This window comes from Leptodactylus fuscus, chromosome 10 (genome assembly GCF_031893055.1).
Source record: "Leptodactylus fuscus isolate aLepFus1 chromosome 10, aLepFus1.hap2, whole genome shotgun sequence".
Taxonomy (NCBI): Eukaryota; Metazoa; Chordata; class Amphibia; order Anura; family Leptodactylidae; genus Leptodactylus; species Leptodactylus fuscus.
Genome location: NC_134274.1, coordinates 52,833,586 through 52,977,764, shown reverse-complemented (window position 1 = coordinate 52,977,764; position 144,179 = coordinate 52,833,586).

The following is a 144,179-nucleotide window of genomic DNA, read 5'->3' as shown; positions in this document are numbered from 1 at the left end:
TTTCCACAACGCGGGGCGTCCATTCACACAGAGTTTTTTGGCCAGGATTTTGGCGCTGAATCCGTGTCAGAATCCACGTGGAAAAAATACCTCCCCATCGAGTTCTATGGGTTCTGTTAGCTTTTTTCAAGTGGATTCTGCCTGCAAAAACCAACACAAGTCAATGGGAGGCGGAAAATCCACGTCATGGATTTGGGCGCAGATTTAGGAGCGGAATTGGCAAAAACCGCCTGGAAAAAACGCTATCGTTTTTTTCAAGGTCCATACATTGTGCTGGAGGAAAAAAACATTTTCTAATTCCTAAAGCAGATTTTTTGCTCTTATGCTCTTGTACAGGATTCATCAGTTGTCTGTGTCCACCCCTACATCTAACCTTCAAAATATTGTACATGTGTATAATTGACATGCTTCGATTTTAAAAAAAAAAAAAAAAAAAACGCAACGGTTTTTGAAACCAGGATATTTTTCTGCAAAGTGTGGTTGGGATTACTATAAAGCATTGCGGTTTTTGGTGCAGCGTCTTTGCAATGTGGTGCTCCGACCTAACAGCACTTTCTTCTTTGAAAGAAAAATAAGTAAAAAGCCATTTCTCCAGTATGAAGTCTCCCGTGTGATGCTGGAAAGTGTTTTAGTGTATGGCCAAATGTGGTAACTGCGGGCCCAGCAATTCCCTGTCACTCTTGATGCATTGCTGTTGCAATGATTATAGATTATGCTTGTTATGAAATAAATAGATTGCTGGCAAGGTAGAAAAGCTTCCTTAATTTATATATCAAGGATCCCAATTGGCACTGCTAGTCCCTGACTTCGGGAAAACTGCAAGAGCTTTATTCCTTAGTTAAAATACATTTCTTATAAGTGTATCTTGACAATTTCTTACATTTTAAGAAAAACTCTTCAGACAAATGTAATGGTTAAGTGATAATGCTCCCACATCTGACCAGCTTTCATTCAGGCCAGTGGCTAAACTACCGGGGTAGCAAGGGTAGTGGCTGCCAAAGGGCCATTAGGACATTAGGGGCCCGGCGACAACCGCTACCCCTGCGGTTTTTTCTTTTCTTAATAGGTCATTACTGGCTGGAGTTACCCCAGCTGGTATAGGCCCTATTTACTTACCGATCCTGGCAGGGGCCACGGGTCCCACAAGCACCATTATTATACTTGGTGGGTCTGCCCGAGTATAATGATTAGTGGCCCTGGAAAGGTAAAGGAACATATTAAACATGTTACTTACCTTTCCACGCTCCTGGCAGGCTTCGGGCCTAGTTGTGTGACGTCCCTGACGTCACATGACCCGGGTCAAGTGACGTCCCTGACGTCACATGACCCGGGTCATGTGACGTCAGTACATCATTAAAGAATGCCGACACCACCGAAGACTGCAGCAGAGCGGGAGATAGATAAGTAACAATGTTTTTATGTTTGTACCCCACCTTGGTCTCCAATTATTATACTCTAGGGTCTGAAAAGCTGGTCAATGCATTCCTATGAGAAAAAGTCAGCTCCCTCGTAACCGCAAGCTGTCAGCTCTCCTGACTAGCAAAGACGAGTCTGTGGCAAATCAACACCTGTTCTGCAGCAGGCTCGCCTTTGCTAGTTGGGAGAGCTGTCAGCTTGCTGTTACGAGGGAGCTGACTTTTTCCTCATAGGAATGCATTGACCAGCGTTGATTTTCCAGTGTACAGCATTCGGACAATCAATGCTGGTTCTGCCAGAGGCTCATCTGTGAGGAGGCGGAGTCTAAGATCAGGCCACAGTAGTCTCCATTCTGGTCCAATCTTAGACTCCGCCTCCTCACAGACGAGCCTCCGGCAGAACCAAAGATAAGCAGTGCCAGATTTTGCTGGCAGCTACTTATCTCTGTCAGTATCCCCAAATTAAAGTATCAGTACTAAATAATGTATTCTTGGTGTAAAGTGAAATTTGTACTGGAGAAAATACAGTTTTTCACTAATGGACGGAGACTACTATTGGCAGAGCTGTACATTGGACGCTCATTTCAGGCCAGGGTGAAGATGACTGTAGTGGTTGTAATGGGATTACTGACAGGAAGTGTAGAAAGAGTGGCCTCTGATCTCAGATTCGGAGGACCTCCAGGAACATTTCTATATGTATTTGGGAGCCTTTTTAGCAGGTTTAGATTTTTTTACTGCTGGTTTTAGGTGCTACAACTACTTTAAAAATGGAGAGTCTTATCTGTTAAATGCACCTTAGAAGTCTGGCCTCCTTAAGGATAATCTACAGAGACACGTGGTTTTCTAGGAGCAGTAGCCGACATATCTTAGAAGATTAGCCCTATGATAATGCAATTAGCTACATAATGCCAGCAGAAACATTGGCTTTGTGTCAGTCTGCACGGAGGCCAAATATATGCAAATGTGGATGTAAGCTTCTTATGTCCCAAGGTAAGCTCTTAAGCAAAGGGCCTATTGGATTTAAATAATACAAAGAGAAAAGGGACCCTGCCATTTCCAGGGGAAACCTTGGATCTGATAACTCATTTACAAGCAGATCTCCATTGTAGGTGACTAATATTAGATAGAATATTGTCACTATTAAAAACATCTCTAAGAGACGGTCACCAAAATATAGAATATACCTTTTATCAAAAACTCAATTACTTGTAATAAAAAATAATTAGCTATATATCTTTCCTCACACAATGGGTGACCACTGATATGGCTACTATTACAGGGGCTGAGCTTGTCATCCGAATCTGTAAATATGTGCAATGGTAGGATTTTCCATTAAGCATTACTACCCAGAATTAACAGAAACAGATGACTACAAGACATACAGTACAATAAGACCGTCTGTCTTATATCGCCAAAACTATTCTGATCGATAGAGGCAAGGACATTGCGAGGCCTCTGTGAAGGTATCCTCCGTTATCAGGTTTGCATCTTCTGCAGGCATCTTCTGCAGAACCTGTCAGACCATGACCAGCAGTGAGCGCCCGTGAGCGTCTTATGCTCTCCTCGACGAAACCGTTTTTTTAAAACCGGACACAAAGTCCTGCATGTTCGACTTTGTGTCCGGTTAAAAAAAACTGGTTTCGCCGCGGAGAGCATAAAATGCTCACCGGCGTTCACAACCGGACACTTTTCAAACCAATTCAAATGAATGGGTTTGAAAACAGATTTCCGTCTCTTGCCCAGTTTCGTGCAGGAAACGGAAACCTGCATAACGGAGACCCTGGGTGCAGATGTGAATGACCCCTGAGGGGCATAACTACTGAGGTAACCGCAGTAGCGGCTGACACAGGGCCCAGGACTTTAGGGGGCCTGGCGACAGCCGCTACCACTGTTTTGTTTTGTTTTATTAAATAGGCCGATACCCGCTGCGGGCCTCACAAACACTATTATTATACTCGAGGGTCTTTTCAGACCGCCGAGTATAATGATCAGAGGCCATGGGGAGGTAAGAGAACGTAAAAAAACAGTGTTACTTAGCTCTCCGGGATTACGGCAGGCTTCAGGCCTACTTGAGCAACGTCCCTGACGTCACATGACTGGGGCTTGCGTCCTTATGTGTCGCAATAAAGGCCTGGGTCACATGATGTCCCGTACCTCATTGAAGATGGCTGACATCAGCAGGTAGCGCAGGAATAGGTAAGTAACTGTTTTTTTATGTTTGTATCCTCCCCTGGGTTTCCAATTATTATACACTGGGTGTCCACAATGGGGCATAATACTGTGTGCAGGGGCCACTATGGGGCAATAATAGTGTGGAAGGGGGCCACTATGGGGCATATAGTGCGTGCAGGAATGCGGGGGGAGGTCGGTCAGGGCCCTCAGCATCGGTCAGAGGGGGGCCATGTCAAAAGTTTGCCACAGGGCCCCACCATTCCTAGTTATTATAACTCACGCCAGTTTTCTGGAAATCTACATCAGTTCCTAACTGACAAGACTTTCCATTCTAGTGCAGAGATGGCCAACAGGAGGCCGCACCCCTTCACAAATCTCTCAGTCCCTGCACCAGTCAGGTCGTTTATTAAGGTCACTCATATCCTGAGCAATCCCTTTAATGACTTGACATAGGAGGCTGAATCAAGGATCTTGATAGATTTTAGGGGTGAAGTTACCCAGTGAATGTACTGTGGTGTAATGTGATAAAAGAAGGGACTGTGTGTTGAATGGGGAAAGCCCTGACATGTTGGGTCCAGCGACAGACAGTGAACAGCCTGTGATTGTCACTCCAGGCATAAAATGTCCTCACTCTGATTCTGAGCATGTTGTAGGCAATGCAGAATCTTTATTCAATAACCCCATTTGCACTTAAACCGTCTATTTTGCCATAGTCCAATGCTCGACTTGCCGTTATGGCCACATCTCAAATGATTATACAAGGCAACGGCCGTAATAAGGGAGCCACAATCCTGCCACAATAATGATAAACTTAGTCAATTAACTACTCCAAAGTACTGTGAACTAATGCTACAACTCCTCGTGTGACTAGACAAGATGAGAGTAAATATGGCTGGCAGTGTATTATGACACCGTTCATTCATTAAGTGCCTGAATATGGCAAGATCTGCAGAAAATAGGTTTACCAGGGCATTGTGGCAAATGAAATATTATACGAATAGGCAGAACTATCTCGAACGACCGTATCACTTTCACATATAAATAATCATTATAATCTAATGACTAATAAGTACTAATTGTGCTACTTTATTCTGACCAGTAAGACTATATTCACACCATTGTGGAGGAATTGCCGAGAAGAACACACAAAACGGTCCATTGTTTCTCCTCCGTTTTGTACCCATCTGGGACCTGTGTTACATATCCCTAATAGACCTCACTTATTAGGGGATACATGAAAATGGACAAAGATATGATATGACGTGAAGAGACAGATTATAGGCAGTGGGGCAGATTTATTTTGCCTTGTCTGTCACTTTTCTGGCATACAAGGTATAAAAAGTTAGTAATTTTTTGTATTTTTGTACAAATAATTTTTCCACCAAGGAGCTACAAGGTGGCTCAGTGGTTAGCACTGCAGCCTTGCAGCGCTGAAGTCCTGATGTTCAAATCCCGCCAAGGGCAAAAAAGACATCTGCAAAGAGTTTGTATGTTCTCCCTGTGTTTGCATGGATTTCCATCCCATTCCAAGAAGACATACTGTTGTATGCTCTATGTAGGGCCACAATCTACATTAAAAAAAAAAATAATAATCTTATCACCAAAAAATTTAGTTTTTCTTTTTTGTGCCACCCACATAAAAGGGGGCATGGTGAGAGTAGTAGTACAAAGGAGGACAACAGAGGACAACCTCACGTGGAGCTGGGCCATGGACCACAGACACAGAGATCTGGAGCTTCTTCCACGGAGCAGCATGTTAAAAAGGAGGTCACCAAGAGCAGTCTGTCTAATAGAGGGGGCACAGGGAAAAGTCTGTGTGATAGAGGGGGCAGAGGGAAAAGTCTGTGTGATAGAGGGGGCATAGGGAAAAGTCTGTGTGATAGAGGGGGCACAGGGAAAAGTCTGTGTGATAGAAGGGGCACAGGGAAAGGTCTGTGTAATAGAAGGGGCACAGGGAAAAGTCTGTGTGATAGAGGATGCCACAGGGAAAAGTCTGTGTGATAGAGGGGGCGCAGGGAAACATCTGTGTGATAGAGGGGGCACAGGGAAAAGTCTATGTGATAGAGGGGGCACAGGGAAAAGTCTGTGTGATAGAGGGGGCGCAGGGAAACATCTGTGTGATAGAGGGGGCACAGGGAAAAGTCTGTGTGATAGAGGGGGCACAGGGAAAAGTCTGTGTGATAGAGGGGGCACAGGGAAACGTCTGTGTGATAGAGGATGCCACAGGGAAAAGTCTGTGTGATAGAGGGGGAGCAGGGAAACATCTGTGTGATAGAGGGGGCACAGGGAAAAGTCTATGTGATAGAGGGGGCACAGGGAAAAGTCTGTGTGATAGAGGGGGCGCAGGGAAACATCTGTGTGATAGAGGGGGCACAGGGAAAAGTCTGTGTGATAGAGGGGGCACAGGGAAAAGTCTGTGTGATAGAGGGGGCACAGGGAAACGTCTGTGTGATAGAGGATGCCACAGGGAAAAGTCTGTGTGATAGAGGGGGAGCAGGGAAACATCTGTGTGATAGAGGGGGCACAGGGAAAAGTCTATGTGATAGAGGGGGCACAGGGAAAAGTCTGTGTGATAGAGGGGGCAGAGGGAAAAGTCTGTGTGATAGAGGGGGCACAGGGAAAAGTCTATGTGATAGAGGGGGCACAGGGAAAAGTCTGTGTGATAGAGGGAGCACAGGGAAAAGTCTGTGTAATAGAGGGGGCGCAGGGAAACATCTGTGTGATAGAGGGGGCACAGGGAAAAGTCTGTGTGATAGAGGGGGCACAGGGAAAAGTCTGTGTGATAGAGGGGGCACAGGGAAACGTCTGTGTGATAGAGGATGCCACAGGGAAAAGTCTGTGTGATAGAGGGGGCGCAGGGAAACATCTGTGTGATAGAGGGGGCACAGGGAAAAGTCTATGTGATAGAGGGGGCACAGGGAAAAGTCTGTGTGATAGAGGGGGCGCAGGGAAACATCTGTGTGATAGAGGGGGCACAGGGAAAAGTCTATGTGATAGAGGGGGCACAGGGAAAAGTCTGTGTGATAGAGGATGCCACAGGGAAAAGTCTGTGTGATAGAGGGGGCGCAGGGAAACATCTGTGTGATAGAGGGGGCCACAGGGAAAAGTCTATGTGATAGAGGGGCCACAGGGAAAAGTCTGTGTGATAGAGGGGGCGCAGGGAAACATCTGTGTGATAGAGGGGGCACGGGGAAAAGTCTATGTGATAGAGGGGGCACAGGGAAAAGTCTGTGTAATAGAGGGGGCGCAGGGAAACATCTGTGTGATAGAGGGGGCACAGGGAAAAGTCTATGTGATAGAGGGGGCACAGGGAAAAGTCTGTGTAATAGAGGGGGCGCAGGGAAACATCTGTGTGATAGAGGGGGCACAGGGAAAAGTCTATGTGATAGAGGGGGCACAGGGAAAAGTCTGTGTGATAGAGGGGGCACAGGGAAAAGTCTGTGTAATAGAGGGGGCGCAGGGAAACATCTGTGTGATAGAGGGGGCACAGGGAAACGTCTGTGTGATAGAGAGGGCACAGGGAAAAGTCTGTGTGATAGAGGGGTTCAGAGGGAAAAGTCTGTGTAATAGAGGGGGGACAGGGAAAAGTCTGTGTGATAGAGGGGGCACAGGGAAAAGTCTGTGTGATAGAGGATGCCACAGGGAAAAGTCTGTGTGATAGAGGGGGCGCAGGGAAACATCTGTGTGATAGAGGGGGCACAGGGAAAAGTCTATGTGATAGAGGGGGCACAGGGAAAAGTCTGTGTGATAGAGGGGGCACAGGGAAAAGTCTGTGTAATAGAGGGGGCGCAGGGAAACATCTGTGTGATAGAGGGGGCACAGGCAAAAGTCTATGTAACAGAGGGGGCGCAGGGAAAAGTCTGTGTTAGAGGGGGCACAGGGAAAAGTCTGTGTAATAGAGGGGGCGCAGGGAAACATCTGTGTGATAGAGGGGGCACAGGCAAAAGTCTATGTAACAGAGGGGGCGCAGGGAAAAGTCTGTGTTAGAGGGGGCGCAGGGAAAAGTCTGTGTGATAGAGGGGGCACAGGGAAACGTCTGTGTGATAGAGAGGGCACAGGGAAAAGTCTGTGTGATAGAGGGGTTCAGAGGGAAAAGTCTGTGTAATAGAGGGGGCACAGGGAAAAGTCTGTGTGATAGAGGGGGCACAGGGAAAAGTCTGTGTGACAGATGGGGTGCAGGGAAAATTCTGTGTGATAGAGAGGGCGTGATAAGCTTTCTATATCAGACAACAGACCAAGAGGACCAGCGTGAGAAAAGGCGGCATAGAGAACAGTCTTTCTTAGCAGACAGGATGATAAAAATCAATTTGCATGGGAGAGGGGGCACACAGAGTAATCTCTGTAGATGGAAGTTCACTAAGTGGTCTTTTTTTGATGTACCAGGGTTAACTTGGGGCATTAACATGTAGGAGGCACCGTTGGGCCGATAGGGCACTTTTACTAAATGTAGTATCCCATAACTGTGTATAAAAGGTGCTAATGGGGTTCTTTAGGTGAGAATAACTTATATGGTGAAGCAAGTTATATTGTATTATAATAGGAACACTATTACAGTGTGTGGCATAAAGATGGACACATTACTGTTTGGGGAAGTATTACCATCTTGGGCACTATTTATTTGGTACAATTTGGGCGAAAGAGTTACTATAGTGATGACCACATTATTTTTAAAGTACCATATTTTGTGAAATTATACCAGCCTACATATACACCTGGGCACTTAGGGCAGCGGCATGCACAGAGCGGGTAATAAATGGTACAGTGGGGATGTTGCTTGAAAAGAGAGATGTCTGCAGCAAGGTCTGTAGAAATCAGTCATAGAGGTCATCTTTATAATGGTCTGGGTTAAATATGGAGAAGAACAGGGAAAGTGAACGAGTTCCATCACAAAAGATGCCACTTTTGAGTCACAGCATTTAACTGTAGTGTATGCACCTGCATTGTCTGCAAAACAGCTGTATAAAACCTGTAGGTACTAGAGATGAGCGAGTAGTATTCGATCGAATACCTCGCTCCCATAGAAATGCATGTAAGCGGCCGAACACCAAGGGGTTAAGCGAATCGAATATTCACTGCGCTTAACCCCTTGGTGTTCGGCCCCTTACACGCATTCCTATGGGAGCGAGGTATTCAATCGAATACTACTCAATCATCTCTAGTAGGTACTAGAGATGAGCGAACACTAAAATGTTCGAGGTTCGAAATTCGATTCGAACAGCCGCTCAATGTTCATGTGTTCGAACGGGTTTCGAACCCCATTATAGTCTATGGGGAACAGATACTCGTTAAGGGGGAAACCCAAATCCGTGTCTGGAGGGTCACCAAGTCCACTATGACACCCCAGGAAATGATGCCAACACCTCTGGAATGACACTGGGACAGCAGGGGAAGCATGTCTGGGGGCATCTAACACACCAAAGACCCTCTATTACCCCAACATCACTGCCTAACAACTACACACTTTCCACATTCAAAAAAACCTCTATCAAAGTGGGAAAATACCTGGAAACCTTCTTTACTCCCCAAATGGATGGACACAAACCCCAATTTAAGCTCAACAAACAGTAACAACCACCCCTTTAAATCACGTTCCCCATGACAACCACAAATGGAATAGGCAATGGGAATTCCAAAAGCCCTCACCCTTAACTGTCATTTTGAGTGTGTGTGTGTGTGTGTGTGTGTGTGTGTGTGTGTGTGTGTGTGTGTGTGTGTGTGTGTGTGTGTGTGTGTGTGTGTGTGTGTGTGTGTGTGTGTGTGTGTGTGTGTGATGTGGTAAGACCTTCCAAAATTCACTTTTCTAGCCCTTAACATGAGCCCTTCCAAACAAAGTTACAGGACCTTAAGCTGAGCTACCAGCAGAGATTGAGGCCCTTGGCATGAGTAGAGCCTTGCACCAGCAGTGTTTTTGGCACTTAGGGTGAGTTGAGCCTTGTACCAGCGTGTGTCCCTTAACATCAGGCGGGCCCTAAGTTCTGCGCTTTGCACAAAAGTTCCACATTAACTAGGCTGAATGGTACAAAGATTAGTAGGCCCGAGAACCAGGAACAGGTCTTGCAATGGCTGTCGGATAACGCTTAAAGCACATTGTCCACCAGCCAGGCAGCCTCTACCTCCTCTTACCCAACAGTCTTGTCCTCCTTCCACCCAAAATTCCCAATCTTCCCAGAACAATAACCCCAACTGTCCCTGCTCCCCAGAGCTGTTCTCCCTTCCTTTGACTGTACCGCAACCTGCCCCTCCATTTCGCGATTCCACGGACCTAACAGACGAGTATCTGTGTCCAGATGCTCAAACAGTAGAGTCTCCTCCATTCCATCTCCGGTCGATTTGGTGGCGGATGACCAGCAACCCACCCTCATCGACGACGAAGAGACGCAGTTGCTGTCAGGGCAGCCAGTTGACATGCGCATTGTGCAGGAGGAGGAGGCGAGACAGGAGTTGGAAGAGGAGGTGGTGGACGACGAGGACACCGACCCAACCTGGACAAGGCGGATGTCAAGCTGGGAAAGTAGTGTGGATGTTGAGGCAGGTGCAGCACCAAAAAGGGTAGCTAGAGGCAGAGACATGTCCAGAGGCAGAGGTCAGCTGCTTTGCCGAAGCCAGGCCAGACCCGGAATGTCCGAAGATGTTCCCTTTTGTACCCAGCCCAGAAAAACTCCCCCATCGAGGGCATGTTTCTTGAAGGTGTAGAGTTTTTTCAAGGAATGCGCCGAGGACAGATATAGTGTCGTCTACACAATTTGCCTCTCGAAATCGAGTAGGGGCCCTGAGAAGAGCAACCTTCAACTTCAATGCACTGTCATTTGGAATCCAAGCAATGGAATCAGTGGCAGGCAGCAACAGCAGGACAAACGTCGCCCGCCGTTCATGCCACTGCCTCTGCTCACAGTGCTGGCGATGCACTCCAGAGGACGAGCCAGGACATCACTTCATCTGCCTCCGCCACTTTGTTGACTTCTCCCTCATCCTCCCCTGTTTCTGTCTTATCTCCTTCTCCTGCACCATCAAAGGCACCATCAGGCGCTTCTTTACAACAACCCACCATCTCTCAGACATTGGAGCGCCAGCAGAAATACACCGCTAACCACCCACCCACGCAAGCCTAGAACGCCAACATCGCTAAACTGCTGGCCCAGGAGAGGTTGGCGTTCCGGTTTGTTGAAACTCCCGCCTTCCCGGACCTGATGGCAACTGTGGCACCTCACTATGCCGTCCCTAGCCGTCTCAACTTCTCCCGGTGTGGCGTCCCCGCCTTGCACCAGCACGTGTCACTCAACATCAGGTGGGCCCTTAGTTCCGCGCTTTGCTGCAAGGTCCACTTGACCACCGACACTTGGACAAGCGCCTGTGGTCAGGGATGCTGCAGTGCTTATCTTTAATGACAGGCAGGGTGAATGTGGTGGAGTCTGTTCCCCGGGTGCAAACTGGGGTGGCCTATCTCCTCTCCCAGGCCAAAATTCATGGCAGGAGTAGACTGAAACCCTACGACGCTGCAACCTCCACCACAGCTACTAGCGGCAAACGCTAAAACACTGGTGTGGGGAGACGTCAGCAGGCGGTGCTGAAGCTCATCAGCTTGGGGGACAGACAGCACAGTGCCTCCGAGGTCAGGGATGTCATCCTGGCTGAGATGGCATTTTTTTTTCCCTGCTACACCTGGGGCCTGGCATTTTTACGCCTGTGATAATGGCTGGAACCTGGTAGCGGCTCTGGAGCTTGCCAGCCTCCAACACGTTCCATGTTTGGCCCACATCTAACCTAGTGGTGCAAAGTTTTTTTAAAACATACCCAAATGTACCGAAGCTACTGTTGAAAATGCGGCGCTCGTGCGCCCACTTTTGCAAGTGCACAGGAGTCGCTGCTAGCCTAAAAACACTCTAGCAAGGCCTACATCTGTCCAAACACAGGCTGTTGTCTGTCATTCACACACGCTGAAACCCTACAATACCATATCTTGAGCAGGGTGTGTGAGCTGCACAGACCTTTGATGGAGTTCCATCTGCAAAACCCAAGGGTTCCTCAAAATCAGCTCCCAAAGTTTCTGCACCATGAGTTTCCAGGGGTGGCAGAGTTATGGCTAGGGGCAGAGGCATGGATAGGGATGATGTCTAGGGGCAAAAGCAGTGTGGATGTGGAGGCAAGCTAAGCAGGAAAAACTGGGGGTACAAGCTAAGGCATGGACTGGGGTGATGTCTAGGGGCAAAAGCAGTGTGGATGTGGAGGCAAGCTAAGCAGGAAAAACTGGGGGTACAAGCTAAGGCATGGACTGGGGTGATGTCTAGGGGCAAAAGCAGTGTGGATGTGGAGGCAAGCTAAGCAGGAAAAACTGGGGGTACAAGCTAAGGCATGGACTGGGGTGATGTCTAGGGGCAAAAGCAGTGTGGATGTGGAGGCAAGCTAAGCAGGAAAAACTGGGGGTACAAGCTAAGGCATGGACTAGGGTGATGTCTAGGGGCAAAAGCAGTGTGGATGTGGAGGCAAGCTAAGCAGGAAAAACTGGGGGTACAAGCTAAGGCATGGACTGGGATGATGTCTAGGGGCAAAAGCAGTGTGGATGTGGAGGCAAGCTAAGCAGGAAAAACTGGGGGTACAAGCAGCTGGTGGCATCATCACTGACAAGCACAGCTGTCTGTCAGCTGACAGGCTGACTTTCACCAAAATGAACAGACAATGGATAGACTCATCATATACATGTCAGTTACATGACAAATTTAGTGCAATTTGCAAGTCCAAGATGGTTTGGAGATCTGCGGAGAGGAATCTCACCACCTCTTGCGGGTGCCATCATTTGGAAGGCAAGCCCTGGGCTCAGTGGGTGAGAGCAAGCGCAGGATAATCGTCGTTTGGCCTGGCGGCCACTGCCTCTCCCACTGTTGACAGGGCTGGCGCTGCAGTCCAGACCAGCAGCCAGGACACCTCCACATCTGCCTCTGACACTTTGGGAGTTCACCCTTATCCTCACCTTTTCCTGCCATTTCTCCTTTTGCCCGCGCCATCATGCGCCTCTTCCCAGCAACTCCCCATCTCCCAAGCCTTTCATTTCATGCTAAAGTACAGCGCAACCCACCCACATGCCCAAGGCTTCAACGGCCTCATCTCAAGAAATCTGGCCCAGGAGATGTTGGAATCCCGGCTGGGCAGAGTGGAATCCTTTTTGGGCAGAGTGTCTACTGCGCCACCGCACTGTGCCGTCCACACCAGCACTTTCCCCCAAACATGAGGCGGTCCCTAAATTCAGCGCTTAGCCCTAAAGTTCCATGTGACCAGTTACAAATGGACAAGTGCATGCGGACAGGGACGCTACCTTTCAATTTGGGCACAGTGGTTGAATGTAGTTGAGGCGTGGACCGGGTCGCAAAATGTGGTGGCCTGACTTGTCTCCCCACACAACATTCCTGGGAGGAGGGCTGAAACACCACCCTCCTCCGCTGTTAAATTGACCCCAGCTACGAGCTGGAAACGCTGCAACACTGGTGTGGGGAGACGTCAGCGGGCCGTGCTGAAGCTCATCAGCTTGGGGGACAGACAGCACAATGTGGTTTTTGCCACTGCACCTGGGCCCAGGCATGTTGTCATGTGTGATAATGGGCGTAACCTGGGATTGGCTCTGTAGCTTGGCAGCCTGCAACATATTCCATGCCTGGGCCACGTTTTTAACTCATTGCTGCTAATCTTTTGAAAAAGGTACCCCAATGTTCCTGAGCTACTGGTGAAAGTGTGGCGCTTGTGCGGATAGTTTTTAAAGTCTATAGTTGCCGCTGCTAGCCTCTATGCACTCCTACAACGCCTTTACCTGCTGGAACAACGGCTGTTGTGTGACGTCTCCACACTGCTGGCACTAAACATATCATGTGTTGAGCAGAGTGTGTGAGCAGCACAGACCTTTGATGTAGTTCCAACTCCAAAACCCTCGGGTTCGTCAAAGTCAACTCCCTCAGTTGCTCAACCATCAGTGGCCATGGGTGGCAGACTTATGTGAAATCCCATCCCATCCATTGCACTGGACACGAAACATTAGCATGCGCTCAGCACAACTTCGGATATGGCAGCTGCGTTAAGCAGGGTGCAGGGTACAACACAGACCAGGCCCGAGCACCAGGAACAGGTGTTAGAAATACTGCAGCATCCGCCATTTCCTTCCAATTTTGGGGTTTTGGACCCGCCACCGACTTGTCTGGACCTAAGTGGGGATCATGAGACACAGTTGCCATCAGGGCAAGCTGTGGTCATTTGCGGTTTGCAGTAAGGGGCCAGTGCGCAATTGGAAGAGGAGTTGGTGGATGACGAGGCCACAGACCCCACATGGACAGGGGTGATGTCTAGGGGCTAAAGCAGTGTAGATGTAGAGGGAAGCTAAATCAACAAAAAACCTGGGTAGAAGCAAAGGCATAAACTGGGGTGATGTTTAGGGGCTAAAGCAGTGTAGATGTAGAGGGAAGCTAATTCAACAAAAAAAAACAGGGTAGAAACAAAGGCATAAACTGGGGTGATGTTTAGGGGTGAAAGCAGTGTAGATGTGGAGGGAAGCTAAGCAGAAAAAACAGTGGGTAGAAGCAAAGGCATGCAAAACTCTACCCTGTTGGAAGACTTATTCCTAGGTCTGGAACACATTAATGGCCCCCCTGGACAAATTACTGCCACTCAGGGGCCTAGTGTCACCAGGAGGGACAAGTATAGGCGCATGCTGTGGGAATACCTGGCCGACACCAGCTCTGTCCTCTCCGATCCCTCTGTGCTCTACAGCCTACACTTATTTTCTCATCTTTTTTTCTGCACTGCACATCTCTTGCCTGCTTCCTTTGGGATCTTACAAGTGGTGGTCCACTTCCACAGATGGTAACTTCAATAGACAGTGTAACGGGAGTAGCTGAGGGATCGCTGTCTTAACCACTTTTTGGCACAAAATTAACTTCCAAAGCCAAATATGGTGCAAGTATATGATGCAAGGACACCTACACACCTATCTCTGACACATTGGGGAGTTCACCCTCATGCGCCCTTTTGGCCTGCACCATCATGCGCCTCTTCCCAGCCACTCCACATTTCCCAAGCTTTTCATTGCAGGCAGAAGTACAACACAACCCACCCCCATGCCCAAGCCTTTAACAGCCTCATCGATAAACTGCTGGCCCTGGAGATGTTGGTGTTTGTTTATGCTTCTGGAGACCCAGGCCTTCCGTCAGCAGATGGCAGCTGGGGCACCTCCCTATGCTGGGCCTAGCCGTTACTACTTCTCTTGGTGTGCTGTCCCTGCCTTGCGCCTGCATGTGTCCCATAACATCAGTCGGGCCCAGAGCTCTGCGCTTTGCTGCAAGGTCCACTTGACCACCGACACATGGACAAGCTCCTGTGGTCAGGGATGCTGCAGTGCTTATCTTTAATGACAGGCAGGGTGAATGTGGTGGAGTCTGTTCCCCGGGTGCAAACTGGGGTGGCCTATCTCCTCTCCCAGGCCAAAATTCATGGCAGGAGTAGACTGAAACCCTACGAAGCTGCAACCTCCACCCCAGCTACTAGCGGAAAACACTGTAACACTGGCATGGGGAGATGTCAGCAGGCCGTGCTGAAACTGATCAGCTTGGGGGACAGACAGCACAGTGCCTCCGAGGTCAGGGATGCCATCCTGGCTGAGATGGCATTTTTTTTTCCCTGCTACACCTGGGGCCTGGCATTTTTGCGCCTGTGATAATGGCTGGAACCTGGTAGCAGATCTGGAGCTTGCCAGACTCAAACACAGTCCACGCATGGCCCACGTTTTCCAACTTGTTGGTGCCATGTTTCTTTGAAACCTACACCATTGTGCCTGATATACAGGTCAAAGTGGGGCCATTTTCGTTAGTGAGAACTAGCCTCTGCTAGGCAGAAAACATTCAGAGCACACTCCTCTCATCTTCGCACCGTTGGCTGGCGGAGGAAGACGAGGGGGTTGGAGTGGCATCTGATGTCCCTATCCCACACGAGGCTAGAGGGTGCACTTCAGTGCATCTCATTGCTTCACCACAAATGGTGTGAAGGGGAGTGGAAAATGGAGGAAATGGAGAGTGACCCTTACAGTTGGGGCCAGCAAAGGCATGCCAAGTAACACACTGGCACACATGGCTGACTTCATCTTGGGTTGCTTTTCAACACATATTTCACATCATGAAGAACAAATAATACTGGATTTTTACAAGCCTCAAACCCCGGTCTAGGTCTAATGTCTGTTCCTTTCTTATATTAGGGGAGAGGGAAAAAAAATTACTTCAGTGATACGTTTAGCGTACATAGACTGACTATTAATGTGTATCCCACTTAGTGTTGTTAGGGTTACACACCGTCACAACCTGGCTAAAGCTTCTATAGCTGTTAATAAAGTCAACATAACTTTACGGTATCCAAAAAGACAGCTGGTACCGACAGAGAGCAAGACAAATGTCAACCAAAGCTGTGAGCTCTGAACACCCACAGTGACTTTGGCGTCATCATCATTATAAGGGAGCGGGTGGTAATAAATAACTTGGCAGTGCCTAAAACCCAAAAAGCTTATACAACTATATTTACATTAAGATACACAAATGACACTTTTCAGTAGCATGTCATGAGACAAGCTGATAAGCTCTTCCTTTGTGCAGTGCTATTTGAAAGTTAAACGCTGCCTTTATTTTAATTCTGGAGAAGGTGCAGACATTAGATTTAGAACATGTTGTCTTCATTGTCCAAATCCTCTATATAGGTAACGTGTTTTTCGGGCCGAGCTGTCTGGGAACGAGCTGGTGCAGCACTAACAACCTGGGTGAATATGGCAAGAGCCTGAGATGTAGAGTGAATGAATCCCCAAATTATTTGTGGAATTCCCAGTGAGACAATGGCACTGTATAGCAGTAGCAAAAATTGTGGGTGCACGTAACCCCCATATATTCTTTGAATTCCCAGTCAGACAATGGCACTATATACCAGTAGTAAAAATTGTGGGTGCACATAACCCCAATATATTCTTTGAATTCCCAGTGAGACAATGGCACTGTATAGCAGTAGCAAAAATTGTGGGTGCACGTAACCCCCATATATTCTTTGAATTCCCAGTCAGACAATGGCACTATATACCAGTAGTAAAAATTGTGGGTGCACATAACCCCAATATATTCTTTGAATTCCCAGTGAGACAATGGCACTGTATAGCAGTAGCAAAAATTGTGGGTGCACGTAACCCCCATATATTCTTTGAATTCCCAGTCAGACAATGGCACTATATACCAGTAGTAAAAATTGTGGGTGCACATAACCCCAATATATTCTTTGAATTCCCAGTGAGACAATGGCACTGTATAGCAGTAGCAAAAATTGTGGGTGCACGTAACCCCCATATATTCTTTGAATTCCCAGTCAGACAATGGCACTATATACCAGTAGCAAAAATTGTGGGTGTATATAGCCCCAATTCTATTGCTAGGGGACTTGCAGGGTATTTCTGAGGTGAAGGTGGGGGGCACACCGTTGGAACGGGGATTTGGGGTGTATATATGGGGTATACGGGAATACACTGTCAGTGTGTTCCATTCAGGATCCTGGGAAAGCTGGGTTGCGGCGATTGAGCCCGTCAGTGCCACGTTACACTGACAAGCTTCTCCCTGGAATTGAAGTTATATGTAACCCCCATATATTCTTTGAATTCCCAGTGAGACAATGGCACTATATAGCAGTAGCAAAAATTGTGGGTGCACGTAACCCCCATATATTCTTTGAATTCCCAGTCAGAAACTGGCACTATATACCAGTAACAAAAATTGTGGGTGCACGTAACCCCCATATATTCTTTGAATTCCCAGTCAGAAACTGGCACTATATACCAGTAGCAAAAATTGTGGGTGCACATAACCCCAATATATTCTTTGAATTCCCAGTGAGACAATGGCACTGTATAGCAGTAGCAAAAATTGTGGGTGCACGTAACCCCAATATATTCTTTAAATTCCCAGTCAGACAATGGCACTATATACCAGTAGCAAAAATTGTGGGTGCACATAACCCCCATATATTCTTTGAATTCCCAGTGAGACAATGGCACTGTATAGCAGTAGCAAAAATTGTGGGTGCACGTAACCCCCATATATTATTTGAATTCCCAGTGAGACAATGGCACTATATACCAGTAGCAAAAATTGTGGGTGCACGTAACCCCAATATATTCTTTGAATTCCCAGTCAGACAATGGCACTATATACCAGTAGCAAAAATTGTGGGTGCACATAACCCCAATATATTCTTTGAATTCCCAGTCAGACAATGGCACTATATACCAGTAGCAAAAATTGTGGGTGTATATAGCCCCAATTCTATTGCTAGGGGACTTGCAGGGTATTTCTGAGGTGAAGGTAGGGGGCACACCGTTGGAACGGGGATTTGGGGTGTATATATGGGGTATACGGGAATACACTGTCAGTGTGTTCCATTCAGGATCCTGGGAAAGCTGGGTTGCGGCGATTGAGCCCGTCAGTGCCACGTTACACTGACAAGCTTCTCCCTGTAATTGAAGTTATATGTAAGCCCAATATATTCTTTGAATTCCCAGTGAGACAATGGCACTATATACCAGTAGCAAAAATAGTGGGTGTATATAGCCCCAATTCTATTGCTAGGGGACTTGCAGGGTATTTCTGGGGTGAAGGTGGGGGGGCACACCATTGGAACGGGTATCGGGGGTATATATCGGGTATACGGGAATACACTGTCATTGTGTTCCATTCAGGATCCTGGGAAAGCTGGGTTGCGGCGATTGAGCCCGTCAGTGCCACGTTACACTGACAAGCTTCTCCCTGGAATTTAGCTCTTATAAGAGCTGTTGGTTGTCTTCTCCTTCCTATCCTAGCCTGTCCCTGCCTACCCAGAATCTAACCCCTAGCTAACTGGACGGAAACCTCCGTCCTCGGTGAATTGCAAGCTCAGAATGACGCGAAGCTGGGCGTCGCTGTTCTTTTAAATTAGAGGTCACATGTTTTCGGCAGCCAATGGGTTTTGCCTACTTTTTTCAACGTCACCGGTGTCGTAGTTCCTGTCCCACCTACCCTGCGCTGTTATTGGAGCAAAAAAGGCACCAGGGAAGGTGGGAGGGGAATCGAGTAATGGCGCACTTTACCACGCGGTGTTCGATTCGATTCGAACATGCCGAACAGCCTAATATCCGATCGAACATGAGTTCGATAGAACACTGTTCGCTCATCTCTAGTAGGTACCACTATATGGCCATGGTATGGCAGTAATATTAAAGAATAAGAGTCCAGCTCAGCAATAAAAGGAATAGACATTGAACTTACAATTGTAAGATTGTTCAGAAAGTGTCTAAATTTTCTATTGTCTAATTCTCTTACGGCAGAAATTGTTGATCTATACAAAAATTGTGAACTAAATAATGTGTAATAACGCATTCTTAAGCTGTATCTGAATAAATCATGATCAATTACAAAATCATATGAACTGATACAATAACAGGACTTTAAGTTAATATCCCGGGCTCTGACCTCTCGGGGTTATGTAGCGGTTCGCAGCAGAGGTTACATAGGTTATGTTAGGCCTGTACACAGTGTGCACTACATGACTTCAACCACATTCCCTTCATCTTAGCAACTTACAACAACGCAACCAAGGAGAGGAACACGGAAATGAGAAAAGACAGCAACAAAAAAACTGGCAGGAATGCAATAGAGGGACACAGGAACTCAAAACAGGATTAAGCTCCAGACTGAGAATTTTTTTGCTTCCAGTGTCTTTTAGTTATTTATTTTACATTCCTTTTAACTTTTCTCAAGGGAGGTTGAAAAAAAAAGTTTCTCAAGATGCAAAACAACTTGGTGTAAAAGAATGTGCATTCACTAGAAGCATTGCAGATAAAAGATGGAAGGCCCTAGGTTAGCAGATAGAAGATGTGCAGCTTTTTCAACAATGAATAGGCATTACGTATTAATATGTTAATATTACATTTGGCCTCCCAGTGTATTGTATGTTTCTAATATATGAAGATTAGAGATGAGCGAACACTAAAATGTTCGAGGTTCGAAATTCGATTCGAACAGCCGCTCACTGTTCGAGTGTTCGAATGGGTTTCGAACCCCATTATAGTCTATGGGGAACATAAACTCGTTAAGGGGGAAACCCAAATTCGTGTCTGGAGGGTCACCAAGTCCACTATGACACCCCAGGAAATGATACCAACACCCTGGAATGACACTGGGACAGCAGGGGAAGCATGTCTGGGGGCATAAAAGTCACTTTATTTCATGGAAATCCCTGTCAGTTTGCGATTTTCGCAAGCTAACTTTTCCCCATAGAAATGCATTGGCCAGTGCTGATTGGCCAGAGTACGGAACTCGACCAATCAGCGCTGGCTCTGCTGGAGGAGGCGGAGTCTAAGATAGCTCCACACCAGTCTCCATTCAGGTCCGACCTTAGACTCCGCCTCCTCCGGCAGAGCCAGCGCTGATTGGCCGAAGGCTGGCCAATGCATTCCTATGCGAATGCAGACTTAGCAGTGCTGAGTCAGTTTTGCTCAACTACACATCTGATGCACACTCGGCACTGCTACATCAGATGTAGCAATCTGATGTAGCAGAGCCGAGGGTGCACTAGAACCCCTGTGCAAACTCAGTTCACGCTAATAGAATGCATTGGCCAGCGCTGATTGGCCAATGCATTCTATTAGCCCGATGAAGTAGAGCTGAATGTGTGTGCTAAGCACACACATTCAGCACTGCTTCATCAAGCCAATACAATGCATTAGCCAGTGCTGATTGGCCAGAGTACGGAATTCGGCCAATCAGCGCTGGCTCTGCTGGAGGAGGCGGAGTCTAAGGTCGGACCTGAATGGAGACTGGTGTGGAGCGATCTTAGACTCCGCCTCCTCCAGCAGAGCCAGCGCTGATTGGCCGAATTCCGTACTCTGGCCAATCAGCACTGGCTAATGCATTGTATTGGCGTGATGAAGCAGTGCTGAATGTGTGTGCTTAGCACACACATTCAGCTCTACTTCATCGGGCTAATAGAATGCATTGGCCAGCGCTGATTGGCCGAATTCCGTACTCTGGCCAATCAGTGCTGGCCAATGCATTCTATTAGCTTGATGAAGCAGAGTGTGCACAAGGGTTCAAGCGCACCCTCGGCTCTGATGTAGCAGAGCCGAGGCTGCACAAGGGTTCAAGCGCACCCTCGGCTCTGATGTAGGAGAGCCGAGGGTGCACTTGAACCCTTGTGCAGCCTCGGCTCTGCTACATCAGAGCCGAGGGTGCGCTTGAACCCTTGTGCACACTCTGCTTCATCAAGCTAATAGAATGCATTGGCCAGCGCTGATTGGCCAATGTATTCTATTAGCCTGATGAAGTAGAGCTGAATGTGTGTGCTAAGCACACACATTCAGCTCTACTTCATCGGGCTAATAGAATGCATTGGCCAGCGCTGATTGGCCAGAGTACGGAACTCGACCAATCAGCGCTGGCTCTGCTGGAGGAGGCGGAGTCTAAGATCGCTCCACACCAGTCTCCATTCAGGTCCGACCTTAGACTCCGCCTCCTCCAGCAGAGCCAGCGCTGATTGGCCGAATTCCGTACTCTGGCCAATCAGCACTGGCTAATGCATTGTATTGGCTTGATGAAGCAGTGCTGAATGTGTGTGCTTAGCACACACATTCAGCTCTACTTCATCGGGCTAATAGAATGCATTGGCCAATCAGCGCTGGCCAATGCATTCTATTAGTGTGAACTGAGTTTGCACAGGGGTTCTAGTGCACCCTCGGCTCTGCTACATCAGATTGCTACATCTGATGTAGCAGTGCCGAGTGTGCATCAGATGTGTAGTTGAGCAAAACTGACTCAGCACTGCTAAGTCTCTGCATTCGCATAGGAATGCATTGGCCAGCCTTCGGCCAATCAGCGCTGGCTCTGCCGGAGGAGGCGGAGTCTAAGGTCGGACCTGAATGGAGACTGGTGTGGAGCGATCTTAGACTCCGCCTCCTCCAGCAGAGCCAGCGCTGATTGGTCGAGTTCCGTACTCTGGCCAATCAGCGCTGGCCAATGCATTCTATTAGCCCGATGAAGTAGAGCTGAATGTGTGTGCTTAGCACACACATTCAGCTCTACTTCATCAGGCTAATAGAATACATTGGCCAATCAGCGCTGGCCAATGCATTCTATTAGCTTGATGAAGCAGAGTGTGCACAAGGGTTCAAGCGCACCCTCGGCTCTGATGTAGCAGAGCTGAGGGTGCACAAGGGTTCAAGTGCACCCTCGGCTCTCCTACATCAGAGCCGAGGGTGCGCTTGAACCCTTGTGCAGCCTCGGCTCTGCTACATCAGAGCCGAGGGTGCGCTTGAACCCTTGTGCACACTCTGCTTCATCAAGCTAATAGAATGCATTGGCCAGCGCTGATTGGCCAGAGTACGGAATTCGGCCAATCAGCGCTGGCCAATGCATCCCTATGGGAAAAAGTTTATCTCACAAAAATCACAATTACACACCCGATAGAGCCCCAAAAAGTTATTTTTAATAACATTCCCCCCTAAATAAAGGTTATCCCTAGCTATCCCTGCCTGTACAGCTATCCCTGTCTCATAGTCACAAAGTTCACATTCTCATATGACCCGGATTTGAAATCCACTATTCGTCTAAAATGGAGGTCACCTGATTTCGGCAGCCAATGACTTTTTCCAATTTTTTTCAATGCCCCCAGTGTCGTAGTTCCTGTCCCACCTCCCCTGCGCTGTTATTGGTGCAAAAAAGGCGCCAGGGAAGGTGGGAGGGGAATCGAATTTTGGCGCACTTTACCACGTGGTGTTCGATTCGATTCGAACATGGCGAACACCCTGATATCCGATCGAACATGTGTTCGATAGAACACTGTTCGCTCATCTCTAATGAAGATCTGTCAAAAAAGCCCCTTACCCAATTTATTAGCTGTGTAGCTTTCTATACAGTAAGGTGATTCCATCTGTAGATACTAGGATCTGAATATAGCTTACACCACATACAGTGTTGGCCAAAAGTATTGGCACCCCTGCAATTCTGTCAGATAATACTCATTTTCTTCCATAAAATGATTGCAATCACAAATTCTTTGGTATTATTATCTTCATTTAATTTTTCTTCAATGGAAAACCACAAAAAGAATTGTCAAAACACCAAATTGAATATAATTGCACAACCAAACATAAAAAAGGGATGGACAAAAGTTTTGGCACTGTTTGAAAAATCATATGATGCTTCTCTAATTTGTGTAATTAACAGCACCAGTTACTTACCTGAGGCACCTAACAGGTGGTGGCAATAACTAAATCACACTTGCAGCCAGTTGAAGTGGATTAAAGTTGACTCAACCTCTGTCCTGTGTCCTTGTGTGTACCACATTGAGCATGGAGAAAAGAAAGAAGACCAAAGAACTGTCTGAGGACTTGAGAAGCAAAATTGTGAGGAAGCATGAGCAATCTCAAGGATACAAGTCCATCTCCAAAGACCTGAATGTTCCTGTGTCTACCGTGCACAGTGTCATCAAGAAGTTTAAAGCCCATGGCACTGTGGCTAACCTCCCTAGATGTGGATGGAAAAGAAAAATTGATGAGAGATTCCAAAGCAAGATTGTGCGGATGGTGGATAAAGAACTTCAACTAACATCCAAACAAGTTCAAGCTGTCCTGCAGTCCGAGGGTACAACAGTGTCAACCCGTACTATCCATCAGTGTCTGAATGAAAAGGGACTGTATGGTAGGATACCCAAGAAGACACTACTTACCCAGAGACATAAAAAAGCCAGGCTGGAGTTTGCCAAAACTTACCTGAGAAAGCCAAAAACGTTTTGGAAGAATGTTCTCTGATCAGATGAGACAAAAGTAGAGCTTTTTGGGAAAAGGCATCAACATAGAGTTTACAGGGAAAAAAAGAGGCCTTCAAAGAAAAGAACACGGTCCCTACAGTCAAACATGGCGGAGGTTCCCTGATGTTTTGGGGTTGCTTTGCTGCCTCTGGCACTGGACTGCTTGACCGTGTACATGGCATTATGAAGTCTGAAGACTACCAACACATTTTGTAGCATAATGTAGGGCCCAGTGTGAGAAAGCTGGGTCTCTGTCAGAGGTCATGGGTCTTCCAGCAGGACAATGACCCAAAACACACTTCAAAAAGCACTAGAAAATGGTTTGAGAGAAAGCACTGGAGACTTCTAAAGTGGCCGGCAATGAGTCCAAACCTGAATCCCATAGAACACCTGTGGAGAGATCTCTTGATGGCAGTTTGGAGAAGGCCCCCTTCACATCTCAGGGACCTGGAGAAGTTTGCCAAAGAAGAATGGTGTAAAATCCCAGCAGAGCATTATAAGAAACTCATTGATGGTTACCGGAAGCGGTTGTTCGCTGTTATTTTGTCTAAAGGTTGTGCTACCAAGTATTAGGCTGAGGGGGCCAATACTTTTGTCTGGCCCATTTTTGGAGTTTTGTGTAAAATGATCAATGATTTGACTTTTATTTATTTTCATTCTCTCTTGTGTTTTTTCATTGCAAGCAAAATAAATGAAGATATTAATCCCAAAGAGCTTGTGCTTGCAATAATTTTCTGGAAGAAAATGAGTATTATCTGACAGAATTGCAGGGGTGCCAATACTTTTGGCCAACACTGTATAACTGTGGATCAGGTAAGTTTGTACTGGCACACCAAAGCCTTAGAAGTCCAGCGGAAGACAAGAGGATTTGGCAGCTGACCATGGTTCATTTACCAGTAAGGCCCGTCTCGTAGGCCTCATGCACATGACCGTAGGTTTGATCTGTAATTTTGGATAAAAACACGGACATATTCATTCCTATGGGTCCATACACAAGGCTGTATATTTTTTCGGTAGGGTGCCTGTCCCATATGCAGTATAAGGATATGTTCACATGGTGGAAACCAAATTCCGTATGTAAACTTTCCGTGTAGCTAGTCATGATCGCATGCTGATGCAGTGCACCGGCATCCCATCATGGTATTCCACTCCTCTCTCCTGATTAGGCCCAAATGAATGGGTCTAATCAGGAGGGAGTCTCGCCTCACGCACGCCGGGGCTGTTTCAGCTGCAGAATCTGAAGGAAGAAGGGGCATCTCGCTTTTTTTTCCTTCTAGGGGGGGAAAAAAGCAAGCGGCTCCCATTGAAGTGAAAATCCACCTGCAAAAAACTCTGTGTGAACTAGCCCTATTTGTGTTTTATGGATTGTGGATTAATATTTGTGGACAGAAAAAAACACTATGGTTGTGTGCAGGAGGCCTTAAGGATTAATTCACACGTAACCTATAGAACTTTAAAGATGATACTGTTTATCCTACATGTGCAATAATTATAAGTTCGTGATATAATTATAGGTAGGCATACATATCTAGCTGTGTAGATAGATGGCAGGTCCTTAGAATCATTGCTACTGCAGATTTACACTGGTCCCTTTAGAGGACCTGTCAGCAGTGGCATAACTACCGGGTAGCAGGGGTAGCAGCTGCCACAGGGCCCGGGACATTAGGGGCCCGGGGACAGCTGCTACCGCTGCGTTTTTTTTTTTTTTTTCTTAATAGGCCGTTATCGGCTGGAGTTACTCCAGCCGGTAACGGGCCCTATTCACTTATCGATCCTGGCAGGGGCCGGGATCAGTAAGTGACGCCACGGGCCCCACAAACACTTATTATACTTTGAGGGTCTTTTCAGATCCCCGAGTATAATGATCGGAGGCTTGGGAGAGGTAAGCAAATATATAAATCTGTGTTGCTTACCTTTCCATGCTCCTGGCAGGCTTTGGCCTACTACTGTGAGGTCCCTGACATCACATGACCTAGGCCTGCATCAAGGAAAATGGCCAAAAGTCAAGGAAGATGGCCGACACCACCGAGGACTGCAGCAGAGCTGGGGATAGGTAAGTGACAGTGGGTTTTATGTTTGTATCCCCTCCTTGGGTCTTCAATTATTATACTCTGGGGTCTTAAAAGACCCCAGAGTATAATAATTGTTCATGGGTGTCCACAGTGGGACATAATACTGTGTGCAGGGGCCACTATGGGGCATAATACTGTGTGCAGGGGCCACTATGGGGCATAATACTGTGTTCAGGGGCCACTATGGGGCATAATACTGTGTGCAGGGGCCACTATGGGGCATAATACTGTGTTCAGGGGCCACTATGGGGCATAATACTGTGTGTAGTAGCCACTATGGGGCATAATGCTGTGTGCAGGGGCCACTATGGGGCATAATCGTGTGTGCAGGGGCCACTATGGGGCATAATAGAGTCTGCAGTTATATGGGGGGTCGGTCGTTGGGGTCTTCGACATCGATCGGGGGGGGGGGGGGAGCATGTCAAAAGTTCGCCACGGGGCCCCACCATTCCTAGTTAAGCCACTGCCTGTCAGTTCTCCTGTACGTCTGTTATCATAAATGACTGTATTCCCCAGAATTTAAACAATGCCTATAATGATATCCCATCACAAGCATAAAACCACCATGGGGCAGATAAACTATAACTGTCTAACATTAAATGGTATATTAGTTGGGAGGGAGTTGTCGCGCTGCGGATGCTGTAGCAGATTCCACTGCAGAGTCCGTGGCAAGAAAGCGCAGATTGCTTCTTTTTTTCCGCAAGCGTCACAAAACTGCTAGTGGAAAAAAGAAGTGAACGGCTCCCATTGAAGTCAATGGGAGACGTTTTTCGGATTCCGCGTCAAAATCCAGCCCAAAAATCCCCGTATTAACCCAGCCTTATTGAAGCCCTATAATGTTAAAGTCTATCTGATGACAGGCAACCTTTCACGACATAAAGCACCTTACTACAAAAACTAAATATGGTTTGTTCTGAGAGTATCTATTGCAAAGTGAATGAGACAGTATATAGTGCCAGGAACTGCGGCAGGCGTAGCACAGGCCATGTCTGTCTTACGTTCCCTCTGGGGGCGAGACCTGAACTTAGACTTAGATTGTCCCCACAGATTACTGTCCCATTGAAATAAAGAACTAAAGCTAGAAAGAAATGAGGATAAAATGTCTTCTAACTAAAAAAGCTAAAATAAATTAAACAAATTGCGAGGCTGCAAAATGAATGTATCAGTATACGCCAAGGGTTACTTAAAGAATATAAACAGACCCGCATAGAACAGCAGACGTATCCTCGGAGTCTGCAGAGACAGCATTAAGGACTTCACTTTATTATTGAGGGAGAATTTATAGAAGCAAGCTCGATTTTTTTTACTCACCTACTCTGAAAAGTAAACACTTAATTTTTTTTCCGCCATCGTTAATAGATTTAATGTTCATTTGTCGGTAGCCCAAGGGCAGAAACGCGTGACATTTAAAATAATTGTTGTTTCAGGGGTATCCTCTGGAGTAAAATGCTACAAAAGTGCGGAGAAGATTTAAGTAAATTACTGTGTCAGCTTCTGTTTATTCCCTACGTGATAGCCAGAGGCAGGGCTGGGAGATAACCATTACAATCCTAGCCATAAAATAGGCAAGCGGAATTTAAAAAGGCCATGGAGAGAAAACTTAGTGGATAACATGGAAAATGATGTCCAAGGAAGAAGATAAAAAGGGCAGAACGACGCGGAGAAGAAATGAGAACACAGTCTAAAAATAAAGAAATAAGAGGATGACACATTAAACGGGGTAATAATATAACAGAACACGGGAAGCAATGGATGCAATGACCATGTTAGCATGCCACTCATGAACTTTTTATGTTAACATACTCCGAGCGCTACATATAATCGTGACATTAATGGCATTCTCTGGGAATGTATAGATAAAGCTAAAATAACAAAGCTGGAGACGTGCTCGGACTTCCTAATACAGTGTCATAAACGTGGCTCCCCTAGTGTGGATATTTGGGTCTTCGGGTACGTCTGTCTGTTGGGGCTCTATTTAGACAAGGCAGATTCGTGAAAGACGTTTGCTTTGGGGCAAATATAGTATAAAGGAAATAAATAATTGGTGTTTTATTTAATTGCAAATAAAAAAGTAAAATTTACTGTATAATTCTGTTAAAAAAAAACCCATCCAATTTGTAGTGGACTCGAGGCAAAATTCATAAGAAAATGAATAAAAAATCCCAAAAAATGTCTAAAAAAGTCAAAATGTGGTTTACAGGTGTCCACAGATATTAGATAGTACTAAATTGATGGCTGAAAAACCATTAAATGATCATCAGAAGAAGAATCATTACACAAATAAAACCCTATACATACTGTCCAGTAGAATCATACAAATTGACTATACATTTTCAGGGATAGTGAGGTGATCAACAATCCTTGTGGGGCATTATCAGAATTTTCTTTCCTGGATCTTTGTGGACTGTCAGATGAAAATATTTAACACAATTGACTTATTTCCAGATAACAGTCTATTATTGATCAGATAATATGACATTTGCTTTGGTTGACTGAGGTGTATGGCCACCCTATAGGGGTACCGCTTGTATTAAGGATTTCTATGTATCAGTCCTGCACATGTTCATTTTTTTGCTGCTTCTATCTCTATATATCAAGCTGGGGCTGTTGCATAGTAACAGTGTGAATCAGATTTCAGTGATATGCTTTCTTTATTGGAGATTATGGGGGATCTATGACTCTGAAGTTCCCGAATGATGAAATCATATTGACTGTTCCGCATAGGCTATCCACATGTGGGGACTGAAATAAAGCGACTGGTGATGATTAGAAAGACACCCATCATACGGTAATAATATAGACAGGGCCATTTTAACACATTGGTGGGTCCAATGCAAAGGTTTCATAAGTCCTACCCCCCTCCATCACCACCACTTAGACATATCACGCTTGCCCAAATTATGTCTCCCACATAGTATAATGCCTCCTTAGAGTCACCATACAATATGATGCCACTTAGTATCCCATTGCACACTAAAATGCCTTTGTAGTGGCCTCATATAATATAATAGGTCATTACACATTGACATTTCTCCCCCCTCCCCAGTGGACCCTCAAACATTAACCTGTACACCCACATGGCTACTTGGACATTAACCTGTCCCCTATGGCTCCTAAAACATTGACATTAACCTGTCCCTCCCCAATAGCCCCCCAGACATTATATTATAATGTCCTCTCCAGTTGTGCCCACAGTATAATGTCCCCTTCAGTTTCTTGTCTCCCTCCAGTTTCTCCCACAGTTTCTTGTCCCCTTCAGTATACTGAATATTATCTCCCTCCAGTCGTCCACACAATATATATATATATATATATATATATATATATATATATATATATATATATATAGTCCCCTATAGTCCCTTCTCCCCCTCCAGTTGCCCCTACAGTTTCAACTCATCCACGTCTTCCAGAAAGGGATGATTCAGGGCACTACTATAGGGCTCAGTGCAAATGCACCATTGGCCCTATTGTTAAAGTGGACCTGAATATAGATGTTTACAAAGTTCCTCCCAGCAGGCAGAGATAGCAAAGTCTCTAGCTGGCTATGTGTTGCTGTCCTGAGGAATTCTTGGATTGATAACTAAAAGCAGAAGGAAAGACAGAAGGTAAGGTCTAAAATTCAAGATGGTGCCTGATCCGAAGCAGAAAGGAGGTTTTCTTTCCAGTTCCACAACAGTCATTTTGTAACCCCACCCAACCATTTAGTGCATCGCATACTGTAGTATAATGAATGAGGAGATCAGATACGTGGCACAACCTTCTTTAGTTTATTTAGTCTCCCAATGGGTTCCTTGGTTGGGAATTTGATTAACAGCTTGAGATGTCCATTTACATGCCAGGAAGAAGTCCTTGGTTTCTGTAGAAGTCTATGAGGTTGCAATATACAGGTCTACATAGTAAAAGTGACGTCCAACTGGTGTGTAAATTGACAGAGAACCCTTTGAAGGCTGAATAAACTGAAGGATGCACCAGATGAGTAATCTCATCCGTCATTATACTACAGTATACCCTGTAATAAAGCTCTGGGGGTTACAAAAAAAGACTGAAGTTTAACACTGCTCTAGATTGGGGCACCATATGCAATCCTAAAAACAAATGTATCCTATTCCCTTCCAGTTGTAGTCCCCATTGCCCGGCCATTAGTCTATATTAGTATTATTTATTTGTCCCCTTTGCTTCATTGTACAAAAATACATTCAATTTTAAAATGTCAGAAAACATTTACATTTACATCTTTTAGGAAGTGTAAAAATTGATGTTCTTATATGAACAGAACTCATGTAAAACAGAGTATTGGTTTGGAGAATATACTGCTGTTTCACTAAAAATAGAAGGGAGAATGTTGCATGTTTCTTGCTTTCTCCCATTAATTGAAACCCCCTCATTGGCGACATAGGTGGTTGTTCACTTTGCCTAGTCACCATCATGTGATCAGTCTCTATAAGTTCTATAAGCGTATTCAATAAAAACCGGACACAAAGTCCTGCATGTCCGACTAGTGTCCGGTTAAAATAAACGGTTTCACTGCGGAGAGGCACAAGATGCTTACAGGCGGTCACATTGCAAACCCATTCAAGTGAATGGGTTTGAAAACTGGCCGCCAGGTTTCCGTCCCCTGTCCAGTTTCTCGGGGCAGAAGACGGAAACCCGCCAGATTACCTAAAGCGGAGACCAGGCGCAGGCGTGAACTAAGTGATAATTCAGCTGTATTATATTTTGTGGGATATGGGATGTGACAGAAAGACATTAGGATGTCACAGCAGCTTATATGACAGAAGGACATCTGTGACGTCCCAACAGCTTACCACTGTACCAATCAACCAAAACCTTGCAAGATACAGTTATGTTCTCCAATAGAGAGGAGGAGGCATTGTCATGTTTCTAAGTCCCCTATACAGCTGTCAAGTTGTACAGACAATACGTCTGCCATTGGTGTGGCATTTCATGGCATCTTATATATTTTTGTATTTAAAAAAAAAAAAAAAAAACATTTTTACCCCAATAGTATTGTGATTAGTTGTTCTGTGTATTAAAAGTGTGTCCATACAGCCAAACCAAACCATATCTAGAAAATCTAAAGATGTGAAGGTATATTCGGTTTTTACTAATTTTCCCCTTTTTTTCCTCTTAAACAACAAATGTGACAGTGAATAAACTTCCTCCCGATAATTTAACGCGGTGCGATCTCATTGTCTGCCTCTCCAGTCTAATAAGTAACAGGAGGATTTTAATGTTAACGAATCACCTAGAAGGCTTTATGGCTAAATCATTTCTAACTCTCAACCTACCCAATATTTCTTGGCTAATAGACTTCAGGTTTAATTGAAGGATCTTCTATGGACTCTGTGCACTGCAGCACCACTCAGTCTTCACCTAGTACTGAGACACACACAATCCAATCCATTAAAGGGTCTTCATTAGTTTCAGCACCAGTCAGCCAACCAAGCGGCAAAGGTCAAACACAGTCACCTGTCACAACAGGGCAGTAAAACTCCTAATTGTATGGGAACAAATGAGATAAAAAGATGGTACTATTATCCCTTTGATTTATTTTTCTTAAAGACTCATTTAAGTCCAATTTACTATGGTAATATATAATGAAATACGGAATGTCTAAACATAAACGCGTCTCCACCTCACACTCATGATTCTAGGTGTTTTATGTGCAAAAAATAGGCAGCAAAGAAAAGAGATAAACTGTGTCTGTGTGTGACCTAACACCTGGAATATATTTGTTGGGCTCTTTTTGGGCTGTTTCTATTAGCTGCTGTTAGACAATCCATTGGAGCTAGATAGAACTAATAGAATACAACTAAATAGACAATAAATAGAATAAATTGAATACATATTGTTTCCAAAAGTATACAGCAAGGAAATGAATCCTTATTTTAGTGTAGTGGCCCGGGATATGCAATTCATTCCTTTATGTGCATTACCTTAGTTGGCCACTAGGGACACAAAACAATAATTTGCACATCTCTGTCCCTGTACATGTTACCTGTCCAAATCACACCTGTAAAGCCTCAGTGCTTTAGTTCACTTTAAGAGAGTAGTGATGTCACAGAAGCTTACCGGACATAAACACATTTGTGATGTCACAGCTGCTTACCGACATAAACACATTTGTGATGTCACAGCCGCTTATTGGACATAAACACATTTGTGAACTTGCAAAAAAGAACTTGCAGCATTTCTGCAAAGTGTGAACTAATAGTGTTTTGCATGTGGATACTATTAATATGTATTTGCTGATGTGATACAGATAATGTGATAAATCCTGATGGCCAAACATGAGTTTAATCACCATGATGCCAGAATGTAGGGAGGATTGGATAATGGACCAGATCCTGTATACTATTACATATGGCAGCTCTTGTCTCTAGATGTGCCTCTCCGGTCACGTGCTCCTCCCGATGGCCCTGGCGGTGGCATCAGATACACAGATTAGATTATGTGTCTCCCGTTTTATTGGATTCAGCATTTTAACCAAGTAATTGCAGCGTACCTGCAACTCCAGTGTGGGGATTGATTTCTTTTCATGAGAACAGAACATTTGCTAATAAAGCAAGAAAGGCCATTGCAGGGGTTAGTTATCCCATACTGCTAGAATTAGACCTACACTAATATATTAACAGAGAACTGTCATCAATCCTACCTTTCCCATTAGCCTGTAACTGAGTTCAGAAGCCTCCGTTCTTTCAATTAAAGCACCTTCCATTTTCTATCATGAAGGGCAAATGCTTAGAAGAAGTATTTCTTGACTTCAACGGGAGCTTCTAGATGGGTTTTAAATCAGTAAATCATGTTGTGGAAGTGTGCGGGGAATTTACCAAACTGTGACACCATATGCTCTTGTTTGTACGTACACAGACCAATGTGCAGAATGATTACTATTAAAGTGGAGAGTCACCTGTGACTAACACCCCATTAGTCAGCGCCTCTGTATTATACGGCCATGCTTTATAGTCAGCACCCCTTTATTATATGGCCATGCCTTATAGCCAGCCCCTCTGTATTATACAGCCATGCCTTATAGTCAGCCCCCCTGTATTACACAGCCATGCCTTATAGTCAGCCCCCCTGTATTATACAGCCATGCCTTATAGCCAGCCCCTCTGTATTATACGGCCATGCCTTATAGTCAGCCCCTCTGTATTATACAGCCATGCCTTATAGTCAGCCCCCCTGTATTATACAGCCATGCCTTATAGTCAGCCCCCCTGTATTACACAGCCATGCCTTATAGTCAGCCCCCCTGTATTATACAGCCATGCCTTATAGCCAGCCCCTCTGTATTATACGGCCATGCCTTATAGTCAGCCCCTCTGTATTATACAGCCATGCCTTATAGCCAGCCCCTCTGTATTATACAGCCATGCCTTATAGTCAGCCCCCCTGTATTATACAGCCATGCCTTATAGCCAGCCCCTCTGTATTATACAGCCATGCCTTATAGTCAGCCCCCCTGTATTACACAGCCATGCCTTATAGTCAGCCCCCCTGTATTATACAGCCATGCCTTATAGCCAGCCCCTCTGTATTATACAGCCATGCCTTATAGCCAGCCCCTCTGTATTATACAGCCATGCCTTATAGCCAGCCCCTCTGTATTACACAGCCATGCCTTATAGTCAGCCCCCCTGTATTATACAGCCATGCCTTATAGCCAGCCCCTCTGTATTATACGGCCATGCCTTATAGTCAGCCCCCCTGTATTATACAGCCATGCCTTATAGTAAGCGCCTCTGTATTATATGGCCATGCCTTATAGTAAGCGCCTCTGTATTATATGGCCATGCCTTATAGTCAGCCCCTCTGTATTATATGGCCATACCTTATAGTAAGTGCCTCTGCATTATATGGCCATTGGGGTTGAGCCAATCTTGAGATTTCAGGATCATTTTTAAAATCGATTTCTGATAATTTTCCAGTCGATCCCGATCGTGAAACTTTCACCGATCGTAATCTGATCTTTTCCGATCCCGATCACTCAACCCTAGTTACAGTCCTATGAAAAAGTTTGGGCACCCCTATTAATCTTAATCATTTTTAGTTCTAAATATTTTGGTGTTTTCAGCAGCCATTTCAGTTTGATATATCTAATAACTGATGGACACAGTAATATTTCAGGATTGAAATGAGGTTTATTGTACTAACAGAAAATGTGCAATATGCATTAAACCAAAATTTGACCGGTGCAAAAGTATGGGCACCTCAACAGAAAAGTGACATTAATATTTAGTAGATCCTCATTTTGCAAAGATAACAGCCTCTAGTCGCTTCCTGTAGCTTTTAATCAGTTCCTGGATCCTAGATAAAGGTATTTTGGACAAACAATTCAAGTTCAGTTAAGTTAGATGGTCGCCGAGTATGGACAGCCCGCTTCAAATCATCCCACAGATGTTCAATGATATTCAGGTCTGGGGACTGGGATGGCCATTCCAGAACATTGTAATTGTTCCTCTGCATGAATGCCTGAGGATTTGGAGCGGTGTTTTGGATCATTGTCTTGCTGAAATATCCATCCCCGGCGTAACTTCAACTTCGTCACTGATTCTTGAACATTATTCTCAAGAATCTGCTGATACTGAGTGGAATCCATGCGACTCTCCACTTTAACAAGATTCCCGATGCCGGCATGGGCCACACAGCCCCAAAGCATGATGGAACCTCCACCAAATTTTACAGTGGGTAGCATGTGTTTTTCTTGGAATGCTGTTTCTTTTTGGACGCCATGCATAACGCCTTTTTTTATAACCAAACAACTCAATTTTTGTTTCCAAAATGAAGCTGCCTTGTCCAAATGTGCTTTTTCATACCTCAGGCAACTCTATTTGTGGCGTACGTGCAGAAACGGCTTCTTTCTCATCACTCTCCCATACAGCTTCTATTTGTGCAAAGTGCGCTGTATAGTTGACCGATGCACAGTGACACCATCTGCAGCAAGATGATGCTGCAGCTCTTTGGAGGTGGTCTGTGGATTGTCCTTGACTGTTCTCACCATTCTTCTTCTCTGCCTTTCTGATATTTTTCTTGGCCTGCCACTTCTGGGCTTAACAAGAACTGTCCCTGTGGTCTTCCATTTCCTTACTATGTTCCTCACAGTGGAAACTGACAGGTTAAATCTCTGAGACAACTTTTTGTATCCTTCCCCTGAACAACTATGTTGAACAATCTTTGTTTTCAGATCATTTGAGAGTTGTTTTGAGTAGCCCATGATGCCACTCTTCAGAGGAGATTCAAATAGGAGATCAACTTGCAATTGGCCACCTTAAATACCTTTTCTTATGATTGGATACATCTGGCTATGAAGTTCAAAGCTCACTGAGGTTACAAAACCAATTTTGTGCTTCAGTAAGTCAGTAAAAAGTAGTTAGGGGAATTCAAATCAAGAAAATGATAAGGGTGCCCATACTTTTGCACCGGTTAAATTTTGGTTTAATGCATATTGCACATTTTCTGTTAGTACAATAAACCTCATTTCAATCCTGAAATATTACTGTGTCCATCAGTTATTAGATATATCAAACTGAAATGGCTGTTGCAAACACCAAAATATTTAGAACAAAAAATGATTAAGATTAATAGGGGTGCCCAAATTTTTTCATAGGACTGTACTTTATGTTTATGGAGTAGGGTTGAGACGATCTTGAGATTTCAGGATAGTTTTTAAAATATTATTTTCCAGCTGATCCCGATCCTGATAACGATGGTGAAATTTGCTCGATCGCCGATCAGGATCTGATCTTTTCTGATCCCAATCGCTCAACCCTAATGGCCATGCCTTATAGTCAGCCCCTCTGTATTATATGGCCATGCCTTATAATAAGCGCCTCTGTATTATACAGCCATGTCTTATAGTCAGCCCCTCTGTATTATACGGCCATGCCTTATAGTCAGCCCCTCTGTATTATATGGCCATGCCTTATAGTCAGCCCCTCTGTATTATATAGCCATGCCTTATAATAAGTGCCTCTGTATTATACAGCCATGCCTTAGAGTCAGCGCCTTTGTATTATATGGCCATGCCTTATAGTCAGCCCCTCTGTATTATATGGCCATGCCTTATAGTGAGTCCCTCTGTATTATACGGTCATGCCTTATAGTCAGTCCCTCTGTATTATACAGCCATGCCTTATAGTCAGTCCCTCTGTATTATACAGCCATGCCTTATAGTCAGCCCCTCTGTATTTTACGGCCATGCCTTATAGTCAGCACCTCTGTATTATACGGCCATATCCTTTAGTAAGCGTCTCTGTATTATACGGCCATGCCTTATACCGATATCTTTAGTAGATTTCTTATATAAACTGGAAACCATCAAGAAGCAGGTTTTTAGATCTCTTAGGCTTTATTTTGTGGATATTTTGCTTGTTCATTAGCACATGAATACCTAGATATACATATATTTATCAGTATATTTTTGGAATTAACTAAAACACATAAACTCAAGTAGAAGATACAATCTCCATGCTGACGTCGCCCTTTTTTAGAGTAAAACTCAGGACCGCCAGGGATTTAAGACAACATTACTAACCACTGAGCTGTTCAGTATATAAAACATATGGCATGAAGTCAGTGGTGTTTTCCAGGATCTCCTCCTCTCCCCTGTCCTCTCCTCACCATAGACTAATATGTAAAAAGTAACTAAGCTTGGTAAGTGGAGAAGAGAACATATACTTTTTGTACATAAGATATGTTACAAAGTTTCTTATATTCATCTGTGCTATTCATTTATGAACGCTTTTTTATATTTAGTGGTACACTTATTTCAATGCAAAGAAGTAAAAAAAAACATCTTACCATCTTAATGTTGACAGTCTTTTATCTTGACTGGTTGCCAATGGATATGACTATGAATGGAGAAATTTTCCATGGTTTGGCAATTGTCAGAAACCCAATCCTGATTTCCATATTGTGGCTGGTTATCTTCTCATGCATGTAATATCTCTGCTTGATAGCCTGTCCACAATAAGGAAACCATGACCGGGTTTCTGACAAGACGCTAGACCATAGAAAGTTCCTGCAATTATTGTAGTATCCATTGGCAAAAGATGTCACCACTAAGATGGTTAGAGGAAATCTTTAAAACTCTGCAAAACTTTTGATAATTTATATTTGATCATTTACAGTTCTGGATCCTGGCCAGTCCCCCATACTGAGCAGAATACAGATGTAAACCTTTGCCATGAATTCCAATTGCAACAAAAAGTATAATGAACAATATACAGGTCATTTTTGCAGTTATATTGAAATCAGCAACCCGTTAAGATAAATACACTGGTAAATATATTAATATATTTTTGCATATGTCTGGCTAATAGAGATGAGTGAGTAGTATTCAATTGAATACCTCGCCGCCATAGGAATGTGTGTAAGCGGCCAAACACCAAGGGGTTAAGTGCATCGAAGATTCGACGCGCTTAACCCCTTGGTGTTCAGCCGCGTACACGAATTTCTATGGCGGCGAGGTAATTGATTGAATATTACTCGCTCATCTCTACTGGCTAATAATAGTTTTTGGAATCCATCAGGGTCCCTAACTTTCATGGAGCTGCTGTGATCACAAGCCAAGACATTGGAGCCATGACACAGATTCTGATATGAATTTGATGTCACTCTAAAAGGATCAACCATATCGATTTATCTTTTCATAGATTCAATGAAGGTGTTGTCCTGGAATATAACCTGTTTGGTCCTGCAGCAGGGACATCATGAATATCAGTCACATGATCACTAAAGCCAATGACTGTTCTCAGTGGTCACATGACATCTGCAGGAACTAGTGATTGACCTTAGCACGTGGGTCATATGAATGGTGGACCAGAAGGGACCATGTTGGTGTCGAAGCAGCAGAAAAATTAACAAGCAATTCATTATTATTATTTTTTATTTTCTACAATTTCCTGCTCTAATGCAAGTTTCTTACATCCCATACAAATTCTTTAAAGATCAGATGATCCTTGTTAATGGCAGGAATACCCTATATACTGAAGGAGCAGGACAAATGAAGCATTATATTATATAATATTGTTTTACTTTGTCTTATATTTGTGCATTAGACACACAGATAATGGACCAGGTTAAAAAGAAAATTAAATAATATATGTATATTGATATGTGCATCTATGGGTATATTGTTAATTTCCTTAACGTAATATTACAATTTATTTTACATGTTTTGTGTATACTCATGCATATATCTATTATTACACTACAACCAATTGTATTTGTCTTACTTTGTACTTTTCTGCTGTTTTTGGCACTTGGAAAGCGAGACTATCCTCTGTACATCCAATTCAGCACCACGGACAGAGCCCAGCAAACTCTTCTATCCCTGAACTAAACAGAAAAGGAGAGTAAGTTCAATTTAACAGCACACAAACAATATCACCATTATATATAAATGTGTGTTAATGCTAGTCAATGACCTATTAATTTACACTATGGATTGAAAAGATCTATATCATTAAAGAGTCATAAAAACGGCTTCAAAAACATCCTTGTGTTATTGCTGGAGAAATACTAATCTGTTTACTCATTTGTATGGTGTTATAAATTGGGGGAATTGTAATATTGATTTTACGTTAAAATATGTACAATTAAAGACACTTGGAGCTGCTGAAAGAGGAAAATGTGCACAGAACGGACATTCCAGGCTATAAACGTCAGGAGGCGAGAGGATAAATCCAGGGGATGGCAAACACTGGTAGAGGAATTATTTAAGGGAATCAATAGCTGCAAGTTAAATACTGTGCAGTGGAACAGAGCGGCAAACCTTTGTAAAGGTGGTCAGAGGCTTCCAGGTTTACTAAACCATACTAATCCATACATTAATGGGAATATTTCTATACGTGGTCATCATAAGAAGTGTCAATGTATGTCTATTTTACATTCAGTGCATGGGGGGGGCTATTATTCTGCACCAATGATGCAACAATTACACCCCATGTATAAAATAACATTAATATGCTTCAGATTTACTATCTATTACTGTTCCATTTGGGGAGAACTTTGATCCATCCCATATTTTTTGCCAAAACAAATCTGCCGCAAATCGGTATCAATCAGCATGCAGTATGTTGTGTTTTTGGTCCAGTCAAAGATTAACCCTAGACAGTACAAACCCACAGAGATGATGACAATGAACCCATTGCTGCATAATTCATTTGTTCAATGTATATTAAAGTAAAACAACCTTATGTACTGTAAAATAATACCGTCTCTAGAGTACACATACTGTACAAGGATGCACAATGTATCATATTTCTGTTTTATCTGTATCATTTTATCATGTATGTGTTTTACCCGCAGTGATCGCACATGTTGTGTGTTATATATATGTGTAGGTTATGATGACAACTTTATAGTAAATTAGATTCATTGAAAAAGTGCAACACTATTCACACAGGTGCGGGTTTTGGATCCATTTTAGTGCAATATCTACATAGGAAACGTGTTCACATAACCACATGGTGAATGTTGAATTCTGAGAAATAGAATACTCTACTAGAGCAAAATATGATCAAAACGCTATAGGGAGAAACAGATTATTGTACATTAATCATCTGTTCAGTAAGTTTTGGCCTAAACCAAAAAGATAATAAATAATAATTGATAATGTGTGATTACGATGTAAGGATGTAAGATAAACTTATACATAGTGGATCAACAGTCAACTTATTAACAAGTGGAACAGGCTTGATGTATAGCACACTATGTATATATATATATATATATATATATATATATATATATATATATATATATATGCAAAGTAAGAGACTTGTCGCTCAATGATAGCATCAAGAGTATAGATTTTAAGATATCATCTCAATCCAAATATGCACTTGTGTCAATGTCAGCTACAAGTAGTCATGGATGAGGCATTAGTAAAGGGTCTAGCATTTACCAAAAAAATATTGTATATTTTTTAAATTGTAATTTATATTAAAAATATTTAGTATTAATAACAATATTGGTGATAATTTATTAATCATTATTTTAAATTTTTATACTCATTTATTTTAATAATCTATTTATATTTTATTTTATATTTTATAAGATATTAACAAACTATAAAACAAATATTTGGTTTTCATCTGTTAACTTTGCTGTGTATTTTGGTAATTGTTTCCTTCCAAATCTTCTAAATATTTCACTTCTGCTGTTATATACTAAATATGTCGTTTTCATTTTTTATTAAAAGTTTGACCTGAGTGGCAGTAGCTGTAGGTTTCGACATGTCCATCATCGCCTCTTCCCCTCTCCTTCTTTCTAATCCTGGCTGTGAGCAAACAATTAGCAGGAAGCAGAGAGAAATAAGAAGGCTGATTTAATTATGTGACACTGATACAGCCAGTGATCTGGGATGAAAGCAGAGGAGGGGGGGGATAGAAAGGGCTTGAAAGGGTCAAATCGGTTTGTAAAAATCTGTTTCACAAATGCTGTTGACCCCCTTGGGGAAGACGGAGAGATTATTGTGGCTCAGTGTCTGTCAAACATGAGGCAGGAGAAAAGAGCCCGAGGTAGTGAGATGGCGTTTGTAGTGACAAGGGTCCCACTCCTCTCCTCAGCAACCACAAGACTCCTGAAGAATTCCTGTAAGCTCTATGGGGCATTGTTTAGGTGGCTGGCCTGTGATGGGCATTGCAGCAAGTCGCACTTTTGTCGGCAAGGCTCAAAGAGAAGGAGAAAGTAATGGAGAGGCTACTGAGCACACATGCAGACACAGGCTGGAGAGCGCCCTTTATTTGGCTATCAAAGTCAGCTAGGAGTATTGTCTGTCGAGAAATTCTCAGTCTTTCTGATCTTGTTGAATGTGGATATTAACAGAGCAGCAGGGCAGAATACAAGAACAGGAAGGGCTAGCTTATCCTATTCTGTATACTTGTCACCTTTCACCTTACATTACTCACCCTGGCCTGACCCCGACACATATGTTCATCTCAGTGCACACAGGCAAACACCAACACAAACACCTGTCAGGAAAGTTTACAACCTAAAGAGCGCTGCTTCATTAGCCGTCGCCATCAATTCATGCCAATTAGCTATCCTTCATATAAGACCAATCATTGACTGATGCGCCGCGCTCTTATGTCTTTCCTTAGATCCGCCTGATTGAAAAATAAAACTCAATAAGGAAAAAACTTGCCTGGCAATGCAAAGTAGAAAGAGCCCAAGCAATAATAAAAGGCACAAGTAAAATCTTTATATGCTGCAAATGTAAATTCATGCAACAATAAATTAGCAAACAAAGTTAAAGAGGACCTTTCACCACTTTTGGGCACAGGCAGTGTTATATACTGCTGGAAAGCTGACAGTGCGCTGAATTCAGCGCACTGTCGGCTTTCCCGATCCGTGCCCGGTGTAAAGAGCTTACGGTGCCGGTACCGTAGTGCTCTATGGTCAGAAGGGCGTTTCTGACCATTAGCCAGAGACGTCCTTCTGCCTCGCGGCGCCAATCGCGCTGTGCTGTGGAGCCGGGAGGAACGCCCCCTCCCTCTGCTGATAATGCTCGTCTACGGACAAGCTGTGTGAGCAGAGGGAGGGGGGAGTTCCTCCCGGCTCCACAGCACAGCACGATTGGCGCCGCGAGGCAGAAGGACGTCTCTGGCTAATGGTCAGAAACGCCCTTCTGACCATAGAGCACTACGGTACCGGCACCGTAAGCTCTTTACACCGGGCACGGATCGGGAAAGCCGACAGTGCGCTGAATTCAGCGCACTGTCAGCTTTCCAGCAGTATATAACACTGCCTGTGCCCAAAAGTGGTGAAAGGTCCTCTTTAAGAAAGCAAAAAAATAGCTACTATAGTGACATTAATTTACCACCGCAGTAATGTGTCAAAGGTGTGACTTTTAACAAAAATTCCAAAGAGCATGTTCAGTCATTTGGATACCCGTCCTCTATTTCTGGTGTCTCTTTACTGGCCTGCAGTGATAATATGCCATATGATACACATTCACGTATGATAGCTACAGCTACCCCAGTGGTGATGGAGTGCAACTGCAGAGGTCAGTCATTGGCTGCAGCCGTATTATGCACAAATATGGCGAGTCAGTAAACAGAGGATGGCAGGGGCCATTGGAATGGTGATGGATTGAACAGGGGAGTCATATTATTATTATTATTATTATTATTATTATTATTATTATTATTATTATTATTATTATTTTATTTACCATTATTTATTATTATTATTATTATTATTATTATTATTACTGTTATTTATTATTATTATTATTATTATTATTATTATTATTTTTAGACATTTGTTGCTTTATAGAATTTTTTAATACAATCTGGACGATTTCTTACAAGTTCTATTTTTATATTGCTGTCTATCATACGCGGTTTATCTACCACAAATGGTAAATTCCAAAGAAATGAATAGAAATAAAAGGTTAGGATTATAGGTTTTCTGCTCTCCAACCAAGAATGTTGGCTCCTATCACTATGAGTACTATGGTAAAAATTATTTTATTCATTAGATTCCATCCTAAAGTTTCCCAAATGCGATCCTAGTTACTAAAACGATGAGAAGGGCACCACCATTATAGGAATTATCATGGCTTTAGTCTCCTAGGAGGGATCCCTATGGAAGATTGAATGTTGTGGTTACTTCTCAACCCTGGCATATTGGCACGTCATTTCAGGTTAAATGTTCCTGACTTGCTTGGAGTGGTTTTGTGAGAAAACTGCGGCTTTTCAGGAAACGCAACCAAATGCACTAAAATACATCAAAATGTAGGTGTACAATTCTGACCCAAAGTGGAGACAAGCAGATCAAGATGGCCGCCTTCCTTTTGTGTTATTCCACTAGGGCTTGTTTATGCTGTATTTGTCTGAGAATTTGTAGTCCTTCCTAATTTTTGTGGAGAGGTAAGAAATTTGGACACATCTGTACCTTGACTGCACACATTCGTGCCCACTTTCTAATCAGATTTCTGGGGCAACCTTGTATTGGAAGGGAGTTGTGGAGCTAATGGACTATAATATGAAATAGGAAAATTGGGAAAGATTTATTAAAGGCTTTATTAAAGAAAGTAGCAAACGATGGCACGTTTCATATTTGTGCTTCTGATACCTCTTGCCACTTTTTAACTGTGGCAAGATAGGGTGGGGTTTATCTGAAGGGGCGGGCCTCTGACTGACAGAGTTACCATTACTAAGGCTAGAGATTGTCCCAACTTAAAGGGAACATTTATATTGGCTCATATCACATATAGATTTTAATTTCTGGTATAATAACAGCCAACAATACACCAATAATAAATCTGGCACAATGTGCTCTAACACGCTGTATTTGGCATGGCAAACACCAGTATTACTAAATACCCCAATATCTATGCCAAAAAAGTCAGTGCACTGTTTCTAAAGTTCACTATAAATTCACTTGTAATTTTGAACAATTTTCTTCTTCAATGGATGCCAACAACGATCTGAAGCCAAAAGGTATTCGTAGTTCTCATCTGTGGAAACCCATTCCTTATTACCTGAAAGTGCCCCAGTCAACTAGACAATCTCCTGAAGGGTCATTGATCTCGGCTTTACATTAATATTTATTTACTTATATTACATTTATTATAATAGTGATTAATATATCTATATATACAATTATTATATCTATTAATATATTAGTATTAGTATAGTGTTAATACATTTGAATCAAGATGGAGGTCTTATGATCAGGATATGTACAGTTGTATACAAAAAAATACAACTTCCTATTGGCTGGTTCCTATTTTATCTTACGTTCATGCCTGGACACCATAGTATAAACACTAATATACACATATGGTATAACGTGTATATAATATGGTATTATATGTGTATATAATATGGTATTATATGGGTATATAATATGCTATTATATGGGTACATAATATGGTATTATATGGATACATAATATGGTATCATATGTGTATGTAATATGGTATTATATGGGTATATAATATTGTATTGTATGTGTATGTAATATGGTATTATATGGGTATATAATATGGTATTATATGGATATATAATATGGTATCATATGGGTATGTAATATGGTATCATATGTGTATGTAATATTTTATTATATGGGCTTATTAATAACGATAACTACGTAAACTTTGTAATGCATCTATATCATAACTACTTCCTAACTTGTGTAGTATGATTTTTTTTGCGTCCTAATTTTTATAGAAAATTCAAAAGGGGTGTGCATATAAAATGGGGAAAAAAAATAAGTTATATGTGAGAAATCGGGTCTCCAGGAAAATAATGACATAAGGAGGGTATAAAGCCTTAATAACTTATAACTTTAACTTATAACATAATATAACAATATAACTCAATAGTTTAGTATGGAGTCTAGGAAATATATCTCAGCCTACAATGTGGAAATGTTATATGTATGTGTGGTCCATGTAAATTATATCTAAAATATATAGATACAGAGAAGGATAGGTGACTATTATACCTATTGTATATTATACATATATCCAAAGTCAAGATATAGGTTAAGCAAATGGATATTCTGGAGTTTATTTAAAAAAAAAACTAAATAAATAAATAAATTATATATATATATATATATATATATATATATATATATATATATATATATATACACACACACACAAAATAAAATACTTGTATATATTAAATTCTAAAATTGACTAACATTTTAGTCAATTAGATATTCAGTGTTGACATCATGGCAGAATTGATGACATCATCACTCTTCAGATATGAAACAAATTTACATTTCACTACAAACCCTATTGCCAAATGCCTTTGACTGCATTAAGATTACTGATGCGTGAAATTATATATCAGAATTAGAATAATCTTTATAGTCCAATATAATCCAAAAGAATAATAATCTGCTATTCTTTGATCAATTTAGTTTTAAAAAAATATTTTTATATACATCCAAATATAAGATTTTATTTTATAATTTATTGTAATTTATTATATTTATATAATAAATATAATTAGAAATTGATAAATAATTAAGAAATGTTGGTTTCTGGAAAAAATTAAGATTTTGCTACCCCAAGGAAGTTTGGTCAATGGCCAATAACTAGTGAATGATGGCAAGATGATTATTGTTATAGGAGGTCTAATGGTTGTGTATGAACCTAGGATGACAGGGCTCGGACTGGGACAGTACGGGAGAGGAGGGGCAGGGGCTACAATGAAGAAGCTGGGAGGCCTTTTCATTGTGAGGGAAATTTTATTTTTAACAGATGCTAAGGCAGATGGTGGAGAATTAACACAAAATGGGAGAAGAAAAAAAAAGGAGGAACATTACCGGTTCCAGAGAGAGTGGACATTAAAAAAAATAAAGAATAAGGGAATGAAAACAAGTTTAAGTACTCTCTCCAGAGGGTGGGAAGGAGGGAGAGGGGAAAGAGAGAGATGGAGCAGGGATGGAGCAGTCTGATAATAACCAAAGGCGTGAAATTGCAAAAGTAAAATTTGTGGTACCCGGGAGAGGTTGATAAGGCCCGATTTCAATGCAAAACTCACTCAGAAATTACTGATGTGATGTTTTAGCTTTTAGCATTAATAATTGAGATAAAAGGAAAGAAGATTAAAAAAAATGCCGGGAAATGAAAAACACCATAAAATGAGCAAAAATGATAATTACATAGTGTTTAACCCCAAATTTAAACAAGGCCTGAAATTAAATTGTAGCAAATGTAAAAAATCCAATTCAAATCTTAGATTTTTATTTAATTTCAAATAGCCTGGCGTGCGTTGCATCTGGATATTCCTCAAGCGTACATGTGCACCCTATAACTTACACCGCACATCCTTCGCTGAGGTGCAGCACATGACGTCACAGAGCTGAATTTTTTTATTTTAATCAGAGATTGTCACATTTTATTTATTGACACTTCCCTGTATTTAAATAGTTAATATATGCAACATCAAATGGATGTCAACTATTTTATGATACGCCTTGATTTATCTTGATTTGGTATTATTTGCAGTGCCGCATTTATAGCGGGCAGTAAAATAATCCTATTAAGTGTAACAGTTTAGCAAGGTGGATGCTATAGCTTATAAGGGACAAGACAGAGGCTATGTAATGGAATGGATGCATACAGAGAAGAAGCAGAGGTGAATGAGGCAGAAAGAGAGTAAAATGAGCAGATACAGAGGAAAGGTGTTAAGGTGACAGGAAGAATAGAAGAGTCATTAGAGAGGAAATAGAGTAGAACACATGATAATGGGGCAAAGGGACTGATATACAAATAGCCATTTATGTCATCACATAGAAATATCAATAGCTGTGTGTTATGTCACACACACAACTACTACAACATATATATATATATATATATATATATATATACTGTATATACACACACAACTACTATAAATATATATATATATATATATATATATATATATATATATATACCTATTACACACCTACACACCTAGTTTCCTCACCGTACCGCACTGAGGTCTGCCACTCCCATCCACGCACAGCATCCGGTACCCAGCCGCGGCACACAGCAACGTCCCTCGCCAGTGCTACACATACCAACTTCCCCGGGTGACCTCACTACCTATTCCATCCCCCCCTCCCAAAGCATCCCCCCCTGGACCCCCTGCCTAACCTCCACCCCCATAATCCCCCCTAAAACAACTCTACCACCACTGCCTTCCCCCCCAAAAAAAATTTCCCCAAAATACGTTCAGTAGGATATATATATATATATATATATATAAATATATATAGACATAACTACTACAGCACACACATATACTGTATATATCCAAGATGAGAATACTTAGCTGCTTTTTTTCTTCATCACATGACAATACTACAGCTCATTTCCATTCATATGAACGAGACTGAGCTGCAAAATGGCCATGTGACCAAGAAACGTGATGTCACTTCCTGAGAGGATAGAAGTAGCCATGTTTTTATAATCCTGGAGAACCCCTTTAACAACATTAGCTCATTTTTAATATTGTGGTTATGGCTAGACACTAGCATAAATTAGATAACATTTTTCCAACTTGCTATACATCCACCATCAGCCACTAGGATAAATCTGGCACATGTTCAGACTGTATGCGAGAGGTTACACTGCCTAATTATTAGTAGATGTGGGCCAGGGAGTTGCAAATTAGAATACCTTATGTGGAATAAAAAAAAAAATAGTAAAACTTGGAAAGAGGCCTCACTCCACCATGCCCACTTACAGCAGCTTCAGAAAAGTATATCTTTGTCATCTTAATGCAGATAGATGATGTCACAGGACATGGATCATGTACACAGTGATGTCTTAGGACATGGAACATGTACACAGTGATGTCACAGGACATAGATCATGTACACAGTGATGTCATAGGACATGGATCATGTACACAGTGATGTCACAGGACATGGATCATGTACACAGTAATGTCAAAGGACACGGATCATGTACACAGTGATGTCACAGGACATAGATCATATACACAGTGATGTCACAGGACAACATGGATCATGTACACAGTGAAGTTACAGGATATGGATCATATGCACAGTGATGTCACAGTATAAAGATAATGTATACAGTGCTACAAGTATAATCCCAGTGTACACTGCAAAACACAATGCAGGAGTACTATTGAAGTATTCCAAACAGTGTGCTCTGAAGAGCAGTGGACAGATCACGACTTTAATGAATGGCAAGTGATACATTTTTCCCCAAATTATTAGTAATTTGTTTTTTTTATTTTCTTATTTAAAAATAAATGAACTAATGACAGTACCTTGTAGGGTGGCTTCTACATTTTCCAAAGATGCTTTTCTTGTTCTGCATTGCAGCTCCATTTTCCTAAAAATCTGTATTTTATTCTTATGGAAATGGGTAGAAAAGTACTTTAGAGTAATTTCTTCTCCTGCCTCAGATTTGCTCTCCATTCTCTAGATAACTTCTCCTAAGTACAGACAAAATGGGAGATGTCACTCCAGCAATGTGGGGAGGAGCAGGGACATTCGGGGCGATTATCTAAAGCAGAGAGTGAAGCCCCAGCAAGAGAAGAAATGCCCCTATAGCCTTTTTCAGTTAATTTGCATATGAAAATGTGAAAATGCAATGCAGAGTAAGAAAGGCATAATTGGAAAGTAATGAAGCAGCCCTAGAAGTTACTGTCCTTTGCCTGCTGATAGATGTCCTTTAATACATTTTAAGGGGTAGTCATTGTTTGGTCTCATTACAAAATCCCTCGCAACCCCATCGAAAGCCCTACTAGACTCCATTTATAATGGTGTTGTAACACGGCGGTGTGGAGGAGGCATTACTTGTGCATGATCTATTATTCTGTTCCTCCAGTACCAGCTCTTACTACAAGGTTTTGTTTACTTGGCCGTAGCAATGATAATGATATGTCCATCTACCCATATATGACCACTGTGGTCAATCGTTGGCTGGCCATATATCGTATGAGCCTGCTAATGCCAGTGACTGACACATCATCACCCCAGTTAGGAAAATTAGAGTGACAATGCTGAAGTAACATATATATTTTTTTTGTTAGAACTCTTACAATTCCTATTGGTGACCCAATTTTTGGATAACTAGGAAAATCCCTTTAAGTATATAATTGACTTTTCCTTAAAAATAAATAATCATACTAAAGGAGACATTATTTCGGAGTTGCATACAACACAGATTATCTGCTTATATTAACCAAGGAATATCCAGCTCTCCCGGGACAAACCAGCATGGGTGAACCACTTACCTGGAGACTTTACCTTGACCTGCTGCACCACATCTATAACCCCATTACAAATGTAATACGTACATGTGATCAATATATATATTTCTATTTTAAGGAATTGATCCTAGTTGAAGCAACAAGATTAGGAAGAGAAGAAAATCTGTACTAACAGAAGATGTTCGGGATTGATGGAGTGGAGGCCAAGTGGATAGGCAGAAGCCTGGAAATATATCTGTCATAGCAAATGAAATGAGACTCAGCCTAAGCCAGTACGCCAGAGCTATTATGAAGGGGTTAGTCACAGGTGGAGTTAAAGGCCTACAGAGGGATATTAGCCAAAATTGAGTGGCTTTTAATTTCTTTCTAACGAGACGCTGTGGCTGGGGAGCCTGAGATGGATTCAACTCAGCTGGGCCTGAAGGCAGCAGAAGACAAGAATGAAGGGAGCGAATCTTTCCAGTCTCATAACACTGAGCTTGTATGATCCATTGAAATACAGCCAGGTAACTGAATGATCCTAAAATAATGGGGAAAAGCGCATTGTGTGGCTGCAGCGATAATCAGCTTAAAGTTTTATTCCTCTCTGCTTATTGCCTCTTTCCACAGAACACGATGTCTACTCTCCACATTCATTTCTCCATGCTAACTGATCTTTGTATTGTGTCGCTTAATGACTGAAGAATTAACTCCAAATAAACAAGACGTGGGCTTTATTTATGACCCATGATCCTGTATGGAGAGTCAAGCGTTATTAAATACAATGTAGTGCTTGTTCATGAGGCTCACCGAGCTGAAATAATGAGAACCTACCTGCTATACGGTGCCATCACGCGGACAGCTGCTCTTGGAGGTTATAGTCTGCCATGTAACTTTCCAATGGGTTTTCCCATACTAGAGTGTGATGAGATGTCAATAGAGTCATATTTAGGACTGAGCCAATCTTGAGATTTCAGGATCGATTTTAAAATCTGATTTCCGATCATTTTCCAGCCGACCCTGATCGTGAAATTTGCTTGATCGCCGATCGGAATCCGATCTTTTCCAATCCTGATCGCTCAACCCTATTTATGAGATTTACATGAATAGGGTTGAGCCGAGCCTGAGATAACCTCTGACCTCGATCCCGCCGGAAAAGATTGAGATCCGATCGTGATCGTGAAATTTACTCGATCGCCGATCGGAATCAAATCTTTTTCGATCCCGATCACTCTACCCTATTCATAATGGTCAGACTGATTTTGACAACGAGAGAGATGATATGACTCTCTCTTCATTGACATGACTTTCTCTTCATTGCCGGGTGGTGATTTTCAAATCCACCCCTGCCCATTGTTACTATAGTCCTTTTATATGGGGCAATAATCGTGTGAATATGTGTTCTTATGAAAGCATGTTCCTAATAATTGGCCTTTGTAGAGGTGCCAGTGGTTACCAGTAGAGACTGTTTCTTCCCCATGCAGTTTGTATTGGCCTGTACAATTGAGCACTGGTCAAATTGTTATATCATTGATCGGCCACTCATCCTGCCCAAGTATTTGCCCATGTAAAAGGGCCCTTTGAATAGACAGTCATTCATCTTAGCAGGTCAACTAAAGAAAACACACCTGTAACGTGATAGACGTTCCTTGTTAGAAACAATTCTGATGTCATAGCAGTGTCCAAATGGAAACAGTTTCGATGCCACAAAGTTCCTTCCCTATCACAGTTGCATACATACACTGGTCACTAAATAAAGGGCATGGACAGTATATGGACTCTTTGATCTTATACTACTAATTTGATAATGGTAAGAGGTAAAAAGGAGCATAGCCCTTTACATGTGAAAGCAACCATTATAATCTTTTAGGGTACCACTTGGCCCCCTGGCCTACAGAGTTCCTAGTACAAAAATATACAATCTGCTGGTAAGACATCGTCAGTCAAAATAACTAAATAACTTATTATGTTGTTACTGTATTTTACTACTGGTGTCCCTGGGAACCCAATGTATTGAGTAGTTTGTGAAAACCTCACAGACACATAGTTAAGTAAATGCTCCCCTCCCCAATAAAAATACAAAGAGTGTCCCTCGTTGCCCCATAACTGTATAATTTTGTTATTTTACTATACAAGTGTAATTGTCCCCAAACCTTTTTTTGTTTTAAGATACCCTTAGATGTAAGAGTACAGCTCCAGCTCCTTATTTCAATTTCACAAACTACAATATAGTTTGTTCTTTGATTGAAAACTGGCTGAAGGATCATATCCAGAGAGTTGTGCTCACTTACTATTACTCAGATTGGTCCCTGGTTATAAGTGGTGTACCCCAGGGGTCAGTGCTGGGTCCTGTGTTATAAGTGGTGTACCCCAGGGGTCAGTGCTGGGTCCTGTATTATAAGTGGTGTACCCCAGGGTTCAGTGCTGGGTCCTGTGTTATAAGTGGTGTACCCCAAGGGACAGTGCTGGGTCCTGTGTTATAAGTGGTGTACCCCAGAGTTCAGTGCTGGGTCCTGTGTTATAAGTGGTGTACCCCAGGGGTCAGTGCTGGGTCCTGTGTTATAAGTGGTGTACCCCAGGAGTCAGTGCTGGGTCCTGCGTTATAAGGGGTGTACCCCAGGGCTCAGTGCTGGGTCCTATGTAATAAGTAGTGTACCTCAGGGGTTCAGTGCTGGGTCCTGTGTTATAAGTGGTGTACCCCAGGGGTCAGTGCTGGGTCCTGCGTTATAAGGGGTGTACCCCAGGGCTCAGTGCTGGGTCCTATGTAATAAGTGGTGTACCTCAGGAGTTCAGTGCTGGGTTCTGTGTTATAAGCAGTGTACCCCAGAGGTCAGTACTATGTCCTGTTTTATAAGTGATGTACCCCAGGGGTTCAGTACTGGGTCCTGTGTTATAAGTAGTGTACCCCAGGGGTCAGTGCTGGTTCCTGTGTAATAAGTGGTGTATCCCAAGGGTCAGTGCTGGGGCCTGTGCTATAAGTGGTGTACCCCAGGCATTCAGTGCTGAGTCCTGTGTTATAAGTGGTGTACCCCAGGGGTCAGTGCTGGATCCTGTGTTATAAGTGGTGTACCCCAGGGGTCAGTGCTGGATCCTGTGCTATAAGTGGTGTACCCCAGGCGTTCAGTGCTGAGTCCTGTGTTATAAGTGTTGTACCCCAGGGGTCAGTGCTGGGGCCTGTGCTATAAGTGGTGTACCCCAGGCGTTCGTTGCTGAGTCCTGTGTTATGAGTGGTGTACCCCAGGGGTCAGTGCTGGATCCTGTGTTATAAGTGGTGTACCCCAGGGGTCAGTGCTGAGTCCTGTGTTATAAGTGGTGTACCCCAGGGGTCAGTGCTGGGTCCTGTGTTATAAGTGGTGTACCCCAGGGGTCAGTGCTGGGTCCTGTGTTATAAGTGGTGTACCCCAGGGGTCAGTGCTGGGTCCTGTGTTATAAGTGGTGTACCCCAGGGGTCAGTGCTGGGTCCTGTGTTATAAGTGGTGTACCCCAGGGGTCAGTGCTGAGTCCTGTGTTATAAGTGGTGTACTCCAGGGGTCAGTGCTGAGTCCTGTGTTATAAGTGTTGTACCCCAGGGGTCAGTGCTGGGGCCTGTGCTATAAGTGGTGTACCCCAGGCGTTCGTTGCTGAGTCCTGTGTTATGAGTGGTGTACCCCAGGGGTCAGTGCTGGATCCTGTGTTATAAGTGGTGTACCCCAGGGGTCAGTGCTGAGTCGTGTGTTATAAGTGGTGTACCCCAGGGGTCAGTGCTGGGTCCTGTGTTATAAGTGGTGTACCCCAGGGGTCAGTGCTGGGTCCTGTGTTATAAGTGGTGTACTCCAGGGGTCAGTGCTGGGTCCTGTGTTATAAGTGGTGTACCCCAGGGGTCAGTGCTGGGTCCTGTGTTATAAGTGGTGTACCCCAGGGGTCAGTGCTGAGTCCTGTGTTATAAGTGGTGTACTCCAGGGGTCAGTGCTGAGTTCTGTGTTATAAGTGGTGTACTCCAGGGGTCAGTGCTGGGTCCTGTGTTATAATTGGTGTACCCCAGGGGTCAGTGCTAGGTCCGATGTTATTTAATTTATTTATTAATGTTATAGAAGATGGGATTAATAGCACTGTCACTATTTTTGCATAGGATACCAAGCTATGTAGTATAAAGCAGTCTATGGAAGATAGATGCATAGGTTGCATACTGAGTTGGATATACTGAGTGCTTGAATATACAGTTGATAAATGAGGTTTCATGCAAATGTAAAGTTATACATCTAGGTAAAGATAATCTGCATGTAACATATTTCCTAGGGAAGTAAAGCTGGAGAGATCCTGTGGAGAAGGACCTGAGAGTACTTGTAGATCATATCTTTAATACCATCTTGCAATGTCTGTCTTACTACTCCATAAGCCATCAGGATATTGTCAGGTACTAAAAGAGGTATAAACTTGCAGACTAGTAAATAGGTAAAGCAATGGTGTATCCTCTTCTGCAATATGTAGTTCAGTTCTAGAGATAGAAAAAGTATGAAGTAGAGCCACAAACTAATAAGGGGCATGTTATGTGTTATAAGAAAAGATTACAAGAATTTCATTTATTTAGCCTTGAACCTACACAAACATATAACCAGAGTATGGGGAAAGCTGATCTATGTAATATTCTCTTAACGCTGAGGTCTTATGGAAATTATGGAAAAGCAGCCTTTTTTGTTCCAACTTTTGTTGTGTTTTTTGAGCCAAAGCCAAGAATGGCTCAAAAAAAATGCAGCAAAATCTGCGACAAAAAACTGCATTTCCACAACGTGGGGCATCAGCATATAAGACAAGGCATTCCTGCTGGAGAAATTTGTGACTACTGTGTTTGATACAAACCAAAGTTCAGTTTTTATTGTCCAAGCTGCTCAGATGAAAAACATCCATATTAGACAGATTAGACACATGGGGTCTATTGGTTTATTTTGCTTGTTTTTGGATATTTATTATCTCATTTCTGGGATTGCTGCTTCTCATATAGGTAGATAGTTCATATACATAAGTGTTATTGCCTGCCATAGCGTATATAGGGCAGGTGCTTACTGGGACTGCCTATAACAATCATCATATATACTTAACCAGGCCGAACACAAAAATTGTGCATAGACCAAACCCACTAATTTGAGCTGGACTGACCAACCATATAAAGTATCTAGGCCTTCCGACTGCCCCCTGATTTCAAGGGAAAGAAAGGTCAGGCATTTTGGATCTTAAATAGCTCAATCTTAGGGAGGGTTCATACGGTGTAACGTGCTGCGTGATGTGGCACGTCTACGCCGCGGAACCCTTTGCGGGCTGTACACGCTCCCATTGATTTCAATGGGAGCGGGGATCGTATGCGCCACGCTAGTTTGCAGCTGTGATGTTGTGATGTTGAAATCAATGGGAGCGTGTACGGCCCGCAAAGGGTCCCGCGGCATACACGTGCCACATCACGCGGCACGTTACACCATGTGAACTCTCCCTAGAATGCCCAACCTCAGCCAGAGGAGTTTTGCAGCCGCTCACTCCCTTCTCCTTGTTCAAAAAATGTGCACTCTGAACCCAGATTGGCATGCATGTGAGTGGGGGGAGGCTGTGGGAGATTACTATTGGCCAAACAAGCATTTAGCCGACAGCTATCTAATGTATATAGCCCGCCATAGTCAACACTCCACCTAAACTACACAAGCAATAGCCAACAGTTATACTTAGACAAGTAAGCTTGGATAGGTCAAGTATGCAATTTTTAGTAATGGAGAGAAGTGAGGGGGCATTCACACTTGCGCCTCTGTCCGTCCACCATTGAAACTGGATAGGGGATGGTTTGCCGGTGGCCATTTATAAAACCCATTCATTGGAATGGGATTTTAAAGCAAACCACCTGTGTCCATATGTAGTCTGTCCACTGGGAAACTTTTTTTTTGCACAGACACAAAGTCGGACATGCAGGACTTTGTGTCCATCCAAAAACAGCAATTTCCCCCGATCATCCTCTTATGTGCAATGTTGGAAACATAAGTAGTTGTAATTATATCAAGGGCTTTCTATACCCATATATTACAAAAGAGAAATGGATCCCATCAGTATGGAGGACATTGGTATGATATCATATGACTATGCCCTTGTATTTACTGATGAACACATTTAGACACACACATCCTATACAAGATATTCTACTTATTCAGCCATTTGGTCAATATCTGATGGAAACTTCTTTCTCGTAGACTCCGAGACCTAGATACATATATAAGTGTATGAATATCCAACCTTTTGGTATTGTATCACTGAGTGCACATTTTGTACTTGCACAACCGGAGTCCCTTCCGTCCTCCTTCTCTTATCTTTTAGTGAACAGGGTGGAATAAAGAATATTCTAACACTTTCCAATTTCCAAGGTGTATATTGGCAGAAGGCTTAATACACTTGGGCAGTGAGGTGATTAAACCAAATAACCATAGAGTTATGTTCACCGTGCAGCTTCTGCTATCTCATTTTCACCAGTAACATGCCTCACGTGAATAAGAGATGCGTTTGATCTATTGGTTTGCAGCCAAACCCCCTTTCCCCGGCTGCATCCTGCCTGCATTAAAGATATTAATGATTTTCTCTGCAAAACTGCACAACTTAATAGGCAGCACAAGCCTGATGAAAACACTTTAATTACCAATTTTAATTCCTTCTTCCTGTTTACCAGCACACTCATGCAGAGACCGGCACACAAAGTTCAAAAGGCAGAAATGTGATTGCCTGCAAAACTTTTAGCTGAATATATTCATATGCAATGAAATAATAGCGCTTGTAAAGTGCTCAGGTTGCTTTATATCTATTAACATTGCCATTCAAGAGAACTAATTCCTATTAGTACAGTGATAGTCATACTATCAGTCATCCGCCTGCAGAGAGGCTCTGTCTGGTTAAAGGGGTTCTGGTTATAGGACAATCCCTTAATACAAGGGTGCTTATTGCTTAGACAATAATCTGAATATGAAATGTGCTCCTATTGGGGTGTAATCTGGGAGGAAACCTGCCTGTAAGATTTTTCTGCAACGACTCCACTGGGAAAATTAGATATCACATGGCGTCCATTAATAATCAATGGGTGGACTGTGTAATGCAGAATACAACCAAGTCTCCCAATCCATCTGCGTAGCCATTCCCCAGTCTGGACACGATCTCCAACAGAAATGCCCTCCGTTTACTTAGAATTCCCTAGTAGGTTATATGAAAGTGAGTATTTGCACCTTGACCGCCAACAGCCATGTGGTCACTATACCATGTTCTCCTAGATTCTGTGTGCTAGATATAGTCTACTATAAAAGCATTGCTTTGTATGAAAGCATCTTTATATAGCCTATCCTTAGTACCAATCGACTATTCTAGACTATTCTGGACTGTGTAGGTAGCCAAGAACAGATGGCCATCATTATGTTATTAGTGGTGGTAACCCCACCCCCACCCTTACAAAAAGCGGCTGTTTCAGGACTGCTGCTGTGCCCAATACTATATAGTATACAGAGCCAGAAACCAACGGTACATTGTTTAGTGGCCATGGAGAACAAAAAACGAGAAAGGACACCGAGCACTCTGAGTGCAGAATTGCAGTGCAGTACTCCGAGTGCAGTATTGGGGTAACAAGTTGTGAAAAATATATAGAGACAATGAAATGACCAGTTGGCCTCTCACCTGATGGGGTTGTGAACAGTCACAAACCCTTTAGTGGCTTTTATATAGGAGATCCAAGTGAGAGTGGCAGCGGATCTGGTGGTGTATCAGATAACCGGAGGGAGAATACGTGGAAGACAAGAACCAGAAGTCCATGGTAGGAAGAAGACCCGCTCTCACTGGTGAAGAAACAATACAAGAACTGGAATATCCAAATATGGACTCTTTATTGAAGAGGGTACAACAGCAGGCCAACCGGGCCCTTTTTCAAGTGCAAATATGCAGGTTACATCGGGCCAGGCAGTGTTACTAATAGAGATGAGCGAACAGTGTTCTATCGAACACATGTTCGATCGGATATCAGGGTGTTCGCCATGTTCGAATCGAATCGAACACCACGTGGTAAAGTGCGCCAAAATTCGATTCCCCTCCCACCTTCCCTGGCGCCTTTTTTGCACCAATAACAGCGCAGGGGAGGTGGGACAGGAACTACGACACTGGGGGCATTGAAAAAAATTGGAAAAAGTCATTGGCTGCCGAAATCAGGTGACCTCCATTTTAGACGAATAGTGGATTTCAAATCCGGGTCATATGAGAATGTGAACTTTGTGACTATGAGACAGGGATAGCTGTACAGGCAGGGATAGCTAGGGATAACCTTTATTTAGGGGGGAATGTTATTAAAAATAACTTTTTGGGGCTCTATCGGGTGTGTAATTGTGATTTTTGTGAGATAAACTTTTTCCCATAGGGATGCATTGGCCAGCGCTGATTGGCCGAATTCCGTACTCTGGCCAATCAGTGCTGGCCAATGCATTCTATTAGCTTGATGAAGCAGAGTGTGCACAAGGGTTCAAGCGCACCCTCGGCTCTGATGTAGCAGAGCCGAGGCTGCACAAGGGTTCAAGCGCACCCTCGGCTCTGATGTAGGAGAGCCGAGGGTGCACTTGAACCCTTGTGCACCCTCAGCTCTGCTACATCAGAGCCGAGGGTGCGCTTGAACCCTTGTGCACACTCTGCTTCATCAAGCTAATAGAATGCATTGGCCAGCGCTGATTGGCCAATGTATTCTATTAGCCTGATGAAGTAGAGCTGAATGTGTGTGCTAAGCACACACATTCAGCTCTACTTCATCGGGCTAATAGAATGCATTGGCCAGCGCTGATTGGCCAGAGTACGGAACTCGACCAATCAGCGCTGGCTCTGCTGGAGGAGGCGGAGTCTAAGATAGCTCCACACCAGTCTCCATTCAGGTCCGACCTTAGACTCCGCCTCCTCCGGCAGAGCCAGCGCTGATTGGCCGAAGGCTGGCCAATGCATTCCTATGCGAATGCAGAGACTTAGCAGTGCTGAGTCAGTTTTGCTCAACTACACATCTGATGCACACTCGGCACTGCTACATCAGATGTAGCAATCTGATGTAGCAGAGCCGAGGGTGCACTAGAACCCCTGTGCAAACTCAGTTCACGCTAATAGAATGCATTGGCCAGCGCTGATTGGCCAATGCATTCTATTAGCCCGATGAAGTAGAGCTGAATGTGTGTGCTAAGCACACACATTCAGCACTGCTTCATCACGCCAATACAATGCATTAGCAAGTGCTGATTGGCCAGAGTACGGAATTCGGCCAATCAGCGCTGGCTCTGCTGGAGGAGGCGGAGTCTAAGGTCGGACCTGAATGGAGACTGGTGTGGAGCGATCTTAGACTCCGCCTCCTCCAGCAGAGCCAGCGCTGATTGGTCGAGTTCCGTACTCTGGCCAATCAGCGCTGGCCAATGCATTCTATTAGCCCGATGAAGTAGAGCTGAATGTGTGTGCTTAGCACACACATTCAGCTCTACTTCATCAGGCTAATAGAATACATTGGCCAATCAGCGCTGGCCAATGCATTCTATTAGCTTGATGAAGCAGAGTGTGCACAAGGGTTCAAGCGCACCCTCGGCTCTGATGTAGCAGAGCCGAGGCTGCACAAGGGTTCAAGTGCACCCTCGGCTCTCCTACATCAGAGCCGAGGGTGCGCTTGAACCCTTGTGCAGCCTCGGCTCTGCTACATCAGAGCCGAGGGTGCGCTTGAACCCTTGTGCACACTCTGCTTCATCAAGCTAATAGAATGCATTGGCCAGCACTGATTGGCCAGAGTACGGAATTCGGCCAATCAGCGCTGGCCAATGCATTCTATTAGCCCGATGAAGTAGAGCTGAATGTGTGTGCTAAGCACACACATTCAGCACTGCTTCATCACGCCAATACAATGCATTAGCCAGTGCTGATTGGCCAGAGTACGGAATTCGGCCAATCAGCGCTGGCTCTGCTGGAGGAGGCGGAGTCTAAGATCGCTCCACACCAGTCTCCATTCAGGTCCGACCTTAGACTCCGCCTCCTCCAGCAGAGCCAGCGCTGATTGGCCGAATTCCGTACTCTGGCCAATCAGCACTGGCTAATGCATTGTATTGGCTTGATGAAGCAGTGCTGAATGTGTGTGCTTAGCACACACATTCAGCTCTACTTCATCGGGCTAATAGAATGCATTGGCCAATCAGCGCTGGCCAATGCATTCTATTAGCGTGAACTGAGTTTGCACAGGGGTTCTAGTGCACCCTCGGCTCTGCTACATCAGATTGCTACATCTGATGTAGCAGTGCCGAGTGTGCATCAGATGTGTAGTTGAGCAAAACTGACTCAGCACTGCTAAGTCTGCATTCGCATAGGAATGCATTGGCCAGCCTTCGGCCAATCAGCGCTGGCTCTGCCGGAGGAGGCGGAGTCTAAGGTCGGACCTGAATGGAGACTGGTGTGGAGCGATCTTAGACTCCGCCTCCTCCAGCAGAGCCAGCGCTGATTGGCCGAATTCCGTACTCTGGCCAATCAGCACTGGCTAATGCATTGTATTGGCTTGATGAAGCAGTGCTGAATGTGTGTGCTTAGCACACACATTCAGCTCTACTTCATCGGGCTAATAGAATGCATTGGCCAGCGCTGATTGGCCGAATTCCGTACTCTGGCCAATCAGCACTGGCTAATGCATTGTATTGGCTTGATGAAGCAGTGCTGAATGTGTGTGCTTAGCACACACATTCAGCTCTACTTCATCGGGCTAATAGAATGCATTGGCCAATCAGCGCTGGCCAATGCATTCTATTAGCGTGAACTGAGTTTGCACAGGGGTTCTAGTGCACCCTCGGCTCTGCTACATCAGATTGCTACATCTGATGTAGCAGTGCCGAGTGTGCATCAGATGTGTAGTTGAGCAAAACTGACTCAGCACTGCTAAGTCTGCATTCGCATAGGAATGCATTGGCCAGCCTTCGGCCAATCAGCGCTGGCTCTGCCGGAGGAGGCGGAGTCTAAGGTCGGACCTGAATGGAGACTGGTGTGGAGCTATCTTAGACTCCGCCTCCTCCAGCAGAGCCAGCGCTGATTGGTCGAGTTCCGTACTCTGGCCAATCAGCACTGGCCAATGCATTTCTATGGGGAAAAGTTAGCTTGCGAAAATCGCAAACTGACAGGGATTTCCATGAAATAAAGTGACTTTTATGCCCCCAGACATGCTTCCCCTGCTGTCCCAGTGTCATTCCAGGGTGTTGGTATCATTTCCTGGGGTGTCATAGTGGACTTGGTGACCCTCCAGACACGAATTTGGGTTTCCCCCTTAACGAGTTTATGTTCCCCATAGACTATAATGGGGTTCGAAACCCATTCGAACACTCGAACAGTGAGCGGCTGTTCGAATCGAATTTCGAACCTCGAACATTTTAGTGTTCGCTCATCTCTAGTTACTAACTCTGCTCCCATTGAATTGAATGTGATCTGCGCTGTAGCGACACGGCTTGGCCACCATACAATGTACAGATCCATCTGCTTCTGACTCCTTACACTGTATAGTACTACCAGGCGCAGCAACAGTTCCAAACAGTTGCGAGTACTGGGTATTAGACTCTACAAAATCCCAACACCTGTCACCCCCATGTCTTGGGGACTGCTGCCATGCCCAGGATAGCTTAGTAACTACTCGTCAGATAATGAAGCCATATTATGGACATGTCACTTGGTCTCAGTTGCCCCATCTTCTATAAGGCTGCCATCATCTGCTATGCAGTACAAATGTTCATTTCAGTAAGTTCCAGGATTGATCATAGTGCACTATGTAAACCTGGCTATGCATTTGCTGACTCCCAGGCTACGTGCTTCATACTGACCTTGACTATGTCTGCGTCCTTTTCACTTTGTCTGTTACCCCAACCATAGCCATGTTATCGCTCATGTTCTTGTCCTGTCACTCAAGAAAGCCAGAAATTGTTTAAGCAGCCAAGCTCACCACATCATTTTTACTCCTTCTACACATCTAATGGACACTTACAGGTAATCCTATTTGAGAAAACAGTCCTATTATTGGAGTTTTTTTTTACTTTTATTGAGCTAACTGAAATAAGTATTTTAAGCCTTAAAGGGAATGGGTCACCAGAAAATAATCTATTTTTATAAACTCAAGTTATATGTTTAGCAAACTTTTAAGAAATTTTAGCAAGTTTTTATTTTTTTTTATTTTTTTATTTTTTTTAAATTAATGTTACCTATGTAAAACATCCTAAAATCCTGCAGTTCTGACTCTGGCAATTAAGCCAAACTATTTGCTGACACTTATTTTTTGTAGATTTCTTTGCTGAAGCCCCTTACTTACCAGCACAATGATCACAGCTATCATGTATATGTAGATAAGACTCAAGTCACAATAGAGGATTTCTTAGCTTATCTGCTCCCTCCTCTAGGCAATGACCTCTACTTAGACAACTCTCTCATGTAAGACAATAGGGTCTGATCCAGACCATTGTGTCTCTGACCCATAGTCCATCACAAAAACTTCTAAAAATATATTAAACATAAATGTAATTAAAACAATGAATATTTTCCATCTACTTATAACTAGAGATGAGCGAGTAGTATTCAATCGAGTAGGTATTCGATGAAATACTACGGTATTCGAAATACTCGTACTCGGTCGAATACCACGTGGTAGATTCCCCTCCCATCGTCCCTGGTGCTTTTTTTTACACCAATAGCGATGCAGGGGAGGTGGGACAGGAATTAGGACAAAGTAGGTATTAAAAAAAAATTATATATAGTAGAGATGAGCGAGTAGTGAAATATTCGAAAATTCGAAATTCGATTAGAGTAGACCTCAATACTCGACTATTCGATCGAATACTACTCGCTCATCTCTACTTATGACTAAAGTTGAAGAAAATTGATGAAATCAACAACAGAGAAAGTTTGTTGATACCAATTTACCAGCAAAAGATCATTTCAGCGGACCAGTAACATCCGGCTTTGGTCCAGGTACAAGTCAGCCATGTTTGATTCTTTTTTGTGTGTAATAATCAAACAAAAGATCTTTCCCTGTTTCATCCACACGCTATTTTAGAAACAATCTTCCCAGAACATTCCCAAGAAGATTGTTTGGCTAGATGAAGTCACTGTAAGGATACGTTCACACAGAGTTTATCTGCTTCAGGAATTAGGAATGGTTTTTGATGCTTTTTTTTAGATAATGCATTATTTTGTTGAAGTTTTTACTGTGTTTTTATGCTCCAGCACACTGTATGGTTCTAAAAACTTCTGTTTAAAAAGACACTTGAATTTTTTAATGTAGTTATTACAAAAAAACTCATCAAAAAGAATATCAAAATAATGCGTCTTATTTTTTGCGTCTCCCATTGATTTCAAAGGGTTTGTTGAGGTGGAATCTGCCTGAAGGTTATGCCACTTTTTTTTTCCTTTTGCTGAAGAAATCAGCTAGAGGAAAAAACTGCTATTGACTCCGATTGAAATGAACAGGAGCCATTTTTTGAGGCGGATTCCGACACTAAGGGCGCGTTCACACAGGCACAGAGGGGGTGGATTATGGTGCAGAATCCACGTCATAATCCGCCCCCTCACAATAGTGGTCTATGGAGACCTCTAGCTTTCTTTTTCCGCTAGCGGCATTTTACCACTAGCGGAAAAAAGAAGTGAGCTGCCCTTTCTTCAGGCGGATTCTGCAGTTCATTGAGCCGCTGCATTTTGCTCACAGCAGCAACCTCCGGAGTCGACCCAGAGTGAGAAGCCACAACTGTTGTAAGCCGCAGCAGTCGTGGCAGGCGGATTTTGGCCCGAGAGTGACGCAGCTGACATGTTTCAGGACCAAACCAGTCCCTTACTCATAGCCAGAATGAATTTTCTTGTCTATGGACGAGTACTATCAGGAGGGGAGGGGGCGTTCCTCACTGCTCTCACAGTACAGCACTATAGGCACTTCTGACAGTGAAGAGCTGCAGTACCGGTGCCGATAGCTCTACACCCAGGGAACAGAACATGAAAGCCAATTTCAGCGCACTGTCGGCTTTCTAGCGGTATATAAAACCGCATGCGCCCCAAGTGTTGAAAGGTCCTCTTTAAACTGTGAAAACAGAAAAAAAAAAACATCCGAGAAATTGCCTCAATATTAGGAGGGGCAAAATCTAAAGTTTGGTACATCTTGAGAAAGAAAGAAAGCACTGGTGAACTCATCAATGCAAAAAGACTTGGACGCCCATGGAAGACAACAGTGGTGGATGATCGTAGAATAATTTCCATGGTGAAGAGAAACCCCTTCACAACAGCCAACCAAGTGAACAACACGCTCCAGGATATAGTCGTATCAATATCCAAATCTACCATAAAGAGAAGACTACACGAAAGTAAGTACAGAGGGTTCTCGGCACAGTGCAAGCCACTCATAAGCCTCAAGAATAAGAAGGCTAGATTGGACTTTCCTAAAAATAAAAAAAAATCTAAAAAAAGCCAACACAGTTCTGGAAGAACACTCTTTGGACAGATGAAACCAAGATCAACCTCTACCACAATGATGGAAAGAAAAAAGTATGGCGAAGGCGTGGTACAGCTCATGATCCAAAGCATATGACGTCATCTGTAAAACATGGCGGAGGTCGGGTGATGGGTTGGGCATACATGCCTGCCAGCGGCACTGGGTCACTAGTGTGCGTTGATGATGTGACACAGGACAAAAAGCTGCCGGATGATTTGGAGGTATTCAGAGACATACTGCCTGCTCAAATCCTGCCAAACTGATGGGTCAGCGTTTCATACATAATATACATTACATACATTAATACAGATGGACAATGACCCAAAACATAAAGCCAAAGCAACCCAGGAGTTTATTAATGCATGAAGTGGAATATTCTTGAATGGCCAAGTCAGTCGCCTGATCTCAACCCAATTGTACAAACATTTCACTCGTTACAGACTAAACTTCAGATAGAAAGGCCACAAACAAACAGCGACTGAAAACCGCTGCAGTAAAGGCCTGGCCGAGCATTAAACAGGAGGAAACATGGCGGCGTCTGGTGATGTCCATGAATCCTAGACTTCAGGTATTGTCAACAAAGACGGAACAACCAAGTATTAGACATTAACATTTTATTTACAACTATTTTGTGTCCAATTACTTTTGATCCCCTGAAATGAAGGGATAGTGTCTATCTATAGGCTTTACTTCCTCACATTCATTTTGTTCAACCCACTAAATAAAAATCTGAACTTCAACTATGTACTGGACCAAAATGAGAAAAATGTCTCTGTCCAAATGTTTATGGACCTAACAGTAACATTAAAAAAACGGAAGCAAATACAACTGTCTGCCAATTGTTGCAGATCCCTTCTTAAGTATAAAAATTGCATACAATTTGTTAATTCTCTGTCACAATGTTTGATAGCAATCTGTAGCCATGAGGGTATCCCGGCATCCAGTCACAGCACATTCCGCTCCAGATTAGGCACAAATGAATGGGCCTATTGGTGAGGGAGTGTTCGCACCGCGGACTCTGTGGCGGATTCCACCGTGGAATCTGCCTCAAGAAAGGGCTGGTCGCCTCTTTTTTCCGTGAGCTGGAACAAACCGTTTGCAGAAAACGGAACCCATTGAAGTCAATGGAAGTCTTTTTTCAGCGCTGATTCTGCTGTGAGTTATCATGCCAGAATCAGTGCCAACTTCCTCCGTGTGAATGCCCCCTTACATCTCTGGCAGCCGGGACAACTTTCACACTTTTGACATGCATCCACAAAATGTTATAAATCATAATGTAAAAAAAGATGGTAACCCCTGCACCCGTATAGTCATTGAAAATAGACTCCTAGTACCTTATCACCATACCACTCAGCACTTTATACACACAGGTGCCTTCATGCATTTTTGCATAAAACTGTAATTATTTACAAAAATGTTAATAAAGTGATATTACTGGCAAGTGTATGACCCAAGAAGAAATTCATATGCACCGCAGCTTACGAAAATAAAACTTTGAGATGTGTAGAATTCATACACATTACTTAGACCTATGTCTAGATCCAGATATCTTCATAAGTCACTAGAACTGGACAGAACAATAGTCTGCTCTTTAGGAAGAAACGTTGGGAATAGAGATGAGCGAACACTAAAATGTTCGAGGTTCGAAATTCGATTCGAACAGCCGCTCACTGTTCGAGTGTTCGAATGGGTTTCGAACCCCATTATAGTCTATGGGGAACATAAACTCGTTAAGGGGGAAACCCAAATTCGTGTCTGGAGGGTCACCAAGTCCACTATGACACCCCAGGAAATGATACCAACACCCTGGAATGACACTGGGACAGCAGGGGAAGCATGTCTGGGGGCATAAAAGTCACTTTATTTCATGGAAATCCCTGTCAGTTTGCGATTTTCGCAAGCTAACTTTTCCCCATAGAAATGCATTAGCCAGTGCTGATTGGCCAGAGTACGGAATTCGGCCAATCAGCGCTGGCTCTGCTGGAGGAGGCGGAGTCTAAGGTCGGACCTGAATGGAGACTGGTGTGGAGCGATCTTAGACTCCGCCTCCTCCAGCAGAGCCAGCGCTGATTGGCCGAATTCCGTACTCTGGCCAATCAGCGCTGGCCAATGCATTCTATTAGCCCGATGAAGTAGAGCTGAATGTGTGTGCTAAGCACACACATTCAGCACTGCTTCATCACGCCAATACAATGCATTAGCCAGTGCTGATTGGCCAGAGTACGGAATTCGGCCAATCAGCGCTGGCTCTGCTGGAGGAGGCGGAGTCTAAGGTCGGACCTGAATGGAGACTGGTGTGGAGCGATCTTAGACTCCGCCTCCTCCAGCAGAGCCAGCACTGATTGGCCGAATTCCGTACTCTGGCCAATCAGCGCTGGCCAATGCATTCTATTAGCCCGATGAAGTAGAGCTGAATGCACACACATTCAGCTCTACTTCATCGGGCTAATAGAATGCATTGGCCAATCAGCGCTGGCCAATGCATTCTATTAGCTTGATGAAGCAGAGTGTGCACAAGGGTTCAAGCGCACCCTCGGCTCTGATGTAGCAGAGCCGAGGGTGCACAAGGGTTCAAGTGCACCCTCGGCTCTCCTACATCAGAGCCGAGGGTGCGCTTGAACCCTTGTGCAGCCTCAGCTCTGCTACATCAGAGCCGAGGGTGCGCTTGAACCCTTGTGCACACTCTGCTTCATCAAGCTAATAGAATGCATTGGCCAGCACTGATTGGCCAGAGTACGGAATTCGGCCAATCAGCGCTGGCCAATGCATCCCTATGGGAAAAAGTTTATCTCACAAAAATCACAATTACACACCCGATAGAGCCCCAAAAAGTTATTTTTAATAACATTCCCCCCTAAATAAAGGTTATCCCTAGCTATCCCTGCCTGTACAGCTATCCCTGTCTCATAGTCACAAAGTTCACATTCTCATATGACCCGGATTTGAAATCCACTATTCGTCTAAAATGGAGGTCACCTGATTTCGGCAGCCAATGACTTTTTCCAATTTTTTTCAATGCCACCAGTGTCGTAGTTCCTGTCTCACCTCCCCTGCGCTGTTATTGGTGCAAAAAAGGCGCCAGGGAAGGTGGGAGGGGAATCGAATTTTGGCGCACTTTACCACGCGGTGTTCGATTCGATTCGAACATGGCGAACACCCTGATATCCGATCGAACATGTGTTCGATAGAACACTGTTCGCTCATCTCTAGTTGGGAATGTAACATCCTATAACAGACATTACACACCTCAAAAATAAAATGCACCCCCATACACTCTATATATTTCCTAAAATAAACAAATGGATTACAGTTGTCTTGTGGGGTCATCTGTTTTTTAGAATTGATGGCCTATCCTTAGATATCCTTACATATTAGGGGTCCGACACTCAGGACGAGCGCAGGTCACCTGTACCAGACAACATGGCTCTCAGTAATGTTTACATACCGCACAAGTGTAGGTACTGCAGTGCTGTCCTATATAAGACTATCAATCCAAGAGCCATCAATCCTAAAAAGTAGATAACCCCTTTAAATAAAGATCCTCTGAAAGAACTCAATGGGGCACAAAAAAAAAAATTATTGTGTTTTTTACGCCTCCCTTTCCACTTTTCGCTAAATGGTCTGAGCAGGAGTGGAACAGTCTCAATAGCGTCTACAAATTCACTATCTTTTGTCCCACTTTTGGGGCATAAATTATGGCTGAAATCTATGCCAGTAAGGATTTGGTGCAGATTTTAGCTCCTGAAAGATGCACCAAATTCATAACATGTCCATGCAGAAGATATGATGACTATAAACTAATCTTGATGAATCCCCCCAGTATATTCTATATACAGAAAGACCTCACAAGACCCTTGAAATCTATAGGTCCGGGACTCAGCATGTGTGAGCTTTGTCCTTAGAAATGTTAATTTGTTTGGACATTCCTGGCAATGAGGAGGTTAATGGAAGTTACAAAGGGACAGGCTGGCCGGTGTGTAGCTTAGGAAATAATTGCCTGAGAATTCATGATCAGAAATGGCCTGTCCTGATAGAAGGGAGAAGTGCTAGTCTATACGTGACAGGAGAGGTTATTAAGATATACGGTACAGGTTGTCTTTTTAAGTTTCACGGGTTATGAAGATACACTGTGTGTCAGTAGAAGAGATTGTGTATAGGAGAATGGGTGCTGGAAGATAGATTTAGAGGTGAGGGACTTGCCTGTGTTAAGGAAGAGCTATGAAGACACAGGTTTCCCATGAGTACAGCTGTGAAGAAAACTATAGAATGAAGATATACTGTTATGTCAATACAACGGTAAATGCAAGTGGTAGGAGGGGGTACTGTAAACTCGACATCCGCATCTTACTGGGTGCGTGTGCTGGGTCGCACTTTCCCCACAAATCAGAAAGTGAATATGAATGAGAATCCGCGCGCTCTATCACCACCTGGGGACTTCCCTTGGGAGAACAGTCTCTTCTTACCCAAGTCCATTAATGTTCAATTACTAAAGGTTGATTGGCCTTGTTGTCTGGAAGAGGTGGTAAGGTCAGTCTCCACCCCACTGGGTGCTGCCCAATCTGCTCACATTAGTCAGTCTATTGGATGGGGTGAGGACATTAATCAATGGACAGTTGGTAGAGAAACGAGCTGTCTCCTCTCCGCACAAATCTGCCAAGCCATTGATATCCTACTCTCTCCAATCTGACACATCCAGCTGCATATTCAAAGACTTCCATGCTTTGGATCTCTTATTTTTATATGGAAAAAAGCAAGATGTGTAAGACAAGATTGTAATGCATGTCTAGGCACAGAAGTCCCCGAGGGATAATATGTATTTCCCAATATCTGCTAAGAATCCCAGCATCTTATGAATGATTGTCCAAGGTAACATGTTGTCTAGAGGCTCTAATGCTCCGAGCGTCCTGGTGTGATTGGCTATCAAAATGCATTCATAGAGTGCATAGGATAAAACCTCATCACCCCTTCCCCCCAAGCTCAATCTCTTCCTCCCATGCCTAGGACTTCTAGAGCCTTGCTAAATGTAAAGAAATACATCAGTCTAATGCAGAGATAAGTGTTTCATTTGTTACTCAGATTCCTTATGGGCAAAGGGGAAAGAGGGATCGAAAATGCAAAATCATTTATTTCTTTTTTTTTCTCCATCCCTTAGAGATGTCTGAATTTCATAAAGGCCACATGAAGTATTTTAGAGGTTGTGTCGTCAGGGCTGCATCTATATGGATGGCAGGCACATATATCTGACAAAATAAGGAATAAATGGGCAGGGATTGTGAATGATATATAATGGGTATAATATGTGTATTCACGTGAAAGCATTGCCCCATTTGGTCATTACAGACCATATAAAGAACGAATTCACCACTGAGGCACTATTCGGTATGGAACTATATATATATATATATATATATATATATATATATATATATATGTATATGTCTATATTGGTGGCACTCTATACTTCTCCTAAATGTGCGTGATATTTGCGGGCGTGGTATTGTAATGTGGGTGATGTTGTTACAATCATACGTTACAATCCCATACATTACATGAGATAAGTCTATGTTGGTTGAGTAATTGATGTGTGCCATGGACAGTATCCGTGGCAGGTTTACTAAGCAGAACAAGTCATACTACAAGGACGCTAGTAGGAATTATACTTCACTATGAGTTCCTTAGGCAGAAATCACACACACGCACCATTTTACTCCATGGTAGCTTGTCCATTGACTCCTTGTGAATGAACATAGCACATCTATGTAACTCCATAGGTTTGGAAACAGCACAGATAAATGGGCTACACTGTTTTATAGCTCCCATGCACCTAAGGCTGGTTGTAGACGACCGTCCATGAATTAAAAACATGGGCGGCACATGGGGGACACGGGGATGTACCCCTTGTGCCACCCGTGCATGGGCTGTGCTTCCACATCTCCTTTCATTAAATGAATAGTAGCACAGAAAAACGGGCCACAGAATCAGACAGGAATAGGACCTGTTCTATATTTTGCGACCCGGACTGTTGGCCTGCACATATAACCGTGAAATTCACGGTCATGTGTACGGAGCCATAGAAAAGAATGGGTCAGTGTGGTCTCCATGAAATACAAGGATAGCCCATCAGCCATGGCCACGGTTGTCTGCAAGGGGCCTAAATGAAAGTTGCGAAAACAGAGTAGAGCAGCACCGATCACCTGTTGGGACTTGTGGCAAGATACTCCATCTTGGCAGTGATGTACCAGAACAGGAATAACCGTTTCAAGTCTATGGTGATGCATTAAAAGGTCTATATGTTTTTGTGGTATTTTAGGGATTACAGTTATTTTTTCGAAATGCAGCCGGCTCTGGATATCAGGTTTTATTCTGCCATGTTTCCCTTGGCATCTTTGTAAGACTTGAAATATGTCAGAAAAACAGCATGTTCAAAATGTTTCAAGACAGACAATGACACCGCGAATGTTTTTTTACAAAATGTTCCAAAAATGCTAGCAATTCATGGCTTTTATATGCCAGCGATATAAAGTAGCATGATACTATAGCCCTTATATTACCTCAAAGTAGAAGATTCATTACACATATGGTGCTCCCAAAGGAAAATAGTAATAAAACTGAGTATTTTTATTATAAGAAGCCTCTATTTTTCCAGTGTGAACTGGGCAAATTAAATCCAACACGTCCAACTTTTCTTTTTCCCCTGACATCTTCCATTGGAGTGTAAGGTGGGGAAGGACTCCTATTGGGAATGCTGCTATCTGCTATGGTTATGTACTTATTATTATTATTATTAATATTTTTGATTATTATTATTAATATTAATCTTATTGATTATTATTATTAATAGTAATAAGACTCTGTGGGTCTAAGATGCATCACTGCTACTCCAGTTTTCTGGCATAGACACTTTATGTGGCCAACTACTGTCACCTATTTTATGTTAGATTCACACTAGCATTGGGGTTTCTGTTCTTTGGGTCCACTTGGAGACACAAAAAACAGAAACCCAATCCACTACACTACACTATAATAGGGTCCATTGGGTTCCATCTGGACTTTTCTCTCTGCATATTTCAAGCAGAATCAGGGACGGAGTCCCCAGATGTAACTGAAGCCAAAGTTTGCTAGATTAAAGGGAGCCTGTCATGTGTAAATTAAGTGTCAAATTAATGACAGCACCTTGTCTTACTTATTCTGCGCCGCAGCTCCAATTTCACGAGTGCCCTTATACATAATAATTCTCTCTGATATTGATTTCTATGATGCATATGAGCATCCTGTAGTCTCAATGCCCCCTTTTGTTACACTTACTCACTACACTAACCCACATCATAGGTCATCGGTAACCTAGAGATAGCCACAGGTGTTGTCTTCTGGCATCTGGGTTAATGCTGCCATGGTCAGTCCATGGTAGTGCTTTTTTTTTTTTTTTTTTCTTTTTTAATGTAGATTGTGGGCCCCACATAGAGCTCACAATGTACATTTTTCCCTATCAGTATGTCTTTGGAATATGGGATGGAAATCCATGCAAACACGGGGAGAACATACAAACTCCTTGCAGATGTTTTTTTTTTTTTTTTGCCCTTGGCGGGATTTGAACACCAGGACTCCAGCGCTGCAAGGCTGCAGTGCTAACCACTGAGCCACCGTGTGGCCCCTTGTCCATGGTAGTGCTTTGACTTTGGGTGGAATTGCCTTTTTGGATGTTGTCCTATTGGCAAAGACTTAAGATTTTGTGTTCCATGACTGATATTTATGGACATGGTTTATGGCTGTTTCTAGTTTGCAGTCAGAATTTTGCCCTGTTACTGTAATTCAAACGTATCGTGATTCTCGCCCTCATTCAGATACCGCTCATGCCAATTCATATGGCCAGAAAAAATCCATATATCAGCAAGACTTACTGGCCCTAATGCAACTAGGATGAATTGAACTTAGTTTGTCAGTTCCAATCTGCCTAGTTGTGTTGGGACCAATAAACCCAGCCAATACATGGACTATTTCCCCAGGCAATATCTAAATGAATCAGCTTTTAGGAGTCCAGCGAGTAGTGCCTCTGCCTCAGGTTTCAATCCAAAAAACCCTGTGCCATGTTACTAATGGTTCCAACATGGAGTTTCATATACTATCAAGGGTGTAATATATTTCTTGTACAAGTTAAAATGTATATAGTTTTGTCTTAATGAACATATTATTGAATGCTGAGCATAATCTTACTATATATGAACCATCAAATTGCAGTAGTCAATGCGTAGTCAGATGTTAGTATCCATAAGGTCTTCCCACAACCCTTCCTGTGCGTTTAGTCGCCGGTACGATTTCTTCTCTAATGATAGAGCTGATTATGTGACTCTTTTATTCCTTCCCGGTTGCTGTTTTGTAATGCACAGTACATTGCCTCTTGCAAGTGATACAACTTTATTGCATTAAAGCGGGGACGTGATTGACGGGCAGTCACAGTTGACTTATCATGTTATTAATGTAGATGTAAAGACACTGGATGAGAACCAATGGATAATAAGAAATCAATACTGCCATAAGCACATGAAGCATGTACTTATAAGTGTTAAAATAGTCAACACCATGTCAGTACCAGCCGGATTCACACATCAAGAGACAGAAAGACTGGGAAGCTCGGTCAGCACCTTCTTTATTCAGATCTCCTCTGAACACAATATATTCTACGCTGTCAATAAAGTGCTTTGTAGCTACATATACAGAACACTATTACAATTACATTAAATTCACATGACGCTAGGTTCACACTAATGTTCAGTTTTCCATTCTTCGCGTCTGCTTGGGGGCCCAAAAAATGAAAACCCAATCCGCTTAAAAAGAAGTTACCCACAGAAACCCCCAGACCCCATAAACTATGCAGAACTTTTCTCTCAATCAAAATTGAAAATGGAATCCCTGAACAGAGACCAAGTGCTTGTTTGAACCAAGCCTTATGCTTGCTTCATATCTGCGTTTGGTAATCCATTCAGGGAGGCCACATGGGGACCCCCTGAACGGACTACCAAACACACTGGCAAGCGGTGTGCAGTGAAAGCACACGGACCCCATAGACTATAATGGTGTCTGTGTGCTGGCCGCGCGCTGCCTGCACGAATCAAGTGGACATGTTCTGTGCGGACACCACGCAGAGAGCACATGGACCCCATTATAGTCTATGTGGTCTGTGTGCTTTTACAGCACAGTGCTTGCAATTGCGTTTGTATTCTGTTCAGGGGGTCTCCATGCGGACTCTCTCCCGTCGGAATACATACGCTAATGTGAACAGGGCATAAGGATACTCCTTATTTATTATTCAGTATCAGTCACTGTGATAAATCTGGTGTAGTTTCAGAATCTATAGTTTACACTCTTAAATTCATAATACATATTGCCAGTAATAATACATTATTACCTGGAAAATATTAATAAATCTGTGTTCTGCTTGGTATTTTGTGTGTCTTCCATGTACGGCATGGTGAAGGTATTGCTTTTTATATATTATTAGACATAGATGTAGCAGAGTTAACCTGATTTTCTGCAGTTACTAACTGTTGCAGTGTAATATCTTATCACAGAAGACAAGAACCAATAACATTTCATTGTTTTTTGTTGTCTTCTGTGATAAGCTATCACGTTACCATACTGCAGACATATATATATACTGTATGTACGCAATGCCACATATCTACCGTATATCATTTAATCGATAAAGATTTTGAGCCTCTGAATACAAAAAGTTTGTTTCCATTCACTGGCAACAAGCAGAGGTCCTGAAAATGAAGAGGAACTGAAATACAAAGTATTAGTCTTCAGAACCTCTTAGTCTGGAGTGACCGCAGGTTATTAGCATATAACTGGAAGCCCCTCGCTGCTGCCGCTGCTCAAGTCTTAGCTTTAGCTCCATTTGCATTCCTTTGTACTATTGTAAGCTTTCGGCCAATCCTTCCCCTGTGATGCGACGTGATGTGAAAAGGGAAAGTTTTAAAAGACAGTAAACCCACAGTAAAGCAAGATGGATTAAAGTAATCATACTGGAAGGCTACTTGAAAGGAAAGTGACGCATCCTTCAGCTTCTATAGCATCTTCTATAGCAGTTTATTGGAGAATAGAAGGAAATGTGTCCCTTGGACAAATGTATAAAGCAGCCACCTGGTCATGTCCTCACACATTCATCAAATGTTATTTGCTGGACACCGCTCAGTCTCTAGGTCAGATTTCTGGTGCAGAAGTTGGTAAGCATAAATTAAATAAGATAATACTCTTTATTTAAAGGGAACATGTCACATTGGAAATGCAGGCCAATTTGCATGGAGAAGTGTATATTTAGACACTTCTACTCAGTGGTGAAAGGGTTATTCCCATCTTATCAAATCACTGCCAGGATATGAATAACTACTTCCAAGTTCTGGCCCCAGGACAGTTCTTAATGGACCATCCAAGCGGTGCTGCTCTACACTGTTCCCATAACTCCCATAGAGGATAATGGGAACTAAGGAAACAGCGCAGTACATGTAGCTACGCTGTTTCCATAACTAAGAAACTAAGGTAGCTACTCTCTTTCCATAGCTCCCATTCTCTAGTTGTTTAACCAAATGTAATCCACAGAAGTGGTCTGTACTTAGACATAAAGGGATTGTTTGGTCATTCAAAAGGTTTTAAAAATGCTAAGGATGATGATACATAATAAGGTATATTCACCTAAGGCCTGGTTCACATCTGCTTTTGGTATTCCGTTCGGGGAGTCTGCATGGTGACCCCGCGAAACAAATATCGAATGCATTGACAAGTGGTGTGCAGTGAAAGCACACAGACTCCCTAAACTATAATGGGGTCCGTGTGTTTTCCGTGCAGTGTTCGCATGGAACATGCAGAGAGAAAAGTACTTTATGAACTACTTTCCTTTCTGTATAACTCGCGTGGACACCGTGAGGAAAACATATGGACCCCATTATAGTCTATGGGGTCCTTGTACTTTCACTGCTCACTGCTTGTCAATGCATTTGGTAGACCATTCAGGGGATCCCTATGCGGACTGACTGAATGGAGATGTGAACTAGGCCTTACTGTTCTCCTACCACCTCCATTTTGACACTTCCTGGTCCCTCTCTATAAGCAGGAATTTATAGCTTATGACCAGTCTCAGCGGTGGTGTCACATCAATTGTCTGCGGTAGTCATGTAGTGACAAACCAGGACATCACTGGAGCTTGATAAACAAGAACTAGAGATGACCAAAACTGTCATATTCAATCTGAATGATCAAGAAGCTTCTGTTTCAACCCATAACTTTGTGGGTTCACCGCCAGTGAAATAGAAGTGAAATGAGTATATGCTGGGGTCTCTTCACTATGATCAGTGTAGGCTCAGGGGAGGTGTGGACGCCTAACAAACAGTTATATTCACTTCCATCGCTTCTCTTGGGCATCCTCAGGGTCTTCTGGCCTCTTCCGGCCTCCTGGATGATGTCACACAGCACAGGATCACCGCTGAGGCCTGTGATGCGGCATTATAGCTTTATGATACATGTCTTGAAGAATAATAAATCTTTGAGCAGAACCAGGTTTGTCCATCTCTATAAGGACGAGCAGAGGACCTGGGAAGAACCCCCATGCGAGTGCGGAGGATCAATAAGATTAGTATACTCCTCCTTTTATTTTATTTGTAAAAAATATCCTAGGATTGTACAGCCCCGTATACTATTTAGTCTATTCTTGGGTCTAAACTTGACAATGACAGCGGTCTACATTTCATATTATGCTCTATAATGGGAACAGTCTCCTCACGGCATATGTAATGAAACGAGCGAAATACGGCATCGTCTCATTCCCCATTGTAAGTTTTCTGCCTATAAATTATTTGAAGAAATTCTTTTTTTGGAACCCGTATTGATTCCTATTCAAGTTTATGCACCTGCTCTGGCAGTTCCCGAATCTCTCTCTAATCCTGCACCTGTGATCAATATCATTTTACATACAGAAACGGACACCATCATGATTTCATTAAAACCTAAAAAAAAAAAGTCCGATCCAGAACCCAAAAGCGACGACCGCAGGGAAAGGAACGTAGCGAGCGTGAGCGAGAAAAATGACAAGAGCCGAATTTCCAGCCACCCTCACTTTAAATCAAGATAAAAGACTGAAATGGAAAATAACAGTCCAGACAAACCCCAGGACGGCATTGGGCGCTAATGGAAACACATGGCTAAAGGCTGGAGTGTTGTCAGCTTCCCCACGCGCTGACATTCCTTTCTGATAATCCGGCCTGCCATAAAATTAGAATAGCAAATACCTCCTGACAAAGATGCATGTTTCTCTCTATTGTGCCATCATAAAAAAAATCTCTGCTGGTGACTCTGGGAGCCGCAAACTTCAATTTAAATTTACAGTGCTGCGAAAGGAAAGTGATATGCACTCAAAAATTTTAATAACCTATTAAGTTACGACTTCAATTTCATTTTATGAATATTTTCCTTGGGGAGCACTGCTATCACAGAGAAAGATAGAAATTTAAAAAAGATAAATAGTGCCATTAATCTCCAGCATTTCTCTTCCATTATCCTTGAAAATTAGGAGTTATTTTTGCTCAGATCTTCATGTAATTAGCTCCCTACACTTGATTCACTAGCCAGAAAATGACCATGTTCAGAAAATTAAAAATTTGTCATTAAGTGGAATTTAACATAATATCATTTATCTTTATCTATTCCCCAGCTGACAGCAGGAGCCTTGGAAGTTGTACAGGCTGTGTCAGAGTGTAGAGGCGAGAGCCGAGTACCGGAGAGGGAACGGAGGGGAGGGGAATGGGGATAATAGTGCCGGGAGGAGGGGGCTACAGAGAGATGTCGTGGGGTGGCAGACGAGGGGTGCAAATACAGTGCAAAGCATTTTTTTTTTTAGGACATAGCTGATTTGGTTGCTAAGGGTGATAGCACTGTTTTATTCATTTCACTGGATGTAAATCTTGCCAATGTACAGAATATGATGAAATGGCTTTCCGAGGAGTAATAATCTGCACTTACACACAGCATTTAACTGTGTTATTGGCTTTTTTTGATTGGCCAAGGCCTGCAATACCGGGGAGTTATTTTATCTCCTTCAACTGAAGGGGGCACCAATGGGATGTTGGTGCACAAACCAATGGAGAGGTAGCGGCACAGGATGCAACTAACCCCTCGTTCACATATGCGTTTGGTAATCCGTTCGGGGGGTCCTCATGCAGACTACCGAACGCATTTGCAAGCACTGTGAAGTATAAGCACACAGACCCCACAGACTATAATGGAGTCCGTGTGCTGGCCGCGAGATCTCCGCATGAGTCATGCGGACAGGAAAGTAGATTGTGAAGTACTTTCCTCTCCACATGTTCCCTGCGGAGATCTCGCAGCAAATACACGAACCCCATTATAGTCTATGGGGACCGTGTTCTTTTACTGCACACCGCTTGCAAATGCGTTCGGTAGTCCATTTGGGAGGGCCCCATGCAGACCTTCCGAACAGATTACCAAACGCAGATGTGAACGAGGGGTAAGTGTTTACTGATTGTAAACTGTTATTTAGTCAACTACTAAGCCGGGGCCCTATGTAGTGTGGAGAAAATCACAGCATTTTATCATCAGAGTAATCCTATGCCCACTCTGCGGTAAAAACCACACTGCGGACACGCCACAATTTCCAAAATGGGCGTGGTTTTTGGAGATCGCATCATGTTAATTATACCTACAGAAATGCTAGCGGTTTCTCCATAGGTATAATGGTAACAGAAAGTCCGTGGAGGAAAACTCTGTGAACGTTCTGTTCAAAGTGCTGTGGGAAGAACCATGATGTGTCCCCGCCGTGGTTGTTCCCGCAGCGCTTTGGTGCTGCTGATCGTTCCATGGTGCCTTAGCCTTAACTCTCTGGCACTTCCTGGGTTCATGGAAACAGCTCAGCTAGAGCAGAGAGCGGTATATCTCTGATAAGATACAGTGTATTACAAAGTTTCTTCAAAGTTGATTCAAACAACACTGACTATTTAAGACATTTTCAGGTTTTTCCATCTAACTTAAAAAAATCCAAAAATATGTTTGTATAGGAAGACTCAGAGGCAAAAAAAAATTTTCATGTGTAAAAGAAATATCACCGCAGCTGCCATTATTTTACCATTTGATGAGGATAGGTTAAGGAATGGACCAATTGTCCGGCATAAATAACAAAGGAGCTTTGCAGCAACTATTTCTAGTAGCAGAGCCCAGACCACTGAAGGATCTGCCATTATGTATGATAAGACCTGGGCCCCAGCATAAATGAAACATATCCTCCACTTGTCCAGGGTCTATCAAGTCCAGCGTGGAAAATACCAGTCTTGATAAATCTCATCCACTCTGAAAATCGCGCTAAAATATCAAATGATGTTGAAAAAGTCCTTCAATAGCAATGTAGAACTTTGTCAGTGTGAGCGGAACAGATCAAAGTAAACTATTTCTGAAGTCTGAAGTCAGGCATGCACTGTCTATTGCCGTTTTTTGCCAGAGGTAGAAACAGACTCTAAGGCCCGGGCTCCAATGCAGCATTTGTCACATGACAGTGAGTCTCCGGAAAGACAAGTGACCAAAAAACATTGGTGCACCTTGTTGCCATACAACTTTTTTAGATCTAGATCTGTTAAAGTCAAACTGCAAACATGTCAACATCTTGTAACCTTGCCACATGAAAACTTGTCACCTTATAGCCATAGTCTAAAAGAAAGGAAATACATAAAGACTAATCTTTGTTTTGGACCAATGCTTTGCTAATAGAGATGTGACTCTTGAGAAACCAAGATGTGTCTGGAAATATCTATCACCCATACTGAGAAAGAATAAAAATATTTTAGACAAGTGCCAACAGTCAGTGGGACGGTGGAAATACAGCGCTCAACACGGTTAGCACCGTCATCCACCACAGCCAATGCACCACTAAGCTAGATGACTCTCATGAAGCCGCTGCCCAGACACCATCCCCTGCAATTCACCTGGAGTCTTCCACCAGGAGAGAAAGGACAGATATGACACTCAGCTTCTTACTGCAGAGCATTATGATATAGTAGGTCTTAAACAAAACTGGCAAACATAGTGGGGTAACTGTGCAGGCCTCCAGGCCACATGAATGAACAGCATGGTTGTGCTGTCACAGGGGATGTGCAGGATCCATACTCTGAGGGTAAGTTCACACCGGGTTATTTGGACTGGAACCTGAAGCGGAGGCCACCCCAGGTTCCGGTCCAAAATCCAGGTAGTCGCTACTGAAAGCCGATGCAGTGGACTGGTATCCAGCTGCGCACTCTGCTCCGGATTAGGCCTAATGAATGGGCCTAGTCCGGAGGAGGGAGTGTCTTCAGGCTGAATCGTGAGGCGACTCGGCCTGAAGAATGAGCACCTCGCTTCTTTTTTTTGGGAGCCAGAAGAAATGGCTCCCAGAAAAAACTCCTGAGCGGCTCCCATTGATTTCAAAGGAAGCCATCTTTTTGGTCAGGATTTTGAGGCGGATACGGACTTACCCTTACCATGCACTTACCAAGTGTTCACGGGAGGTGCACTGTTTCATTGATCCCCCAGACATGGTTACAGCTATGTCCCACTCTACAAGCTATTCACTTAGCTCCACCAATTTGGATCTCCAAAGTGCAGAAATGGAACATTAAATGGTCACTAACGTTTCAGACAATTTAGTCTCATTTTATAAAGCATGTGATTCTGGACCCAAAATGAATTCTTTTTACTAAAAAATGTTGCTGCTTTTTTCCTGAAAAAACCTCTCTAAATTTCCTGCCACTAGGTGTCTCCCTACTATTTACTCTTTTGTTACCAAGGAAGCCTGTCCATAGATGGCTAAGTGTTGAGAGCGGTCCCTTTCTCTCTTTACTCAGTGAATAGAGAGAGGGTCTGATTCTCCTCACAGCCTGCACAGACATGTCTGCAAACTGTTGATGTGTGCAAAAGACTGAGGATTCTTCAAATCTCTCAGCTAAAGTTGAGTTATTTTTTCCGCTATCATTTTTTTTTCCGCTTGTGGAAAAAAAGAAGCGAGCTACCCTATCTTGTTACAGATTCTGTGGCTGAATCCGCTATGGTGTCCACAGCGCGATACTCCCTCCCATTCATTTGGGCCTAATCTGGAGTGGAATGCTGCGACTGAATGCCGCTGCACTGCACCGGCATCCACTCGTGGCGAGCCACAGGAGGCGTTTTTTGGACTGGATTCTGAGGCAGCCTCCACGTCAAAATCCGGTCCAAAAAACTCTGTGTGAACCTTACAATGTAATTTTCGTATTTTATGTACTTATGTCTACTTCTGGCTACTTATGTGATTACCGATGGATATTATTCACAGAGAGCAGCAGGTTTCCTGACTGTTCGCACAGATTGGTTTTCTTGTATTTTATCTGCCTGGCTGTATGTATTCATCATGTACAGTTAGGGCCAGAAATATTTGGACAGTGACACAAGTTTTGTTATTTTAGCTGTTTACTAAAACATGTTCAGAAATACAATTATATATATAATATGGGCTGAAAGTGCACACTCCCAGCTGCAATATGAGAGTTTCCACATCCAAATCGGAGAAAGGGTTTAGGAATCATAGCCCTGTAATGCATAGCCTCCTCTTTTTCAAGGGACCAAAAGTAATTGGACAATGGACTCTAAGGGCTGCAATTAACTCTGAAGGCGTCTCCCTCGTAAACTTGTAATCAATGAAGTAGTTAAAAGGTCTGGGGTTGATTCCAGGTGTGTGATTTTACATTTGGAAGCTGTTGCTGTGACCAGACAACATGCGGTCAAAGGAACTCTCAATTGAGGTGAAGCAGAACATCCTGAGGCTGAAAAAAAAGAAAAATCCATCAGAGAGATAGCAGACATGCTTGGAGTAGCAAAATCAACAGTCGGGTACATTCTAAGAAAAAAGGAATTGACTGGTGAGCTTGGGAACTCAAAAAGGCCTGGGCGTCCACGGATGACAACAGTGGTGGATGATCGCCGCATACTTTCTTTGGTCAAGAAGAACCCGTTCACAACATCAACTGAAGTCCAGAACACTCTCAGTGAAGTAGGTGTATCTGTCTCTAAGTCAACAGTAAAGAGAAGACTCCATGAAAGTAAATACAAAGGGTTCACATCTAGATGCAAACCATTCATCAATTCCAAAAATAGACAGGCCAGAGTTAAATTTGCTGAAAAACACCTCAAGAAGCCAGCTCAGTTCTGGAAAAGTATTCTATGGACAGATGAGACAAAGATCAACCTGTACCAGAATGATGGGAAGAAAAAAGTTTGGAGAAGAAAGGGAACGGCACATGATCCAAGGCACACCACATCCTCTGTAAAACATGGTGGAGGCAACGTGATGGCATGGGCATGCATGGCTTTCAATGGCACTGGGTCACTTGTGTTTATTGATGACATAACAGCAGACAAGAGTAGCCGGATGAATTCTGAAGTGTACCGGGATATACTTTCAGCCCAGATTCAGCCAAATGCTGCCAAGTTGATCGGACGGTGCTTCATAGTACAGATGGACAATGACCCCAAGCATACAGCCAAAGCTACCCAGGAGTTCATGAGTGCAAAAAAGTGGAACATTCTGCAATGGCCAAGTCAATCACCAGATCTTAACCCAATAGAGCATGCATTTCACTTGCTCAAATCCAGACTTAAGGCAGAAAGACCCACAAACAAGCAAGACCTGAAGGCTGCGGCTGTAAAGGCCTGGCAAAGCATTAAGAAGGAGGAAACCCAGCGTTTGGTGATGTCCATGGGTTCCAGACTTAAGGCAGTGATTGCCTCCAAAGGATTCGCAACAAAATATTGAAAATAAAAATATTTTGTTTGGGTTATGTTTATTTGTCCAATTACTTTTGAGCTCCTAAAATGTGGAGTGTTTGTAAAGAAATGTGTACAATTCCTACATTTTCTATCAGATATTTTTGTTCAACCCTTCAAATTAAACGTTACAATCTGCACTTGAATTCTGTTGTAGAGGTTTCATTTCAAAACCAATGTGGTGGCATGCAGAGCCCAACTCGCGAAAATTGTGTCACTGTCCAAATATTTCTGGCCCTAACTGTATATACAGTCCAGATCTCCAACACTATGGTCACATGTATGAAGGCTTATACAGGTATAGAACAGACTGCCCAGCAACGCCTTGCAAATATTTAAACTTTTCATGAAAACTCAGAATTAATTTTTCTGGTGGGCCATATATCTTATCTTATTGCTAGGAATCGGGCTTGCCGAGAAGAAATATCTGACTTGCTGTATATCAATTCTGTGGAGTATCCATACACCTTATAGCCACAATTCAATGCTGGCTCCCAACTCAACTATCTCCTAGGCTACACAGGAGCGAAGAAACCTTCTACAATCACCCATCCACATATATAGAGGTCACCACTCGCTACTATATATCCAAACCACGCAAACAAAAGGGTAACAAGCCTGAACAATTTTTACTCTCTATGGACTTGGAGACATTTCAAGCCAAGGATATCTTATTAAATTTTAGATTTAATATGCATAAAAGGTACAGTGCTTAACAAAATGATGTCGTAACAAAAATACATATACAGACAAAAAATGTAGAAAAATGGAGAAAAAGTGCAATGTTTTAAGTCTGACCAGTCATGGTTCTATTTTTAGCCAACGCCCTATTGATCAACAGGTCATATACCCCCATGATAACGAAGAGGCATGCTGGACTTAGAGAAAAAACTGGTCAATGACTTGGATATGTATACATTTCATCATGGTTTTAGGGTATTAACATCTAGAACTCCAGATTATATTTGGGATTATTTCCTGTACACTACCATATTTCTATTAAAGTGTCTTCTCCAGTCATTTCTAGGACTTTACTTAATACACAGATTTTTACAAATAAACCTCTTGTGTCTGACCCTCCAAATATAATCAGCACAAAGCGTTCCATAATAAAATAAAAATTGTATATCACAGTATCATATATCTTGATAGAGATCATCATGGCAGCTCCTAGTCAGAAAAGCAATCAGACGCGATTAAGCTCAGAAGAAGCTGCACACAATGTTTTATGAGCTAAATCACTCCTGTGTGACTGGTGAGGATTATTTCCTATTCACTTCAACCTGTCACCACTGGAGCGATAGATCGGACTGAGAGCTTCTCTAGCTGGAGATCACTCGCTTTCAAGTGTGACATCACCTCATGATTGCCATGCTACCTCATCATCACATTGAAATGCAAGCTTCTTCCTTTAAATATGTCTGTTGTCTTCCTTTAAGTATCTTCCACGTAACAAAACACTAACTCTTTGGCTTGTTTAGCATGGTGATAAAAGACGTGTCTACTAGTGTTGGGCAAGTAGTATTCGATCGAATACCTTGCCGCCATAGGAATGTGTGTAAGTGGCCGCACACCAAGGGGTTAAGCGCATCGAATATTCGATGCGTTTAACCCCTTGGTGTTCAGCCACTTACACGCATTCCTATGGCGGCGAGGTATTCAATCGAATACTACTCGCTCAACACTAGTGTCTACTAGAGATGAGCGAGTACTGTTCGGATCAGCTGATCCGAACAGCACGCACGCACGCATTGAAATGAATGGACGTAGCTGGCACGCGGGGGGTTAAGCGGCCGGCCGGCGTCAAAGCGAAAGTACCAGGTGCTTCCATTCATTTCAATGCGTGCGTGCTGTTTGTATCGGCTGATCCGAACAGTACTCGCTCATCTCTAGTGTCTACTATCAGTGTTGGCTCTATGGCAAATGCCGATTTTTGACTATCTGGCAGTGGTGAAGTTGATGTTGGCGCACAGTGAAACACAAGCCAATAGGGACTCTAGGCTCAAAGGTTTTATTTAACATCTTGATATTGATGACTTATATTTTTGGATAAGTTATGGATATGATATCAGTGGATTTCCAAATCCTAGAATCTCCACCATTTCACCAATCTCCACCTGCAAATTTTCCTGCAATTTTTTAAGTGGTTTAAACAGAGGGGAAACATACCCTGTTTCCCCGAAAATAAGACTTATAGTGTCTTATATTAAATTATCTTCTGAAATATATGACCTGTCTTATTTTCGGGGGATGTCTTATGCAGCGGCTGGAGTGGGGGACAATCGGCAGTCATGACGGCACTTCCTTAGCGGAGCGCCAGCATGACTGCCGATTGTAGGTGGTCCAGGAGGTGAAGGGGGGGTATCTTATTTTCGGGGAAACAGGGTATGAGCTTCCTTTATATTGTCAATTCTTTTTCAAATATGTATGCAAATATGACAAGTCAAGCCACCTAAGATGATGAAGGGGAATCACCCAGCTGGCACTTTTCCCAATTTAGAATAAAATGCATTTTTTGTAATACAGGAGACCATTGGTATTTTATGCTGGCCATGTTTAGTATAAAACTGCCGAGAGATTCCCTTGACATATAAACTACTACTGAGGCCACTGATTGCACCAGTCACATGTGGGTACAACTTGTAATTCCTAGAGTCAGGAAACAAAGACCCATGGGGGACAAATGGATCAACAGGGGATTTATCAAGTGAGTACTGATTTTTGGTTTTTTTTAGAACATACATGGAACAGATACATTTTCGCAAGAATAGCTGTCGCATGTGAAAACATGCTAAGGCTTTGCTTACATAGTTTTTCTGTACATGTATTTTGGTGCACTAAATACTCATATAACTGTCAGGATCTGAGTTATAAAATGGCGCAGGCCCCGGGTCATGTGACGTCAGGGAGTGTCACAGAAGTAGACCGAACCCTGCCTGGAGAGGTAAGTAACACTGTTTATGTTACCTTACCTCCCCTAGATCCTCCGATCATTATACTTGGGGGTTTGAAAAGACCCCCAAGTATAATAATGATGTTTGTGGGGCCCGTGGCATCACTTACCAATCCCGGCCACTGCCAGGATCAGTAAGTAAATAGGGCCCATTACCGGCACAGTAATAGTAGCAGCTGTCGCCTGGCCCCTAATGTACCAGGCCCTGTGGCAGCCGCTACCCCGGTAGTTACGTCACTGGCTAGCGGTGACCGCCTCTAGTTTCCCAGTCCCTAGCCTCTTTAAGCTCTGATCCTACCTGTCTGTTAGGTCTTTGCATTTAGAGAGCCAGTAGTTGCGGGCTGAGCTTAGCTTGGGAACAGCTGACCAACACCATCAGGCAGGGCTTAGTCAAGTGTCGTAGCGCTAAGGACAGCTTACCTACCACGTTTTCCTAGTAGTGCTAGCACCATTCAGTACCACGGTTGTCGGACATTGACACAACCGTGACAAAAACACATGGAACACTCATATTACTCACCAAACTCCCCCAACTGTACTGTAGACTCATCATGCAGAATGGAAATTTCCTAAATCCAATAAATACTCCTTGCCCTCCATTTTTTCAGTTACAGACCTGTCCTTATCTGCTCCTGTGTAGTCCTTGAACTCATTGTAGTACAAAGGGCATGTATTTTTCCAATATTTGTCAATTTTACTACCAATAGTTGCAATAATCCGAAAAAAAGGGTCCAATTTTGATGCTGTAAGAAAGGCCAACACATGCCATGAAAAGGGAAGTAGAAAATGTTTATAAACTATAAATAAAAGATTTAACCCTTGTCCCTAAAAGGATTATTCGCTTTATTTAGCAGCGCCAAGATACAATGTGTTCGAAAAACATATAAAAAAATAGACAACTATTCGTCAAAATTCTATTAAGTGTTTGCCTAACAGTGACTGGAACATCTGTTTTTTAGACAACTATCATGTAAATAGTATTAGGGCACTATTACATATACTGGTTGGAGTCCTGTTAACATATGCAGACTTTGTAACCACAATTGTTTTGCTTTTTTTTTTTTTTTTTTTTATCAGTGTTAGACATTTTTTTTATAGGAAACATATCACATGCATCAATGAGAGTTAAAAGAGCATGTGTAATAGCAACATCGGGCTGAGGTCCCTTGTTGCAGAAAAGCTATGCTTTTTTTGTTGCAGATTTTACTGAAGTTCTGCAGAGTCAAAGTCAAAATTGGAGTTTTTCCACCAACAAGTGCCCTAGACCTTTAGAAGTTATTAGCTCAACCATATACCTCCAGGGTAATAGAATGCAAAACACCAGCATTACTAATGGTCAGTTCAGTAGAGATTGTTGATTTCTGTTTGCTGTCCATGATTTTCACGGACCCTCAGATTTTACTGGGTGACCATGGTCCACAAATTGGCCAGATTAGAGAATATCTCCATTTCTTTTCTAAAGATCATTGGTCCATAGGCAAAAAATCCCCAAACAGTCTGTATGCAGCTATTAACATTGATGAGTTTGCAGTCTGTGATTATTTGGACATCACACATCCATATAAAATGGATATATGAATAAGCCCTTAAAGGGGATTTCCTGGAAGTTTTATTTCATTGCCTATCATATGGAGGACCAGACAGTCAGCTGTGTAGGGCAGCTTCTACTGTTCGGACTATAGATGGCATGAAGAAAGAAGCAGTTGGCTCCAGCTCTGTATAGTGCTTGGGCACAGGAACGGCAGCTCAGCTTATATTGGAGTCAACCCTTTTGAGGCCAACCACTTTGGGAACTGAGCTGCAGTAGTGTAACCCAGCCACTATACAGGGACTGGAGCCAACTGCTACCAGCTCCAAGCTGTGTATAGTATGGGCACCAGGGAGGCGGCCCATTCAGCTTAACTATGTGGAGGGGGGCACAAAAAAAGGGTTATATGCCAAAGATGATCCATATCTATGCCTACCTATGCCAGAAAACTGATGTAGATGGTTTAGTAAATTCACCCCATACATTACTAAGACAGTATCAGTAAGTGTGTTCCTGTGTGGTTCTGGGAACTAAACTACTTTTACTAATCCAGACCAGAAGCACTAAATTTATCACAAAGGCTCACAGGCACACTGGTAGCGTATTAATGGGTTGGTATACAGTCAGACATCTACAGATTCCTGGATCTTCATCTGCGGGACATCTGTTAATCCAGTGATACAGCGCATCACTACCATGAATATCAACCCTTTAATATACTACTGTGTGATATTCAAGTTATCTTGTCGGGAGGTTATATTAATGAAGCTGATTTGTACTGAATAACTCTCATGTTTGAAGTACTGAAGTAGAATATATCTCTTGATAATTCAGGCGCACCATCCACCAGTCAGAGCCTTTATTGAATATAAAGGTAAGGGAATTGCTGGTTGTCTCATATTGTCTGTTCATGTGTCCTCTGATTTGTACAGTGCTATGGAATATGTTGTCGCTATATAAATTAAGTTTATTATTATTATTATTATTATTATTATTATTATTATTATGAGCAATTCCCTAGTGCTGCTGCTGAAACAAGGGAGGAAGAGAAAGGCAGAGAGTTCTAAACTTAACCGAGCTCCTGTCCCTACCTATTTGCCACAACTGTCCTAATGACAGGGACAACTTGGCGACAGTCCCTTCTCTAAATAAGTGTTACACAGAACAGGACAAGACAAAACAACACAAAAGCAGAGTCAGCAAGCCGAGGTCAAACCAGAGAGACATGCAGTACCACATCAAAATCCAAAAGAGTAGTAACAAGGGAAGCCAAAGGTCAGAAGTCAGTGACTATAATAGGAAGAGAAGTGCTTAGCAAGGAGAGAGTCTCAATAGCCAGCTAGCATGTGTGAGCAGATGACCTGTTTAAGGAAGTCCAAAACCTGCCTCAGGCTGGATTGGCAGATAGGAATAGGCTGTCAGTCACACAGATAAGGCTAAAATTAACTATTTGGGGACCAGAGAGAAACAAAGGTGTAAGAGATGGGTGTGGTGGAAAAACCAATTACAGAGGTGAGTGAATAGGACATTGTTCAGAATGAGTACAACAAGAACCTAAAGCAAGAAATGACATGGCTCCTGTGCCATAACCTCCGACCAGAGGATGGTGCAGAGGTCTGAGCAGGCAATAATATATAATAAGCTATATACATAGCACTCCTAATCCAATTATAAATTGGCATAACACTAGAAACTCCAAAATGTGAATATGGAATTGCAAAATGTGTCTCGAGTAAATCTGCCTCATTGATGCATTTTAAGCCATGGACCTTTATGCTATATAACAACACCCCAGGTTTGCCTGCTCAAAGAACACTGGAATTCTGCCCTCTTGTTATTTGGACAATTTTAGTTCAGAGTGTGAGACAAGCATTGGGGTGCTATTTGTAACTTAGTTTTCCTGGCTATCGTTTTTGTTCTATTGCAAGAACACCCACATCCCAACATACCATACGCTTCGGCTAATATGTGCTGCAAGTGGTAAACTGTCTACAACCTGCGTGGGAAGCTTCAGAATAATGGATTGCATCGAGTTGGTATAGAGGGATCATTACATGCCACAGTATATTTCCTCATACTGTGTGCCTGCCACGAGACACATCCAATTCAAAATCCAATAGTCAATAATGCAAGGTTATGGTGTGCTGACACATGATGCAGCTACTAACCAGACCGCTCTACACCGAAGGCATGGCTCATTTCTGAACTCATAATTTGTTACCTCTCACAGTGAAAGGAGCTTCTAACCCAGAGGGACACGACAGTCATTGGTATAGATAAAACCCTTATGGAAGATGTGCATTGCAAATTCAATGTCAGTGACTTTATACTTTGTATCTACGTCAACATAACAAACCAGGGAATTAATTAACCCAATGTTTCAAGAAATAAAACCAATGTTACAATTATTTATTTCCACTTTGCTACTCTGACTACAGCGGGATCCCTTGTATTTTCTATATCTCCATGTATATGGTATGGATTGAAAAATGTATGGCTTAAATTCTTAAAAATTATCCAATCTATTAATTTGGGTGTTCCATTAGAAGGCCCCATCGCAGATTCGTTAATAAGCCAGATGAAGTAGCAAGACAATGCTGTTCTATTTTTTCTGGTAGAATGTCAGGCTCCATAACAGAAACCCAGCAGATCCATTAAAGTCAATAGGGTCCACTAGTGCCATTGGTGTTTCTCATTTGACATCTATCCAACTCATGAGATGTCTTTGTGGTTCTTCTCCTTTAACAGAACAGAACATGAAGAAAATGAAAAGCATCATTAACATATCTTTATCCTGTATAACATATTAATACTAGTCAACACAATATAGAAATTGCCCCTTAAAGACCTGCATAGATTAAAAAAGTGTATTTCTAATGGTTATGTCCAAAACTATTGCTTTTCTGATGTTAAAGGGGCTTTCCGTAGGATGGGCCATAAATGTATGGTAGGATTTCTCTTCATTGACTTTTATGGGAACAGCAGGTCAACTTAAATAAGCCAATAGTGTTCAAAGAACCTCAGGGGAGGTACCTGTATCTGTCAGGTGTATTCTGTGGCTATGCCATAAACAATGAAGATAATATATATTTTTATCTACCATGTCCATATTCTGTATTCTGAAACCTGCCTACAAAAATTGTATTAGGTCATTGTTTGTTTTTTTTCTTCATAAAATATCAGAACACATTCCCATCCATGATTAAAAACATGAAATAATGGACCCTCAAGTACCCCTAATAGCATCCTCATCCCACCAACATTTAACCCTCTGTCCCCCACATGCACAGATATATACATACAACCTTGAGGACTCCAAGGAACACAGGAACTCTATAGTATGAGCTAAGGATCCTTCAGTGGCACCAGTTCAACTGTACTTCCTCTCCTACCCCTAGGTTTAGTGGTCTGGCACATGAACCCTTGAGTACGCCACTTTCAGAATGCTCACCATGGATTCACCACATATTCATCTGAAGTGAAGGCAAATTGATCTGAAGTGAAGGCACAATTGAGGCCCAAATCCAATGTTTACTTTGCTCTGCATTTTTTGGGTTTTTTACTTAATTTTTTTTTTTTTTTACATTGCAACATCAAAGCTATTGAACTAGAACCTGTACATTTTGTACATGTGATTATTGATCATTTACTATTCCATTTTCTATTTTTCCCATTTCTTCTGCTGAAAAGCTTTGTGCTCACACAGCCATCGTATTTCTCTTTACTTGCCATTCCGCTCTTCTCTTTCTTCTTGGTTCCTGGATTCTGTAGCCGAACAGGCCGACAAATGAATATGGATATGATACAATAAAACCTTCAAAATGGAGAGTTTTGTGCAAGGGAACAGCAGCCAAGCCTGCTAGACTGAAAATTGGATAAAAGGATTAAAACAGTAGCACATTAACAGGAGATTTAGAGTCTAATAAACTCATTTCATAATAATATGTGCGCTGCGGCTGGTAATAAATCATCATGGGATCCCTGCCTTTTGCGGTGCTGGAACGAGGCAGTGACCCGAACGCAGAGTAGGATTTCAGCGAGATGTGGATTAATTTCACAGGGTTCTTGGCCAGGAATAAAAGCTGTGTGGCTGCTGCCTTTCTGGGGATGCTGCCATGGTCATAGACAGCACTGGTGTTGGAAAACACAGCAAGAGATAACAAAATTCAATAAAATCAGTGCAATGGGTTAAATCAAACTACTTCAGTCTAAACCTTTGCTATGGTTAATGGTTTACACTGGAAGAGAGATACCCAAAAGGGTCCAAATTGATAGTGTTCTAATAGTATAATGCTATACCTTATTAGTATACTGTATATTTAGAGATAGAAGGGCTTCCAAAAAGGCCTGCTAATATCGGCAGGTATCATTGACGTGGTGGAAATAAAGGATTCCTCCCAATTATTTCATGTTCTATTCATAGATTCTTATGAATGTTTATCTGACATTGCAATAATACTTTTAATGGATCGTCCCCCAACTATGAAAATATGGCTGCTTTCTTCCAAAAACAGCATCAAACCCTGTCCACAGGTCATATGGGGTATTGCCCTTCTCATGTCGATGGAGCCTAGCTGCAATGCCAGACACAACCAATGGACAGGTGTGGCACTATTTTTGAAATAAAGCCGCCATGTTTTTCAAATCCTGGACAGCCCCTTTATTGGGAATGTCTCATAAAGCCAACCATTGACCATTTAACATATTAGAAAAATATGGAGGTTAACGATGAGCAATCCAATTAGTTGGGTTCATCCTGACTATTACACTTTTGGGTTTTTTTAAAACTTAAAATTTTTGGAATCTCCCACCGGTGAATCGTTATTATACTCTTAAGTTTCTTCAGACCCCAAAGAATAATAATCAGAAGCCCAGGGAAGGTGCTAAAAATAAAAATACTCACCTTTCCTGGACTTTACCATAGTCTTATTTCCCATCTTCCTCTTCTTCAAGCCTCTTCTGTGATTTTGGGGGCTCGCGAGTCACCATTGAGGTCAGCAACTTCACATTACTGTACATACCCCAGAAGTCAAGAACATGTACAGTGAAGCTGAGATGTACTGCACCAGCATTAATGGAGAAATATACACGTTCCCAGAGTACAACTGCCAATAAGAATTATGGAGTTTTCTTCTCTGAACAACCCTGGGGGACAGACATGCTATAGACAAATTTGAGACACTAAACCAATGCTGGAAATGCTGGTGGTTTAGGGTCCAAAATTCTCCTGATAGGCTCTTGTTAATTCAAAATCCAATAGTCCATTCCTATGTACTACTTGTGGGACCATTCCTATGACTAAACTTCCACTGTAGAGATCATTCATTGGCAATTTCTGAAGCTGAACCATTAACTTTCCGGCTCACTGAGCTGGCTATATTGTGAACCTATCTTCGTAGGATCCTCCGTCACAGGTTTTCTCATATTTGCTTGGAAAAATAGACCACTATTTTGACTGGTATAATGATGGAAACCACAGCAGAACCCGAGAAACCCCATTATAAGCCATGGGGTCCATAAATTTTTTGTTGGTGTCCATCATGTCGTGAATCTGAATGTAGTTTATATCCTAAGATAGGGCTTCATCAATTTATACTTTATCAGTTAAATCTATTGCTGGAATCATATAAACTACAGCAGGGGTGCCCAATACTTTGATCGCGATCTACCGGTCGATTGTGAAGGACGTATGGATCAATTGCGGGATACAGCCAGGGATCCCCGGTGTCTTCAGGCCCCACCTGCAAGTGTCCGGAGTGCTTGTTCACAGCGCAGGCTGAAAGTCATCTCCGGACACTTGCGGGCGGGGCTGCCGCAGCTCCGGGGGATGACGCGCTCCCCGCTCTTAGGGATGAAGGGAGCCGGGGTGCTGCTTGTTCACAGCGCAGGCTGAGAGTCATCTCCAGACACTGGCAGGTGGGGCTGCCGCAGCCCTGACTGCGAACTAGTGCAAGGCCCTGGCCTGCCAGTGTCCAGAGATGCTTCTCAGCCTGCGCTGTGAACAAGCAGACACTGGAGAGCTGTCTCCTACACTCACGCTCCGCCCCGCACACAGGCCCCACCCATGGCCATGCCCCAGCCCGCCCACAGGCCCGCCCACAAGAAGTGGGTAGTAGATCTTATCCCTTGGTGAGTTTATAAAGTAGCTCACATGCTGAAAAAGTGTGAGCACCCCTGAACTACAGTATATTATAGTGGAGTATAAAGTGAAAAAGTTTATGTATTTTATACTCAACATCACAGAATTTGGCATAATTTACAGCAAATTCTAAAATATATCACAGTGATTTCTAAGTCATTGTGAATTGTCCTTATTGATATTGGTTATTCAGAACACAACAGGTGTGGCATGAATACATTTCTTTTGTGTTTATTAAACTGTTATTACAATTATATATTGACTCCTATAAACTGGAGAGTTGACCATTGCTAGATTGGTGGGGGTCCAACCACTGGGACCTTTAGTCATCAAAAAAGGACCACCCTTTCCCACATGTGACTGGAATGACAGTCCCTCATTTGTACTGCCGCACCATTAAAAGTCTGTGGTACTGGACTTGGCTATCTCTGCCAGCCTCGTAGACATTGAATGTGGATCGGTGATAATTTCATATCACTTGAGTTACATATTAAGGCCTAAATGAGGAAATTCTACATTTGGCAGGGGATTATTATTCATTCTTAATACCAGCCCGAGTCTTGGGTTTCACCTCAATTAATTGTTGCAATGGTCCACTTGAAATGTAAGTACGAGTAGAATTATTCTATATATGCGGTATTCGCTATACACTCCGCTCTTTATGATCATTTACACCCATTTTTAATAATATTATGTGCCTTTCTTTTACAGATATTAGATAATAAGTAGAAGGTTTTTCTTTGGGGATCAGAATTTTAATACTTTAGAACATTACATTTTGACAACTATGATTTTCATACAATTTAAAACAACATCAAAGTGTTTCCATACATCTCACATCACTTTCAGTCCCAAGGGTCCAAGCCAATTTCTCTTGTTTTTCAGCCCGTCTTCCTCCTTCAACCAACAGCCTTCAATCCCATTAATCCAAACACTGCCGGCATTGACTAAGACTGATATGAGAACCAAACAATCAATTTGTATCTTTTTTTTCTTGTGTCGATGTACAAAATATCATGAAAAAAGGCGTCAGTGGTGATAGCTCTACAACAGTGAAATAATAGAGTAATAAGGCAAGCCACTTTTGACCTTGCAGGACAGCTAATTCATCTGCCCATCTATCTTAATTATTCTCTGAGTTCCAAAAGAGAAACTGTATACAGTTCATCCATTGTGCCATGACAATTCCATTTTTCCACCCCCGGTAAAATGCTGAATGTATTTTCAGGCCTCCTCCACTTCAGTCATCTACTTTCTGAGTAATCTTTTACACTCTCTTGGTAAGTTTGGCACTATTCATCAGTAGTAGTAACAGGTATACAGAACATCGACCCCCTAACCAAGTGACCCAATTATACTCCCATTTCTAGATTTATTAGGAGCAGATGACCTCCAGAGGACTACAGCTTTTCTATGTCACTCTGACTCAAATATAACTGGTTCTTGTGTCTACAGGGGCATAAAAACTACAAACTATCTTAGTTGACCTTTATATTAATATACCTTTGTTAATCTACCAAGAAACAGACTTTTGATAATATTCTCATAGATTTTTGCATATTCTCTCTGCTATATAGATCATTGTCGGTTGATCTTCTACAAGGCTAAGGTCTGGTTCACATCTGCGTTTGGGTGCAAGCAGCACTTTTCTCTCCGGAAACCACATGGACCCCATTAAAGTATATGAGGTCCGTGGGTTTCCTTAGGTAACCTTACTTTACGCATATAGGTTTCCATTCAGGGGGTCTCCAAGTGGACTCCACAGTGGAAACCTGAACAAAGATATGAAGCAGGCCTAAGGCAAAAAGTGAGAATATTGTCTTGTGGTACCCCTGAAAAATATTAACAAATCTTGATTCTCTGGCAAGAATCCTCCCCTGCCTATCCACTAAAAGTCCACACATCCTAACACCCTTGATATTTTCACTTCACTCTTCCAACACTAAGATGATCTGTCTAAAAATACATCTGCGGCATAGATTTGGACCCCCCTAGTGCTGTATGTATATATATATATATATATATATATATATATATATATATATTTGCCTGATAAAACGAACCTCCATTGAACAGTAGCAATTTCACAATAAATGCACAATTACAATACTTTTGGCTGTCCTTTCTAATCATTCTTCCATCGATTCTCAGTCTCCTCTTCATTTCTCAGACCATTCTATGTACACAGTGATTTGCTAATCTAAGACACTCACCCCTGTTCTCTGTTGGTGCATCCAAGAGCAAAGTGGAGTATATCAGACTATTCTATGCACATTGTGCTTTGATATTCCAAGAGACACCTCCTTATCTTGGATATACAACCAAGGGGAGATCAGGGGAGAGCACTCTGGTCAAGGAAGTTGAACTCACGTAGAATATTGCATACACTTTATAGTATACGCAATATTGTACATGAGTCCGACTTCCTTGACCAGAGTGCGCTCCCCTGATCTCCCCTTGGTTGTATATCCATTGCATATCCCGTCCACGTGGTGGTTTCGGTGTCTTCAGTGGGGTTTGCTGCCTCCTCCGCCTGTACCATTGCTATATGCTTCTGAGGTGGTGAGAAGCCAACTGGTCCTGTGTACGTCAATTAATTTTTGAATATAATGATACAACAATTTGTATTGTGAATTGAAGCGTTGCTATAATATTATTTAGTAACTAAGACAGTACTTGGGCTGATATTTCTTAATTTGTCTCTTAGTTTTTTTAAATTCTATATGAATTTTTATTGTTGTGTATATTTTGCTTTGTCTTTCATTGCTATATCCTTTACATGTCGGTCATATTTTAATGCGATATAGTACACAAATTTTATAATGTATACACATCTTTTTTCCCTAAAAACATAAAAAATAAGTAATATATTATCACCAAGATTCTAGCCAACTACTAAAACCAGAGAATGACAGCACAAAGTCATCTGAAATTGGAATTATTTATTTCGGAAGAAATAAAATCTGGGCTAATTTATTCCTATACAATCTCCAATTTAATAAATATTCGCCTCCTTTCCCTCCCGCCACCATAATGCCATAAATACCTATCAATATTCTTATGTTTTACAAGGACTATCATATCACTATTACACCATTCCTTCAAGCAGTAGAAGAATGCTCACCACACTGGATCAAACATAATTATTTTCCCAAAGCGTACCTGTCTCCACATTCCCCCGCTCTTCTTCTATTACTTTCATCTACAAGAATCCATGACTCTCTTAAGAGGACTCTGGAATGACATATCCTTTGTCCCTGAGATTAGACACTTAAATACATCACGTATATAAAGCAGATTAAGGAAATATCTTCAACAGGGTAAGAACAATATTTTAACTGGGAGCCAGAAAGTGAAAAATCATAACAGGCATCGTTCCCTGACAAACAATGTTGTCCATTAGCAAGACTTTCTCTTCCAACCTTTCCCACTTGTTCACAGGTTAAATTAGTCTGGAGCTAATCCTTAGGGGTTCCCACAGCACCTTGTACTCCATTAAATACATATGTCTGTAACGGTTCTGTAGTTGCTGTATCTGTGACCTAAGGCCATCTAAAGCTACTTCTCGGAACGGTTTTAATAATATAGTTGCGTTGGTTTTATACACTTTTAAGACCAATTTCAATGCCGAGCTTGACATGAACCTGTGTTGAGGATGAAGAGGTCAGATAATTCGTTTTAAGAGAATTCCATATCTATGTTGAATTGATATTGAGAGAATTCACTTATTTCCCATTGGCTTATGTTCCACAACCTGGGAAGAGTAAATCCATAAATTATATTATGGATAATATAAATTATAATCATAATATTATAATGTTAATCTTATTTGTAAACCTATAAAACATGACCACTTTATAATATTAGATATGTGACCTACAATATTGACCTCATACAGGGTTATAATGACCCACCTAACAAAGGGCCCAGACTCTGACACAATAAGGGCCTCAAAGAAAGATGGCAACCTTATTGGGAGATGACTTTGACAACAATTCCTTACAACTTAATTCAGACCGGAGTTGTAACTTGAAGTTACTGTGCAAAATCTGTAATGTGTTGAAAAATAACAATGTTGTAAGTATTAAAACCTGTAATATTAATTTAACATGTTCCTTATACATTACAATGAACATCAAAACCCAAAATAAATTTACAATGTCAGAATTGCGGGGGGTTTTTGACCACAAAAAAAGATAATCGATCCAGTTCTTAAGTTCCTAAACTGATACCTGTAAAAAATACAAGTTCTTCAGCTAAGTTTTTGAAGGGAAATAAAAATAAATTTAAAAAAACCCTATAAATTACTAAAAGTAGAATAAGATAAAATAAAAGAAGCAGAAAAAATATAAAAAGAATAAACTACATCTGCGTAATTGTAACAACCCGTAGGGTAAAATTATTGATCCTATGCAGTAAATTTTCTAAGAACAAATCCAAAAAGCAATGGCAGAATTTTTTCCCTTTACCCCATTGACAAAATTTTACATTTTAATTTTTCTTCTTATACAAGGGAAGATCTATCTACTCTAATGTTTGTGCATTTATGGTGGAAGGTGGGATGTGGATGTTCTGTCTAGACTGGGCATCAGAGTGGACATCGGGACATCGGGTGGACTCAAGGACCCTCAGTCTGACACTAAGAGGAGAAATCTGATATTAGAGATGAGCTAGCTAGATTCGGCCCAAATTTTTTAAAAGTTTCCTGTTCGTCTAAAAGTTTGGGGGTTTGTTATCTGCGAACCGGAAGTAGAATTATTATATTCTGAGCATTTATAATGTGAAATTAAGTAAACTATTTTTATAAATAAATTTCATTTTTTTTGTAACGTTTAGAACTACAGATTTTGGGGTAAATGTTTGAGATGACCAAACTATTGTCATCACATCACTTTGGTATAAACTTTAACAATAGGCAGCAATTCAATGAAATAGGTAACAAATGATGGACTGAGGCCCGGTTCACATCTGCGTTCAGTATTCTGTTCGTGGAGTCTGGTTGGAGAACGTAGATGTGAACCGGGCCTAAAAGGAGAGTCCTTACGTATGGCCCAAACCCCAAACTCCCTCGGTCTTCCTGATATGTTTTCTTTTGCAATAGATCAATAGGTTTGTATTTTTATTTTTCCTTATATTCTTCAAAACTGTATGGTAACTAAAGAAAGTATACGGATTGCAAAAGTTTTCGGTATAAAGGGGTCCCATTAAAGAACAGCAGGAATATAAAGGGTCTAAGTAGAGATGTGATGGTGCCTTATGTAAGCAGAGTTGGAATGTGACAGTATGGTGACTTACTTCATATTAGCTGTCAATTTATTATGTAGAATTGCCAAGGACCAGCATATGAGAAAATATTCTCCCAATCTGCGATTTCACAGGGAATACCAATATTTATCAAAATAGACATGACAAGATCAGATCTTCATTAAAGATAGCCTATGTTTAGTCTGCCAAAGAAGCTGAGGCTGGACATAGATTTTGCTTCTAAGGCTGTATTCACACAGAGTAACGCCAGGCGTTTTTTGTGTGTTTTTTGCACGTAGCGCCGCGTTAACGCCACGTATACGCCGCGTTAACGCCGGGCAACGCCACCGCAAAATAGCATGGTGTTAACGCGGCGCTATGCGGCAATTACATGGCGCTATGTGCAAAAAACACACAAAAAACGCCTGGCGTTACTCTGTGTGAATACAGCCTAAGGCTGGGTTCACACAGGGTTTTTCTAGACCAGATTTTGATGAGGAACCTGCCTCAGAATCCATTCTAGAAATCCGTTTCTGCAAGCGGTTTCTTAATGCCCACAGAAAAAGGAAGTGACCTGTCCTTTCTTGCCGCGGATTCCGTGGCGTGACACCTCCTTCCTGACTAGACCCATTCATTTGGGCCTATTCCAGAGCAGAATTCCGCGACTGGATGCCAGTGAACTACACTGGCATCCAGTCGCGGCTAGCTGTTTTTTGGACCGGATTCTAAGGTGGCCTCTACGTCAAAATTTGGTCCAAAAAAACCCTGTGTGAATCCAGCCTTATGCCAAACCATGTAACACATGGATGGGCCCAGTTCAACAGAGGGACCGTTGTTCTTTGTTAGCAGCTCTTTGTTCTGGCTAAAAGTGGGAGATTCGGGGTGCATCAGTTGCATGAAGAAGGAACCTGAGATGGTCTGCCACCCAAGGATTGTGACCACCAGTAATCTGAATAATAATTCTATAATAATATAACATATAGCACGATTATGACTATATTTATGGAGCTGTATTCACATTATTTGAGCACTATATAGAGGTATTCCCTTACAAATTGTATATGGCGGCTACTCAGGTGTAACATGGTGAAACTAACCACTATTTTTTGCTTTAGTAGTTGGGAAATCCATATCCATTCTCTCCTTGAGTGTTTTGGAGAGCATTGTATCAAGGGTAGAAGACTATATGGTATGTCCCAGTGTAAGTGCAGACTTGGGCCTCGTTCACATCTGCATTCGTATTCCGTCCAGGGAAGTCCACATGAGGACCACCCCGAATGGAATACCGAACACAACTGCAAGCGCTGTGCCAGTGAAAGCAGACAGACCTCATAGACTATAATGGGGTCCGTGTGCTTGCCGCCAGGTCTCCCCAGGGATCAGTAATCTCCACAAATACACATATCCTATAATATTTATAGGGTATGGTGGAGGTAATGGCTCCATATAACACTCGTGAATAAGCAACTATATGGAATTATTATATGTATGAAGCTTAGAATTAGACTGTAGGTATTATGGCTACTTGTATACAGTATGACAATGCTGGAAACAAAACATCTTTAAACCAATATTGGACCTAAGACCCCACACACACACACACATCGGCCACATAACCAATAAGACATATAGAATGGGATATTCCTTGTGACACAACCTCAACCCCTAAATTACCATATTCGGCCTGAGAATTAGATGACTTCTATTACTGAAGAACATTTTTTACCAAATATTTTAAGGCCTCAGGGACTGTTTTAAAGGGATAAATCAAGTGTATTTTTATAAAAGAATTGTACAATTTTTCAAGATATCAAATTTGTAGCAAAATTTCAGCCAACATCTACAAATACACAGTCTAAACGTGTGGCCTTATACATAATTTGTATGGCAAAGTGTGAGCAGTGAAGATGAATAGTGTTCACCTCTTTCCTGACATTTCGGTTTTAGAAAATACTTGTATTCTCCATTAAATAATTCTGCGTCGCTTTTCTCAGATCTCTGCTCTGTCCTGTCTAACAGGTGTAATGTTTCCATTCCCATTGTCAAAGAGGTGTATCGCCACATAGTCTTGTATGGACAGCACTGATTGGACCATGTCATAACTGGTAACTCCCACTTGTCAATTTATTTATACATTAGTAAGAGTAATAACTGAAGAACGACACAGCGTGGCGTTCTAACAATCAATCATCTACATGCTTATTATATGAGGAATATAAGTCTGTCTGTAAAACTGTCATGTCAGCAAAGCTTCCTCTTAAAAGTGAATCTCTACCTTATTATTATCATGTAATTTTTAGTTCCTGCCTTCGTTGGTTGCTTTCTTAATTTATCCTATTACATCTTTCTAGTGGTTGGAGTTTGATATTTTTTCCCAAATTCCCTGCATAGATATAGATCACATATTACCTGTCTGAAGAGACCGCTAGATGGAGATTAGGAAGTCATTGTAAACTCTTATTATTGAGTTCATTGCAGTCATCTATATCCTTAAAGGGGTTGTTTAGTTATTCTTACTTAGTATAGGTCATGAATAAAAGATCAGTGGGGGTCCAACACCTAGGACCCCTGCTGATCAGCTGCTTGAAGGGGCCACCATGTGAGTACCTTCCTGACTGTTACATAGCAGCCTTTGAATATAATTGGGACAAGGCTGTAATTATATTGCACGGTAGCTAATAATAAACAGAGAAGGGGTCACAGCACTTGTACGAGTGACAAGTCCCTTCAAACAGTTGATCAGCCATGGTCCCAGGCGTCAGATCCCCACTGAGCTGAGGATAGGTTATCATCAGTAAAAAAAAAAAAAAAAAAAGACAACCCCTTTAAATGTATTCAGTATTCTTATGTGGTGTGTCTCTACTTAAGTCATCAATTAGTCGTTTAGTTCTGACCTAACAATTATGGCAATTGCAGCCTGTCTTTTTGGTATCATTACATATACAATGAAAATACATAAAATACAAAAATAGAAAAAGATATAAAGTAGCTCACCCTTGTAGTCGTTCAAATGATGATTGTTGGTGCACGACCCTATTCTCCTTGACTCATTGGAGTAAATAAATGGAAGTATAATCTTGTCAAACCGAAGGTTCGATATAAGGGTCCGCGACTCACAGCTTGTAAAAACTTTTCTTTTTATTTCATCCTTTTAAAATTTCTGTTTGCCACCATAGGCTGGAGTATACATTTAAACACAAAAAAACATAGTGTAGACAAGGTAGACACTGGACATGGTGAGTTAAAAACCGCTAGAAAACTGACGCGTTTCGGGACTATTGAGGCGTCCCTTACTCATAGTGAAACTAGCCGTTTTTAACTCACCATGTCCAGTGTCTACCTTGTCTACACTATGTTTTTTTGTGTTTAAATGTATACTCCAGCCTATGGTGGCAAACAGAAATTTTAAAAGGATGAAATAAAAAGAAAAGTTTTTACAAGCTGTGAGTCGCGGACCCTTATATCGAACCTTCGGTTTGACAAGATTATACTTCCAATGAAAATACATATACATATTACATATACATTATCATATATCATCATTTACCTAGATACCTGTGCCATGCAATACCTAATGCAATCATATGTTGTGAATTTGTGTGTAACTTTATTTGCCTCCATAGAAATGTTGCATTTCTAGATGAGACTTCCATTAACCCTTATGGGTACAACCGGCATGCAATAATTCTAATTTCATGAAAATTGTAGCCAATTGAAACTTTCAGTGCCAATGCATCATGTAATTCACTCAGAGTTTATAGGCCTGGATGGCTAAAACCATTAGTTATTGTCTGGCAAAATCCAGAACTAACAATGAACACAAATATCCACAAAATAGCCGTCATTCTGTAAACTGTGAGATAGCCATATAGTATTGCAGCTTCAAAGAGGAACATCCAGTTTGCTGGCTCCACTTTAACCCGTTCCATCCCAATCTAATGCTAATAGATTGATGCAATCGGCAATGAGATCATTTGTACAGAAAGTGTTCTAGTCTGTGTGTATATTAACACAATTTAAGCTAATTGTGTCACTGTTACTTTTGGGACAACTCAGTCTGCCTCTAAAGCTTTTTGTTAATTTCACCCCTTAATGTACGATTTCAGAATATTTCGTTCTAATGATTTTAATGCAATCAGCAAAACTATCCATGTAATTGTATTTGGCACCATGCACTGGGTGGAATGGCAGTCAGGGAGAGATCTCTGAACCCAGGTCCCACTCATACGAATGCAAAACAGCTTGGTTTCAATAATCAGCAGCAGAAGGCAGGCGGCAATGTCTGGGAAAGGCTGCAGAAAAAAAACATTTGTCGGAAGACAATGACAAAAAAGGGGGTCTCAGCTCGGTGCTATTGAGAAACAATTTGTAAGCACGGCTGTTGAAGTCGATCCAGAGCCGACTGAACAGCTGGAGCCACGGAGTGATTGATAAGTACGCCCAAGAGAACTTCATTTCTCCGTGAATGAAGACAAAAGCACAGCGATGTTGGGCGGCTGTGTAATGTCAGTATCATTAAGTAGTGAGAGTGGATATGCCCGGCCTTCAGATGGGGACAGGGAGTGATGTGACGAGAGGTCAGGACATCCCTCCCCAGGCACATACACATGCAAACGCACACAAACACATAGGCACACAAATCAATGCCGGCCCCTCACTTTGGTGGCAGTCGGCCTACTCTATAATCCCCTTCATTCCTCGGTAAATTATGATGCCCGCTGTCAGATAAAATTCTGATGATAGACATCCAGGAACAATTAGCTTATCTGCTAAAAATAGGAAACTGGGTGGTAGCCCCTAATTCTGCAATTTAGGACAAATACATAATCCATGGGGGGAGGGGGAATGTTAAATGACCCTCAAAATGCTTTTTAATAGAGATAATACTTCAGTGGTGAACTTTGATATTCTTGACTAAAAAGATGGTAGTATATTACAGAGCGTACTCATGCTTTGGAAACACAGATTATTATTATTATTATTATTATTATTATTATTATTATTATTATTATTATTATTGATAATATTTTATTATATTTATTCAATTTGTACAATAATATTTTTACTATTGTGAATAATATTTTAATATATTTGTACAATTTGTACAATAATATTTATTATTATTATTATTATTAATAATATTTACTACATGTATATGATATTATGTATTATTATTATTATTATTATTATTATTATTATTGATAATATTTTACTACATGTATGCAATATTATTTATTATTATTATTAGTAGTAGTAGTAGTAGTAGTAGTAGTAGTACTATTGTGAATAATTTACTACATTTATACAATTTGTACAATATTTATTATCATTATTATTGATATAATAATTTAATATTTTACTACATTTATACAATAATATTATTAATTATTATTATTATTTCTTCACTTTATACACATACAATATTTTTATATATTCAACATCAAAATAATATTTTATTATAAAAAGTAAAAATTGCTTATTTGGATAATCTATAATGACATTTAATAACTCACTAGGCTCAAACACTGGGGTAAGTTTACTAATACTGTTAACTTAAAACTAGACCAGGGGCAACACGGTGGCTCAGTGGTTAGCACTGCAGTCTTGCAGTGCTGGAGCCCTGGGTTCAAATCCCACCAGGAATGACATCTGCAAGGAGTTTGTATGTTCTTCCCGTGTTTGTGTGGGTTTCCTCCTATTCTACAAAAACATACTGATAGGGAAAAAATGTACATTGTGATACCTATATGGGGCTCACCATCTACATAAAAAAAATAAAAAAAAAACTAGACCAGAATCACAGCGGATCTGTTTTTACAATAAATTTGACACATCTTGCTTGGTATGTCAGATTATGCCTTTTCTCTAAGTTTACACCAACTTTTTGATGTACTTTAGAACAAAGTTTCACACCAAAATGTGCAATTGGTGCATGTCACACCCTCTCAAACACCCACTGCCTTGTGCAAGGCACGTATACCAGTATATGTATATGTTGTTAGTAATAAACCTGAATTCTGCCATACAGTAAGATAATATAAGGACCACAAAACATGATAAAAGATAGAAGTTTTTGGACACTCAGTTGTGTTGAGCATCCAAGTCAAAAGTAGTCCTAGCGATATGCCTATCTGTTGTTCTGATCCTCTGATGGACCAGAACAATGGAAAGGCTAACACTTGTGTGAACCTGGTCTAAGTATGTTTTATTGTTTTATTTCATTCTTCCCTAGGTTTCCACACATTTTGAACAAATTTCTGGACAGTCCCTTTAAGGACTTGTTCAGTAGGTGCCATAGAAAAGATGGCATACACCATGGGAGTGATGGAGATCCAGACTGACTGGATCAATAGAGCATATTTGCTTTGGCTTAGAAATATTAATGCAAAATACTGACCAAAGCACTGCCATGTGAATAAGTCCTAAGCTGGATTACTATGAATGTGGGTTAGTACAGGGGTAAATGAAATGATATAGCCTATATGGGACAAGGATTTATGGGGCTTACATACATGTGTAATATATGAAGCATATAAAAGAATATACCCTGTGTACAATACTATAAAATACTGTATGCAGGACCTGAAAACTCCCTGAAAACGGTGGGAAATCTCTGATTTTCTGTGGCCATAGCAATATATAAGCTATGTCTATTACAGGCCTGTCTACCAGCCTTATTTATACTTATTTATACCCAAACTCCAATATTTCACATTGAGTATTTACTGAATTATCATGGAGCCCTTGATCATGTCCTATGTGCGCTCACAGATAAATGTGGATGCTGACATACAGAAGATGTAGTAGACCATGTTCAATTTGTCATACGTTGCGTCACTGTTTGTAGTGGTGCGGCTCCGCCACTGGATGGTGATGGAGCGGACACATTCATCCCCCTTGTACTACATAGAGGTACCCTGAAAGGATAAAAAGGATGAGGAAGCTAAAAATGAAGATGAGAACACAACGCTGCCAAAACAAATGGGGTTTTTTTTCTTCCTCTCTCTACTTCTCTTCCTTGCTCCATTGCCAATTCTTGTCAAAGCGAATGAAAATTGTTACAGACAGATCAAGTGTCTCCTACTTTCTGTGTCACAGAGTTTTGCCAATTTCATGAACCATACCATAAAGGGGTCAGGCGGAGAAGGAGAGAAGGAGCGGGCGACCAATTCACTTTCTTCCCTGACATCACCACTGATCTTCCTCGAGTCTTTGTGTTTTAACTCTATAAGGATAGGTCGGATCTTGGAGGAACTGATCCCTGTATTATACTTTGATAGCATTAATATTAATAGCTAAGCAATAACAATATAAATGATAAAATCCCTTATAAATAGACTAATAATAGTCATAGTATTAATAACATAGACACAAGGGTTACTATCAATGATCTGTGTCACATTGCCCATGCATGCAAGTCTTAAGTACTATCTGCCAACAACTTGCACTGAATGTTTTGCGTGTGAATTTTTCCATTTATTTTTAGTCTACAGATAAGGAAATAATAAAAGAATAGTCCAGGATTGCAAATATATAATCCAGATAAAACCTGTACTACTCTGGGCATGGGCCATGTCTAGTAGCTCAGACAGATTCATGGACAATAGTGATGCACAGATAAAAAACAAGGCTCTAGCCCCGGGCAGCATTTCTTCCACAGATATAATATCCACTAGCACTGAAATATACAACATATTATATATTGTATATATATAACCATTACATAACTACTTGCTTTCCACTGCAATGACAATTTTTATGGTATGACATTAGAGTTGTCATGAGACAATAGTGCAATTTATTACTACCACACAGGAGAGCTTATCTGCTTTCCTCTAATAGGCCACAGATGGAGCCCGAGATGCCCAGGACAAGCCAGGATGGGTTTATAAGATTTAGAACAGGGTTTTGGAGTAAGAAGCAAAGTCGTTCCTTACAGGACTCCTAGGAAAGACCAAGAGTCCTGCTTGCATCTAATGATTGACAGCCCCTTGTGTGCACTCTGATACAGGAAAGCTGTGTGTAGACGATGTATCTGGACTCTCACTGATCTTCCTAGGAGTCCTGTCAGGAATAACTTTGCATTGTATTCAGTAATCCTTCTCCAAAACATCTACGTATACTGTATATCAGAGAGTCCAGCTTCTTCCTTCATCCATATGTGGCAGATAGGGCAGCAGAGACAGTCTGAGAAGTTCATGCACAAAGGGTTGACACAACTCAGACACATCTCATCCATAATATTACTACTGTACATTAGCGTCACCTACCCGCCAGTGAGTCCGCCACACCTAAACCACTGCAAATATGTTCCTAGTGACCCCAGTCTCAAAGAATTATTAGTGATCATCTATACATCCAGCTCACATGGCAAACTAGTACTCCATGACCCATCAGAAAACAGATTGCATCACTTAGGGGAGTGCTAATAACATGTAAAATATGCTATTAATACTGTCTGTATTGCTGCATTATCCATACAGTCTTATGTGCAAGACATGATTCTCAGTGGAAACTTTATTTAAAGGGATTTTCTAAATAATGATTGTTGAGGATCCTGAAGATAGGTCATCAATATCTGATCAGTGGAAGGGACCCACATGGATCACAGGCCAGTGACATCAAATTCATTCACCACATGGCCTGTCTGCTGCTTTGTCCCATTCAAGTGAATGAGGCTGAGCTGTAATACCAAGTACAGCCTTTATACAATGTACAGCACTGTGGTTGGTGGAACTGAAGAGGCGGCAACACTTGTCCAAATGCTGTAGACTCATCAAACAGTTGATCAGTGGGATGCCAGGTATCGGACCCCTACCAATCTGATATTGATGACCTACACTCTCAGAAATGATTTTAAGGCTGGGGGCCCCGCATGCCATAAGTGTTTTACAGTGCCTAGCAAATACCATACACACATTGCAGAAAAATACCTGCAGCGGAAATGCTGTGATTCCCAAAATTGTCACATTTTTGGAAATCACAGCAGGTCAATTATACCTACAGAAATGCCAATGGTGTCCCTATCGGTATAATGGAAGCAGCCCCGGCCTCCAACCGGCTTAACCCCCGCCATATCTTTGTATAGGACTGCCTGCTTGCCTTACTATGCATCTTACATGGAAGTTACTAAACAGGACTAAAGTTAGCCATACACCTTAGATAAATGTCGGCTGAACCCGCTGTTGTTAGTCTGACTGTCCAAATTTGTATGTATTTAAGATTTCCCAATTTTCACTCTGTTATAGATTTCAGGGGTTAAAAAAGACTGAGCTTGTTGCTTTTCAACAGGACTGATTTGTTTGTTCCTGTGCGGGTCAATACTTTACTATGGACAAGCCGAGTGTACATGTCTATGTCAGTCCAGAGGAATAGCTGTTGCATTAGAAGAAAGGTGGTGAACATTAGACTCTACTGTAGGGAATTGCGGAGAACTCTATATTTTTTATATTTTTTTATTTTAGAATGCTAAAAAAAAAATTGGTAAATCAGCAACATATAAGATATTTGGTTACATTAAATGGGTAATATATATAATTATATTAGTAAAATCTCAGTTCTCTCAGGGATGTATACGTTCTTTCATTTAGAATGGAGTGTCCATTTATCATGTGCCCAGCATGTCCCACTGTGAGATGTGACACCGATTTGCTTAGTGTGACACTTTATGAACACTGGACAATGGAGGCCGCCTTGAATTTATGATTGTAAATTCTCAGTGCGACAATTGGTAATTCCAACTCTCACCAAGGGGCTCGTTCATCAGGGCACTTTCATTGGAGCCCCCTAAAGAGTTACATTAAGTTGCGTGGAGTGGGTAGGATTTGTCCCATTTGTCATGGCTTCGGTGGCATTTCCATTGTACAGCGTACACATCTCTTTTTATGTAATTGTAATATTAGGAAATTAGGGAATGAAAGAAGTTGACGTAAAATGTCACTGCTTTTACGGCTGGGTGTTCTGGCTTTGATTTCCATTCCGATTATTTTCTGGAACTTACTTTCTATTTTTGAGTATAGGAGAATATGGTTTTTAAAATTGCAGACATTTTTCTGCAATGTGTGGATGGGATTAGCCAGAACAACCAATCACCTTGTAGGTAATGAAAAACGCTGCCGCGTTTCTGCCTCACCAAAATTGCTGTATTTATGCTAAATGGGGCCTTGCCCTAAAGAAGCACAATATTGCCTGTTTTACCTATTCTGGCTGTAAGTCCCAAAATTTCCACATATTCACTCCGAATTTTAATGTGTTTCTTTTTTTTAGCAGTTCACTCTATGACTGAGTTGAAGGTGTTTATAAGGAAATAATTTCTAAAAATTCAAGATATATCTGTACCAAAACTTCCCATGGTAATAAAAAGTCTTCTAGTGGCCTGAGGAAGATGCCAGTATGGCGTCGAAATGCGCAGCCATTGTTTCTGTCCTTGGAACCAGTAAAATATATTTTTATTTATTTATACTCAATGTCCACATTGGCTTCTGTTCAGTAGCGCTCCAAATTAATATCCCGTTTTTTTTCTCTTGTTTTTTTATTTTCCTCACTAGAGATGAGCGAACACTGTTCCGAACAGCCGTTCCGAACAGCACGCTCCCATAGAAATGAATGGACGTAGCCGGCATGTGGGGGGGTTAAGCGACCGGCCGCCGGCAAAGTGTACGTGCCAGCTGCTTCCATTCATTTCTATGGGAGCGTGCTGTTCGGAACGGCTGATCCGAACAGTGTTCGCTCATCTCTATTCCTCACCACCTCCTAGGTGGTTGCCCAGGTAGGAGCTGCAATTGGTTACACCAAGGCCTCTTGGAGGCTCTTAATTTGGGCGCCAGATAATCTTTTGGTCTAAGGTTGGTTTCACATGACCATAGCAAGACCTTGACCATTCATATTACACCTGTAAAACTCAAATTTCCTGCAGTTTTGCTGAACTAAATTTAGATCATCATAGGGGTTATCTAAACTTGATTCAGAAGAACCATGAGAAGTGAGATTATTTTCTCCAAAATAGGTGGCAAGTGTCTGATTGGTGGAGGTCAGACTGCGTGGACCCTAACTGATCATAAGTGGGTGTTCCTTGTACCCTCCTCTGAAGAAGGTATCAGCTGGGCAGGCATACAACTACTCCATAAATCTCTATGAGGCTCAGTCCTTGGTAAAACTTCCACAGAAGATACATGGATGACATCTATTTGCCACCCATGCCTCCATGGACCCATTCACTTCATCTAGTAAGCCTGAGCAACAATACAGATAGGTATGCCGGTCCTACGTTTTGCCATGGGCCACTGCCACATACACAGGCCATTGGTAATAGATGAACATGTGTATGGGACCATAGAGACAAATGGGTCAGTGTGCTAGCCATGAAAAATATTATCTTGTAAAGAGTGCCTTAGCATTTTTCTCTGGCTTATTCCAAAATGGCTGAAAGGCAACTTCTCAAAAGTCAAGACAGTATCAAAGACAAAATACAATATTAGACATGTGACGATGTTTTTTAAGGAATTTGTGCTCCGTGATTGTCTTGAAAGTGACCTCAGTTACTTTCCTCAATTATCTGTCGGTGTCTCCATGTTGACGGTTCCTCGGTAACATGAGCAGCCAGATGTATCTTCTCTACCGTCTTTCCAGTGTAACTCAAAAAGGATAACACAAATCCAAGGAGACATGGGCATACCTGCCATGGATCTGCCTTTATTCTTGCCAACATGCCAGGGGAGCTTGTATAAAATGCTGTAAATTAATTAACATCAGACCTCTTGTAGCTGTTCATTTCTGTAAACAAACATCTTAATATGCGGTAATTAATTCCATCTGACACGCTGCCTCCCTCTTTTCACCATCAATCTATTCTTCAAGATTTAGTCAAATTTTGTTTCCAATTTCAAGGGTTAAAAGGGGTAAGGCTCAGGAAAAAACATAAGTATTTCTGGTACTTGTGTGAAGGATACTAAATATTTTTTTATTATGTTTGTGTACAAATTTTTTGAATACAGGCATTGATTTTATTAGGCTAAAGGTAGAGGGCTTGTTTAGAATGGACTGTTTATTGATAAGATAAGATAAGATAATCCTTTAATAGTCCCACAATGGGGAAATTCAGTGTGTTACAGCAGCATGGAAAATACAGTAATATATTGCAAGAAGGAACACATACAAGCTCATAGCAGATGGAAGATACTAGGAGTCGTAGCAACTAAGAAGAAAAAGAAGGACTCGGGATCATTTAGTTCTCTGTGCGGAGTGATCTTCGCTTAGCCTGATGTAGATTATACAGCCTGACCGCGGTTGGGAGGAAGGATCTCTGATAGTGCCCTTTCCCACACTTGGGAGGAATTGCAAACACTGATTGGCTAACTGATATGCCATGTTCAGGCCAGTAAATCTGGACAACACACAAATTGTGATAATCGGCCGAAACAGAGTCCGAGGCCATTTTTGCTCAGTCACATGACCTGGACATCTCTCGGCCCAGCTGAACAAAAACTTAAATCTCACCATATAATTATTTGTTGATCTTAGTTTGGGTCAGGGGACTACTACGGAAGCAAGTTATCCCGTATCAGATCCATGAGATCCGACTCCTCAGACCCCCACTGATCAGAGAAATGGGGGACTTTTGTTCCCAGTTCTGAATTGAGCAGTGGTTGGGCTGCAGAGTGGTTGTGTTAGAACGGGAGCCGGTACCTCAGCAGTTGCGTGTTGAGGTGCCACTCCGGTCCTTGTAGTTCTGGCTGAAAGTAGTAGACAAGTCCATCTCCACCATCAGAAGCTCTGGTGTAGACCTCTGGAGGCTAGTTCTGCTGAGGCCCAGAGGGCATTGGACACTCAGCACTGTGCAGAGGAGTCTAGTTTCCTGGGACTAATTATCTGTCTTGCACTGCATTTGGTTCATAACAGGTAGGGCTCAAGAACAGCGCATAGCTATCTCTGCCGGCTCCCATTGAAATGAACAAAGCAGTGCCCAATTGAGAAAGTCCCCCATTCTCCTAATCAGTATGGTTCTGCGTGGTCAGGCCCTCACTGATCTGCAAATTATCCTCCTATCATATATGCCCTATAATATAGGGGAATTTTACATTATACAGTAATAGCAAAGTGGATGGGATAGATGCGAATCCCATGCCCAGTTTAAGGTAAAATCTGCAGCGCGAATATGCTGCAATTTCCAAAACCGGCGCAGCTTTGGAAATCTCAGCATGTCAATTATATCTACAGAAACACCAGCGGCTGGAAAAACATGGCAAAACACTGTGTGTGAATTCAACATTTGGTCTTTATTAGTTTTGAGCCCCAGGATATAAACACAAATACACATATCCACTTAAAGCAGTATCTTGAAAATGGTTAAAAATTAAAACTTGAAGAGTTTTAGAAAGTTGAAGAACATGTTATTATAATTTGAATAAGATTTAATAGCAAAAGAAACAGAAAATATTTCAAGAATTAGAAGATGGATGGAACACTGTGTTATTTGCAATGGCTTCATCATCCTCCCAGGCAGAAGGGTAATGATATATTTCTGCTATTTCTGTTTTAAAAGGCCTCATCCACCTGGAAAAACCAACCCTAAAAGGCACTAACATTACAGTCTTAATGAAAAATATTACACTAATTCTTGTCTATAGCTCTTATGCAGCCGTATATGTCTCCATGACAATAGACTACCAACAAACCCCATGTAGTCTCCCCATCAGCTCAACACACTCCAATAAGCCTGTTCTTAACTTCTTAATAACAATGGATATATGTTAGTAAATTGTAATATCTGCCACATGTCCGTATATCAGATTAGTCTCATTAGGCATTAAAGGAAGGACCAAGACTCCATGCCGAGATTCTCGCAAAGGTTTGCTAAAGTACAGAGTAAAAGTATATGATACGACGATGAACTCAGCTTTATAGTATACATGTTAGGCTGGCCACATACATAAGATAGCTGTCAGATGAATGGTTGTCCTCAATACACATTAGATTGGTGTCTGGTTCTGCTGAAATTAGAAGGGTCAGGAACATCAATGTGATGTGCAGGGTCAGCTTTAGGATCACATATATTTGTAAAGACGTAGACATATGAAAAATAGGTAATGGGGCCCTCCATCTGTTACTTGCCATCCTATTAATATTATAAATGTGAAAGTTTGTGAGTTTGTGGGTTTGTGGGTTTGTGTGTTTGGATGTTTGCATGTTCGGATGTTTGTTCCTCAATCACGGAAAAACCGCTCCACCGATTTGGCTGAAATTTTCCACAAACATAGTTAATACACCCGATTAAACAATAGGCTACTTTTCGTCACAATAGCGCACATACGTTTGTGCCAGGACCCCCACAAAACCCAAACTCACACCACCATCTCTGCAATCTCACACACTTTGGACCATAGCAAGCCCCAAAATTCATATTGCCCTCTACAGCCTCGCCCCTAACCCCACACAATCTCATATACATATACTTTACCACTTTGCCCCTCACCTTAACGATACTCCAGGAGGCTCTCTTTAACGCTCCGGAGCAGCCATGTTTGCCGACCCCCACCGCTCTGACAATCCGCGACACCGCCCACCCATGTCAATACCCCTAGGAGGTCTAATAAATGCAAAAAAAAAAAAGTTTAAAAAAAGTAAAAAAAATCTAAAAAAATAAATAAAAAGGATTACAAATTCAAATCACCCCCCTTTCCCTAGAACACATATAAACGTAGTTACAAACTGTGAAACACATACATGTTAGGTATCCCCACGTCCGAAATCGCCCGCTCTACAAAGCTATACAAATATTTTTCCTGTTCGGTAAACGCCGTAGCGGGAAAAATGGTCAAAAGTGCCAAACCACCATTTTTTCACTGTTTTGATTCTGATAAAAAATTGAATAAAAAGTGATCAAAGCAATAACATTTCCCGAAAATGGTAGAAATATAAACTACACCCGGTCCCGCAAAAAAAGACGCCCTATACATCCCCGTACACGCACGTATAAAAAAGTTACGGCTGTCGGAATATGGCGACTTTTCAAAAAATTATTTTTTAATTCCGTTTTGGATTTTTTTAAGAGGTCAAAATGTAAATAAAACCATATAAATTTGGTATCCCCAGAATCGTGACAAAACACAGAATACAGGGGACATGTCATTTTGGTTGCACAGTGAACGCCGTAAAACCAAAGCCCGTAAGAAAGTCGCAGAAATGCATTTTTTCTTCAAATCCACCCCATTCTGAATTTTTCCCCTGCTTCCCAGTACATTATATAGAATAATTAATGGCGGCATCATGAAGAAAAATTTGTCCCAGGAAAAATTAAGACCTCATATGGCTCTGGGAGCGAAGAAATAAAAAAGTTATGGGGTTTAGAAGGAGGGGAGTCAAAAACGAAAATCAAAAAATGCCATCGGCGGGAAAGGGTTAACTTCAAATACCTCTGTCCCAAAGTCACTATGTAAAGTTTCTCACAACACCGTATAGCAGCTCTAATACAAAGTAACTTCAACACAAAAGTCTCACGTATTACAGTAGTAGTACGAATTACAGCAAAAACAAGATACAAAGTTACATTTCATATCCCATACCATATACACAGTACGACAACCTTACCCACGCCTGTATGTACCCACTTCTACAATCACCGCAGACGAAGTCGCGGGTAACAGCTAGTATATAATATTGTTGTCTACTACTTCTGGACTCCCTATAGCTACACTATAGCTTGGAAACTAGGCTATTATTCTTCTCAATGTCTTATACACAAGTCTAACAAAAGCTTCTCATTTCTGTGATCGCTTCATAAAATACCGCCACCATCAAACCCACAGACATGGCTTGTGAGCAGTTGGTTAATCTTGATGGAGGATTAGATAATTCTACATTCTCTATAATAAGGTTTGCTGTTATTTGTCTTTCTTACCGAGCCCACTGTTACAATAACTATTTCTATTATGCAGCTTTGCCATAAAATATACTTTGTTCCCCTGCTCGGAGGCTCGGAGGAATACTTTGGCATGTAGATATTGTCTAACCTATTTCCTTTGCCGTTCTAAAACAAAAGATATTGTGAGGTGCTTCGGTGTGGAAATGTAATCAGAAGTGGAATGTAAAAGCGTGTATTATACTAAGCTTCCTATCTTGGCCTTTATGATACAAACGTTTCTTGGAGGAGGCTGCCACATGGTTAATCAATGGTTCCCCATAGACGCTCCCTTGATCCAATAAGACAGATTCAGAAGAACATTATAAATCGGGACTCCTCCTGAATGGCCCAGTTCACAGTCTCCCAAGACCTTAACACCTCCTGTGTTTGATCGTGGATAAAATAAATTGATTTATGCTCCTGAAACTGGATAGATTTATGCTTTTTTGGAATTATATATATTTCTGCATCGCTGATGCACCATGGAGTTGACGAATTTCCAATACTAAAATGAGAAGATTTAATGACTTGCATGCTTGTCAGACTATGCCCTGGATTTTATGATACACCATTCCTTAGCTAGTATACTTTTGACAGTAAGTGGAGGTTAAAAGCGTGGTCTCTCTCCGAATCTTGGAATATTTACTGCATATCACCTATACCTAAATTTGTGGATAATTTCTTTGCGCTAAGTCTTATTTTTTGCATGGATATACAATAATTTGGCAGTGTAGGGAATGTAAGATACGCCATTATCCTCACAGCTAAAGAAGCGGCGTGTTACAAGCGGCCTCTGTGAAAATACTTAGATCTAATCTGAGCCCTCCCAATGTCTAACCACTTACAATGCATTAAAGATGTAGTAAGCTGAGTTTCACTCTTCTCCTTCCCTCCATGTTCATGACCGCGTTACCTTAGGAGCTTGTTGACATTTTAGTCTTCCTTCTTAATAATTCAAGTACACAAGGGCCGTATACCGAACGGAAACGTCCCTCCATTGTGAACTTCTAACTGAGCAAAGTGACAGAATAAATGGGGAACACTCTTGCTAATTGCTTGATTTACTACTAATGGTTATGACTATAATTCACATAGTACAAGGCAGATGCTTTCTACCAATATGGCTTCCTCTACAGTTTAGGAATACATTCATTTTCAAAGTGCATTTTCCATTACTCTTATCACACAGTTACTGGCCCATCTGCCAGATGATACAAGATCACACGCCTTTAGTTAGTGAAATAATGGGTTCATCTAAAGTAGATGAGGATCCTTGCCAAAATCCGTACTGTTTAAAATGAAACATAGTTTACGTACAACCTCTTGGAGAATATTAGGATATAGGGAACCAAATTCACACTGTATCTTGAGTTAGTTATAAACTTCTGCATGGAAGGGAAAGTAATAGGTTGTCCCAACTAGATGCAGAATTTAGGGGTATTTTGGGCACCTAATGAGTCTTGGAAAATCTCTTTTCTGTTCTAACAATAGGATAATATACTTGCTGTTTAAGCCATGCCCGCACCTTAGCTGTCAAGGCACTGAGATAGTTTGAGCACCTTGCATACACCTACATCATGGTGATCAAGTTGGTCTTAGACTCTGTGTCCACGTGATCACTATGGATGACCAGAGTTGACTGTCAGGGCTCGCAGTTATGACAGTAATCTTGGCTATTTTTCCCTTTAAAAGTCATGGTCAATGCTAATGTGTCTTGTAAGGAGTTTAGCAGGAGAATGCTACCTGTTTCTCCATTGCCACCCCACGACATGGTCACAGGGTGCCAATGTTTGTCACAGCAGCCAGAATGGTCTCCTGTCCAGCCAAGGCTCAATTCTTAAGTCTATATTCCTGCAATCGGGACCAATCTTAGATGTCTTTCTCAAGGACAGATTTGCATCCAACTGGGTCCTTGAAAACAGAGCCAAGAGCCCAAACCAGTCACAAAAGAAGGGTATATGCAACTTTTTAACAAGATCATACACAGCACACGGCCCATTAACTTCGTTCTGTGAATTTAGACTTACGCATTGGCTGTCAGTGTTTCACAGACAGACAATAATGTTTTGGTATACTGAGTATACGGATGCATTATATCTAATGACCATTGGCCACACTGTGACATCTAGTGGGACTTAAAAACTTAATTGCACAAAGTGAAATAAAGTTATAAAAAAAACTTCAATGCAACTAAAACATATTAATCTAGAAAATGTGGGTACTAGGGTTGAGCTGATCTTGACTTTTCAGGATCGATTTTGAAATTTGATTTCCGATCATTTTTCATTCAGACCCGATCTCAAACCAAATTCCGATCCTAATGCAAGTCAATGGGATTTTTTTACTAATCGGAGATCGGATTTTAAAAACAATCCTATTCACTATACATCATGGAATCTAACAATTGAACGCTTTAAGTGTCGTCACATCTCCCCACCCTGTACCTGCCCACACTCTCCTAAGCCACAAGCCCCACCTTCTTCCTAGCTCTTTAACACTAACCTGGGAGGCGGGGGCAGCAAGGCAAAGAAGACCGAGAACACCGGGCACCAGACCAGCCATCTCTGCAGGTAAGTAGCTACTAGAGATGTTAGCTAGTCTCCCATTAGAATGAATGGATGCAGCCAGCACGCAAGGGGTTAAGGCTGTGTGCCGGTTTCTTCCATTCATTCCTATGGAACCGCAGCGAGCCTTCACACTGAGTATACACTACGCTCAGAATGAGCGGAGCGTATACTCAGTGTGAAGGCTAACATTGTTAGCTTTTCCCACAATGCTTGGCCAGTAGCAAAGCATTGTGGGAAATAATCACCGATCTTGATCCCACCTAAAAAGATCGCTCAACCCTAGTGGGTATTTATTTGTATGTGTTTTCAGAAGCTACATATAATTGTTATTTTTCCATAGACTATAACCCACCTATCAGTAACTGTTATATAAGCCTGCATTGTCAGTCTGAGTCTGTAAAGTCAACTGAGTCACTAGACACTAAAGTAAACCAGCTAATAATATATTATAAATATATATATATATATATATATATATATATATATATATATATATATATATATATATATAATATTTAAGCTATACTTTTCTATTATAATTATTGTAAATCATTTAATAATTTAATAGAAAATATGATGTTTTTAAGAATGTCTAGATGAGTCAATGTGACTTGTCTTCCCAATGTACATTACCTTCCTCCAGTAATAAGGGTTGTCTTTATCATATACTTAGTTGAGTAAGAACTCTACAGAAAATAAAATAAAAATAAAATAAGAAAAAATGTGCAAAATAGAAAAAGACTCCTTAAATCTGTGGACTATAAAATAAGGATCAACAAAGAATTTTACGAAACCAGGAAAAATAGCAGCAAATAAACTACAACCTCCTATGATGTGGAAATGTTTCTTGTGCTATTTATGTCGGGCCCCATAATCAACAGTGAGCAGTTAAATCCACATAGTAAGACATATCTATCATATACTTCACATCCCTACCGCCATATGGGCTACAAGAGTGCTTAGAAGCAGCATCCCTATTACATCCCATAATGGCTGCACGTTTTTTGCAAAGCAAATCTGGGTTTATTTCTTTTGCATCATGAGAGCAGAATGAAATGCAGATGTATATATACTGACTATATTCCCCCTCTCTCTCCTTCCCATCTGCCAGAGAATAGATTTTAATCTTTAATCCATGAGCATTCAGTGAACACCAGTGAATTGCAAATTACAGATGTTTTACTGTCTTTTGCATTTTTAGCTTTCTCGCTTCCCACTGTCACTCAGTGCCTTTCTCACTTCCTCCCTTCTTCTGCATTCATCCGATGCCACTGACTATCACGGAAACCATATGACACTGTCATCGTTTGGTAATTAAACCTTTAGTCACTCTAAATACGCAAAGCCAGACTTCTACTGCTTAACTCTTGTCTGCCACCAGATTACTCATCGGAAGCTCTTGTGCCATTGTATTTATATATACCAAGCTAGGAAATGTCTGATCTATACAACTCGGTTTATTCTGACGTTACAAATGTATAGTGTACCTTTGACAAAATATAGTATATAATATGCTAAACATACAGTAGTATGTAACAAGCTAATATACTAAATATATTATATGCTAATATGCTAAATATAGTATGTAATGTATCAATAAATCAATAACTTTAAATATATTTGAGACATATGTAATATTCACAAGTTGATACTCATGTGTCAATTATTTAAATATTATATTTCATATGTATCTATATAATATATCTGTGTAGTATTTCTCTGATCCTGCTTATAATTTTTAACCAATCCCAGACTCAACATGGCCGAGTCCATGTACAGTCCCAACATACCAAACCAACGATATAGCTGCACGGTCTAATGGGCAAACCTCCGTTCCACCATGGAGTTTACATTAACATCCAAACTGTAAGTTGATTTAGTATTTATTATACTGTACTGTATTGATCAATTTCCACACTAGAGTATCTGTAGGCAGGGTCTCTAGGCCAGCATGGACTTACTTCACCATTGGGTACTCCATATGTGATCAGCTACAGTAACCTAAACAAACCCTGGTGTTGGCCACCAAACCAGCAGCGCTGAGGGTGGATTTTTTTTTTTTCATTTAAAGTTTTCCCGACTGTTAGAAAAAATTGTACATGCATTCGCTTTAGCTATCATTACACTTTGGATAAAAACACTAAGGATAGCAACCTGGACTATGGTGAACACCTGGATGACTGAGGCGTAGGTTAATGAAATCATTAGTTTAGTTGGATTTCACACCTCATTTGGAAGGAAGACACCCTAAGACTGGGTTCACATGGGATGTTTTGGGCCGGATTTTGATGCGTAATCCATGTCGGAATCGGGCTCAAAAAACTGCCTCCCATTGATTTCAATGGAACACGTTCAATTCTTTTTTCCACTAGTGGTTTTGTGCTGCTCGCGGTAAAAAGATGCAACCTTCCCTTTCTTGCCATGGATTCTGTGGCGGAATCTGCCACAGAGTCCGTGGCGCGACACTCTATCCAGACGCGGTCCATTCATTTGGGCCTAATCTGGAGCGGAACGCCACGAATGTATGCTGGTGCACTGCAACGGCATCCAGTCGTGGCTAGCCATTTTTTTGGCCCAGATTTTTATGTAATTTTTATGAAAGTTTTTTTAAGAAAGGAAATACAGCTGGGGTAAACCAGCAACAATATACATCAGAAACAAACTCACATGAAGTCTAAATAGAAATCCAACAACAGTGTAACATATAGTGACATGAACAAAATATCACAAAAAGTAAAACAAAGAAGGGGAGACAGCCACAGACAAAGGGAGAATACAAGCAGACAAAGGGAGAATACAAGAGGACAATACAGGAAAATTAGGGAGGGGCAGATTTCATAGACCTTGCAGAATACAATATGTGTCCCATAGGTTCCAGATAGTCTGAAATTTCTCCACTGTATCATTTAAAGTGACAGCCAAGAATACCAGACCATGGACCTCCTTCAATTGGGATATTTATTCCGTACTCGTGTGGGGGTGCAGACTTCCAATGTTTGGCTATAAGAGTCTTGCCTGCGGTGCAGAGATATAGATAATCCGTGAGGTCTTTTTTCCTACATGTTTTGGGGGCAAATTGAGAAGGTATGTCCAAGTATTCAAGGACACACACGAAAAAAGTCCACAGAGGATTTTTTATGGACTAAGTGGATTTAATATTAAAGGTTATGGTTTAACTTGAATACTCCAACGTGCTGGATATATCTTTTGCTTGCTGATTCACGGACACCCCTTGTAGAAAGAGGGAGTCTGTTAGACAATGGACTTCTGTCCAAAATCTCCGAATCCAGACACACAGCATTAAGAAGTACTACCAAAGTAATTCCAAAAGTGCAGCCATCATATCAAAGGTGTTACTGGGACATAATGCTTCAGGGGATATATAAAGGTTATTTAGTATTTATCTCTTCTGGCTACAGTCATTTTTAATTTTTGATTCTCGTTTTTTTATTCAACAAAAATACTCCAAATTGTTTCTTTTTTTAACAAACCGAACAAACGGAGGTTTGTCTGGAATGAGCTAAAATGACCACTGCATTATACTCTGAGATCTCTTCAAACCCTAGAGTGTAATGGGTGGAGGCCCAGGGAAGGTGGAAAAAAATAAAAAAACATTCCCACTTACCTACTGTTATCTCTTTTGGGCCTCCTCATGGCATCCGGTGCTCTCCTGGTGATGTCCAGGTCTCTTCTGTGATATTACCAGCCTGTGATAGAGAGTTAGAATTTGGATAGATAGGTTTCTAGAAGTATTCTGAACTATGCTTTAAGCCAATTTAAAGAGTGGTTCATCCTGGGGACCCAAGCTGCCAAATCTGAACACGAAAATAATCTTGAGCGGTTTGTACATCACTAGTAAAATACAGTCTTAGGGTACATTCACACTGAGTAACGCCGGGCGTGTATGAGAGCCGTACACGCCGGCATTACAGCAGACTGCCGAACACTTCCCATTCACTTCAATGGGAGCGCTCGTAACAGCGGCGTTTACGAGGGATGTCAATGACTACCCCATGTCCAAGGTCACAATAGAGACTATAGTAGGATCTGTTTATTATGAAGTGGGTGTTGTAAAAAGACTTATGCATAATATGATTTTTGGACGTGATTTCCCTTTGTTCTGGGATTTGTGTGGCTGTGTACAACCACACAGCCAAATGTGGAAACCCCACCTACGCCCAAAGTGCATGAGGAGGGCGACACCTTTCCGTTACAGGTCCTAGCTGGCTCCTGGGCCTAATATACCTGAATTAGAGGTCTTACCGGATAATTTCGTTACTGCAAAGTTGAGAGATCCCACTCTTGCTAATGCTTGTGATAATGGGATAGTTGTTAACAATGTGCCTCAGCAACCTGATGCTGACCACCAATTCTCAAATTTTGCTATGAATAATGAACTCTTGTATCGGGTTGTAAAAAGTAATGGGGAAATTGTGCAGCAGCTTCTTGTACCAAAGCCATACCGCCCTATGGTACTTGATATGGCCTATAATCATGTGCTTTGGGGACACCTAGGGGCGGAGAAAACACAGGAGAGGATTCTCCAAAGATTTTATTGGCCAGGCGTGTACAGGGTAGTGAAGGACTACTGTGCGTCCTGTCCTACGTGTCAGGTACATGCCCCTGCCCCACATTTCCGTAGTCCCTTGGTTCCCCTGCCCATCATTGAAGTGCCTTTTGCAAGGATTGGTATGGACTTGGTTGGTCCAATAGTCAAGTCAGCTAGAGGTCACCAATATATTCTGGTTGTCTTAGATTACGCTACTCGCTATCCTGAAGCGGTTCCCTTGCGTAATACGACATCAAAGAGTATTGCCCGTGAGTTATTCTATATGTTTTAAAGGACAAGCATACCTAAAGAGATACTGACCAACCAAGGCACACCGTTCATGTCAAAGGTGCTGAAAGAGCTATGCAAGCTTTTTAAAATTACCCACATACGGACCTCTGTGTATCACCACCAGACAGATGGTGAAGCGACAGATAGTGGAGCGCTTTAATAAGACTCTCAAGCATATGCTTAAAAAGGTGGTAGAAAAAGATGGTCGTGACTGGGATTGCCTGTTGCCATACCTGATGTTCTCTATTAGAGAGGTTCCACGAGCATCTACAAGTGTTTACCCTTCTGAATTAGTCTATGGTAGACACCCCAGGGGCTTACTTGATATAGCCAAAGAAACCTGGGAAACTGAGGCTTCCCCATACCGTAGTGTCATAGAGCATGTAGCTCAAATGCAGGATCACATTTCAACAGTCATGCCAATTGTAAAAGAACATCTGCAAAGGGCACAAGAGGCCCAAAGCAGAATTTACAATCAATGTGCCAGAGTCCGAGAGTTTAACCCAGGGGACAGAGTCCTTATTTTGGTGCCTACTGTGGAGAGCAAGTTCTTAGCAAAATGGCAAGGCCCATATGAAATTGTGGAAAAAATAGGGCCAGTCAACTATAAGGTTCACCAACTAGGAAAAATGAAGCCTTTTCAAATCTACCATGTGAACTTGATTAAGCCCTGGAACCAGAGGGAATCCTTGGTGGCCTCAAATACAGAGGTGGGTGATTCGTTGCCACCAATCCCTCCAGTCCGTGTGAATGAGACCCTCTCAGTGCCCCAGCAACAGGAGGCAAGAGAGTTCCTGCAGAAGAATAGATGCAAGTTATCTGGCCTGCCAGGGTGTACACACCTGATAGAGCACCATGTAGAGACAAAACCTCGGAGGAAAGTAAACCTCAAACCCTACAGAATACCGGAGGCACGTAAGGAGGTAGTGTCAGCTTAGGTTAAACACATGCTTGAGTTGGGAGTGATTGAGGAATCCAAAAGTGAGTGGTCTAACCCAATTGTATTGATACCAAAGCCTAATGGTACTTAGAGGTTCTGCAATGACTTTAGAAAATTAAATGAGATTTCAAAGTTTGTCGCTTATCCCATGCCCAGGGTTGATAAGTTTATTGAGAAGTTGGGTAATGCCAGGTACATAACCACACTGGACCTGACAAAAGGTTACTGGCAAATACCTTTGTCTAAGGAAGCCAAAGAGAAAACTGCCTTTGTTGTTCCAGAAGGTCTGTTCCAATACAGGGTTATGCCATTTGGACTGCATGGAGTTTCTGCTACTTTTCAAAGGTTGATGGACCAGATCTTGTGGCCACATCGTGACTACGCAGCGGCTTACCTGGACAATGTGGTCATTCATAGCACAGACTGGGGAAGTCACCTCTGTAAGGTGCAGGCAGTACTAGACTCCATAAGTGAGGCAGGCCTTACTATCAACCCTGAGAAATGTGCTTTAGGGCTGGAGGAAGCCAAGTACCTGGGCTATGTCATTGGCAAAGGGGTAATAAATCGCCAAATCAATAAAGTGGAGGCAATACAAAACTGGCCAAGACCGCTAACCAAAAAGCAAGTCAGGACATTTCTTGGCATTGCGGGCTACTATCGGAGGTTTGTGCCAAACTTTGCCTCCATTTCAGCTCCTCTCACTGACCTGACAAAAGGAGGGAAGTCAGTGATGATCCACTGGACACCGGAGGCAGAGGAGGCGTTCCAGAAGTTAAAGGTAGCTCTTTGCCAGCAGCTAGTGCTGATAGCCCCTGACTTTAAGAAAGAATTCTTGGTACAAACAGATGCCTCAAATGCAGGTTTAGGAGCGGTGCTGTTCCAGGTGGTAAATGGTGAGGAGCATCCAGTGATGTACCTGAACAGGAAACTGTCCCCCGCTGAAAAAAATTACGCTATTGTGGAAAGGGAATGTTTGGCCATTAAGTGGGCATTGGATACTCTGAGGTTCTACCTCCTGGTAGAAAATTTAAGTTGATCACTGACCATGCTCCCCTTACATGGATGAAAATCAATAAGGACAGAAATGCTAGGGTTACCCGATGGTTCCTGTCTCTGAAAAATTTTGTCTTCAATGTGGAACACAGACCAGGGAAATTGCTAGGAAATGCAGATGCCCTATCAAGAGCGCACTGTATGATGGCCACAAATGCCCAGCTCTCCGGTCTGCAAAGAGGGAGGGGATATGTAAGACGATGACCGGCAAAATAATGGAGGGGGTGTACATCTCACAGAGACTACTAAGGTGGGTGAGATGAGAAAATTTCAGAAAGAATGTTTCTCAGCAGATAACTATTGTCTGCTGAGGGTTATTTCAAAGTTACAGTTACTGGGCTGGATTTTTAGGAATGGCAGGTAGGTTGGCAGTGGGACCTGTCATTCCACCCTCTTCCAGTCCACACTTTGGGGATGTTCTGGCAGCGACTCAGCTGCAGAGAATCTGCTCATCAAGAGAGCTTAAGAAGCAGACTGTGGGCCGAGCTTGGCTGAAGAGCCAACAAAGAGGTCATATTTTTGGAGCTGTGTCCTGAATGATTCTACTGGCTTTTGATTTCTGTTATTTTAGGTGAGGTAACCTATTCTATGTTTAGTTAGAGCCTACCCAGGCAGGTATTTTTGTATTGTTTCCTTTTGTCTCATTCCCTTTTCAGATACTGTAAAACATACCGTAGCATTTTTTTCCTGCAGTGTTTTCACAATGTGGAGCTTTAGCTTTAAACCGTTTTCCTTTTGCCACCTCTTGGCTGGCTTACTTTGGCTCAATATTTTACATGAAGACTTTGGCACAATTTTAAGGCATTCTAAGACTTTCTAAGACATTCTAAGACTAAGCCATACCCCCTTTTCCTTTAAAACTGCAATATCACCCACAAAATACTCACTTGAAGGAGTCCCCACCAGGGACACAGTGGTCTTCCTGTTGCTTAAACTTAGGACTGTTCAGGAGACGTGTTTTTTTTTTTAAAAAAAAATTATTAAATTATTGTGTCATTTCTTTGTTATTTTTCCTAGACATTTTTGAATAAATTGCCATCTGGGTGTTACCATCTGAAGGTGTGTCCTTATCGGCTAGACAGCATCCAATTAGTGCGGGAATATGTGAGAATACACCCATTTGACAAGGCACCCTGATGTCAATATATTTAACATTTCCGAGACTAATAACAGAGGAAAGATACCACACAGAGTTATAATTGTCCATTCACATGGAGGAATTCGGCACTGATTCTGGCGTGAAATCAGCGTCAGAATCAGCGCTGAAAAAAAAGACTCCCATTGACTTGAATGGGTTCCGTTTTCCACGTGGAACCCATTGAAATCAATGGGAAAAAAGCCTCCAATTGATTCCAATGGGTTCCGCATGGAAAACGGAACCCATTGAGGTCCATGGGATTCTTTTTTTTTCAGCGCTGATTCGGACGTGGATATCGCACCAGAATCAGCTCCAAATTCCTCCATGTGAATGAACCCTAAGACAAAAACAAATCTCCAGAAAGTATTTACTAAAGCAGACATGTCAGTCGAGATCATGGGTCTTCTTTACGGTTAAAGTTTGTTGACATGTAGATAAATTGTGGGATCCATTCTAAGGATGCTGGTTCTTTAAAATCTAAGATTGCAATGCCTAAGAGAGTAACACAGCCAAGCCCACACATAGGTAAGAGCATGGCCGCGGTGATGATAGATATTGCATTGTGTTATTTCAGCCACAACAATCCTTAAAGTGAGTATTTACATGTCCACAAAGCGCTGCTTCCTGGTCCTCTTCTTGGGTCCTACCATTAAAACGCTGAACATGTAGCTACAAAAGTCTGGTTTTTAATTTGTATCCACAACACGAGCTCACATTCATTTTCAAATTATTAAAGTAAAAAGAAATAAAACAATTGGTGCAACGGTGCATAAATCGAGGAAATAAAATAGTGAAAAAGGAAGGAATAAAATGTATTTTAAACACTCCCGGACCACAAAACTTGATTGTGTTCTAGAAATTCCATATTCATTAATAGAATTAACCACGGGCCAATAAATACAGCGATAATAAGTGAATGGCATCACTTATATGGATGATATAAGGACTGCAATCTTCATAAAAATGTTTCCAAACAAGGGGGAAGTGTTAAAGGACAGCAGCAATTTTCAATTTCCATAGTATTATTGTGCTACATGCAGTGGGCAAACAAATTACAAAGAATGGCCATTTTGTGCCCCATTAATTGTTGAAAAAAGCTTTTATAACTTGTTCACAACAGTCAGGCATTCACCTTGGAAAACAAGGCTTTTCATTTGCCGTCAGTAATGATAGACTCTTTTACATACAATGAACTACTTCCAACATTATGAAACCTTATACTCCTTCCATAGCCACAAATCACAGCAAAACCCTTCCAGCAGACACACATGTAAGCACAAGTATCTCCTATCAAATAATATTGTTCTTTCCTCTTCTAAGGGCTGGAGCTAATATCTTCAGACTTACACGACCACATCATTTGTTTATGGGGTCAAAGTCTGTTCGTCTTACAGGTCTATAAATTGCCTTGTCTTACAAAGGAACACGATGAAAAGACATGATCTAAATTATGTTCTAATTTACTGATATTGTAAATTAAGTCGGCTGAAATTTCTTATTTCTTTCTTTACATGCTGAGTAATATGCGCTACTGGTCCAAAATGGCTTTTTGTGTCATGCTCTACTTGTCGGTGGTTAGCGTAACTATCATTATAAATTTTTCTGGGTCATATATGGGAACATACCGTATATATTCGAGTATAAGCTGACCCGAATATAAGCCGAGGTCCCTAATTTTAACACAAAAAAATCTGGGAAAATTTATTGACTTGAGTATAAACCTAGTCATAAGTTGCAGCTCTTCAATTTGGCCACAAAAGCCACGGCATCTATGTGTACGGGCCCATTGAAATATAATAGTCCATAATTTTATCCATCATTGCAGATAAAAAGTCTGGTCATGTGCATTACAGCTTAGTAACTCCGTGTGAATCATAGTAATAGCAGTTAACCCCATCTTGTCCCTCACATTAACCCCCTGTGTGCCTCACATGACATATGGAGATAATAATTAGGTATCTTCATAATTAAGGTCCTTTATTAGTACCCCAATGTGTCTAACATATTAGTAACCCTTATATGGGGCACACAGGGGTTAATATAAGGAACATGATGGGGTTAACTGCTATTAATGTGAGACACATAGAGTTACTGAAACTAAATTAATACCCTCAAATGCCTGACATTACTAGGAATAGTACCCCCAGCAGGTATCTGTGTGTTTTACTATCACTTTATTCTAACTTCCTCTCCTCAATGCAGGACAGCAGCAGGGGCCTCCCAGGTTTTCATCTCTCTTGCTAGACAAAGGAGAGTGTCCTATATCATTACTGTAGCACTAAAGGACCTCCCCCTTTGTTTAATTTATGCAGGTCCTGTGCTCGTGCTCTGTGCCTCATTTTGCCAATGCAAATGCATTGGTTAAGAAATCAATCAGGGCCCTGACCAATGAATTTGTATTAACAAAATTAAGATTAATAGTTGGGGCTCGACCCTGAGTAGGACCCTGACTTGAGTATAAGCTGAGGGGGGCTTTTTCAGCATAAAAACTGTGCTGGAAAAGTTGGCTTATACTTGAGTATATATGGTACTTTAAAGCAACCCAATGGAGCATCCTTGCATGGAAATGATACGATATAAGGGGGCACCTAAGTGTGCCCATTGTAGGTACTTAGTAAGTAGGGCTAGAATAGTGCTCTTAAATTGCCACACCATTCTGGCTTGGTTTAGAGACTGTGTTCAGTTATACTGTACCTCTGAGAAGACGTTTCTTCATCAAGCCTATGCCCTATATAAGAGACTGTCAGTAACACACTATTGTAACCACCAAGTTTGTTGCCTTATGTAAGATCTTTGCAACCACCAAGCTTGTTGTCTCAAACCCTAAGTAAATGCTTGTTTCAGCTATCTGCTGTGTCTGATGGTAATACTTTACCATGCTAGTGTGGGACCTTCCAAACATCAGCTTTCAGGGATTGAAGTGTAAGGCTAAGGCCCCATGGAACATCCCGCAGCAAAAGAGCAATGCATCGCAGTTCTTCCCACAGTGCTTTAGACAGAAAATTCACAGAGTTTTCCTCCACGGACTTTCTGTTACAATTATACCTATGGGCAAACCGCTGGCATTTCCGTAAATATAATTGGCATGATGCAATTTCCAAAACCGTGCCAGTTTTGGAAATCGCTGCATGTCTGCACCACTTTTTTTTACCGCAAAGTGGACATGAGATTTGCAAGAATCCCATTCACTTTGCCCTTACTGTAAAATACTGAGATTTTTGGGGACCCGGTCTAAAACTGATCATTGATAGGGATTTTTATCTAATGATCCCACTTCTTTTATCTAGATCTCATACCAAAACCATGCTTAAAAACCTACCAAATGGTCCGCTAACATCTCCTCCAAAAAAGACAATAAAGCAAACACTTTGGAGGTGGTTTGGAGTCACGTTCAACCAAATAACAGGGAGGCTTGACGTATTAAATGTGGAGAAATAAAAAAGTGAAAATATTTTCAGATATTTAGTGTATCTGCATATATGTGGGCCGTTGCGCAGGTGGGGATACTAGACCACTGCTCTTGAGGTAAGTAGTTCTAGATGTGGCTATTCTCCTCTCTCATATTTGATTAATCCTATCTATGGAATCCTTAAAGACTATATTAATGAATGTTAAATATTCAGATATAGCAGCATAGTTTTCTGTTGTCTTTAGGGTTGAGCCGATCTTGAGATTTTAGAATCGATTTTATAATCCGATTTTCAATCATTTTCCAGCCGATCGTGATCGTGAAATTTGCTCGATCGCCGATCGGGATCCGATCTTTCCTGATCCCAATCACTCAACCCTAGCTACTTTATGTTTATGGAGTAGGGTTGAGCCGATCTTGAGATTTCAGGATCGTTTTTAAAATCTGATTTTCAATCATTTTCCAGCCGATCCCAATCGTGAAATTTGCTTGATGGCTATTCAGGATCCGATCTTTCCCAATCCCGATCGCTCAACCCTAGTTGTCTTCTGTGCTAAGCTATCATGTTGCAGCAGTATAACCAATAGTGGACGTTTAGATTACCTCTGCTACATATGCTCTTTGTTAGTCTGGCTGAGGTTTGTCGGCCGTACTTCTGCCGCTCCTGCTCTCAATCATTGTATTAGGCTAAGATATCTAGAAAATAACAGACATTACTGTGACGGGGCAGCAATGTGTGTGAGGCTGGAGGTTATTTTTACACCAGTAGAAAAACAATTACTGAACCAAACTGCGTGATGTGACGGGTTTAATTTCATAGACCAAGTCCAATGGAAATGCAAAATGTAAAGGATGTAGCAAGGCATTTTTACATCAAATATAATCTATTTTGTCTGCTACATTATAATATTCCTTTTGTGCCATTTGCAGGGTTGCCTTATTAAGCCGAAATGTGATAATTCTCATCCTAATCTGTTTTACTATCCTATCAGGGCACAGGAAATGAATCCAAACAAATTACAAATGGCACACGGAAAGCTGCCAAAGTCATTTCTAATTTGTGCTAATCCTTTGCAGACTTTGAGGACATCTCACTGAATAGTGGAAAGATGCCACGGGAAATGATTGAGAAACATGACAATTGACAAGATGGCCAGACGGGCATGAGCAATATCAGCTGTGCGAGAGAAAACAAAGACTATCTTGCCCTCCTCTTAATGTTCAAAGCAATTAGAAATTGGATTCATCACATGCCTCGCCTACAAATCTAAAATGGAGGTGTTTTTATAGGCAAAAGCCTGTTATTTTTATTATTGGTGCAATGCTAATTTGGTTAAGACAATAGGAATGAAATAATCCTTTAATTTCAAGCTAAATCACGTGAAGGGCATAAGACTTTATTGGCTAATGTAAAATTCTAATGGTGGGGGAATTAATCATGGACTATACAATTGTACTGCATGAAAGCTATATTATTCCCACATTGTTAAAGGGCCCCTCAGGCCTTGCACTAAGCAGAACACAGTGGGGGAATTTATTAAGACTGGCGATTAAGATTGAGCCGATCTTGAGATTTCAGGATCGTTTTTAAAATCTGATTTTTGATCATTTTCCAGCTGACCCCAATCGCGATCGTGAAATTTGCTCGAGAGCCGATCGGGATCCGTTCTTACCCCAATCGCTCAACCCTAGTTACTTTATAATTTCAAAGAATATAAGGAAAGATTGTAGCTCACCGCTTCTGTTGGTTTGTAAGTATAATCCACTGGGTGCACGGCCAAATGGCTCCGGACTCCTGGAGCACAGTAAGTCCAATCACATGTAAAAAGATTAGGTCCGCACTCCTGTATTCCTTAAAATTTCATCTTTATTCCATTCTTTTAAAAGTTCATCTTCTTACAAATATAAAGTGTGCAAAAACTCCCCAAAGTGACTTAAAAAATCATCACTAGCTCTAGCTGACCCGTTTCTGGGCGTACTCGCCCCTTAGTCGTAGCCCTCTTCTAGTTACTTTATGTTTATGGAGTAGGGTTGAGCCGATCTTGAGATTTCAGGATCGTTTTTAAAATCTGAATTCCGTCCACCCGTAGACTTCTTGGATTTTTGTTAGTGGCAGCTCACTCAGTCATTCCCAGGCTATGGAAGTCCATGACCCCTCCCTCGCTCATTTGTTGGCTGAATGAGGTTCTTGCCTTGCGAATTATGGAGACCCTGGTAGCTGAGCTCCGCCAGGATGATGCCAAAAATCGACAGACTTGGCTCCTTTGGAACCATTTTTATTACTCTGCCGATTTCCGTTCCCTCTTCCCTTCTGCGTCCCCCGTGTAACGTCTCCATGTGCGATTTGTTTGTTCAATTTTCTCTTCATTTTACCTGACAATTGATACTCGTAAGTTTCGAGGTTTTTGCACATGTTCTGTTTGTAGGCTCTGCTGCGTCAGAGCGTTTATTGGTTTCTTGCCTATTTCCCATCTCCCCCTTTCCACCCCCTTTCGTTCACCCCCGTGCTTTGCCATCAATTGATACCTCTGTATGCTATTTTGGCCCCCTCCCTACCTTCCCCCCCCCCTTTTTTTTTCATTTTGCTTCCTTCTTCCCTCCCCCCCCCCCCCCCCTCTGGTTTTGTAAAAATTCGTAAAACTTTCACTAAAACTTCTAATGTTGAAAAAAAATATCTGATTTCCAATCATTTCCCAGCGAATCCCGATCGCGATTGTGAAATTTACTTGATCAATAATCTGGAACCGATCTTTCCCGATCCCGATCGCTCAACCCTACTGGCAATCCTTACACCAGTCTTAATAGACTCTCTGCCAGTTAGGAACAAGCATAGATTTGTTTTTTGGAGTGAGTTATAGTAACCCCTGTCTGGCCCAACCTGGATATCCCCTGCTCCACTCCCTGTCTAAAAAAGTGGCAAGCGAGGCACGGAGGCTGTCATGTACCAGTGTGCCAAAAATACGTCAAGTTGAGGGGCATTTTTTGCTACCTTCAAGACACTTCTGCTTTGGTAAATGTGGGCTTTCATTAAGTCACACTCTTTATAATGGCACATTTAAAACCACAGCATTTTAGCATTAGGAGTAAGAAGGGACCAATGGAGCAATCCCCAGTACTTAGATGATGGCGATATAGTGCTCAATGCAGCCAGCACCACACTCCTCTTGTGGCCAAGATGCCACAAGGTCACCTTGAGTCTTCCCTTGGCAAATAAAGGACACATGTGATACCTGGCTTCACAATGTGGTTCCGCATTGCTGAAGTACATGTGCAAAAGCCCATTAGGAGGAAGGTCAGGTGGTTGACAGTCAAAAGAGCATCAATTCAGGCTGGACCTGAGCTTAAAGTTGGCATGTCTCTCATCTCATGGTGGGTCTGTGTCTCTCTTGTTAGGGCAGTCTTCCTCTTTAACAGTGCGCTGAATCCACTATATCCACAAATGTCTGCAATTACAGTTAGGGCCAGAAATATTTGGACAGTGACACACGTTTTGTTATTTTAGCTGTTTACTAAAACATGTTCAGAAATACAATTATATATATAATATGGGCTGAGAGTGCACACTCCCAGCTGCAATATGAGAGTTTCCACATCCAAATCGGAGAAAGGGTTTAGGAATCATAGCTCTGTAATGCATAGCTTCCTCTTTTTCAAGGGACCAAAAGTAATTGGACAATGGACTCTAAGGGCTGCAATTAACTCTGAAGGCGTCTCCCTCATAAACCTGTAATCAATGAAGTAGTTAAAAGGTCTGGGGTTGATTCCAGGTGTGTGGTTTTGCATTTGGAAGCTGTTGCTGTGACCAGACAACATGCGGTCAAAGGAACTCTCAATTGAGGTGTAGCAGAACATCCTGAGGCTGAAAAAAAAGAAAAAATCCATCAGAGAGATAGCAGACATGCTTGGAGTAGCAAAATCAACAGTCGGCTACATTCTAAGAAAAAAGGAATTGACTGGTGAGCTTGGGAACTCAAAAAGGCCTGGGCGTCCACAGATGACAACAGTGGTGGATGATCGCCGCATACTTTCTTTGGTCAAGAAGAACCCGTTCACAACATCAACTGAAGTCCAGAACACTCTCAGTGAAGTAGGTGTATCTGTCTCTAAGTCAACAGTAAAGAGAAGACTCCATGAAAGTAAATACAAAGGGTTCACATCTAGATGCAAACCATTCATCAATTCCAAAAATAGACAGGCCAGAGTTAAATTTGCTGAAAAACACCTCAAGAAGCCAGCTCAGTTCTGGAAAAGTATTCTATGGACAGATGAGACAAAGATCAACCTGTACCAGAACGATGGGAAGAAAAAAGTTTGGAGAAGAAAGGGAACAGCACATGATCCAAGGCACACCACATCCTCTGTAAAACATGGTGGAGGCAACGTGATGGCATGGGCATGCATGGCTTTCAATGGCACTGGGTCACTTGTGTTTATTGATGACATAACAGCAGACAAGAGTAGCCGGATGAATTCTGAAGTGTACCGGGATATACTTTCAGCCCAGATTCAGCCAAATGCTGCCAAGTTGATCGGACGGTGCTTCATAGTACAGATGGACAATGACCCCAAGCATACAGCCAAAGCTACCCAGGAGTTCATGAGTGCAAAAAAGTGGAACATTCTGCAATGGCCAAGTCAATCACCAGATCTTAACCCAATTGAGCATGCATTTCACTTGCTCAAATCCAGACTTAAGGCGGAAAGACCCACAAACAAGCAAGACCTGAAGGCTGCGGCTGTAAAGGCCTGGCAAAGCATTAAGAAGGAGGAAACCCAGCGTTTGGTGATGTCCATGGGTTCCAGACTTAAGGCAGTGATTGCCTCCAAAGGATTCGCAACAAAATATTGAAAATAAAAATATTTTGTTTGGGTTAATGTTTATTTGTCCAATTACTTTTGAGCTCCTAAAATGTGGAGTGTTTGTAAAGAAATGTGTACAATTCCTACATTTTCTATCAGATATTTTTGTTCAACCCTTCAAATTAAACGTTACAATCTGCACTTGAATTCTGTTGTAGAGGTTTCATTTCAAAACCAATGTGGTGGCATGCAGAGCCCAACTCGCGAAAATTGTGTCACTGTCCAAATATTTCTGGCCCTAAATGTACATGGCTGTGTGATAAAGATTCAAAAGAAAAGGTACCCTGTCTGACCTAAGGCTAAGAAACACTGTTGTAGCTACAAGGTTCATGTAATGTTGCCCTCACAGAGATACTTCCAATAAATTGACTGTAAAACAACACATTTCTTGTCTTTGAGCTGCCTTGGAGGTCAACCTAACCAAGAACACTCACTCAGTCTCCTCTAGAACTTACTCCTTACTCCCTCCATCGGAGACTCTTTAGTCATGGGTTGTACCATCTATCCAGTCTTCAGAGGTATAACACATACAGTGGGTTAATAGTAATCCTGCAGATTTTCCTCACCAAAGGACCCAGGATCCCAGTCAAAATCCCAATTGTACACTTTAAGGTGCACTAGTTCAACAAACCTATTGACATCCTGACAGATATGAATCTCTGTCTTCCACACAGTTCTCCTAGTCTACTATATGTTCTCGATCACAAGCTGCCCTTCAGCCGTCACCTGACCTCATGTTCCTGCTATCAGTGAGTTATACCATTGGGGTGAGACAAGAAACTCCTGGTTGCAACTTCATTCCACCTCTAAGGCCTCATTCACATCTGCGTTGGTATTCCGTTCGGGGAGTCCGCATTTGCAAGTGGTGCGCAGTGAAAGCACACGGACCTCATAGTCTATAATGGGGTCCATGTGCTTGCCGCGCGCTGCCCGCATGAATCATGCGGACAGGAGAGTAGATTGTAAACTACTTTCCTGTATGCATTTTCTGTGTGGCGATCTGGTGGTAAGCACACGGACCCCATTATAGTCTGAGGGGTCCGTGTGCTTTCACTGCACAGCTCTTGCAATTGCATTTGGTATTCCTTTCAGGGGGTCCCCATGCGGACACCCCTGGATGGAATACTAATGCAGATGTGAACCTACCAAGTGTAGTCTATTGTTATTTCCTATACAGTAGGATAAAGCAAAAAAAAAAAGAAACATACTATGCTGTTCATGATTTTTAACATTGGTGCCTATGGGCAACGTATAACTCTGTATGGCTATATAGTGGCGTAAGATCTTTCCATTGGAGATATACGTTAGCGAATACTCCAGACTTCCTACCTATTAACATACGGATAAATATACTTTTACTCATTTTGGATCAATTGGAATGAGAATAGGATGAAAAACATAGACCTAGGAATTTGTAGCCATTCACTTGTATGAATGGGGCTCCTTGACTACATCTTGATGAAGCCATAGTCTACGGAAACAAAATAAATGCTAATGTCAGAGCCTTGCACAGATGTGCAGTTGGTTTTTCATTCTCAGTGTTTATCATTGTCAAAATGTTTCCCAATAAAGATGGATTCAGACAGGAAGACTTGTCTTATTAATCACTATCCCCCTTCAGAGAGGGATTAGCAGCCACAAGCCTGGTACTTAAGTATCTCCAACATCTCAGAAACCTTAGTACAACTGGATTGTTTGCTCATGAAAGTATAAACAGGGCCCAAGAGTCAGCCCTCGGGGAATGATGCTTTGCCATCTGTATTCTATGGTCTGTATTCTCTAAAGGAACTTTAAGAAGTGCCTTGAGGGCAAATGGAGGAATGCTTCAGACATTGGACAATGCAGACAGTGTGTACACGACATGCCGTGGGTATACAAAAACATCAACTTCAAATAAAATCCCCCATAGAGTCCATGTGTTCTGAGAAGAGAAAGTAATATACTATTGAATGATTAGAAGCAGAGGAATAATAGGAAAAAGATGTTTAAACCATTTTACTTCAGCTTCACAGCCAAATGTATAGAGGAATGGTGGAATTAATTGCAATTATGATTAGAACGTAAGGATTATACAAAATTGTGTACAACTGTTTCACATGATGCAAAATAATTTTGTGATTTAAATTTGGAAAATTGTGAGAAGAAATGCAGCTTTAGAATGGCAACATAACCATTATATTATTATTAACTCATTTGATTGCAAAAATCTTTATAACTTTTCTAGCTATTACATAGAAATGGCCGAACCTCACGAGAATCACTTTGCAAATTTTCGTAAGGTTCACCTGAAAGTTTTAGTTGCTGACGTCAGGGTACTTAGGGCTAAGCGTCAAGTCGTTGGTGTGATCATTGTGACCACTGAGGCCTAGTCATTGAAGAAATCTGATGAAACCCCAAAAATATCATAACAATTCAGGGGTGGCGAATCCCAAAGAGCGTTGGATTCATCCGAATTCTAAATTTTTGAAAAACTCATAATGAATTAATTTTCTTATCTCTATTGTTACAGACGCTCCTAGCAGCAACTTTGAACTTTGCTTTGAATATGAACTGCTTTAACTAACAGAAGTTTTATGGCTAAGGCCCGGTTCACATTTGCGTTCAGGGAGTCTGCTTGGGGACCTCCCTCCCCCCAAAAGGAAAGGTTTCCATTCAGTTTCCACAGGATACATGCAGAGAGTAAAGTGCTGCTTGCAGGACTTTTTCTCCGCATGTCTTATGTAGAAACTGAGTGGAAACCAGACAGACCCAATTATAGTCTATTGGGTCCGCGTGTTTTCCCAGATAACTGCTTTTCTATGCATATAGGTTTCCATTCGGGTGTTTCCCAATTGGACTCCCCGAACAGAATCCGGAACGTGGATGTGAACCGGGTCTGACAGTGCTAGGTAGGTTATGTGTAAACCAGTTAAATCATACCTGTGTGGTTGGGCATACTAGTTGCACAAGTTATAAGAGAAAGTGTTAAATGGTCTCCCATCACAATGTCAGGTGTCCACTGGAAAATGCTCTCCAACATCTCTGCTCTTAAGTCACGGCTCTAGCGTCCATCCCATAGCAATGCACCTATATAAATAAAAGGTCTTAACTTCTGCCTGGATCATAACTATCTGGATAGCAGCAGTAGCGGCTGCCACAGGGCCCAAGACATTAGGGGCCCAGGGACAGCAATACTGTGCTAGGGGCCATTTTCTCATGCCCTGTGGGCATGCACAGTCTGCTCTGCCTAAGGCCCGAGGCCTTAGAAGTTACAAACCACCGCTGGAAGAAAAGGCTGAACATGACGCTGCTGAAGAAGAGGAGGCGGCACTGGAGAGAGTTCTCTCGCAGCATTGGGGACACCCCCAGTGCTGTCTGTGCGCTAGGGCCCGCCCCCAGTGCTGCGAGAGAGCTAATTTGCATACTGACAAGAACCGGGATTGTAGGCAAACGGCAGCACAGAGAAGACGACGAAAGGTAGGAGAAGAATAGCCTTTCTTAAGGCTATTTCGATGTGATACCTACAAAAAATTATGTCCGACTGATAGGATCCCTTTAAGAATGTCAATTATGGCTAAAGGGGCACCATTATGCGATCCAAGATTAAAACTGAAACATCTGCTCTGCCTGTAGCCGAATCAGTCTTGTCCCTGATGTATTTGCAGACTGATTTGCATCAACTTAAAAATATGATTACAAAATTGCCTCAAAGTTTTGTGGCCACAAAGATATGATTTTTAAGGCGCACAAAAGTGTATTATGTCCTACTTTAATGTTCTCCAGAACAATTTTATACTAAAAATTGATTGATTGATTGATTGATTGAATGAATGAACGTCATCTGTTTTCATCCATTTTTAGCATCATTTTTGTATCTAGCAAACTGATCGGTTAAACTGATAGTCAAAACATGCCATGAACGGACCCTTATTGATCTGGGAGCCATTTTGAACCTGACAAACTCCCTTCACCAATGGCGCTTTCCATGGTGCTGCACATCCCTAACCTCTTTGCCTTCTCTCTACCACCTTGCCGTGCTCTCCAATCTGCAAGTGATCTAAGACTAACATCTTCCACAATCCCACCTCACACTCACATCTCAAAGACTTTTCTTGAGGTGCGCCGGTTCTCTGCGTTACCCCCATAAATTAGGTCAATTCCCATTATCCACAGTTTTATGTGTGTCCTAGAAACCCTTCATTTTAGGGTTATCCCAGATCTATGTGTGGTTTTCATGTACATTTCACGTAATGGTTCCCATATGAAGCTTTAAGAGGTTCAGGGTTAGTAGTCCGATAGAAGCCCAAGGATCCACCTGCCATGTTGGATGTTACATGGAAGGTAGAAGGCCCTGGGACCCAGAAGCCTCAGCTTTATTTTCGACCACACTCCTACATGTAAGTCTATACAGTCCCTTTTTATGGATTGATATAGTTTATCTATATTGATACATGATATAGTAATCTGAGCGTGATTAATGGGATGAGACTCATCCAGGTGCCATCAGCAGGGTTGCGGCATATATTGTTCCGAAGCACCCTGTATTAAAGAAGGCTAATGACATTACACAGGTATAACACTTTCTGTCAAAATATATTGATGTCAAATTATTAGTGGGAGAGGATGGTCCCTAAATCTAGCCGCTGTCTGAGACATGTGTTCTAAATTCTGATTACCCGTTCATGAAAAATGTATTCTTACCCCAAATCTAAACAGCTCCATTACCTGGTTTAGTTTACGTCTTATGTTCTATGATCTGTGTCATGCTTGAACAAGTCCTAATTTGTTTCCCTGTATACTTCACTTATATGTCTATGGATCATAAACATGCCCCTATTGAACTCTCTTTTTCACAGCGCGCTAAAAGCCTCGATGTTCCTGTATTTATTGTTTCTTCACTGTCACTTACAGGGTTCATTTCATATTTCAATTTCCTCTTTTTTTCTTTAACTTACTTTGCGCAAAACACGTATTCACCATAGAACACCAACTTGCAATTTGCATAAAGATCTGATTTATAAAAAATCTTAAGGATTTTGTCAATACATTGCATAACTTGTCTTGTACTGCTCCTGAGTTACATTATGTGTTATGCTCCAGAGCTGCACTCATAATTCTGTTGGATGTTATTGATTGACAACAGCCATAGGATATGCCATGAATATCCGATCAGTTAGTAGCTCAGCCAGTGTCAGAATCAGGACCAAAATCCGCCATTCCGCACCACGTGTGAATGGGGCCTTAGAGCAGTAGAAAAATGGTGTTCAGGAAGCAGAGGTCTAAAGGCAAGACAGGGTCATAAACAGGAGTAGACACAGTACACAAATCAGGAGGCAAAGGCAGAGTCAGAGGTCAAGGCAAGGGGTCAGAAACACAGGCAATCAGATACAGGAGAAAACGCTTACTATCAGGAACCAGAGGAAACACTGAATAGCCAGCGGCGGTCCGGAGCCAGAGCTATGCTTAAATAGGCTCCGGCCTACCACTAAGCCGAAAACCGGAAGTCCCCTGTCCAGCTCAGGAGGAGTCCAGCAACCCCCACACATCACTGCAGAGGTTCTGGCCTGCCTCCCAAGACCCGGAAGCATGAGACTCGAGAGCGCAGGGAGCAGAGGGCCGGCAACCTTCACACAGCGTTGCAGAGGCTCCGGCCCTACTCCTAACATTCTCCATCTACACTTATCTGAATTTTGATCAATCAGTTCAGCTACTTGAATCATTTTTTAATTAGGTTCTACAGGCCCAATTGCCCTTCTTATGAGCAAGTCCCAACTAGAGATGGGTAAACAGATTTGTAAAAAGCGAATTCCTTTAGAATTTTCCAAAATTTTTAGTTTCAGTTGATAATGAAATTTCGGGGGTTCACCACCCGCGAATCATTATTATACTCTGGGTGACCCAGCACCAGTGATTTCCAGTTACCTAGGAGGCCATAAAACAGGATGAGACAAGACTGGACAGTACCCGGCAGAGGTGAGTATCAGTTGTTTTTTTCCACACCCCTCTTGGGCCTCCATTTATTCAACTTTGAGGTCTGAAGAAACCCTAGAGTATTATCATAATAGCACTTCCAAACCAAAAATTGTGGGTGAACCTTGCAAATATTTGCTAAACGAATCTCACTGGGTTTGCCCATTACTGATTCTAATTGTCGCAACAAAAATATGTGCAGGAAATATAATTACAAAAACTTAGAATATATAACTAGTTGTTAGGATTGGGTCCCTTAGGCTTCCCGTCCAGCGCATAGCGCCACCTGCGGGCCAATCCGAACCTCGCCCTCGGCGTTGTGCAGTAAGATGTCTGGAGTCTAAGTCCAGTTTTCGGCCCACTGAGCATGCTCAGACATTTTGGAGCCGCTCAGAGGCTAAGTGCCATTCTCTCCCTACTGAGCATGCTCGGACATTTTGGGTCCGCTCTGAGGCTAAGTCCCATTTTGGCCATACTGAGCATGATCGGTGACGGCATGCCACCGCCTCTGTTGGGTGGGGACTAGCCTTTAAATAGTGTGAGCCGACGCCCACCCGGTGCTCACACTTTGAGACAGGAGGTTAGGGCCAGGTTCCAGTCAATTGTAGGAGCTGAGTAGGGATCCAGCTAGTATTCCTTGGCTCTGCCCTTTGGAACCAGTCAACCCATTCCTAGTCCAACTGCTTTGTATCTCCTTGTAGGTTTAGGAGTTTGTTGTTTGACTGACCAGGAGTGAAGTTAACCCCTGGCAGTCTTGTGTTTGCAGTGTAGTGTAGCACATGCTAAGGTCTGGTTCTCCTGCTGTAAATAGCAGGGGCTTCTGGCAAAGCTTCATTTGCTCAACTGCTATACATAGGCACGCTCCCCCAGTGACGTTAACTGGAGAGACTCTGTTGCCGCCTGTTCACATTGGTTTTGCACAACATCACTGCCAGTGCAGTTCAACTGGTGGTGCATAATCAGACACACAGCTGCCCATCTGGGCTTGTGGACCTCGCTGCAGTGCTCTGTAGCTTAGTGGTTCTGGTTGTGTTCATTATTATTTTTATATATACACACAGAACCATAACATAAGTGTGAGCCAAGGTCTTGCCGAACATGTCTGAACAGGCGCAGTTGCACTGCTACGTGCAACAGATGGAGGCTCATCTGCAATCACTGGAGCATTGACCGCCAGCTACTGGGGACGCCGCCCTCACCGCACAAGTGCTAGCGCAAGCCCTTGCTCAAATTCCATCAGCTGCTGGGGCAACCCTCCGCCTGGCCCTCCCCAATAAATTTTCAGGGGAACCTAAGGAATGTAGGGGGTTTATAAGCCAATGCACTATATATTTTGAGGTACAAGCGGCCACATTCCCCATGGAATGAAGTAAGGTGGGGTTTATAATCTCTCTCCTAGCAGGCCGGGCACTAGAGTGGGCTACGCCATTGTGGGAGCGGGAAGATCCTGTCACCACTCTCGCCACAACCTTCCTGGCTTCCCTGAAGCAAGTTTTTTTTGGGTCCGCGGGTTACCTTTGACTCGTCCCTGCACCTACTAGACCTAAGGCAGGGTTCGGGTACTGTCAGTGCTTATGCCGTGCAGTTTAGGACTCTGGCATCCGAAATTAATTAGCCGGATAAGGCTTTGGTGCCAGTGTTCTGGAGAGGCTTGGCTTCCCACGTCAAGGATGCATTGGCAACCCGTGAGGTCCCAAATACTTTAGAGGCTTTAATCGCCCTGGCCACTTGTATTGATGTGCGACACGGCGCACGGGAACTGGAGATAGCGGCCAGCCGGTCCCGGTTCCGACTAGCTCCCGCATTCTCCCCTTCCAGTTCTCCTGCGCAGCCAGCAAATGATGCCCCGGAGCCCATGGGCATTTCTTGCACCGTAACCACCTCCCGGCGCCAGAGGCGTGAGTATATATGTTTCTCATGCCAGCAGCCAGGGCATATCTACCCTCACTGCCCTAAAAAATTGGAAAAACCTCAACCGCTAGTATCCGTAGGTGGGGGATCACTAGCTATGCATACACCGCCCACCAAGCTGGTTTTCAATGTACACCTAGTGAGGGGTGCCAATGCGGTATTAGCTAAGGCATGCATAGACTCTGGGGCAGACGGGGTTTTCATGTCATCCGAATTTGCACACGAGAAGGGCATTCCCTTGGTGTCTCTGCCACAGACCATTAAGGTGCAGGTCATAAATGGCTTCACCCTGTCTGTGGAGATCACACAACAAACGTTACCGCTAAGTTTGACACTCCCTTCTGGCCATAAGGAGACCATCTCTTAACTGGTTTTACATGAGGGTACAGACTATCTCATCCTGGGACTCCCGTGGCTTCGTCAACACTCAACATGGATTAACTGGGGCAAGGGAGAAATATTATCCTGGAGTGAATACTGTCACCACCATTGTCTGTTACAATCGGTGGAGGTTGCCCCTCAATCCGTGACTCCTGATATGACAGGTCCACCACCTGACAGGACCTGTGTGACCAACCATAGGCGTGAGGAGATGCTCGCCTGGGCGCACATCTCACGCACTGGGGAGCATCTGAGTGGCAGGGGAACACAGAAACTCCTGGGAAAATCGTGTTTCTGGCCTGGAATGGCTCGAGATGCTAGGAGCTATGTGCGCCCTGCGCCCGTAATAGGCCCGCAATTAAGCAATGGGCCACGGCTGATGCTCACTGCCGTCCTGGTTCCTCTCTTCAGCTCAAGTAGCGGTCTTGGGTGCGCGCTAAAAACATTGATGCACCAGACACTGTTGCGGCTTTTGGGGGGGGGGGGCGCTAGGGGGGGGGTAATGTTAGGATTGGGTCGCGCAGGCTTCCCGTCCAGCGCATAGCGCCACCTGCGGGCCAATCCGAACCTCGGCATTGTGCAGTAAGATGTCTGGAGTCTAAGTCCAGTTTTCGGCCCACTGAGCATGCTCAGACATTTTGGAGCCGCTCAGAGGCTAAGTGCCATTCTCTCCCTACTGAGCATGCTCAGGCATTTTGGGTCCGCTCTGAGGCTAAGTCCCATTTTGGCACTGAGCATGATCGGTGACGTCATGCCACCGCCCCTGTTGGGCAAGGACTAGCCTTTAAATAGTGTGAGCCGACGCCCCGCCCGGTGCTCACACTTTGCCTAATAATACATTGAGACAGGAGGATAGGGCCAGGTTCCAGTCAATTGTAGGAGCTGAGTAGGGATCCAGCTAGTAATCCTTGGCTCTGCCCTTTGGAACCAGTCAACCCATTCCTAGTCCAACTGCCTTGTAGCTCCTTGCAGTTTAGGAGTTTGTTGTGTGACTGACCAGGAGTGAAGTTAACCCCTGGCAGTCTTGTGTTTGCAGTAGAGTGAAGCACATGCTAAGGTCTGGTTCTCCTGCTGTAAATAGCAGGGGCTTCTGGCAAAGCTTCATTTGCTCAACTGCTATACATTGGCACGCTCCCCCAGTGACGTTAACTGGAGAGAGTCTGTTGCCGCCTGTTCACATTGGTGTTGCACAACATCACTGCCAGTGCAGTTTAACTAGTGGTGCATAATCAGACATACGGCTTCCCATCTGGGCTTGTGGTCCTCGTTGCAGTGCTCTGCGGCTTAGTGGTTCTGGTTGTGTTCATTATTATTTTTATATATACACACAGAACCGTAACACTAGGACAGTAGGACTGACAAATAAGACTGGCGTATTATTTGTCAGTCTTAATAAATCTGCCCCATTGTCTGGATGGGAGCTTATAAAACCTCTATATCCTGTGTATGGCCTATGTGTAAGGTGCCCATGCCATAGGCACTAATGCAGCTCCATACCATCAGAGATACAGGCGCTGATAACAAGTTGTATAGTTCCTCTCCTCTTGAGTCCACACGACAAAGTATCAGTGATTTCCATAAAGAATTTCATATTTTGATCCTTCTGACCACAGAACAGTTTTCCATTCTGCCTCTATTTTAAATGAGCTTTGGACCAAAGAAGACGGAAACGTTTCTTGGTTGCATAGATCTATGGCTTCTTCTTTGCATGATACAGCTTTAACATGCATTTGATTGCACAGAGAACAGTGTTCACAGACAATGATTTCTGGAAGCATTTCTGTACCTGTGCAATGAACAGCATTATCAATATATGCCTGATTTTTTGCAGTGCTGCCTGAGGGCCTGTGCATACAGTATTTACTGTCAGCTTTATCCCTTCTGCACATGGATTTCTCTAGATTCTCCGAATCTTGAGATATTAAAAACTGAAAATTGCAGGAAATTCAAAGTCTTTCCAATTTTACATTGAGAAACATTTTTATGAAATCGTGCCACAGAACCCTTAATCAAGTCCAAAATTGCATAAAATAAGAAAGTAACAGCATGTGTAAATAGCATATGTGGCGGTAATACAAATATGTGATAGGGTTACAGGTCATCACTAAAGAATTCATATAAGATACAAAAATAAAGTACACAATTTAAAAAACAAATATATAAACTTATATGATATAAACTAAACATAATTACAATATAATAAAAAAAAAGCAGTAAATTTCATCGTATTTAGAAAGACCAAAATACCAAACTACATTCCAAAAATAGACGTCAAACTACATAGGACACAATCGCACAAAGGTCAGAAATTAGAACAAAAACATAGTACAAGTTCCAAAGGAATAATATTTAGAGATGAGCGAGTAGTACTCGATCGAGTAGGTATTCGATCGAATACTACGGTATTCGAAATACTCACGACTGCGCATGTTCGCTTGTAGTGCGGGCATGCGCAGTCGGCTCTGCCCAGGCCCGATGCCTGGCAGAGTGAATGAAGAGCCGGAAGATGCCGCGGGGACGCTGCACGGAGAAGACTTCTCGGAGGATCCAGCCCGACCCTCACTAGTGGACTTGGTAAGTATAATTTGATCAAACGTTGCCTACCCCTGAAACGAGCATTTTCCCCCCATTGACTATAATAGGGTTCGATATTAGATTCGAGTAGTCGAATATTGAGGGGCTACTCCAAACGAATATCGAACCTCGAACATTTTACTATTCGCTCATCTCTAATAATAATGAAACTTCAGGATGACGTAATAAACTACAACTATGGAAGCCGACACAGACCAAAAAAGTGGAAGGATAGAAATCTCTATAGATGGTATGGTGTCTCGACACTATTTAAACATGCTTTCCTGTTGTATGTAATTTTGGACTTGACAAAGGGTTCAGAACAAATCTGAAACATGTTTTCCTATTTTACTAATAAAACCAATGGGTTTTTAAATTATTTCTGCATCAATAATGGCATTGAAAAACAACAAAGAGAGAAGGATTCCCTCCAAATGACTGTATATCATACTCTAGAGTCTAGGCGGGGTTCACACCAGCGTTGGATCTCTATACAGGGATTCCGTTGCAAGCAGTGCTTTTCTCTCCACATTTTTTTTTTTTTTTAATGTAGATTGTGAGCCCCACATAGAGCTCACAATGTACATTTTTTTTCCCTATCAGTATGTCTTTGGAATATGGGATGGAAATCCATGCAAACACGGGGAGAACATACAAACTCCTTGCAGATGGTTTTTTGCCCTTGGTGGGATTTGAACACCAGGACTCCAGCGCTGCAAGGCTGCAGTGCTAACCACTGAGCCACCGTGTGGCCCCTTTTCTCTCCACATTTTTTGCCCTTTTCCAGCGGAAACTATGAGGATACCCGAACGCAGATGTGAACCTAGTCTTAAGCATACTGTTCTACTGCTTCGCCTTTACTTCTAAAAGAATCCTGATTGTTAGATTTCCTCTGCTTTCTCTTTCTCTATGTTTGGTGTCATGATGCTTTACAGGCTGGCTCCAGTTACCTGCATTCCCAGGTGGTCAGGAGCGCTACTGTACATGAGAGAAACCAAGAAGGAGATTTAGCATCAAACTGGTACCGCAGCCCCTTCAGTCTCAGAAATGAAGCGTCCCATTGATTGAACTCCCACTGTTCAGTCACCACTTTAAAGATAAGCCATCACTTTCCAAACACCAATTTATCTTTACAGTTCACAGTAAATTTTGAGTTCACCATTTGCCAGTATAGGCGTTCCAGGCTGGTTCCAAGCACCAGGTCCAGCTTCATTAAAATGTAGGAGGTAAGTAAGGTAAATTAAACTCTCTAGAAATCCCCTTTAACTTTTTTTGCAATTAAATACCAGAAAAACCCTATAGCATAACCCCCTACCTCCTACAATAATGCGATGACCAAACAACTCTTTACCATTATGCATTGTGAGGTTACACGTAGCTAACATCAACATGAGAGTGCCTGCAATGTTTTACCTAGATCACAAGAATTCCATAAAGAATACTGGTAAGAATCCCTTATGGCATATTCCCCCTGGGAAAACACAGTCCTCCAAAAGGACCCTCAAGGGAAGCACCAGGATATCCAACCAAGCTCCCCATATTTTCTCATATTTCTGACAGGTTTTTCTCTTAACATACAGCCCTCTTTCCAGCCTAATAATCGCATTCATTTAGTTTTCAGTTTCCTATATATGGGCGGTAGCGGGTACAGCTAGTGAAAGGTCAATAGCTTTCTGACTTTGTATAAAATCCTGGAAATACTGACAGCTTCCTGAGTTTCCATGTAGGGTTGAGCAATCAGGATCGGGAAAGATTGGATCCCGATCGGCGATGGAGCCAATTTCATGATCGGGATCGGCTAAACAATTATCGAAAATCAGATTTTAAAAACGATCTTGAAATCTCAAGATCAGTTTAACCCTACTCCATAAACATAAAGTAACTAGGGTTGAGCGATCGGAATCGGGAAAGATCTGATCCCGATCGGCGATCGAGCAAATTTCACAATCACGATCGGCTGGAAAATGATTGAAAATCATTGCCCAATAGTGCTACAAGGCATGTATTAGGATTTGTCTGAATTGGAGTGCAATACACTTTTTGAATCAATGCCAATCCTTTATTCCAAAACGCTCCTATACTGATATATTCCCATAACATATGTAATAAATGGGCATTATCTTGGCCACATCTAGGACAATTGCCATCTGCCCATTCTACTATCTTGTAAAGCCGATCAGGGGTCTTATAGACTCTATGTGGCTTCTGAGCTTCAAGCAAAGACAGCCGAGAGGTCCATTCCAGAATTTCCACTTTAACTTTTGTGTATGTTCATAGGAAAATCTCTTTAATGAAGACAGA